The 144,179-nt window shown below is 37.7% G+C and overlaps 1 protein-coding gene across 1 annotated transcript; it reads left to right on the top strand.

Annotated features, from left to right (window-relative positions):
• Positions 1–66,117: 66,117 nt before the first annotated feature.
• On the top strand, positions 66,118–132,059 carry OTUD7A (OTU deubiquitinase 7A). The gene is made up of 13 exons (XM_035553923.1): positions 66,118–66,225; positions 78,749–78,885; positions 94,524–94,678; positions 104,780–104,962; positions 108,253–108,471; positions 116,629–116,730; positions 118,274–118,401; positions 119,655–119,767; positions 121,714–121,841; positions 123,409–123,558; positions 128,178–128,292; positions 128,515–128,599; positions 130,529–132,059. The coding sequence occupies exons 3-13, from the start codon at positions 94,528–94,530 to the stop codon at positions 131,960–131,962; spliced, it is 2,808 nt and encodes a 935-aa protein (XP_035409816.1). The 5' UTR covers positions 66,118–66,225; positions 78,749–78,885; positions 94,524–94,527; the 3' UTR covers positions 131,963–132,059.
• Positions 132,060–144,179: the final 12,120 nt, after the last annotated feature.

The following is a 144,179-nucleotide window of genomic DNA, read 5'->3' as shown; positions in this document are numbered from 1 at the left end:
GGTTCTACTTACATGCAGCAAAGTGTACGTCTACTTGTTTTATAGAATTATAAAACCTTTGATCACTGCCAGGTGTTAGGCAAATGAAATGCCTTTACAGCTCACTTTGAGGGTAGCAGGACATGGGCATTCTCAAAAATCTACAAAACAACATGAAAGAAGATTTGGAAATAAATTTGGTCAGCAACTTGTAGATTTGAGCATTTCTTCCACCTAAGGGATGTCAGCTGTGTAAGGCTGAGGACGGAGCCAAGTCCTTTTTAGTTGAGAGGGAAACGTTTTGTTATGACACTTTCTCAGGTTAACAGCGTATGTGAATCGATTACACCTTATAAAGGAAATACCCTTGAAAAGGGGAAATGGCTGCTTCAAAGGTTATGATACTTTGTATTGCAACAAAAACAGTGGATCTACTTTGCCATTAGTGACAGATGCTTAGTAACCACAAAGAAATTTTTCAGGCTGTAATGCGTGGAAATTTCTGCTCCACATTAAAAAAAAAAAAAAAAAAAAAAAAAAAAAAACAGGCTAGTCATAATAGCGATGTGTATATATCTATATCTGCATCAGAATTTAAGTTTTTGAATACTTTTTTTTTTTTTGGTGGTGTCTTCAGTGAGAGAAGTAAGATTCCTTAAAGTATACATTTATTGTTAAAGAAGAAGGCGTACTTACCTCAGTCCAATGTAATGCATGACCTTTCACATTTGTATTTCACTGTATTATGGGAGGAAGATGGTTCACATCGATACTTCTATGTTTGTTTGTTTTTTTATTATTATGTTCATTAACTTGTCACAGTTTTTCTTTTATGCCCTCATTTTGTTCAAATATTTCAAGGAATTTAAGGCTTTTCCTGCAGGTGTGTTCTTGTGTTAATAAGCTGAGAAATTTGGAAGTAAGTAATAATCACAGTCCTTCCTTCACATCAGAATTAGTCTCATGGAAATCCTCTTTTATGTGTTGCTAAATTGACTGGTTACAGCTTTTATTTTCCTACATGCACAAGAGTGAGAAACAAGCAAGATTAAAATGGAATCTAACCAATCACTTTTTTAAACCTTAAAGTAACCCACAAGTGTAATAGCATAATTATTTTCAGAGTTCTTGAATTATGATTATTTCACCAGCTGATGGAATATTATCTATGGTTATATATTTGTTCCCTCTTTGTATGAATTTAGAATTTGAAATGTTACTGGCCTGAGTGCTTAAGCAGATGAAAATTCTGTTGCTATTTGGAAAATTTCTAGCTGTTAGACTTTTAAATTCCTGGTACCAGGACAATGCCTCTCTCTTAGTATAATCTCCATTTTTAGTGAAGTTCAGCTCCTAAGGCAAGTAATAATATGTATCATAAACATCTTTGTAGACCTATTTAAACTTATTTGGATGAATTAGAATACTCCTACATCCTACATAAATTTTAAAATTATTATTACTCCATACTAGCGTTTTAAAATAACATTAAAAAACATTAGCTGGCTAGTGGTATTCATGCTCCTGAAATAGCATGACAAGCTATTTTCTGTAGGGTCCCAGCTACCCAAATTATTTGGTGAAGTAACACAAATTGTGCATTCACTTTCACAGGGATTTCAAGGGAAAGGAACAAAGAAGTTAGGAGTGCAAATACTCCTAAAATTCAGCAAGAATTGGGTAGCAGGATGCAGTTTCTGTTTAGTTCTCAGGAATTGAAACAACCCTAACAGTAAAATTATGTTACTGAATGGAGGAATGGAGCAAACTAAGATTTAATATAGGTGTGGGTTTGCTTCAAGAAATGCCGAATAATAAATCTGGTTTTCTTGTCCTTTATTGCTGCCACTTTCAGAGTCAAATGTGTGTTTCTGCTAATGATGGCAACCCCATAGCAACACCATCTGCTTGTGGTGATGTTTCCTCACAGGTGAAACTTGTGATGGTTAAATATAGCTTAACAGTTACCTGATATTTTCAACATTTAAGCTGTTTTTTGTTACAACGTAGTAAGAAACGAGACTGGAATTAATTTCAGCATCAGAAGCTAATTATATTGTACACAAGCTTTTGCAAAACAAAAACCAATTTTCTGTGAAGAAATGCTGCTCTTATCTCTGTTCACTGGTGACCTGGTTGCTGTAGGTGGCTGTATGGTACAGATCATTGAGTAAAGGACTTGCAGGAGGAAGTATACTATATTCATAAATGTCAGAGTGTCTACAGCAGCTAGCTTTGCTTTGCTTTTGAAAAACACATGCCATACGCTAGTATATCATATGCTCAGTTTTCCTTTATCACATTTATTTGGATGAATGAGAAGAGAGCTGGGTTCATGTTACAACTCTAGACTTGCGTGTTTGTAGGTGTAAGTCCCCAAATGGCAATAAAATATCAACAAGCATGAGAGTAAATTTTAGGTCCCACCATCTCTCAAAACTGTAACTCCGCATAGTAATTGATTTAGCACTGTTAGTCCTGAAAGAATTACCAGAATTTCTAGGATTTTTTTTTTTATTTTTTTAAAGACTAGCTATATGGGAGGCCTGTCTGCATGCTGGAGTTCATATGTCTATGTTCAAGTACCCCAAACCAGCCTGAGGCAGATGCAAATGTTTATGAAGATGTTTTTTCTCTGTCCAGGTTGAGTTCCAGTCTACTAAAACACATGACAAGATAAATGGGTCTGACCCTTAAATAACTTGATTTAAACACATTAATGAGAAAACACACCGGTATCGTTATCTTTATGCTTTCTTGAGCATCCTTAATCATGGCCACAGTAAGTGTAATCATTGTGTTTGAGCAGGAAGCTCAAAAACCACAGTGACAAGTGTTCGAGTAGTAGATTTGAATTTCTGTTTTAATTCTGCTTAACGCAGCTTAAAATGAAGAAAGTGCCTATTCCTCTTCAGTTTCCACAGACTTCAGCATTCTAGGGAAGGATGTAGGAGAAAAGAAGAAACCAGATACATCCTTCTTAAATCTTACTACCCTGTGGCAAGCAGAGTGGTATTACTGAGAATTGTTCCTGTCTCTGTGTTCCTTTTGCTTAAACTCTAGAGAAACTAGATTTTTAAAGCTTGCTATCACAAAGCACAAATGTTGCTAGTGACAGCCAGTGTGGGCTTCTCCCACTTGTCCTGTGTGGTCTTAGATATGTGAGAGAGGCAAAGCAGCAGGCTGTAATGAAAGTACAAAACTTCAGGTCCTCAACATGAAAGAAAAGTAGACTAAAATGAATTAAGATTTGAATCATCAAATTAGCATGCAGTACTGGATGTAGCAGTCAGTATTATTCAGTGGTAGGGTTTTCTGTAGGAAAACCTATGGTATTTTTAGCTATTGCTGTCCAGTGTCTGTCAGAAAAGTTGGACTGAGCAAAATGAGATAAAATAACATTTTAGTAACTTCCTTTGGATGATGATCTCTCTTCCATCTATTTTTCTTCAAATGCAATTGTTCTAGCCAATTGTTTGTTGTTCTTTTGCAAAATGTGCTTAAGAAACTAGCCTACTATCCAATGCATGTCTATATTGGGTCACAGAGGTCCCCTCTTTTCCAAGGAAGGCAGATCGGATGTTTGTTTGCTTCACCAAATGCTGTGCATGTGAAGTGAAGCACAAGGTCTTCTATTGAAATATCTGCAAATGTGGAGGTCTGAAGTAAGTCTGTTGGCTGGGAAGGGTATTTGGTTCCTCAGATAAAGCACATAGAGCACCTGGCAGGTCCTGAGCCAGCTCACACCGACACTGGCTGAAATCTTTTGGTTCTGAAAAAATGCAGGAATGAAAATCCTTCACTGGGAGAACACTCACAAGCCGTGTACGTTTTAAAATATTCCTATTCAATAACAATAGCTCTTTTGTTTCTTACTTGCTAATAATAACTTCCCTCCTAGTGTTTTCAGCTGAACCATCCTTAGAGATGACACAGGAGTCTCCCCCACAGATGAATACGCAGTTATTGGCTCGTTACAGAACAGCATGTCCCTGAAGCAGTCCTAACTGGCAGAACACCCTTCTACTTCTTACTCTGCTTCTTTCTGCTTCATGGAAGTCTTTCCTGGCAGATCCTGGCAGAGAGTTGCAGTTCTGATCACCCATGTTCAAAGTGCTGGTTGTTTCCATCAGTGAGCATGAAACTTCCTAGACATCCCTGTATCCTGGACAAAGACAACTTGGGTAGCAGTCAGTCTATGTGAACTGCCTTCTCAGTTAAATAACTTCTCTTCCTTTCCTCAGCTGTAATGTTGTTGATTGCTTAACAAATACTGCTTTTGACTTGAAAGGTGTTTGCATGCGGTACTGTGAACACAGGGGTAGGTGTGAAGTGATGGTTCCCCTCCAGTTGTCTGTATATGAATAGTTTTATTCCTAAACTTTTTTTCTCTTGCTGGGTAATGCCTTCTTTGTATTATCCTGTGCAAGATACCAGCAGCTTCAAAAACTGTTGGGAAACATAATTCAAGCTAGAATAATGTATATGCTGAGGGACTGCAGGCACATCACTGCACAGAAATGATTGAATGGAGACTTAGAGCAATCTGTATTATTTCCTTTACTTTTTAACTCTTAACTAAATTTACAGGGAAGTAAATTAAAATGAGCCAAAGAATAATGCAAAGTGTTTTGGACAGAAAAAAAAAATCACGTGAGAAAACAGTGGATTAACAAAGTAAAATAAACTAGTAAGAGCTAATGTTCTTATGGCTAGCTTCAGGTGGCTGAAGCTTAGACCAGTTAATAATGAAAGAAAGAATACAATTGGAGTAGAAGAAATAGGGATAGTCATGTCTTTCTAATGATCATATATATATATATATATGGTACTTATCACCTGCTTTAAAACTCACGCCTCACTTTGGTAAAGTAACTTCATGATTTGTTCTATTTATCTCTGGTGTCAACACCAAGAGATGGCCAGCCTTGATGATACTGTGGAATAGGCTAAATGTGTTCTGAGTTGGTGTTTCTTCCTTTACTAAATTTTCAAGATCACTGATTCATATCAATATATATCCAAAGTATTGTTTTTTCAATTGCAATTGAGCTTCTGTACAACTCTAGAAATCATTATCCTTGGTTTGGCAGTAGGTTTACTGTATACTGTGTATGTAGATCAGTGAGGTTTATTTTCTTTTTCAGTCTCCACTATAGTCAAAAAGAGAAAGACCTGCAGTGTACAAAAGCCTAATGTTTATTTTGATATGTTTCAGCAGTCTGCAGATTGCAGAGGCCTGCTGAAGTAAATGTTTGGCTTACCACAGTTGGAATGTCTCATTAGGAAGTTGTTTAAAAATATATAGAAATACTGTAAATGCTGCAATAAGTTCATTATTAGGATCTGTTTCAGGTTGGAATAGTAATGAAAATATGTATTATTTTCATTAAATAATGAATTAAATAGAAGTAAAAAGTTTTAGACCTTCATAATTAACCACAGAGAACAAACTCCCTTCACAGATTAACACTGCTTCTGGTTTATGGGGATTATGCAGAGAGAATGAAAGTGTTCTAAAGGAAGCTCACAGGGGATCAGATAATTACTGCATCTGTTTTCTTCCCAAGTACGTCTGTAGTGATTTGGTGATGGTTCTATTTTGCTTGGTAATTTTGAGGTAGGTTATTTATTAATGGAAGGTTCAATCTTTCTCATTCAGAAAGGTAAACTCATGTTACATAGAGAAGTGTAATGTGGATAGTTGGCAACAGATTGTTATAAAATGTTATTGCTTCCTAATGTTCTGCTTTCAATGAAAGCTTATAAAGTGAATGAGATGGAGCTAGTGATGATGATCCCTGTGAGAGTAGAGGGTGGCTTTTGAGAAACAGTGTAGCTGGCATACCCAGGAGGTTGCATTTTTTGAGATGTTGAGCTGTAATAAGTAAATACTGTTTCATTGACTCCTAAAAAGCCTCATATAATGAGTCAGAACTCATTCTGTGCAAGTGTGATTTCTCTCTCACTCTTAGTAACTGTTAGGAGAAAGAAGGCAACACTTGATAAAACATCACTGTAGTCTTTTGCTTTGAGATTTCAGATGAGTTACATAATACCCATGAAAACTGATAGTGAATTGTATGGTTTTGACCTTTATAATTGCCTTGTAAGTGTTCTACAGTCATTCCAATTTTCTCTTCTTCTCGGTATCAGTAAATTGCAGGGGACTCAGGATAGCCTTTTAAGTTTTATTCATGTAGATAATGCATCTATACATAAACTACACTTGTAATGTAGTTTTTGAGGAACTTCCCATGCGGTGATATTGCATTCCCCATCAGGATGGAGAAAGCTTGTAGCTGTATTTCTCTTCCCAAAGAATATGCTCTGTAAGCCCCTCTTCCTTTACAGGGTGCCCCCTTGGATGCCTGTCTCAAAGTACTCCTCCTTCAAGTACCTCCTGGTTTTGATTCTTTCTTGATCATGGTGTTCATGGCATCCTTGGAAGTGAGTGTGGTTTCATTTGAAGGTCCTCATTGCCAGCTGGTTTCAAAGAAAACAACCTGGAGACCTGTTAGCAATATTCTATTCATTTGCTTCTTTGCACCTTTTTGACAGGAGGCAAAGGGTAGAGGTAAAATCAAGCACTTGGAGCTCATTCTCAGCTAGACTGATTTCTAGCATCTTAAGCCAAGAAAAGCAAGGTACAACATCTGACCCAACCAAGGCCAAAATGCTCTAAGTCAATGGTAAAGTTGGATGTGCAGAGTTTCCACTCTTATTGTTGGCTGGAGACCAAGATGGCATCAAGTCAGAACCCATGGCTATCATCAGGGAATGTTTTAGGTCAGGAGGGAAGGGAGAAGTATATAAGCCCTTTCCCCACGCCTGAATTTGTGTTATAAACACAAATTCCTTGGGAATTACTCCCAAGGAAGACGTCTCACTTCATGGTTTTGCTCAAGAAATGAAAAACGTGGCTATTGGCATGTGCTTCAATTGCCTTAAGGTCTCTGGTAACTCTAGCATAAAACAAAGCTATCATATGGTAACTTCAAAGTTAGACTTGCTTTCATTAGCAAACTGAACTAGAGACCCTCTTCCCAATCAAAAGTTTTCAGTTATTCTGTGATTTCTGGAACATTATCTGTGAAATGGCATGTGTAAAATGGACTAAGGATGACAGAAGAAGTTATCTGTATCTATGCCTGGACAGGTTTTAATTTTGGTGTCACAGAGAAGTGTAGCATTCAGCAAAGATGGCTGTTGTGAAACTGCTTTAGAAGGGCCAGTGATTATCAGAACCTTTGGGCTGCTTCTGGAAGATACGCCCACTTCTCCTTAAGAAAACTCAAATCAAAAACAGGAGTAAAAAAAATAAATAGAGACTACTTTATTTAGCCACCAGTTTTTGCCTTACTGAATGGTCTGGACTTCACAGTGGAGGCCTGAGAAGTGTCTAGAAGGATCTTCTTTAACTTACCACAGGCTAAAAGCAGTATGGTCAAATACAGATTTGGCTACTACTGGCACACAGTTTTTAACCCATTCCAAAAAGAAATAGGAGGGTTGTACACATCCGCCTTTGATATTACAACATTCGTAAATGTAGAGGCAAATTAGCGTGGTTTTGAATGGTACTTTTTCTGTTCTTCTCTCTATGTATGTATTTATTTACAGCAAAGTACCATGTGAGAAATCTGGGTTCTGTAGTGTTGTCAGATACTGTATTGTGAAAGTACTGCTTATATTTAGGGCTAGTGTGGGAAAGGAGAAATGGATGGTTTTGTTTTAAATTAGATTTTTTTTTCCTCTAAAGACGCTTGTAATTTATTTTGCCACCTGTTCAGGCATTGTAGTTTAATTTTGAAGGGTGTGAACATAACACAGAACTTAGCTACAAAGCAACAGCTCACAGAATACATCTTAATGTGCCATACTCCATGCAAAGTTGATTTACTCTGTACACAGACTGCCTGGCAAAGCTGGTAGATGATTACAAGCTAGACTGAAATAATGTCAAATTTAGCTTCTCCATTTATCTTGGGAGATCCAGTTGAGATGGCTGGTTAAGCAGTTAAATTGTAAAGCCAAACTAACAAAAACCTTCACCTGGACCTCCCCACACACCCAGCCTGTGACCCATTGTATTAGAATATTGTGTAAAGTGTGTTTGATTTGTTTCTCCTGTGCCAGGTGTTTCATGCTCTTCAGGCTATGAACAATGTGCTAATAATTCTCAGAGGAGTACGGATAGCGATCCTAGAGCCAGAAAAGCCAACTTCAGGAAAAGCAAAGTACATGGTAAGTTAATTTCTTTCCATTCTTTTGTATGGTAACTTGTAGCAGAATGAAGATCTCAGAAAATAATTGTGTTCAAGTGGACAGCTATGACCTGCATCTCCAGGTCTGTGTACATGACAGTGATATATCTGGAACACATGTGCAGCATTGTCACCATGAACCATTGTCACCCTTGTTATACTTGGTTAGTGTTGTGTCATACATGTTCTGGGATCTTGTGATATCGTCTTGTCAGAAACTTACTGTAAGGCAGTAGAATTTTAGGGTCTGGGATGGAACCTTTTAAACATCTGCAACTTACCTCTCATAGAGTCACTCTAGAAATCTGGACGTGTGCATGTGGAAGCAGGAGTCTTACCCCAATGAAACTGGGACACGTAACCTTAGCCCCACCAACCTGTACTGCACTCAGAACTGCAGCCACCTCCGACAGTGAGCATGCACTAAGTGCCATTCCATGTGGCAGAGCTAAGGTTGATGGTGTGCTTTGCCTGAAGTTAGCAGGATACCCAGAAGATGGCTGTAATTGTAGGTAAGTGTTGGCATGTGAGGAAGGCAGGGCCAAGACAATACATTTGTAATGTGAAATGTTTAGCATTTGCTGGCATAATTCCTCCCTATTGAAAGTGGTGAAAATGAGTCTTGCTTTTGTATTTATTGTGGACTGAATTAAGTAATGGAGTGGGCAAACAAAGCTACTTTTGGCTTACTTCCAGAATATGCAGAAGGTAAGGTTATGTGGACAATCACACTGCATGAAATAGATAACTGGGGACTGTGTGCACCACAGGTGATGACAGAGCAAGTTGGCTTAATCTTGTTTTATTTTGGATTATATAATTTCATGTGAAAATATAAAATGTCTGATGGTACCCAAACTCATTTTGAGGACACTCAACTGCAGAATCCAGCATCATGGAGGATCAGTGTAGAGCTCTTGAGTACACAGACTTTTTTTTTCCTGCCTCTTTTCAGCTATTTATGTGATCTTTTATATTAAACTTTTAACTGAAGAAAACAATTTTGTTATTGAGAGAACTTTCTTCCTATGTTATGCACATATTGGAACACACTGTACTTTTTGCATTACCGTAATGCAATCCAGGAAAAAAGTGCTATTGTTGCCCCTCCACAGATGTCTAAATACTGTATCAAAACATGGATTATAGTCCTGTTAAATGAATATATATGCAGAATGTACCATTCATGGTGAAATGATGGTCCATTCCATTTGCATATCTTTTCCATGTCTGTTCATTCATAATATTCACCAATGGTGTGTTCCTCAAGCTTAACAGAGGCAGTTCAAGCATTTGATGATCCAAATAGTATTGCCATTTTGGATGGGAAAAAGAGCTGTTGTGACTGACAGTGAAAATTAAATCTCATCTAGTCAATATCACATCTCTTATCATTCTTTAGCAAAATTTCTATACTTCAGTAGGCAGTAGGAATCCGAAAGGATAACCAGGCAATTTTCATAGAAAAATCAAAGCTGGTATCGCTGTTCTCCCTAGTCTAGCTAGACAGAATTGAACCAGGGATTTTCTTCTCTTGTGACAAGATAAGCCAAAGTTATTTAATGGGGGAAATTGTATTAAAAATATATATTTTATAATCACTTTTTATTTTTTTATAGTTAGTATAAAAGTCACTACTGCTTACGTGACACAAGACTGTAGTATTTTGTCACTGTTGAAGGCATATGAGTTAGTAACTCTCAGTCACTAGAGTTATCTGAGATCCACATAGGACAAGCTCCAGGTGTCCCCTCTTCCTCAGCTGTTCCTTGGATGGTTCTTTCAGAAGTACCTTCCTTTTTGTTGCTCCACTGACCCACTCATATTACATACAGTGTGTGGTATTGGGTTCTTCCCTGCCCCGCTTCTGCCATGTGACTGCAGTGCTTCTAAATGGTCACATTCTGCCCATGTTAAAGATCTGTCAGATGTGCCAGGAAGGCAGAATGCATGTGCATGTCTTTTGGTATTCAGTCCTTCAGACATTCCTATCTCTGAGCTTGCTTTAACTCTTTGCTACAAAATCTTATGGTGAGAAATCTCTGCAGGTGCCTGTTCCAGTGCCTCACCACTGTTAGAATAAAGAATTTCTTCCTTATATATATTCTAAATCTACCCTCTTTTCAGCCATTACTCTGCTCATCCCCATGGCCCTCCTCTGGGCTTGTTCTAATAGGTCCATGTCCTTCTTATACCTGGGGGCCCCAGAGCTGAACACGTTAAATACATAAATACATTTGCTCTACTAATCTGACAGCAACTCAAATGTCAGCCAAAAGTATGGTCACAGTCAAAAAAGCAAAAAGCTTTTCCTCTTGGAATCCTGTTTATTTATAAATGAGGAACATTTACTGTGTCCCTTGGGTATAATGCTGATGCTTCTGTTAAAATTATTATTTTTTTAATTGGAAAATCATGTCCCCTCTGTCTGTCACTAACAACTTCCAGACCCTCTGTACATGCCATAGTGATTTAGAAGTGAGATATTTTGCTTCTCTTTACAGCTCTCTAAGTAGAGAGCTATTGAGCATGTGCAACTGTCTTAGTAACACTGCATGGTTATACATCTGGGCTCTTCACCAGTAGGGTACAGATTTGCAATATTCTGTAATGCCTAACCTCAATAATTTTGTTAAGCATAGCTGTAGTAACATACTACTGAAGTGTCCTAAATTAGATATGCTGAGAGATATTTGAAGTCATCCTATTTCTCTCCAGTAAGCGGCAAAAGCATTGCAGATTTTCTGTACATTTCAGTACAGAAGTTTCATGCCATAGTGATTCTGTTCTTTACTGTAAAATTAACTGCAAAAACATCTGTAGAACAAATCTTCTTGCACACTGTGTTTAGAGGGAAAAAAAAAGTATTGCTAATTGTGTGGGTGGCATTTCTCAGTCTGCTTCGGAGTGCTAGGAACCATATTGTATTATTTTTAAAGCCTCTGAAGGCTGATAACAATCTGTCTGTAACTGTAAAATAATAATCTGATGTAATGACAGGAGAAATAAACTTCCCAGCTGTCTTGATAGAAAAATATGTGCTTGTAACAATTAATAAAAGCAGTTGGCTGGCAAGAAACAGTGCTAATTTCAGTGATGTCTAATAGTAAGAATAATCTTTAAAGCTGAATTAGCTAGGAAACAAGCAACCTCTTTAGGGTCCCAGTGTCACAGGTCAGCAGGAGGAGAGGTAAGCAGACTGACTTCCTTCCCTCTGCCCCACTGTTCTGGCCTGGCTTTCAGTGTATGCACTTCAAGCAGCATAGAATTTAGCAGGAACTCTAATTTTAAGCACTATTAGCTACAATTACTCAAGAATAGATTTTTTTTTTTTAATGTGATTTCCTCTCTTTATAGTTTGCGTTAAATTTTCCATACTCAAGTATGTCCTTTGTGCCTTTTCAACTGGCATCTCTGTGTGGTTTTATTTGTTTTATTTATTAATTGTGCGTATGACTTTATTTAAGTTTTTACTTACATCTAGAGTTAGAAGATTTTCCTAAGTCTTTGAGGAAATCTTCTGTGGATTCTAGATGTTAAACTGTTATGTCCAAATGGAATAAACAAAAGAGATTTTTCATTAGAAACTCTTCCAGGTTCTTCAAAGCTATCACCAAAATGTCATTAGGAGCTATTGCTTGTGTAGCAAACTTTCAAGATGACTCTGAGTTTTTTCTTCTTAGGGATAACTTACTATGTGTTCACTTACTTTACTAGACAAAGCTAGTTCCTTAAGAAGTTCCTGTTGATCTATAAGCATAAGCATCTCCTTACGTTTGTATGCAAAATGCAACTCTGTTTTATCTGTCCATTCGTATCATATCTAGTCTCTGTAATGATCTGTCAGACTGATATTAGCTGTAATAAGAACACTAAAAGTTGGGATTACCATTTAGATTTGAGATGGATCATAATTAAGTTAGCTTTTTCTAAATGACATTTTTTAGAAGGAATCTAATTCATATTTCCATTGCATATAGTTTAAGTTGTGGTATGTAACTTGCCTTTAATATCTTTGTCCCCACTTCCATGTTTTCTGTAGTGGGAATGTAAAGGGAATGTTTCATTATATTGAAGACAAAAGACATATAAACAAACTTTATTTCTACTCTAAAGATGAGATATCTATCATAGACCAATAGATCCTTTTAGATTCCCCATTCCACAGTTTTTGTCATATATATCTTGTTAGGGTCAAGACGACAGTGACCTCTTAAGGAACTATCTGCAACCAGTGAGGTGTAGAAAGGTAGGTAATCTGAAGGAATAAGTGTGGTGGATGAAGGAAACACAAGATTTGTTCAATGAGATGTACATACAGCAAATGTTGTGCAGGAAACCTGTCATGTTAAGAATTCAAATGATCTTAATTTTTCAGTTCATTTAGTCCACTAAATTGTATGAATTCTGTGCTTCGGTCATTCTCTACAAAATATTTGGAAGTATGTTCTTTGGGACAGATTTATGTGATCAGATGTGAAATAGAACTGGGTGTTATTCTGCACATAGCACCAATATAGAGAAATTGGAGAAAATATTAGAAAAAAATGATTGGGTATGTGGTGGAGTTTCATTAGAAAGTTCAACATACAGCCTTCTTTTATTCTGTAATCTATCGTTAGCTCTTCATACAATTACAGTGAAGATGAGAGGCTTGGGAGTTTGCTAGAGTTTGGTATATTATTTCTTTAGCTGCTAATTAAATTTAACTGCTTCAAGTTCTTGTGCCCTTCATAAACTTCTCAAGGATGGCTTGGACTGCAGATTGGCTTGTAGAATTTATCTGCTGTTTAAATGTACTTGTCTCCTAGAAGCTTTCTCTCGTAGAACTTTGAGGATTAAACTGAGAGTACTTCTAAAGTTTGAAACTTTAGATACCTTTATGAAGTCACAGATGTCACATTATACTTCTATGAATCTATTCATCAAAGCATTTAAAAAACAAACAACAAAAACAGCAAATATTAAGGACAGCCACTGTATCTGGAGTCTCACAGAAAATAATTTTCTGCTCATTCACTGTAAAGGAGAGAGGAATGATTAGAGTTTCATCTGCCAAAGTTGTTTATCCAAAATTCTTTTAAAAGGTCCAGAAGGATAAAAGTTTTGTGTTCTTATATTTTTGGGAATAAAACTGCAAGTTTATCTTCACTTTTTTGAGTTTTCTGTCCAGAACTCACATCATGCTCCTCCTGGAATCTCTGTAACTTGTTGTAAGCTCAGAATGGAGAGAGTAAGTAGAAGAATATCCCAAGCTGGAAGGGACCCACAAGGATCATCGAGTCCAACTCATTGTAGGACTGAAATTAAAGACGATAGTATACATTGTATATGGCTACCACATGTGTTGGTTTCTCATGATAAATAGCATTGTGCTGTAGGAAGGCAGTGAGAGATAGTAGCAGAGAAGGAAAGAAGGACATGAGAAGGCTGAGAAACCCCCCAAAAGGCTGGGGGTCTGGGTGAGACTTGATGGATTTATGCAGCTAATGTTTATAATGGATATAGGTAGTAAGTGACTGAAGTAGTGGTCGATCCCTTACTGACTGTTTTTTTTTTATTATTTTTATTTTTTAAACTCCGGACAGATTGCACTAACTCTGACAGAGATCTTTTTGTCTGTCAGTACCAGCAGCAAAACGTGTTAGAGGTCATGATAATGCACTTGAGTCTTTGTCCTTATTTCAACTGCCTGAAATGTTTATAGTAGATAATGGTATTGACATATGTACATTTAAATATGAAGCTTTAAGGTAAAAACTTCTTAAGAATCAGGAGCAGGACTGCACTTAAATTCCATGTCGTCTTTACACAGCCTGGTAATGAATTTCTTCTTGTTCAAATTATTTAACCTCTGTGTAATTGCTGCACTTATAAAATGGGAATTACAGGGCTCTGTGGGATACAGTCTGCATACATATGGTTGCTGTTACTTTTGCAGTACTGTGGGAAAGCGAAATGCTGCACTATAAAAAAAGTCCTGCTGAGAAAAAGCAACCTGGAGACTCATTCAGCTTCATCCTACAAGGAGAAACAAGTATCTCTCCTTTTCTCTGAAACTCTCTGCATTTTGAGACCCGAAGATATGTAGGCAGGATGAAACTACTGTACCTTGAAGCAGAGGACAAAGCAAGGTAAGAAAACTACACAAAATGAATGTTTTTTAGCACAGCATTTAAGTAACATTGTATGGATATTGCTCTTCCACTGTGGCTTCCTGTGTTAGCCAGATTAAAGCTAATTTATGTGTGTCTGCATATGCTGAAGTCAAACTCTTAATGGTGACTTCAGTATACCTCAAACCCTATGAATGTGTTTTGTGACTGTCAGGCTCATACTGACAATTACTTTCTGCTTGCTATAAGAGAGTTATAACATCAAGAGAAGTGATTTTTTTTTTGTTGCTTTGGATGTTTACTTCTGTGCAAAGTTTTCATTTTTGTAGTACTTTGTTACAACTTGAAAAAGTTATAACAATGCCAATCATACCTGACCATGTCTTTGTGTTTGGATTACGAAGTTCAGTATTCACAGATTTTGATTTCTGCTTAAATTCAACTAACCCAATCACAGTACTCTTGTTGTTATCTCTGTCTTGGATTAGCCAAGCACTCAATTTTAGTATATAACTGGAAAGTTCAATGCTCTTTCCGAGGTTATGTAGACTCAAATCAGCTTTATGTGTATATTTTAGTAGCATACATTTTGTAGATATTTATTTGGGTTTGTCTTGTATGTGTTGTGGTCCCCTCGCCCAGGCATAACAGCTTAAACTGTTGGAATTCAAACCATGCTGTAGAATGCTTATTCAATTACTATTGCAGCATGCTTTCTTTTGACAATATTTTTATAAAAATCCGTATTATCAGTAATACTATTTCTTAGCTTGAAGCACAAATGTTACTATGCCCAGCTAGAATGCAAAAGGTTTCTTTGTTCTCTTCAAATTTGGTAAGTTTGCAAACTCCCTTATGTTTCATGGATAAGATGAACCCTTGGCCCACAGGTTTGTTTTCCCTCCCTACACAAAACAGAAAAAGGAAGTGAGGAGCCAGACTTCTTTCATGCTTTCTTACTTTTAACCGGAAAAAGCTATCAGTTTTAAGTGAGCAGAAGAATTGCCACCATACTTGCAGGGATGTTCTGCTTCTGTTTTTACCTACCTACAAAGACAAGGGGATACCTGCTTCCATCCTTAGAAGGCAGGAACACCTATGCCAGTATTTTGGTTTGGTAGTAGTCAAGAAATGAGCTTTATCTTGCCAGAATATTTTTAAGCTCAAAGTAATTTGCTTAGTTTATGATCAGTTCTGCCTTTGACCCAGAGCAATATAAGACAGGTGATGAGATACAACACAGTGGCAATGCTTTATGTGGACAGGGAGAAGTCTGATCATTTTCACCATGACAGGAACCTGTCTACTTACACAGTCATGTTACGCTGACAGCCACTCAGCTGCCAGGATTAATGAATAGTGTAGAACTTCAGTTGTGAAGATACTTTCTTTCCTTTTTTTTTTTTTTTTGGTGGGGTAGGTTGTTTTTTTTTTTTTTTTTTTTTCCAAACCCTGCATCCATGTGTGGTCACAGAAATGATGCAATAGATAATAGATTTTGCAGGGAATGTCAGTCCTACACATGCTTGCCTTCTCTAAAAGCCTAGAAATTTAAGATCTCTTAATGACCTTGCTGAGTTGTTGGTCTTTGTGGACTACTGCATACCTACTTGCTAGTTCTGAGAGGAGGAAGATGTTCAGATGGGAGATCACAGTATTCATGGACTAAAGAATTTTGGTTCTTAAATCTGTTACGACAGCTGTTAGTGGAGATACTGCCATTTCTGCTGAGGTTGAACATTACTTCCCCAAAGTATGTGAACACTTCACCTAGATCCAGCCTCTCTGCATTTTCACACTTCATGTGGGACTTTGACTGTTACAAACATATTTGCGTTCCCATAACGGTGGTATAAATAAAATTTTGCTAGTGGCAAGGAAAGACAAAGAATGAGAAAACTTGAAGTCTCAATAGGAAAGCCTCTCCCTGCATCTCTTTAGGCACCCTTTCCTTTGCTGAAGTCAAGCAAATCCCTTCAGACTTTTGCTGTGATTATATCTGGCTTTGCCTGAAAGAAAGAATTGACTGCTTTTTCACAGCAGTTATCTCAATGAATCTCTGACTCTGTGTTACCAGTTGGCCAACTTAGAATCTTCAGATAAAACCCCACTTTGCTTCAGTATCTTTCTGTAACTGATTCTTTTTGACTCTGTTATCCACATATTTCACACTTTTTCTTTGCTGCACTTTAAGAATGCTAGGCTTTACATTGGTGAAGAAACCAAGAAACTGTTCTGCTCAGGACTGTTTTGCTTTTGGAAGGAACTTGAGAGCACAGCAGAGAACTCTGCTCACCTAGAAATCCTCAATGATGAGTGTAAAGAATTCCTCTAAGGTGAATAGTGGAGGGAAGGGCAAAGGATGGGAGTTCACTCAATGGAGGCCTGAAGTTGTATTGGAGAGAACTGTTATACTGTTTTGTTTGTTTGTTTGTTTTGTTTTGTTGCCTGTCACGGGTTGTATGACAAAAGCTAGTATCTCATTGCATTTGCAGCAAAAGGTTAGATGTAAGACCAGCTGGGAAGTTTTCCTAACGTTTTCTTTTCTGACCTTCTCCTCAGCTACAAAAGGAAATGGTTTCAGAAGTAAGGGGGAATTTCTTTGGAGAGTTTTCAACAGTATTCTCAATTGATGTTGGGGTTCCAGTAGAGAATTAGAACATAAGTAACTGTTTTTATTCCCTAACCATCAAACCTCATTATCTTATGACTGAAAATGCTTATCTACCAAACTGCCTTCACACACGGCGCATCTGGGGAGGTACATCTGGTGACGTGTCAGCGCAAAACATTTTATGGTGTTTCATTTACATCTTGTGACTCCTTGAAGATTTAGTGCTGCTCTATCTGTCACTGATTTGTTCGACAACTCTAGGAGGCTAATCACGGTCGGGAATTCTTGGTGCTTCTAAACAAGGAGGCTTCTCTTGACAGACAGTTGCGCACTGGTGATTTTTCCCTTCTATCCCACATGTTCTGCCCGAGTCCACGGTCTTGCAGGCTTCTGGTTTTCTTTGTGATGGGAAGTGGGAAAGGGCAGTGCTCGGGTGAGTCTAGTGACAGCCCTTAACCCGTTTCCTTTTCAACTCCGGTGGAAGAGTGGAAGTGCAAGACCGCGTTGGTGCGGGGCAGGTAGCTTTAGCCGAATGAGGTAGAGTACACCTGCGGACACGGGAGGAGGAGGAACCAGGCTATCGGAGAAGTTACCGCCGGCTGAAGGTGCCATCCCTCGAGCAAACGCGCGAAGCGTCGCGGCAGAAGGCACGGGAGAGCAGCCGCCGGGCCGAACGCAGCCTGCGTGGAGGCGGCCCCGGGGGGCCGGCGGCAGGCCGGGGCCCCTCCTTCCCACTTCCCCGGGCCGGGGCGGGCGGCGCCGGCGGCCCAGTGCCGCGGCGAGGCCGCAACGCTGTGTTGGGGCGGGCCGGGGCGGACCCTGCGGCCGGGCACTGCATGGGAGGAGGCGGCTCCGGCGGCCCGCCCCCTGCCTCCCTCCCGCCTCACTGCAGGCCGGCCGAGGGGCGGCCGCTCCGCCGGGCAGCGCGGGCGGGGGGACAGCGGTGACGGAAGGCAGCAGCTGGGGGACGGCAGCGGCTGGGAGATTCCCCCCCCTCCCGCCCCCACCCCGGCCGGAGGAAGATGGAGCTGGGTTAGTGAGGGCTTGCGGGAGGAGCAGCGGCGGCAGGTAAGGGCTGCTTCTCCCTCCTCATCCTCCTCGTCCTCCTCCTCCGCTCCCCGGTGCCGTGCAGCGGCAGGTGGCCCAGGTGTGCCCGGCCCGGCCCGGCCCGGCCCGCAGCGCTGCCCTTGCCCGCGGGCTGCCCTTGCCTCGCTCCGGCCGCAGGAGATCCCGCTGCGTGCCCTCGGCCGCGCCGCTAAGGGCAAAGCCGGGCGCTGGGGCCCCCTCCCCGTTCCGCTGGGGCGGGGAGGTGGGCAGGTGGGCAGGTCTGCCGCCCCTGCCCCCGCGCCGGCCCCCCCAGCTCGCCGCTGAGCTCCGGGAAGGGTTTCTGCATTGCAGGCTCTCGCCCCGGCTCCGCTTCAGCATTCGCGGCTTTATCTCAGCACAGGAGCCCGCGCCCTGGCCGGCTGGGCCGGTCCTGCTCGGGCAGGAGGCCGCTTTGGGCAGGTGGCATCGCCTCCTGTGCCTCCCTAGCCCTGTCAGGGCTTTTGGGGTATCGGCCTCCGGCAGGGAGGTGTTAGATGTACGAATGGTATGTGTTCTGCCTCTGAAAGGTACGGCTACAGAGGGAAATCTGTCAGGATCTGGGCGAATAACGGTCATTCGGAGTTTGCGGGGTGTGACACGGTGCAGTGAGATAGAATGTGCATATAAAACATAATGCAGTGAGGCACCCGACCTTACATAAGCTAAATTTTAAAAGCTGTCTACCCCTACGCTCACCCTGGAGGTTGTAGGAATATGCCTGTTCTAAGCTCTTTCTGGAGCTCGTTATTATCCATCTGAAATAACGGTGCAGAACCCCTCGTGAGCCAGTACTGAAAATAAAAGAATAAATTGTTGACTACTTCTGTTGTAGTTCTGTTACAGTAAGTTCCTCGCTGCTGGTCGCTACCATGCACACACCACAGTGCTCGTGGCTACATGGATGTACACAGATCCACGCTGCAAGAGGGAAATGATATCTTCTGTTGTCCCTGAAATGTACCTTTACATTGGCCAATGCTAATGGTGTTGTATTTTAACGAACTCTTGAGGCTTCTCTCCTCAGGCCTGGTCAGTGTTACAATGTCCAGCATGTAGAAACAAATTTTTATGTGAACAGAAAGAAACCTTTCACACTTCTAGTTTGACCTTCACCATATCAGACAAATTCTTGAAACTGATGGTCAGGGCAAGTATTTTGCACTGGAATGGTTGAAAATATGCTGCTGGACACAACATACACAGCTCAAATCACACACAGGATGAAACAGTGCTTTAAACTCTGTATCCAAAGGAAACTAATGTCTGATAAATTTGGCCCACATTTTATTCTAACTCAGTCCTTACGGATGACATTGACTTTAGGAAAGGTTACTACGGCACAGATTTAAAGGAAATTATATTGAGCTTCTGGAATTGAAAGTACGCTTGGTAGGAAAAATACTGTTTTGTTATTTATAATCTGTTGTTATAATGAGTGTGATAGCAGTTGAGGCTGGATCTGTCTCCATTTCCTGCTGTTGATGTGAATTGTCTAAATGGACTCCCTTCTCCTGTGGATGAAGGCCAGATTTTGTCCAGGTGTGTATGTGCTGCTCTGACAAGGGCACGCTGGAGTTTCCCCACTTGAGTGTGAAGTATAGCCGAATATCGATGCCTGCCTTGCTTTGGGATGCCTTCTGTTATATCCTATAACCCATGTCCTTTTGATAAGGCTGTAACATCAGTTGTGGTGTGGAGTATAGCACCCAAATGAGAATGCACAGATTAGCAATGATGATATGACATGGAATAGAAGTGTTTTTTTTTGTGAATCTTTTTCTTTTGTGACATTATATTTTTATGTTTCTAGTTTACAAGAAGCTCAGTCATTCTCAGGACAGCTTAATTCATGTATAAAATAATAAATATTTAGCGTTTGAGGCTGTTTAAGGATCACGTATAATAGACTAGTAACTTCATTTATATATATGTGTGTATGTGTATATATACTTAAAATAGGATTAATCATAATGTAGTATCAGTTTTTGAAAAAGGTAATTTTTTTTTGCAGATGGGATCTGGAAGACTTTGGTCTTTGTTTACCTGTATAAATTCAAATAAGGGTGAAAAACGGCTGATGTTGTAGACTTCAAGTAACCATGGAATGAGCAGGTGGGCAAGGTACTTAGTAAGCCTGCCTCTGCATCTTTCCTTGCCCCTGGCAGATGTCCTGTGTAGTCATGTTGGCAGATTCAGAAAAAGGCCAGGGACTGAAGAGACTTTCAGTGAATGGGTCTCTAGGTCAGGATTTTTGCGGAGCTGTATGTGGGCAGGTGTATGAATGTTGACTCAGATCTTACCAATGCAACCATTGTGCTAGTCATTGCCCTGCGTGTTACTTGCTAGAAAAAATAGAGAATCTATGTTTTATTTAGCCAAAAGATTATACGTAGACTATCAAATTATAGTTTAAAATTTTATGTTTTAAATCTAATCACTGTGATGTCTTCATGTTTAAGAGTCTTGTATGAGTCTTTTGATTTCATGTCTGTGTTTGGGAAAATAAACAATATTTCACTATATTTTAAATTCGGTTTTCATCATAGACACACAATAATTTTAAAATACGTATATCATTATTGCCTTAAGAGACACTAACTTCTGTAGCCTTTGGAGGAAGAAAACCGCTCTGGCAAGATAGTCCCCCATAGTTAAGTATTGCTAGAGAGGAAAGTTGGAGTTGGAAGAGGGAAAGGACTAACAGAATTTGCAGAATATTTATCACCAGGTAATCTAGACCTCAGATCTTACTGTATTCAATGCAGTCTCCTTCAGCTTAATATATTCTACATTCCCAAAACCATTGTGAAATCTGAATCTTCTTTTGACTTGAATTTTATAAAATATCTTTGGACTCATATTAAGCAAAAAAATAAAATTTTAATTAAGGAAGTGGTAAGCCCTTAAGATGTCAAGTGCAACTGCTGTTAAATTGAAGACTGAAACAAATAGAAAAGGCTTTTTCTTGAAAATTTTTTAGTCTACTAGTTCATTTGTAGTTGCTATGTCCCCAGTATGCGCTGCACAGGCACACAAATGCATTCATGGACATTTGTACCAAAGCATAGAGGTAAACGGTATGCAGACCTTCTGAACAAATTAATCAGCGTTTCCCAATGGACAAAACTTTGAGATTAACCTGGCTGGCTAGGTGATCTGAAAATTCATCAGTAGAGTCTTGTATGTAAGAGCAGAAGTTTACCCATTGAAGCGGGATATAAAGTTGCATGGATGTTCCACTGCACGTTTTTGTATTTCTTTATTGTTGGTTTGCTAAGACAGTGCGTGGCACAACTGCGGAAGCCAAGTGTCCCCAGTTAAGATGGCAGCACTGTTTGCAGTTCTTTGCTAGTAATTAAATTTTTATTATAAAGGCAGATTAATTAGTATGTGCATGTAAGTGTAACAATACAACTACTTCACCATAAAATATTTTCTGTTTCATGTTTTCTTTTTATTTTGCTGTCCTTTCCCAAATACTGATTCAAGGGAATAAAACGGGAAAGTTGATGATCATGGAGAGGCTGGAGATACAGAAGATTTGTAATACAGTTAGTTCTGTTTTCCATTGTTCTCAAAGCACGATTGAATGTGTAATGAGTATTTTTGATTAGGTAGTTTGAAGAGACAAAGCTAATTGTGATTAATTTCAAGTCTTTTTCTCAGTTTATTTCAGAGTTTTGCTCTTCCTTTATTTGAGGTCAATGCTGCCTATTTTAGGACGTGTTTATACCAGTGTTTTTTAGTCATAATTCTGTGCTGTATTGTTTTGCTGCAAAACATTATTGACATTACTGTACTTACCTTATTAAATATCTCTTGAATGGACTCTTGGGAAAGCTTTAGGCTTGAAGTAGAGAGATTGTTGAATATTTAATTCAGCTTATAAACTTTATAGACCCCGGTTTTATGTCTAAATAGTGTCAATTCAGTCTTTTCAATTGTTCTAAAAACAAGGTCTATTTTTGAAGTCAATGACGTAATTTTTTGTTGGATATGCTTGTTAGCTTTTAATTAAAGGGTTTATAAATTCATTTAATGTTTTGGAGTTTCTCAGCATTTTGAAATACATTTTAGTTTGAAAAAGAATCAGAAACCTCAGGACAAGAATATAACTTCAAGATAGTTTTAAAATTTCTTATATAAATTATAGAAGAAGTGGTGGGTTGTTATTTGTTTCATAAAGGACAATTTTATTTTCCAGCCCTAGCTGGCAGAATATTCAGTCTCCTTATGTGAATTCCTGTACATCTATGTGACTAATTGAAGTGCCAAATATCAACTCTGCACATGTCATTTCATTCTGGTGAAATTAGGAAACGGTCACTTGGCTTTTTATCCTCAAACTATTTTTTTTCTCCCTGTTTGGCCCAACCCTGTATTTTAGAAAGCTTATTGTCCTGTTTAGTATTTATTATAGTTTAGTATTTAGTGCTGAGGTTTGCTTTCAGCCTACATTGTTGAGTACAACATTAAATGTTAATGTAAATTTGCTTTCCTTTAGCTTGTACTTCACAAGAGTCAAGTCTTTCTGCATTATATCTTGGTTTTAGAATTAGTTATTTTTAAATGTAATGTCTTTGGCTCAGACCTTTTGGATACAGTAAGCTTTCAGAACAAGATTACATATATGAACATTGCTTATTTTTGTTGCTTTACAGATTACGTACAAGGATGTCCATTCCTCTTTCTTAGTTTAAATTGTTTGATAGTTTGAAGGGGATTCCTAAAATCATTACTCACTGTTGTTGTCCTGTACTTGTAAGAAACTGGTGAAAAGTTGCATTAAAATGTTGAAGCGCAGCACTGATTATTTAAGGTAGAAAATGTAAGAATTCAGTTGGTGAAAGTATTTTTGAATGCTTCCTCTTTTTTTTTCCCCCAGAATGATTATATCTGCCAAATACTGATTTTACTGAATATATCATTAATTAAATTTCACATCGTATGTTTAGAGTTTCATCAATTAGAACATTGAGTTATGCTCTTGGATCGTGATTTCAATCTTGTGTGCAGTGATTTGATACCATTTTAATACCATCTAATCTGTACAAAGAACAGCATATTTTTTTGTTTGTTTTTTAATGCAAGAGTAAAGTAGCTATTTTTATCTGTCAGTATTTTGCAGTTACTCAGTGCTCTGTGGTGAATTTTTTTCGCTTGCACATTCTCTTGGGATCTACTGAGTAATCATATGTATTGACTAGTTAATCAAAGAAAGGACAAAGCCCATGTAGAAAGTGAGCTAGCTGAGAAAGAATTAATTTTGATTCTCATTTCTGTCACAATGGTTATACTTCCAATATTGTTTTTAGAATTAGAAAGAGGAACACTGAGAACTTGTTCGTTATTAGATGCCTGAAATATCACATTTCTAATCCTGATGACTGCTGATGCCTTTAGTGACCTCTGTCATATGGAAATTTACTAAGTTGTTGCTGCTGCATATGGCCAGGAGATGCAATATATTTCTAAGCCATTGCTATGATGTTATCAGAAACATGTTCTAATGCCTTTGATTAAAATGGCTAGCTGCCATGGTGATAGTACCATAGAAACTGGTAAAATAATCATTGCCTATTAGGAAGTCTGAATGAAAAAAATCTCCCATTTTTCTGCCTTTTATTTTTCAGCATCTTCACGGGAATTCTGCTGGTGTTTATATTCCCGATGAGCAAATTATTGAATGAATTCCTTTGCTCTGTGTTACATGGCAAACCAGGCTAAGGTTATTGTATTGGTCCTGTCTAAATATTGAATGCATGAGTGACTGACAATTCAGTCATTCCACCATCTCCTTCTAGTCTCAGGAACAAGGACATTGGAGTAGAAGCCTTTCTTGCAGTACTGATTTCTGTTTTTAAGTCACTGTACTCTCTTTTACTGTAATTACTTTCTAAAGAGTACAGTAAGTATCATTTTCTTCAAAAACACTCTTTCAGCAAAGAATGGTAGCGCTCCAAGTAGAGTAACGACAGAGCTTTAATTTGGGAACGTGACATTGTAAAGGGGTTTTTCTATCTTGAACTATATAAATCATGAACTGAATCTTATTTCAGGATGTCATAGGAAGCTACTCTGGAAGGCCCAGAACTTAGAAATTGCCCTTATTAGCATACATCAAGGCCCAAGACTACAGAAACTTTGTCTGTCTTTCAGAACCGCTTAACAAGGCGGGGAGGTTGCTGGTAAGTGCTAATTTTGAGTTGCCACTTGCCAAAAGGTGCTGCTGTGTAAAATCTCAGTCTTTCAGTGAGATAATTTGTAAAATGTAAGATATATCTTTTGCTTTAAGTCACATACATGGTAAGAAAATTAGAGATGAATGATTAGCCACTTCTTAATTATAGATGTAGTTTGGAAGCCTCATCCAGCTATCAATTAATAACATGTTTACTGTAGGTTTATCTTTGTATTAAATACAAGAATGCCAAGTAAGAACATAGAGTGGACAATATCTTTACTTGACCATCATTTTCCTTCTCTTTTGAGATGTATTATAGCAAGAAACAAAGTACCAGAAGCAGTCCCTGGCTTGGGTTGTTCTGTCTCTTAGTTGGAATGAGTCATTTCTCTCTTACCCATGAGCAACTATATCAGGTGCTTATATGCTGTTGGAAATTTCTAAGCAAGGACAGAAGGCAGTGATGCCAGATACATATCTAGAGAGACATACTCATTAAGCTTCTGTGAAAACGCTTATATTGCCTTCAGAATTTCTAAGGTACTGCCAAGGAGCTTCTGTCATGTGTTAAATAGTTTTCCCTGTCAGCACTGAGATCAGTTTAGAGGATACTTGATGGTGGTAAACTCAAGCTGATTAGTTAGATTCGGTCTGTAGTAAGTGGCAAGCTGTAGAAGGAAATGCAGGCTATCAAATGCTGCACTTAGATACAGGTAAGACAGCACATGCGCTCTAATCAGAATAACATGCTTATGTGAGAGCAGAATCCAGACTGAAGTGTTGGAAGTAGATAGGTCAGGAATACTTACTGTCAGATTTACCACTGCTTACCAGAAACTTGCCTGTCTCTCACCTGAGAGTATTTAATAATCAAGTAGTTTCTGTATTAGGTCTTGGAGCTGTTACATTGTCAATATGTGGGAAAAGGAGGGCATAAAGATGTATTAAATAACACTGTGGTAATAGGAGGAGAAGATTTTGCTGTAAAGAGAGCATTGATTTGGCAAACTGTAATTAAGCATAAAACAATGAAATCACCTCCCATATCTCTCTAAATAACTCATTCCATCTTTGTCTCAGGAAAAGTACAGATGAATTAAAGGAAGGGTAGAGTATGAAGGAAAGGCAGATGTATGTAATTCCAACACGGTTAATGTCAGAATATGCAACATGTAGGTAAAGTTAACATGTGGAAAAGATTCAGGCAAAATTGTGCGCTCATCAGTTTTACAAGTACAGCTGAGTAAAGAGCTGGAGAGGGACTTCCCTTCAGCACAAATTAAGAGAAGTAATATGTAACGTAGTGGTCCTTCAGCAGAGGCCATGAGGATAATGTTAAATAAATACGCATGGATAAAGTATATGCAGTGTGATAAGTTGATGCTTTAAAAAAAAAAAAAGACATTGAAAAGTTGCAAGCTTTTCGTGAATCATGAGTACTGGGGTGCCCAATCATTTACCAGCTGAGTCTTAATTTCACAGATTGTGAGGTTAACTAGAAAGTTGGGAATTTAAATAAATAACAGCTGAGATGCTTTATCATTTCTGATTTTTCTCTATAAATGTTTCATTTTTGACTTTTCAATAATTTTAAAAAGCAAGACTTGAAACAAAATGATGGGAGATCACACCAATGCCAAGTCATTTAGGGGAAGCTCAATGTCTGAGTGACAGTGTGCCACAAGGATTCCAAGTCCTATGAGTTATTCTCACAGCCCCTTATGTAAAATTTTGATGTCCCTGGAGGGGGAAGGGGGAAGTCAGATATTCTGATACGTTGCTTTATGTGATGTCTCTTTTGTATTGAAAGAGCGGTATGAAGGAATGAATTTTTGGGCCATGTTTTTGTGGATGACTTTTACTGAATGAGGAACACTTGAAATGACAGGTCATTTAGAAGCTGTGTGTTCCTGAGCAATTGACAGTTTGTTCCTCCAGGCTTCAGTATATGGATGCAATATGCTAGCACCTCGGCTATACAAACTTCACATCTCTGTTCATAATTGAAGTTCTCATGCATGCTTGTGCTATGCTAGAGTTTCTCTTTTCTGTTCATTGCTAAATATTTGGAGGCAGAGTTTGAAATAAGCTAGGAAAAGTTGTTTGGTCTTATATAAATAATATCCTCTTAATCTGGGAGGCTCCAGACATGCTTTACTGATTGTCTTTTTCTGTCTTATTCTTCTATGTTTAATCATGTTTGCATCTCTGCCCTGCGATGCCAAACTGAGCATAAGGATTGTACTACGGTTTGAGGCAGGAAATACAAAGATAGATAGACATTAGTGCATAGGCATAAATGCTCAAAGCAGAATTTAGTCAGGATTAATAGAAGGATCCCTATTTTTGGCAAGAATAAGGAACAAGTTAAGGGCTGGGAAAAAAAGCATGTTCTATGAAATTTAGACTGTTCTTCCTTGTTTTTCAGTAAGGGAAGTTCTCTTGAAACCAGGTGTAGAGGTCTGTAATACTTCCTGGGCAACGCAATTTACAGTTTTCTCATTCTGCATTGTTCAGGATTTCTTCTGACACATACATAAAAGCATGTGCAGAAGACAGAGTAGGACCATAAAGCCTAGAGCCATGTTTGAAACAAGAAGCATTATTATGTTGTCTCTCTCTGGGCTACATCATCTTTGTAAAGGGAGATAGCCTTTTTCTATTGCTTAATCCATCCCCAAGTACTTTGCTCAGTTTCTTTAACCTTCCAAGGGAGAATATGTGTAATTGGCAAAGGAGGAGGGGTCAACCAGAGGCTAGTAGTGGTTTGGGAATTGCACCTCAGGACTTACGACTGGGAGAACTGACAATAGTTTTGCAATGGGGTCCAAGTCTGTTTGAACTTGCTTTGTCTGTGATTATAAACACATGGCACAAACTGTTCCTTACTCGCTGCACATGGAGGAATCTTCTTTAAAGCAAGCTGTCCTTGTGTTTTCTGAAGGCAGTGAGTTACTGGCACGTGTGCCTCGTTGTTATGATGTATTGCTTATCTGCAGGCCTGGTAGCCCTGTGACCGCAAAAAGATGATATGCTCATTTCAGCAGATAAGCAATATGTAGTCATACTGGGAAACCTGATGAATGTGCATCCAGCTGAAGATTGCTAGCTTGGCTGCCCTCCCTCAGTGCTAGAGCAGATCAGGTGGTTGAGATAAGTTATTATGAGCACAATATGTTGAACTAGTGAAGTCTAGACCTCAATTAACATGGAAATATAAATCATTGGCTTTTGCTACCAAGGGAATGAATCCTTGTGCCTGAGCATCTCAGTTGTAAGTATCTGTAGCTGATGAGATGATTGTATCTAGCTGATAATCTCTTCACTTTCTTTGATACAGAATTTGAGAACAAAGCCATTAGCATTTCCCTTTTTCCAGTTTTGTCTCTTAAACTATACTTTACATGCAAATCGAAGAAATGGTTCCTTCAGCTGTTAGCTTTCAGTCTGCATGTCTCTCACATAATATACAATACTCTCCTATCCATTACAAACAGAGGGATATGTTCTCATGAGAGAAGATGTCTGTGAAGCCAATTGGTTGTCATGAAATGTGCATTTACAGATTCTGAAGGAAGAGAGGGAATACTCTTTGGATTTCATAATAAGATTTCCCTCCCTAAGAAGATGCTTTATTTCTGTGAGGAAAAGTTTTGAAGAGCGCACAATTTTATTTTGTGCACTCTATGTCATGGCCAGTGGGAATGACCCTATGGGTGTTTTTACTCTAATTATTTTTATGTAGAGGTTATATTAACATACAAAACAGCATGAAGATTCTGTTTACTTATGTTCTGTGAGCTGTTTTCCTGTACAAATCTGAAATTTACTGGTGAAGGCAAAAAGAATTCTGTCTAAGACTTAAATAACTTGGGGTTGTAGCTGGTCACTGAGAGTCAAGCTGCCAGAGCCCTTGGGGACAGGTGAAAGAAAGGTCTGGAGCTTTAAAATAAGGAAACAAACAACCTGCCTCCCCCAGACCTTTTGTAGTATAATTATGTCAGAAAATAACCTTTCAGTTGTGGAGTGCTGAGTCTCTTTGGCAGAAGGTGACGTGACCTCAGAGGGAATAGTTGTGCCAGGAAAACACATTCTGAGTTGAAATGCTGAAGCAGCGAATGGCCAACAAGTGGATTTAGTTCACTACTGGTACCGTTACTCTGTTTGCATCTAGCAGAAAAAAAAAATCTTTTCCTGTCAGGAAGCTTCAGATTATGTCCTGGATGTTTTAAGACACTTGCCATGAGTGACGTGTATAGAGAAAAGATCTATTTTGCACTGCTTGAAACAATGCTATGTCAGTGTACTCACTTTTAAAGTAGGACAAAATAGAATTGTGGTTTGCCTTATAGATGTGATTTACTGGGGTTGTGTTATCCCCAAACCATACCTTTGTTGGGTATGTCTATGGAATGTATATTTAGTGTGAGAAAAAAATGAACAGTTTCTTTAGAAACTGTACCCTACCAGTACTGTACAGTATATTCCAGAGTCTTAAGAGGAGGTTATTTTGCAGCTGCTTCAGTGCTGTACAGTAAAATCTGGAGATCTAGGAGAAAAATTCTCTAATAAGTGAAACTCTAATTTTGGTAGCTTGTGGTTATGTTATTTGTTTTTTATCATCGTACCATAAAAAATTTAATGTGGTGTTAATTATAATTGTATAAATTGAGATATTGAGTACCCTACACCATCTGTTCCATTTTCTCTTTAAATACAGCAGTAAGAATGAGGTTTGCTATAAAGGTAAAACACCAAAGCAGATCTTAACATTCTATACAGATGTTTATGCAAAATATGACCTTTATGTGATCTTCCAGCTTAAGTTACAAAGCCAATGAAACGCAAAGCTGTATATATGGAACTGTGTGCATGTATATAGGTATAAGGGGCTTCTTGCCTTTTTGATAGAAAGGAAAGAGGTTGTTGAAAAAGTAGCTGAAGATTTACAGGCACATGCTCTGAAAGAATGAGTTACTGATGAATAGCAAAAATACTTATTTGAAAACCTTTAGAAGGCTTTAAACCTTATACTTTTTTTTTTTTTTTTTTAACATAGGGATGGTCTATTTGTTGGTCATGTGAACCTTTTCCTGTGATAGAAAAAATACTCATAAAACTTTTTTTTTGGCTCAGGCCATTTTCAAAACATTGTTTGAGGAAGCTTTTTGAAACCCCTTTTGCTAATCTTGCAGTAGTTTGCCAGAAATATATTGTTTTGTTGTTGTTGTTTGGTTGTTTTTTGTTGTTGTTGTTGTTGTGTTCTGGCTGCACAGGAATTAAAAGCCTATAATCTGTTTAATAAAATAACTGGATGCAGAGAGCTGCTAGTAAGATGCAGTGTTCCTTCTGTGTTGCTTCTGCATGTTCTGCATTTGTTTGGCTGGAATGAAGTGATGTTATATATTTGTAGATCTAACAGCTCTTTTCTTCAAGCGCTGCGCTGTTAAATTGGGTCACTGCATATAATGCATGTTAAATAAGATGAAGGTTTCTTGTATTTACAGAAGTTAGTAGCAAGATTTCACAGTTTTACAGGAAACATAGTTAATAATAAGCACATTTCTTTTAAATATATTACTCGTAGTTCACAAATGAATTCTTCATGAGTGTATCTTCCTACATACGCACATATCACAGGATTTGATAAAGTTGACCAAATGTAACAAAGACTGGAGCTTTAAGTGTACAGTGGTTGGTATATCTTTGATTAGTGTTTTTGCAGCAGAACATATAAGTCTTGTGTGGCAATACTTGAAATGATTCTAGTGGTGTTTTTTTTTTTTTTGGGGGGGGGGGAGGGAGAAAGACTACAATGAATTATTTTTAATATCAGTAGTCCATGCAGAGAGATTTCAAAAACCACATAACTTCTTAGAATGGGATTTAGGCTTCAAGGTCATGTGAAGGGATTTCTAAAAGTTTTTTTCTCATTCTGATGATTAAACCACCATGTAAAATTGTAACTTCATTAATAGTTGAGCTGTGAAACCCCAATCCAGAAACTGGTCCTATACTTGAAAAAAAGTGAATCTGAAGCTCAGCACTAAACCCTTGTCCTCTGTGTTCTTCCTTACTTTGTGAAAATAAGCAGTTTCCTAGCCCTTAGACATGTCTATTTAAAACCAAACTTGCAGTTGTATAGTCCTTCCTAAGCCATGGCAAATACATTTCATAATGTCATGTCTCTGAGGTGTTCCTTCTACTGCTTTTTTTCCCTGTACCAATAGCAATTGTATATGTGAGAAAAGTTTGTTGATTTTAGAGCATTTGAGCAAACACTGCTGTTAAGAAATACAATATTTTTGGAGACAGTTCATAAGTTGCAAGGCAGTGCTTCTTGTCACCTCAGATGGTAACCTGAAGAGCAGGCAATTTTCTTTTTTTTTTTTTTTTTTTTTAAACTGGATTAGAATGAAACACGGTCATAAATTGAACATATAACCTAAAGTAAACACTATGTGATTCAATAATAATTACACTTCAATAAGAATGATCAAAATTTACGAATACTGGTCAGTTGGCTAGGTTCCTATTCTGAGAGGGCTAGTTGGTCATATGTGATTCTGTGGTGTTTCTGCTTTTAATTTTGTGCAGAAGAAAATCAAATGAAAGGAAACTACCATTCATGCTGTATTTTCATCCGTGGTTGACTAAGAGTCCTGTGTACTCAGAAATATTGAATGCCTTTCTTTTCTGTGTGCACACTTTTATGGGTTTAAAATTTTGTTTTAGTGACACCTATCTTGCTTTGTACATTTGTTTCCAACTTCCCTTCTGTACTAAAGCAATGCCCTTTTCAATTACTTATTTTCCTCAAAATCATTGCAGAACACATACTTGATTGGCAACCAATTACACTTCATTCTTGCTGCTGTGGATCTAAAATACTGTAGAACAATTATCAACGTATGTTGGCTGATGAACACTATTCTTGCTTGTCACAGAGTTACATTTATTTGTGAATAATGATCAGGCATCAAACAAAAAAAATCTGAAATATTTGTTTCATACCTCTCAATATGAAATGAAGTTGCCCAAGGAATAATAAAATGTGTGTTAGTGTTCACAGGAGTAGCAGGAGTAGGGCTGAATGTTCTTAAAACATTTTTTTTTTTAATTCCAGAATATAGCTTCTAGGTACTAATGGATAAATTCTTCAGAGACTTTGCATCTGTTATTGGCTGCAGTGGAGTTTTATTTTTTTGACGAAGGGATGCTTAGGCTGTAAGTCCATAGCTATAGAATTTGGTGGTTGAGTTGCTGCTTAAAAGCCCTCTAGGTCTAGTTGAACTATAACATCCTCTTTCAGCAATATACTTGATCCTGATTTGTAGATTCTTAATTCATTACTTAGATGAATATCATGGATGAATACAAAGTAGCAGCTTTGTACAGGTTGCATCTTTGTGGTTTAAAGAAGCTCTCTGATTATTCCCTTTTTTATGACTAAGTGAGGCTGAATGCACGGCACGTGTTTGAAACTTGGTCAAAAGAATTGTCTTTATATGATAGCTGCGCTCAGGACATATCAATTAACAGATAAGTGTATGCAGGTTTTAGAATTTATGAAAAGCTGTAGCAGTAAAGAATGCTCTATATGTAAACTTGATAATAGCGTGAGAGATTTGTAAGTATCTGCGTGCTTATTTTGACAGATATATGTCATAAATTTATCATATGAAAGAAAGCTCCTGTTGGCTTCTTCTAACTAATGAGACCATAGGTAGCTTCAGAGGCCTGCACGTCTGATTACAGAATGAAGGCCAGGATGAGGAAGCTGCTAATGCTAATTGTACAACTTGGCATTTAAACTATTTTACGTGTCTAGAATTACCTCCAGTGTTGAGTGTAGCAAGTGTTTGGAAAAAAGCCGTCTTTCTTAGCATCGTAAGATAAGACAGTTGTTAAATTTCATGCTTGGCTTCAGAGTTCATATGTAATCACTAAAGATGAGTATCTGCCTTAAATAAAGGAGTAGGTCATTAATCTTCTGAGAGTTGCTCATGCAATCTTTGCAAATACAAAGGCCTCGAGGATAACATAATTTCAATAGCATAGCCTGCTATCTCTTGCTGTGTCACTATGTTGTTAATGAGAAAAGAGCATTAGTGTATTAATAAACATGCATGCTTCCAAGCTGAATTATCACCAATCTGTTTAAAATAGTTGCCTTTCTCAGATCTTTACTGTTATTTGTTATATATTTATTATATATATATACATATGTATATTTGTTATATGTTAATTGCCTCCTAAGATTTCATGTATCTGAAAAGATGCAGTAACAGTGTCAGAAACTAAATTAATATGCCATGGGAGCTTTCCTAATTAAATTAATATGGCATTTATAACCTTTTTAGGGAGGCTTTTCACCAATTACAGCATAAAATGAACTCCCAAGAGACTAAGATGCTCTTTTTTGCCCAACCTTTTATACTTCTGCCTGCTTCCTTTCATGACACATAAAATGGGAATTGTGAAATAAAATAATCTTTGATACCCTTCCATGGATTCATAACCTTTTTTGTTGTTATGAACTTCGACTGTAGATTAGTGTTTCATTTTCAATGTGAGTTGACTGCATTTTTCCATGAGGTAGCAGCTAGCAGGATGAAATGATTTTTTTTTCTGAAAGAATCTTTTCTGTTTTCTAATAAAACATTTTTATGATTGTAACCCTAGTTATTTGAGACCTGCAGTTATAAAGGAAGTTTAATTGTATAAATGTTTTCTAGGTTTTTGAGGTGTGATTTTTTTTTTCTTCTTATGTTTTTATGTTGTAAATAGTGAATAAAGTGTGCTTAAACTTTGTAAATTGGCGGTACTCTTCATAAGGTAGATTACAGCATGTGGAGGAGAACAAACAGGAAATTAATACAGCTGTCACAGGTGAAACAGCAAAAAATGGCCTCTAGTGGAACTATATCCTAAAAACTCCAAAAAATGGAGTTCTAGTGGAACTATATCCTGTTGGTTTAAGAACCAACAAGGCTTGAGCTTTTATCATACTTGATTCATTTTGCATACTCACTGAGCTGCTCTGCTGCCAGCTCTATGTTCTTGACTTCTGTTCCCACCGGAGAGATCACTGCAGCTTCAGGAAGGGTAGAAAGTCATGTTGCTTTGTGTTCTGCAGCTCCTTGTATTTACCAGTCTTGGCATCATGGCCTGGGCCTCCCCTGGCACTCACTGACCTCCATGCATCTATGCTATGGTAGTCAGGATTTTCCCTTGCTTTCAGGGCCTCCTCTCCAGCCAGGGTCTTCACCTTCTTCTCTCCTAGCAGCTCTCCCCCCCGCCCCCCCCTTTTTTTTTCTGTTTCTACTTTTTGCAAACCCTTCTTTTTGGCATCCAAACTCCTATTTTTCCTAATCTGAATAGTGTGCAGAAACATAAGGTGTGATCAGTCTTTTAATTGCAGATTCTGTCTCTGCATTTATTGAAGGACTTGTAATGTGCCAATTCTGTTTATTCCAGGTACTTTCAAAATTTACAGCCAACCTCTACGGATTGCAGCAAGTATCAGACTTCTGGTTGAGAGTTCGAAAGTTCACTTTTGGACGTTCAGCCACAGATGAAAACACACACCCAGTTATCTGCTGCTGGCTAGCAATTGCAGTTTAAGCTATTCATTTGCCTATGACAACTAGTGTACTTATGCTGAAAGCTGGTTTTGGTGTCATTAGGAAAACCTTTATTTACCTTGTACTCTCTGATCTTCAGTAACACAGATATCCTTCTTTGCCTTTCTTAAAGGAACTGAATTTATAAGATTACTCTGTAGGGGAGGAACCTAAATATGTGTTGGTGTTGAAATGGGAGGGACGGCATTTGACTGCCAGTTTACATCTTGTGACAATTTCAGGGTTTACACTATTTGGAGGTCTTATATAATGTGAGAACTTTCACAAGCTGCAATACTGCACACACACAAAAAATCATGCCTGTACAGCCCTTTAGTCAATACGGGAGTCTTTTGTGTGATTATTTGTGTATTAACATACAGATGAAATTTTTAAAAGGAGGGTGGACTAATATTAGCAAGAAAACGTGTTTGTTTTCATTATGAATATTGATTTATTTTATTTTAAGCATTTTGTCTAACTTTTTGTTGATGACCATTTCTTTGGTGCTTTCTAGGTGGTTAATATGAGGGTGTCCCATTGCTGCACTGGGGAAGGGTCAACAGCTGGCTGTTGCCTCACGTCTGGAGCTGACTACAGAAACAGAAGGCATTACTCTAATTGGGTGTTCAAGGTCCAAAAGCATTCATCACACATCTCTCTGTTAGCACTCAAAGACTTTTTCCTACAGTTAAAATGCTTGCATATTTGAAGTAAATATTAATGGACTTTAACTTAGCAGAAGCAAAACATTGCTTTCTCTGGTTTTTATTTCTGCAGTTCAGGGTATGTAAAGGAGAAAACATTTTGAATATGAGTAACAGCTTCAGAGATGAGGAAACTTCTTCATTTTCTTATGCCATAGGCTTTTCAAGGAGCAGATATTCATCTCTTGCTCTTTCCTTGCACTGTTTAGCAGCTTTTGTTTCTTCCGATTTATTTGAATCAGTGATTTTGTCTACCTCTAGTGTTCCCAAGAGACAACAGTATGGAGTGTGGCTGTTTCTTCTGTTGGGTTAGCATCCTTTCTGCTTCTGACTATCAAATTTTATTGAGAACTTTTCAAGTAACTGCACGAACTGTGCTGCTGGCTGAAACTAAAGCAATAGTCACAACATGTGTGCTTACCGCAGTACAGATCAAAACCGCCTCCACCATCTGATCTGAAAGGAAATTCAGGAAGGTATGTCTCCTAGTATAGAATAGTATGCTCTATTTCTGTGGTAGAACCAAAAGAGATGTCCTAATATTTTGTTATTTTTAATTTAATCAATTAGAGAAAAGGGGACAGGAACCCTTAGAGAAGTGGAATATCACCCTTTATGCAAAAATTAAACGCTTATTCCAGACAATAAGCCTTTTCTTGTAGCAGAGAGGGATGTTGGCTACAAAATGGTTATACACTTCTAGGAGAGGAAAAAAAGAAACAAAACACAATCAAGCGTGTTTATATGTACAAGTGCCTACCTGCGTGAGTGTATGTACATAAAGAACAGGATAACTTGCTGCCCCTGTTGTAGTGTCAAGTTTACCATGGGCCCTTGTTTCTCGTCTAGCTGTCTGTCCTGCCCCAAGCTGGCAGCAGGGAATGTGGCGATGCAGCGCGTGGTGCGGGCCTTCTTCTGGCCCTGCTGACTTCCTGGCAGGGAAGATTGGGGAGGTTAGGTGGTGTTAGGAACTGATTGATGCAGGGCTTCTTAAGCCCTTCACCGTGGGCTTGTATTTCATTTGGTTTTGTTCTGACATTATACCATCGGTGTTTCATTTCTGTTGTGGTTTGTTTGCACAGAAGCGTAACGTATGCATAGAACCGCTTGCAGTATTCTGGTGTCTGAGTGCAATAATCACCTTCTAGTTTCTCCCCAAAATCTCAAGCCATTTTTTATGTGGGATATTTTCAATGTGGATCACTAGTCAGCCAAGCAACCAACAGACCATTTATTGTTCTAAATAAACATTTTCGTTACTGTTAGCAAGATGCAACTTGAGCAGCTATTGTACGTAGTGAATCTTGGTTGTTGTGAAGCATCTAAATGCTAGGGTTTTTTATAAGTTCTTTGGTGCTAATGACATTTTGCCTAAGATTCACGTATGGTCTTAGAAATAAATGAAGTCAGCATCCAGCTGAAAGTGAGAGCTGTACCAAAACGTTTTATTGATTTGCTGTTCAATCATGGGAAATCTGAAAACTGTGGCATATTGTAATAGCTTGTCTAGACTACTTCCGTAAAATGAGAGAATATATTTGCAGTAGCTACTCACTAATGGTGAGATGAATCTGTTCAAGACTTTTTTTTCATAATTTAGTGCATTACAAAAATCCCTAATGAAAAGCAAGCCCTGTAATTTTACATTTTCAACAAAAGCTTCTTTCTGTCATCGTGGAAAGGCAAAGAAAGTAACTGCGGTGTAACTACATACGTTGTAAAACCTCTTGCTTTTTCTGTAAAGTGATGAGGAAGGGCCTCTGCATAATACAAGCACAGGGTGCTGAGGTTGCTTTAATAGGAGAAGGGCTCTTGCTCTCGTTTTATTTTTCTGGGAGGGAAAGAAATTCCTTGAGAAGCAAGAAGGCGATGTTACAGAATGTTTGTTAATACAGCGGTGAATTTTGCATTCTTTTAGATAGGAAAACATCCTGGTTAATAAGAAGACCATTAGCAACAAGGAATGACAATTCAGATGACAAAACTCTCATTTTTGTTTGTGTTCATTTGTTTTGTTTCATGGGATGAAAAAAACAAACCCTAACAGCTGCAAGAAGTGATTGAACCGCCACAGATGGTCGTTGTTTCTACAAGACAAAGAATGTCGTATATAGAACTGTGATGTTTCTTGTGGGAAAAGGGGAATTTGGGGTTCCTGATGAGTTGCTATGTGGTTACTGGCTTATCTAAGAGCTCTTATTATTAAAACATTTCCTTCCTCATAAAGAATATCTGTAAAATGATATTATTCTAATCACCTTCTTAACTGATACATCAGGTGCTGAAGTGTGAGCATGTAATGCTAACAGCCCATCTCTCCTCAGCTTGAGCTGAAGAGTCAGATGCTGTAGCCAGGATAAGTAGGAGCTCCACAGCTTCTATAGGCAGGTAGGACACAAGTGGGCGAGTGGATTGTGTTTGCAAGTGTGTAGCAAAATGGCAATAGAAATGAAGTCCCCAAAAGATTTCTCACCGAATCATGGATGGCATCTATGTAATCTGTCTCTGAGGCTGTTGAATTCTCTCTGGCTAAAGGCAGGTTAAAGCGCTCTATTTTGTGGTTCTATTAAAGATTTTTCATAAGACTGACAGGAGGGTAAAAAAAATAAAAAGTAGTGCTGCTTTATAATTGAATACTTTTCAACCATTTGGAAATGGATGTTTTGTAGATGTCCACATCCTATTAATCCATCTTTTCATTGTCCAGCAGTGGCAATTCTACAACTTCCAATCATTCTCAACTGTAGTTTACTGAATGTTTGGAAGATTAACACTGACTAAGTTCTACCTTATTCTTTACTTGATAGAGAACTTAAAGGGGGAGTGAAGGAATGGATAGGAGATATTTGTCAGATTAATTTTTTTGTTTGTTTGTTATAAAAATCGGAAGGGAAGAGCTGCTTAATGTGTTGATCAGTTCTGTTATTGCCCAAGATAAAGACTCAAACTTGAATAGCCTGAATAAACATGCCCAGTTATTTCTGAAAGAAGGTTTTTGATATTAAGAATATTACGAACAAAGGGAGGTTTGTCTCTGAGGCCAAGTTCTCAACTTTGGGGAAAACTGATGAAGGTCAGGAAATGACTATATGGTAAACCTGTGCCCTTAAAATTGGGACGTGAGTTCTGTATGTAAACTACTAGTGATCTGTTTTTTTCAAACAACGGAGTAACCATGCTGTATCTTAAATTAACTGGAAGATACAGAAGGTTGACCCCTTAGATAGTTGGTCTGTTTTAATTTTAGACACCTAAATTTAGACTTTGGACTCCCATTAGAGCATTCTGTTTGAAAGATTTGGACTGGAACCCAAGAGCTTTACTCTGTCCCTGCTTACATTATTGTCATGTCTCTAAGCATACCACCCACTGAAATTAATAGCACTTCTCTCTGTGCTGAGGCCTTCTCTAAATGCTTTATTCATTTTTCACTACTTTTGCTTCAGAAAGTGCCTATGTTGCAGTTTCAGTTATTAAAACTAAAAACTGAATCAGATAAGGAAAGGAGAGATATCCCTCTCTAATAATCAGAAATTTATAACTGGCTGTTGAAGGTGAAACTAATTGTGATCTGTTCATTTAGGTTTGCCAATTTTTTCAGTCTTAGAATGGATTATTAGATAAAGTTTATAGGGGAAGTGGAAAATGGAAAATGTGACTGTGACATTTTAAGTATACCTGAAAGTCCACTAGAATTCTTTCTTTTTAGTTCTGAGAAATTTTTTTAAAAAGTTTTATGATTATTATTTTAATTTGAAAAAGTTACTCTCCCAAATAAAATGTTCTTTCAAGTCAAAAAATCGTGAATACTTTGGGTGTCAAAATGAGTCATTCAGATAGTTTTGGAACTTGTGTATGAAATCTAAGTCGTGACTAACATTTATTGTGTGATGACCATTGCCCAGCACTAGAAGTAAATTGGTCAATGTTCTGCAACAGGTTCTGAGGAGACACTATATAAGGTCCATTAAAGTCACAGAACAACCAAGCTGTAAAACTGAACTGCTAAATCTCTTTTGATGAAGCAGTGTACTAGCTATGTATCAAGCTGGATGTTACTGAAGGGACTTTGAGGCAGAAGCCTGAACAGTGTCTGATGGAAGTAAGGTGTAAGGATTTTTGTATCAAAACTAACATGGTTGATGAAAACTAGAAATATGTGTGTTACTGCTGATACAAAATTTTGAAATTATGCGAGGAAGGGTTACTCATTGGCTTTGGTTTGCAGTTAACATAGATTCCCATAGTTGCTTGGATTATGAAGGAAAAGGTGCAGTATGTAGTAAATCTTTTAGATTTCATGATCAAGAAAACATCCTTGAATAAAAGGAGGAGTTACTGCATCTGTCCAGAGGAAAGAGACTGACAGGCAGATGTGTGTGTTTTGGAAGGGAAAATAGTGTTTGATACACTGAATTTTACCTGTTAGCTCAGCACAATTGCATATTCAACCTGTTAATGCAATTCAGCATTGGAAATCAGATCCAGCATGTCCTGTGCTGGACGGTATTAAAATCAGATGAATGCAGCTTTATATGAACCCAGTAATCTTTAACTATTATAGACCGATGTCACTCACTACAGTCTACCAGCCAGATTTCTGGGTTGGGGTATATCACAGCCACATACTGAAATTCCAAAATACATTAGGATGCTAATCTATGATATTGTTCCTCATACATGACAAAAATACTGTTTGAAGTGGCACTGTATTCCTTTAATCACCATCTTTTATTCTCAGCAGCTCAGTGGAATTAAGCTTTGGGCCAGACAGTGATGGCTAAAAACAATTTATATAAGCTTTGCATAAAGCAGCTATCATGAAGCGTTCTTTTATTTTTATGTTTAATTTGGGAAGAGAGTAGAGTTATTTTCCAATACTGTGAAGAAAGCAACATACATTTCATGAACCATTTCTGTTTCACATTTCAATGCTATCCAAGACTAAATGTCAGCAAAATCTGTCATCCCCCACCTCCCTGAAGCTATAAAAAAGCAGCTCAGGAGTCCCAGTTCTCTCAGAAATTTCTGTTACTAATACAGTCTTTTTTATTGTACATGTCAAAGACCATACAACAACTCTGCATAGTCATTAAGGCAAGAAATACAGAGATAAAAGTAAGAGATGTTTCATCAGCCTTCTCCTGGGCAAGGCCCCCAAAACGAAGCAGCAGTCTTGTATGGGAAATATGAAAGCTAAGTAAGAACGTGCCTGTGGGCATGTTCTGATGAACACCAGCACTGTGCATTTCCCAAATCCTGAGAGAAGTAGCACAGTGAAAAACAAGATTAAAATTCATGAGGAATAAAACCTTTTTTTTCCCCCCGATCAGTGGTATAATTTTCATTTCTTCTGGAGTATGAGAAGCAGTAGAGTTGTTGACAGTTTCAGCTTGTGCTTTCGCAAAATTTTTAGTTTATCATAATTCTGATTAATATTTTCTTTTTAACTGGCAGAAATAATTCACTTTTCTACCTTTAAGAAAGTCCAAAGGAGGCTGAACTGCATGGTTTGGATTTAGCCGTTTATTTAAGGAGTACGTACTTCATCTGATTAGAAATATCACACATGGCTACAACTACTAGGTGGCAGAGGGAATATCCTGTTTGTGTTGTAGTCCAGATAACAGAATAAATAGATTATGTAGCTAGCTGATTAGGACTAGATCAACTAAAGGTCACTATGTATGTTTGTTATTAATTTCATATTTTGGGCGGATACATCAAGACTAGACTTGAGTAGTTCATTTTTTTTCTTTTTCAGTAGGCCTGATTGTATAATCTAAAAGAATTTCAAATACTGAGAACGTTTAAGATTTTGAATTGCTTGTGTGTTTTTACTTTAGGAAGAACTGTTGAGTTCAAGGTGTCTTTCTGGAAAAATAGTCAACTTTGATATAGGAGGTTGCATGTAATGGGGGATGAAATCTGATAGTTCAGGCTCACAGTTGAAAATTCTGTAGGCTAGAGTGAGAATTGAATTCGATAGGTGTCTAAGTGGAAAAATCTCTTAAAGCAAATACAAAACAATGAACCCAACTAAGATATTTTGTATTGGAGTTTTCTGAAAGTTTGCCATACAACAATAGTAAAATGCATTCGTAATAATGGGAGATGGATACTTCTAATCTGGACGTGTAAATGTATGACAGAAAAGGAGATGGTAAATTATTCAATCTCATAGGTTTTAAGAATAAATCCTTGCTTGCTATGTTATCTAGTTCATCTTTAAATGAATTTTGTTATTCAAATGAACAATATTGTAACATGACAGTTAAGGCTAGGAGTTTGAGACTGAAAGTTCAGTAAATTCTGTGCAGTATCTGTACAGCAATCCATGTAGCTGGGTAGTTAAATCAAAAGACAGTATACAAGTCTGATAATTGTAAAGGATTTACTTTGCTAAAAAGACTGCTCATCTGTCAGATTTTTTTTTTCTTCGTAGATATATATGTTTTGCCTAGTGTTTGGGGGTGGTTTTGCTGTGGGTGTCTGAGAATATGTTTGTGATTGATGAGCTAGGATGTTTTTTTCTGATACTGAGGCAAATAACTATTGATGCAACGCTCTAGAAATTGCTGTTTCTGAAGAGAGAGGGGGAGAGATTCTGCTCCCACAGAGTGTTCCTGCTGACAATAAGGTTTGCTTTTGGTCAGGATCTATTGTTGAAATAATGCATGCAGCTTTCCACTGCTGGATCTGCACATGCAGTTGTCGCTCTCCAGAAGCTGAACTACAGCTGTGGTCAGCGGACGATGTACCTAATACAAAAGCAAAACTTCTGAGCTTTGGAAACTTCAAAATGCAATCCTTCAGTGGGGAAAGGAATTTAGCAACTTACTGCCTAGTGAAATATGTTATAGCAGTAGCTATTAATTTGTTTTATTAAATTGATTTAGTAGCAGTTGTGTTGCAAGACGTTTTTGTATTTATTTCACTTTCCAGGAGTTGGGTGGAGGTTTTCCAAGAAATAATCGTGTTATTTCTTATGTCATGTAACTTGGCACTTTCTTCTCCACTTTTCTTTTGTTTTCTATATCTTGGGAAAATTATCTGTCTCCTTTATAATTTGCTGGATTGACCAAAGGTTAAGAGGCTTTTAGGACTGTATGTAGGTAACTTGGTTTGCCAGCTTATCTTCCAGTAATATTTTACTCCTCTGACTGGCAGTATAGTTCTCACTGGTTCTATATAAATTACTTGGTTCACCAAGGCAGCAACTTAATTTTTGTTTCTCTAGTTATTTTAGCGTTAATTTTAGAATTTTAGATTTTTTTTTAGTGTTCTCTTAGACCTTCAAGCTCAAAACATATTTTGGCAGTTAATCTCTCTAAATGAGGGAAAAAAAAAAAACACAAAAACTTAGGACATGGCAAAGAAAATTGCTGTAGCACAGTGCAGTGCTTTGTGGAATATCAAAGTTAAAACAGCTTTTTGATGTGTTTGCTTCCTGAGATTGAGTTAAAAGAGGCTTCTCTTGAGGGGTGAAATAACTAGTGATGTATATTTCCAAGGTTTTGAACAACAGATCAGTTTAGGTATTGGAATAGCTAGAAGTCTCCCTGTTAATTCCCTTTGTACCATTGTATGTGTACATCTACACAGCCTTCTTGCTGTACAGGCAACTTATTCTTAGTGGGGAAAGGAACCTTACATTTGTGCAAGGTTTATCAGATGTAAAGACCTCACATTTTTCCTCACAATTATTAACATATTCATATTTGGGGAATATTTAGCACATGGTACAGTTCTCATTTAAAGGAAAATAATTTAAATTATTCCTATGTACTGTGATCATTAAATTTAACCTGTGTTTTCGGATTTCAGATTTTCCTCCAAGATCTTGACAGATCCTGAAAATCAGTGGGTTAGCTAAAATGTTGAAATATGGCTTCGAGAAGTTACTTGAGGGTATAAAGACTTCCAGTGTAATACCAGGTGCAGTGTTCTAGCTGCTGAAGAGCCACCAAAGCTGGCTGGTTAGGTGCGTTTGGGTGATAGTGAGCAGAGCTGAATGAATTAGGCTGTGATAGGATCTCCTGTTCGGCTGTATATACAGCACCAACTTTTTCAGTGAGTGAAATTCTCCTTGTGTACTTGTCATTTGTCAGTTTTTGTAAGCATAGTAATATGCCGAACCGTGCTTTCTTACACCTCCTGTATGCCAAAGCCGTTCTTTGCAAGACCAGGTTTACAGCAATGGTGAAGTCATGCAAAGACCTTTGCTTCTGACAGTGAAGCACCTCTTCTAATGAGCTCTCAAATTGTTCAGAGAAGTAGCCAGGAGATGCTAGATTCTGTAGAAAGAATTGTTGGCTCTCTTCTCCTTTGCAGAAAATGGTGGACAAAATACCTAGGTTAATTTTGTGGGATGTGAGCATGTCTGCTATGATAGGACTACAGCAACAGTTGGAGCAAAACAGGGTTTTATTGTTGCATTTTGACTTCAGGGAGTGAAAATCATACTAGGATCCATTTCATTCTTTGCTGCACGCCACACCAATGAATGTATACATCCTTTTTGGCTTTAAAATCTATTAACTGCAGTCCACCATTAGGTTACCTGTTATACATGCCGTTCTAAATAAGGGTCCACTAGGGGCTTGGTAGAATCCATTTTGAGGACTAAACATCAAGATACTGGTTTTCATGAAGTTTTGTTGTTTGTTATTGCAATAGCATGATGAAAAATAATTAATTTAGTTTCAAAGCATAATTGATAATGAAAAATTGTTTTACATTTCTATGTTGGTCTATTTTCAAAAACTGCTGCTTGCTGTCACCAAAATTTTATAACGAGCCTGTATTATGAAACACTGCAAATTCTTTGAAGAATGAAAAATGAAGACACTAGGCAGGTGCATGCACAGCTAAAAATCAATGCAGACCAAACTAAGTTCACTGAGTTTTTCCGTAGTTCTACTGGAATTCCTTTCGTAAATGCTTCCAGTTTTACTGAAAGTAAATCGTTATGAATATGTATCTCCCCTCCTAAAATAAGTGTGTTGTATTCTGCTTACCTCCACATTTAAGGAAGTGCTTTGTTACGAGTTATGTAGAGGTAACTTCAGCCACAGATGCAGAGCAGCCAGTTCATGATGTGCTGTTGCACGGATATAAGAACATGGAATAAAGCTTGTGAAGAGTTTGTCGTAGAAAATGACTAAAAGCCATTAGCTCAATGAACCTGCACAGCCAACTTAAAGAGCTAATTTTATTTTATGTCAATGATTAGTATCATGGAACAGCCTTGACCCCCTTACAGAATCATGCTGAAGCACGTCTATAGTACTAACTTAAAATGTTTCTTCCTGAAATGAATGCCCTTCCTTGGCGAAGGCTGTCTGAGCTGTTTCAACTCTGTGTAGCCTTCAAAAGTAGGTGATGGCACCAGAAGGTGGTGAGGCTGTATGTCATAAAAGTTTCCTTCCTGTCTTTATGTAATATTTTCTATGAGCATCTGCTTTAAAAAATAAAAATTAAAAAAATAATCGGTGTAATCAGCAAACTCATTCTCTTACAGACATGGGGTTTTGACTTACCAATGGATTATTATTTTTTTAAATTTCTTAAAAACAATCCACTTTTTTTGTGCATTATGTGCTTTTAAATACTAGGTTCCTTTTTGCCAAGGGGAATCTTTGAAGGGAGTGAGAAATTATAATTCTGACTGATGAAACTAATGCATATAGTATTAATTTTGTACTTAAAGTTTGCCAGGTTCATTCTTTGGTGGTTTTAAATAAATTCAAAGCAAAATTGTTTAAATAGTTTTAAATTGTGAATACATTGGGTAATATTTAGGCTTTATATCAAACTTGATACCTTGTTTTTGATAGCATATGCTGTATTGATAGTAGTTTATAATTTTGATCACTGGATGCTGATGCTCCAGACCCTTTACAAACCGTTCAAGTATGAGGAATAATACTGCATAGTTGGACAGGTCCATATTTATAACTGAAATGTTTTCACATCTGCCTCAGGTTACCTGCTACGAATGAGAAAGGAATTATGCCTTCCTCTCAGATGGATCAATTACTTCCCGATGAACCAAATGTCTTAAAATAAAAACCTGTTACCATGCCTGACAGTCCACAGGTTAAGTCAGGCCAAGTGAACGTACAACTTCATTTAATGGTGTCTTCAGCTGTCTGTGTGTGAACTGCCATTGAACGCATCAGAAGGAAAAAGAAATGGGAGTGATTGTCAGGTGTGACTACCAGGGTCATCGTTCTGAGTGCCTAGATGTTCTGTAGCATCAGCCATAATCCTGCTGGCTGCTTGCAGCCCAGGTATGACTGTAGCAGGCTGTAAAAGCGTATTTTGAAAATGTAATAGCACATCTTTTATTATTTATTTTTTAGAGCAGGTTTTCAGTACTGTAGGAGCAGTGATCTGCATGTGTGTGAGGTAAGAGAAGAAACAATGAGATTCTATAATCTGCTCTTACAAGACAAGCTTTCCAAAGCTCAAAATAATCTGTTTTATGCAAAAGAAGGGTAAGAGGAGATATAATTACAGTCTACAATTGCCAGAACAGAGAAAAAGGCTCCTAATAGTAGGAGTACATGGTTATGTCTAGCACAAGACTGTATTATGAGGCCTAGGACTTGGAAGTTGGAGCTAGATAAAGCAAACTGGAAGTGAGTTCCCCCAGATTTCCAGTGGCAGGTCTACTTAACTATCTGGAATCTGATGGGTTTTCCATCAGTGCAGATGGTCTTCCTAAAATTAATTACATAGCTCATATGAAAGTCATAGAGTTGTTGCAGAGATGAACTTCTTTGGCTTGAGTTATGCAGGAGCTGGGTGATTGTTTGCACTGTTGTCTTCTGAACTACTTCTATGATTGATTTAAATATTATTCTGAAATCTATAGGTGGATAAAATTGCAATTTCAATAACGATAGTGTAGTTAGGACAAATTTAACTGGCTGAAACTCTGTCTTTAAAATTGCCTAGTTTAATTTTTCCCCTTCATTCTTAAGAAATTGATGAAGAAGCTTCTATTAATAAATTTCCTTTTTGGAAACTTTGTAAATTTCTGAATGAATTGAAATAGAATGAAAAATTGTTTTTGCTTGTCCAAAAAAATAACAGAAATGACTCAGTTGTTGCAAGAAAAATACAGAAAAATAGGAGGAGGAAAAAAAAAAAGGAAGTCAGAGGAAGTTTTGCAGTGTCAATTTATACATGTTATGAATCATAAGGTACTGTCCTTCCAAGCAGTCCATCTGAATAGAAACCTACAAGCACTGCAAGCCTATTACAGGACGAATGCTTTTGTTCTGTGCATATCAGGTTATTTTTGACCTTTTCCCTTTTTTCTTCATTTTGCTTAGCATGTTATAAATATGTTTGACTACCTATGTTTTTCCTCTTTCCTTTTTCAATATGGCCAGTTATGGCTGTAATTGAAAAAAGTCTAAAGAAGAAAAATACCTTTTTCCTTTATATGTTTATATATACACACACACGTATATAAAATATATGGGAATATACTGATATATATTTGCTTTGTATATGCATGCTTGTCTATATATATTCTTCGTAAGAGCTCATGGTCCTAGAATAATGATGTGGCTGATACTAAATTCTTGACATAAATCCGGATACCATGGAAAAATATCCAAGTTCCCTCTCATGCAACTGATCTATATCCATTACGTATTTTGCACCTTGCTACCATCTGTCTGCTGGCGTAGTGCATAGATACGATAATAGGGGAAAATTCCAGTATGCTAGGAAACGGCATACAGTAGATGACAGCTATTCTGATCCACAGAAACCTTCACATGCTGCTAGCGTCATTACATCAGACTTGCTGAAAATCTTTTGACCCTTTTCTCACTTGATTTATACTAGCTTTTTAAATCTGTTGCAATAACTAAACATTGTTTTAAAGAGAACGTAAGTAATTTAGAGATTCTAGAAAACCTGGAAAGAGAATTTGAGAAATTATCATAAAAATGTATAAATATGTTTTACTTATATATAAACTAGATAATTGGCATAACATAGATCTTTTAAAAAGAGTTCAAGGATTCGGCTGAGATGATCACTGAAAACTCTACTCCAGCAGGACTCTTCCATATGAAATTTGATATGCTTTCAAGCAGTCTGCACAACTTAGCATTACCTGACTTCACTATCCATTTAGATGAAACTCCATTCTTCTTTTTGTTTGTTTTCATGTGGTACAGTAAGCCAACAGAAGGAAGGAAATGCAGGCTTGAGGTAAATTCCATTCTGATTTTTTTTGTTTTTATTCTTTTCTGCTTAAATGTTCAGCATGACTTGTTGCAACATATACATTTCTTTAACAGCAGCTTTATCTTAACAGCATAGTAATTAATCAGCAATTTTTACTATACGACATGTCCAAGGCGGGTAGCACTGCAGTAGTTTCAGGTATGAGAGCTTACAGCCTCAGCTGGGTCTGAAATGTGGGTGCAAGGTCAAGAGAAGCATTGCTCAGGTAGTTCTGAGTCTGCAAGCTGTTCCACTTGGCTCCAATTATCTGTGCATTTGGAATAGTCCATGGGGGACAGGATTACAAATGGAGTAAGTTCTGGCCTTTTCCAAGTACGAATATCTATGTTGTTAAGTATTTGCTATCTGGATTTGTTATCTTAAGGGCAAATGTCTTGATCCAGCTGCCAGACAGTACTCTGCTGTTTCTTATTTGGAAATCATTAAAAAACTAATTGTTAGGACAGCAAACTGAGAACTGTTTGTAAATGCTAAAGGTATATATGCTAGGGTGGATTGTCAGAGTCTTCACTTAGACAGCTTCTCAATTGAAAACCTGTAAGAACTTACTGAAATGTGAGCTTCAGTCCTGACTTCTTATTTTTAAAGTAAATAGTAACGGCTGAGCCTACTGAACCGTATTTATCTGTAATGAAGCCTGGGTGACCTCAGCAGGCTATGTCAAAGATGAATTTGGCCAACTGCACATTAATTTCTTTTAAAAAGTACTCTGATACGAAACACTAACTCACCAACTTATCTGGAACAGTGTATTCTGTTTCAAAATAAATTGCTGATAATAAAATTATTACTTTATTGTTATTATTATTGTACTCTAATGCTTTGTATTCTGGTCTTTAAAAATATATATATTTGGTTTTTTTTGCGGCAAAAGTTCAAAACTGGGTACTTCTAAACTCCAAGTGTGTTGGAGTTCTGTTAGCCATACTCTACTGGTTAGCAATATGTTAGTCTGATGCTCTTTACACCTGTCTTGTTGAGCTCTGAACCTGGTTTGTATACAAGCCTAGAGTTTTAAAAATAATTCCAGCTACGTAACATCTAGAAAATAGTCATATGAAGGATAGAGATTTTTCCAGTGGCTTTGATTTGGTATATTTTTGTAAGTTTGTTCTCTGTACAGCTAGCATTGGACTTGAATATAAGAATCTTTTTTTGATACTGGGAATTAAAAGCCCATAAAAGTATTTTCTTTCTGAAGACAGAATGCTTAATAATCCTTACGATGGGGAGAGCAGCAACATGAACATAGGAATACTGTCTCTACAGTGTCATAGGGTGTATGACCGCATAGGATTGACATCACCAGTCCTCTGCTTTATGTCTGCTCTTAAACTGCTGCTTTTAGTGATGGACTCAAATGAAAAGCTTCACAACAAAATAAAGAGCATCATTACATATTCATAGTCAAATATTCTGTGATTAACCTGCTTTGAATGCCACTTTTCAAAGGAAAGCATAAAAGGTAATGAGAATACTTGGAAAAGCCATGGCACTGAAAGTAAAAGCCTAGAGCATACTAATGCACTTCAGCAGGAATTGTGCTAAGCCTGATCTGGGCTTTAAGAAATTACTGCTTAGCAAAAATCTTGTTTCGGGTTAGATAGTTAAAGTTTTGTTCTGCTCACCTGCAGCCATGCAGATATTCTAGGAAAGAACTGGTGAGAGTTTTGTAAAAATTCTCCTGAAACATCTGTTCAGTGTTTGTAAGATAGGACCCTTGCTCTGTTCAGGTTTATAACAGAGAGCTGGTGGCTTGGTGTCTTTGCTTGTCTAATATGATTCACTATATTTTTGCCCCCCTATAAAAAGGTAATGGAATGGGATTTGTGTGTTCTTTTTGATGTCTCGGGTGTAACACAGAGTTAGTCTTCTTTTTACTGTGACATTAACAGTATTTATAAAGCCCGTGTTAGACAGATGTACGCAAAACCCTAAAGCTCAAACCCTACAAGACTTTTCTCATGAAAGACGGAGATTTTTTTTCTCCTTCTCCAGGAAGAAGTGACTTCATGTAAGAAATGTTCTTGTAAGATAAAGACAATCTGAACAAGGAGTTCATTCTTTCTGTGAAAATGTTGGTTAATATCTCCTTCAGCAACAGAAAACATTTGTCTAGAGTGAGAATTTCCAAAGGATCAGGTTATGTATTGACTGCCTGACATTTTCTGACGATGATACTATGCAGGATGAGTCTTTTTATTTTCTGTTCATTGGTAAGCACACAAAAGCTTTAAAGTTTCAAGTAAATTAAAACCCAATAAAAGCAACATTTAATTTATCGATTTTTGTCATACGTGCACCAGAGATTTTAAAGTCCCTGCAGAGAGACCCTATTTCATTCTCCACATGTGTACAAGTGTTTGCGTGTCCCTCTGGCAAAAAAGCAGATGTTCTACCTAAAAAAGGCTACTATGCTTTCTGTCCTGTTTCAGTGATTTGTTCTTCATGATACTGTGTTTTTGTTTTGTTTTGTTTTATTTTGTCTGCTGCTTGTGTGAAAGCTGGGCAAGCTGCTCTGGGTGCCCTGCTTGGGCAGGGGTTGGGCCAGAGGGACCCGGAGGTCCCTGCCGACCTCAGCCAGTCCATGATGCTTTAACTCTGTGAACATACTCGATTTTGAGCCCTTCCCCAAAGCCACCCTAAAGTTCTTTGTAAACAGCTCATAATCCATCAGTCTCCAACTGTTTTGCTTCCACTGTGCATTTCAGACAAAGGATAAACAGAACGAAATCTTTAGCAAACTGAAATTCAGAAGGTTCGATGCTCATCTTTAAAGTTAATGCTTACTTAAATTACATTTTAGTTGCATCTTCTTAGTGTTTTTGAATCACTTTGGTCTGAATGACTAGGTTCACCTGGTGGTAATTACCCAGGTTTTGAGTGCAGCTGGCAAAAGGAGCAAAGCTGTATGGGATCAAGTTCAAGACCCTGGGCAGAGTGTGTTATCTTCCTCCATGCTGCCAGGGGGACATCTGGCAGATTCATCTGAACTGCTATGAAGAGCTGGGAAAGGTGTGACTTCATGTAAGAAATTCTTGCCTTTTGTCATCTCCACCTCTGTTATGGTATGCATTGTCTTTAAATAAATATATGTGTGTGTGTGTATATACATAAAATCATTAATAATTTCTCAAGGTCTTGCAGGTTAAATAAAGCCATGAAAGTCAGTGGTGCCGGAAGGCTTTTGAAATGAAATTGAACGTAATTACGTTGCAATATATTTGATGGTTCATTGTAATTTTTTTTAAGTTGCATTTTTATTATATGCTGCTTAATGCATGTGACATAAAACTAGAAAGAACTGCATGTCTTCTGTTGTAATTGGACTTCTTTTTGCCAGGGACTCTACATCAGAGAAGAATCGTTAAGTTTAGGGGAAAATGGCTTGGGAGATAATATGGAATGACCTTAGAAAACTTAATCCTTAGTAGTTTCTGAAGGAATATGGTACCTTTTTTAAAAAAAAAAAAAAAAAAAAACTAATGAGAATTTTTTTTAATTAAGAGAATTCTTGTTGTTGCTTTTTAAATTAATGTATCTTATTTTCTTGTAGAAATTAATGAAACAAGGGCCATTTCTAGTAAAGAAGTTTCCCATTCCCTACCCTAAAATTATGGAACCTTTTTCCTCTTTTGGCAGAACAGTTGGGACTGAATGGAGCAAGTGTATGGATAAGTTGATTGAAATGTTATGTTTCTGCATTTTCAGATGCCTGTGAACTCTGCTAGTAAGAAGAATTTTAGTAAATAAATTCTGTTGTCTCTAACTGCATGGCTTACAGTAGGGTTAATGGCAGTGATGTGTATCGAGTTTTATATTTTGAATTGGCAGCTTATCCCAAATGGAAAAAAAATAACCCAGTAATGTTAACAATATCAGGTAAAATACCTGTGCTATTTATAGATAAATACATGTGTAGGTATATCTATATAAATATACAGACAATATAAAGGCATATAGGTAATATATAAATATAATACATATATTACATCTAGATTATAGACATATATATATGCATTTTAACATGTACGTAACCTTTCTGTCGTTAAAAACACGTATGTCTATTTTTGAGATTTATAGTATGTTTTTGTTGATGCATTTGACTTGTAATTGATGTTTGTTAATTTATTGGCATGTTAGTTTGTTGGTGGCTCAAAAATGCTAGCAAATGTGGAGTGTGGGATTGTACAGTTTCTTATTAATGGAAGGGACAGCTGGCAAATATAAGTCATCCGTTTCAGGAATTTAAGTAGGTAAATCAGCTGTATAGAACCATATTTTTCTTACTGACTACATTTTAACAAAAAATTTATTTACCTAGTTGAAGAATAAGTGAGACAAAAAAACAAAAGATATTTGCAATAATCTTATGTATGTAACCATCTAGCATGACGTTTCATTTTTTCCAGTCTATGACAAGGTACTTTTAGTGTAGATTAGATGCTTTGTAACATCTTCCTTAAGCCTTGCAAAAGATCTAGTTTGGTGAAGAAGGCAAAAAAAAATCTAGAAATAGCAGAATCTAGCATACCACTATTTTCTCTTTATTAATTTATCCCAATAGTTACAGAATGAAGGGAAAAAATAGAGGGGTGTGGAGGGGGGTTCTTCAGTTAATAGCATGGCTTGTTTGGTGGATTTTTTTGATGGATTTTGATACAACTAATGTACAGATATATGTTTGTGCTTAACAGCAGGGCAGATTTGAGAAACTTCCTACTAGGAAAACTTCTTACAACAAATACTGTGTGTATACTGGTGGGTCTCGGTAATAGATTAGATTTGTCAGTGAGGTTTATGGTATTTTCCGTGTGTAAATACATTTTCTTTAATATTTTCTGTTGAAGTGTGTTTCTTTATGATAAGGCTGTGGAAGAACTCAATTTGTGGAAAAAATGTTTTTCCAATGACAGCAGAATATGAAAGTCACTTGCAAATGATGCTCCACTGTACTAATGAGTACTAAAAAAACAACAACAACAACAACAAAAAAACAACTAAAAACCACAACTTTTTAGAGGCAGTAGAGTATGTTTATGCTTGTTAGTGTAAAGGAACTCAGTGCAGAGTATAGATCTCATGTACATCTTGTGTTGCAGATAAGAGGATGAAACACGCAAGATTTCATTGGGAGGAATTCCAGGGCTGGGTTACGTGTACAGAAAGTGATCCAACTTCTCTTCAGTCCATGTCTGCATTTTTTATGAACCTTAGTGTCGTTATTCCCGTTTTACAGGTGGGAAACGGACACAGAAGAGTGAAGTTATGTACATAATTTTTTAGGAGCCTTATGAAGTAGATACATGGGCTGATGCAGAATAGAAAGCTAAGAGCTTTGAGCCTGTAATTCAACTGCAGTGTGCCCCTCTATGGGGCTGGAGTCCCAATGAAGTACCTCCCCATGGCACTGGGCAGACACCTTCAGTAATAATCATTCCAGGTCAGCTCTGTGTATGGATAAATATCTGCTACACTACACTTAAAATACAGCTGTTCTTTGAACAGTGTGCAAATTTATGACCCACTTCTCAGTGTTTAGATGTGCCTTTTTCAATTCCCAGGATTTCTCCTTCCCTTCCTTTCCACTTTTGTAAGTTTTGATTTTTGCCTGCAATAGCTGGGACCGTTGAGAGAAGGAGGGGGGTGAAGGGGGAAGAGAGGGAGAGAGAGATATGAGGCAAGTGTTGCTTCGTGTCCCACTGGAATGCAGGCTGACTTCTAATGTGTCAGGATGTACAAGCAAAAGGAAAAGAACACAAAAGCGTGTGATCTGAGGTGAAGAACTGTCATTGCCCTCCACTGCCAAGTAGTCAGAGATGCTCAGCTTGATTACATCAGTCCATAAAACAGTAGGCTTTGCGTTCCTCTTTGTGCTACCAGCTTTGATGCAAAAGCTGATGTAATACAAGCTCACTTAGTAAAAGTGCAAAACAGCCCGCTTCCTTATATATATGTGTATATATTTGTATATATTTTTTTTTCTTCAGAGTGGATTCTTTGTTATTGAAGCCAGCAGTGATTTTGCCACTTGTTTCAGTAAGCTTATTTTAGTAACAGTTGACAAGGTAACATTCAGATGAATGGGCAGAGACACCTTTCTGTCTTTTGATGCTGCTTGTAACACAGTCCATAGTTGAAATTTAAAACTTCACTTCTTCATCGTCTTTTACATATGCACAGGAACTTGGTTAGAGAAGAATGGAAGTCCTACATTATTTTAATGCGTTGAAATGTGCATCTATGTTTCCTTTTTTGTTGTTGTTGGACTTTCCTGCTTATTCTGTCAGTTTATATGAGAATTTGAATGGGTTTTACTAAGAATGCTTGGTGGAGCAGGGTTCTCAGCTAGCTCTAGTGAGGGGGTTTGGCTCAGTTAGGATACCTACGCTGGCTGATACTGAAACACCTGCAACTTATCTTTTATGACTTGTTTCAGGAACCTGGTTTAAAAAAAAAAAGTGCACTCGTACAGAGCTATTCACAAAATGAGAGCTTTGATCTGTTTTGATGTAGGTTAATTACACGTGGATATATATTATCTTGGGCTCTACTAAATGCTTATTTGTGTTGCAAAAAATTTAGCTTCCATTTAACAGAGGTAAAGGTTGGCTATCCTGAATATTAAATGTGAATTTCATACCCCACGAGCTTAGCTTGGGAAATGTTCAGAGTGGGGTTTGGCAAGCACTGAGGAGGTCTGTACTGGGTAATGCTTCCAACAGAAGTGAACCAGTAAGGATATTGTGAATCAAGTATGCATCTAGCACGTGAATAATGGCGATGACTATTCTTCATCACTGTAAGCAGTTTGTTTAGTATAAGGGCTGGGGTGGAGGAGGAACTTGGCATTATGAAGAAGTGAGTGCAAGCTCTGGTTATTTTGCCACCAAAAGGGTATAACCATGTAAGCACGAAAGATGGGTCTGTGTCACATCTCATCTGTACTGCTCCTTTAAAGCTGTCTTGGTGGCTTTTGAAAAAGTGGTGTTAGGTGTTTTGCATTTTTATTTCTTATGCTATAAAAACAGGCAAGAACCTTATGTTAATATCCTACTGAAATCATCAGACAGATATGTTGTTTCTGATAGGAAATGATTTTGTGCTGTGGTTCATTCTCAAATTAGGAAAGAACAGCTGCTGATGGAAGACAGTTGGGGACAGAAATATATATATTTGCCCAAAGTATATAGGAAAGGTATATGAAAATAAAAGGAGGTTGGGGGTGGAAGAAGCAGGCACTCCAGTTTCCAGGGAAGCTCTGCATTTATGTAAAGTACTGCAGCTGTGCTGCAAAGCTCCCCTCTGCGGATGACCTCAGTCCTGAACAAGACAGACTGTTCCGGGTGCAGGTGTGGCTTCTGAATTATTTGGTCTGTTTCAGTGTCAGTCAGTGACAGCGAGGTACTCTGGGTAAAATTTGTGTCCACTGAATGAAGTGAATCGGTATATTTGGTATTCCAGAGTTCACTATGTGCCTTCCTGCTATTGCAGAAATAGTTTATTTTATTCTGCTGAATGACATTAGTTAAAGAGGACGGGCAAGAGGAAGTGGCTTCAGCAACAACCTCTGAATACATCAGGCAGGCAGACGCCGAGGCAGGACTGCACTGGGGATGGTGCAGAACAGAAAAGATAGTTTTGACAGCTGACTTGTGATCTTTTTTGAAGAGGTTTGTGTATGCTGTTTGAATTGTGAATATTATGTTACTGCTGTATGCTTCACAAGAAATAGAGCTGTGAAAAATGTTCACTTCTAACACATGTATATCCAGTCAGCTTTGGGTTGAATTTGACTAGTCCTGGAGCCTGTCAGAGGTTAGCCAAGCTACTTTAGATCACCTTGGTATTTGCCAGGTGTCGATTGCTATTTATCTTTGCACTTTTTATCTCTTAACAGTTTATAAAGTTTTATAGGTAATTCCTATTGTTTCCTTTGTGTGTGGTGTAGACTGCCAGAGAGTAGGATTAGTGTATTGAATATGGTTATTTGACTTATACTGGGGTCTGAATGAACAAGTCCAGTCAGACCTAACTGTGGGGAAGCCAGGTGCTCTAACACCTGACTCTTCTCCACCTGTGTGGGACGTAGGATATTTACAGTGTCTTGGAAGAATCAAGATAGATCTAGAACCCACAAAAGCAGATCGTTCTAGAAAGATGACTGTAGTTTTCTTCAAATAATTCATAAGAAATTCCATGTCTGATTTGGCAACTGTTAAGGGGAGAACTATTTATTCACCATAAGATGTATGACTTCAGCAGCAAAGTTCAGCTAATACTGTTAGGAGGTTCTCACTTTTATCAACTAAAGTGCAGTAGAGGGAATATAGCCTCCTAAATGAGTTGTAACCCCATAAGGGTTACTGACTATGGTGGCAATACTATTATTTCTGCGTTTGAGATCTCAATCTTTTATGGATCCTCTATCTTCTTGCTTCTGTGAGAACATGTTGGGTGACAGTTGGCTTCATGAGAGGCAGAGCACTGGTATAGAAATGGTTGTGAAATTGACAAAATGGGTTTTAAAATGGAAAAGGATTAATAGTAAGATTTCTATGCCAATATCAACATACTCCTAAACATTTTTTGTGATGTTAAATGAGCATGCCTTTACACAGTGTGCTTTAGATTTGAAGTAAGAAAGAAATATATGAAAAATGGAAGGTAGTTTGCTGAGACTGGCTAATTTTAAAACCTGGTTCTTGTTTCTGATCCACTGCAATTCATTAAAATCATCTGACGCTGAGAACATATGGGGATATATTTCGGATATCTCTGAGGGTTTAAGGGTTTTAGGTGACTCAGGAATGATAAACTAGCTTGTTTGGCTGCTACAATTCAAATGAATATGTGATCCACTGTACTTGTGATATAACATGGTTCTCTTGAGCGTAAGAATTGTCTGCTAGCTACTGTTCTTTTAAACCATCTGAAGCAGACAAATCTGCTTTATGAAATTAGTTATGCGTGAACTGGTCAGTGTGTTTTCGTGGTAGGGTTTGGAAACACATCAACATTTGTAATGATGGGATGTAACTGAAGAGGGATTTGGCAGGGCCAAGGACAGCTCAGATGCCACCCACTGCTGTGGGTACTGAGCAGGGAGGCTGTGGTAAGCAGCTTGTATTTCTCTGCGTCATTCATTCCGCTGCTCACCCCTTGCCGCTCTATCTAGGCTGTGTGGGTGGCCAGGTGTGATTCTAGATGGGAAGTCATTGACATTGATGTCACAGATCAGTCATGTTACTGGGGAGAGGGGATGTGGCTGAATCCCTCGCTTACCCTATAGAGTCTTTGTTCATTCATCTACGGGATGAGTAGTGTAGATGAGTGAAAAAACATATAGATGGCTGGTTAGTGCGCCTCACAAGGTGACAAATAGCTGGTATCCTTCGTCCCACCTTTCTTCTGAAGGTTATATAGCTTGTGCTTAAATATCTTCTGCTTCCTGTTAAGAAAAATGGGACACAGTAATATAGCATCTAGCCTGTCTCTTGGAGCTTGATGAAGGGGATTATCACAAATTTAGTTAGCTTAAAGTTTATGTGCTAGCTATTCTGCATCAGTAGCTTGTGCGCGTGTTCTTAATGTTGATGCTGGACACTCTGCTTCAGAAAAGGCACGTTCCTACAGAAAACTGGGGGAAAAGTCGCTACCTTAGTAAGAAGTTACAGAAACCTGAAATAATGCTCTGTATTTGTGTTCTTTTCTTAGACTGTATAAGGTAGAGCAGAGAATCATTGTGCTCATTTTAATAACAAAATCTGACACCTCTGAAACCATGCTGGCCAGCTTGAAAAAAGTGTTGAAATACCTCAGTAGGAGGGGTAGTGCCATTCGCACAAGTTGTACGTAACTAGAGATAAATAAGAATCGTTTCTTTATGATTTTTGAATGTGAGTCTTTTTCATAATTTTGTTCATTGATTTAGGACTGTGAAGTTTTAACTTCTTTGGGGGAAATGGGTCTGGAAAGAAAGCAATCTCTGGCAAGTGTGTGTCAGGTGATAGTGGCACTGGGGGAGCTTCTTCAGTTTTAAGACGTTTACCTGAACTGCTCTTGATGGGCTAAGCTACACCTGAATTTGGAGTTAAAGATTCAGAGGAAGGAAGTGCTTTTCATGTCTTAAGCTCTTTCTGAAAGCGGAAGACCGGTTGCTTTTCTTTTTTGCATAAAGTGCTGTTGCTTTTGATATGCAAATGGTGAACTGTACCGTATAACCTCAGTCTTCTAGAGCAAAAGGAAGGGCAGAGAAAAATGTATGTGGTGCAGGAATTCAAATGATAGGGAAACAGAGTTCCTATTCTCTTTGACAATTCAATCTGAAATTCCAATAAAGCAAAAAGAGAGCAAATCAGGTTGGACTGTGAGGGCAGGGATTGCCCTGTGTGATAAGGGACATCTGAGAACTTCTGCATGGTATGAATATAAAAGGTAGCTGAGCTGACTGAATGTTTAAGCAGCTGGAGTGAGCAATAATAGAACAGAGTGGGTTGTAGCTGAGCGACAGCTCATCATATAATCATCATGTTTTGCTCTTAGAACATCTCTGAAAAACAAGAAAGATGGTTTAATTCTTTTTTTGTCTTCATCTAACAAGCAGATTTTGAGTAATTATTTTTTGGTAAATGTTCAATGACATCTAAGCTATAATTACACATACATATTTTGAGTGATGAGAGTTATTGTCTGTGGTTCAAAATGTATTCTCTCTCCCTCCCCCACCTCATTAAGTCATACGGAGTATTTCCCCTAGTCATTTTTCCTTTTCCTTAATCATCTTCTCTTGTGCAGAGGTCAGATCTGCTCGGCTGGCATTTCACGATGCAGAAGGATTTGGTTAGCAAGGCGCAGGCTTCTGCAGCTTTCAGTGCCTTTGCTGCTCTCCGTTCCTTTTGCCACCCACCCCTCACCCTGGAAGCTGCCGGTAAGAAGCACAGATGGGCAAAACTCACGGAGCTTTGCCGAATGCAGTCAGTTGAAATTACCCTGGCTCAGCCATACCATGTTGATGAGCCAGACCGTTGGCCTCCTTTCTTCTGTCTAAATGCTCAGTTCGAAGAAGCTGACTGTGGAGAAACGGTGCTTCTGTGGTTATCTAAAGCAGTAGCAGGTTCCCAGTTGGTACAGAAGCTTTCACAAACCTCTGAGTCTTCTACCATGCATTATTGGGAGACTGGCAACTAGAAGACTGCTTTATTTGGTAGGATAAGGAGGATTTAAAGAAATATAGGTCTCATGAGATCAAACTAAATCACCAAGGCTTTATGCTGCGCGTCTTCAGGCAGCAGTACCTAGTGCGTGTTCTAGCTCCACGTTGCACTTTGCTCATCCAGTAGTGACCAGAAAAGTCCTGTCACACCTGAACAGGTACTTTGAAATACAGTGTAGTAGCTGTACTTTGGAGCTTGCCAGGTACCTAGAGGTGTGTGGTATTGTGAACAAAATACAACCCTTTTAAAAGTGAAATTGCATTATTATTTGTAACAGTGGAGCTGTCTGTGTGAAATTGAAGTATTGAAAAGAAGTCTAGAAGGGTAAAGCAGTGGCTGTGTTTTTCCTATGAAGTCAGCAAGCTGGGTGGTGGTTGCAGGGTAGAAAATAACAACTTGAATAGCTTGTATTTTGTATTTTTTTGGAAGAGAGAGCAGCTCAGTTTGTAATTAAAATGTATTCTGTTTATTTGCTAAAGTTTGTACAGCTCTCTAGCAACAGCTTTTCCTAATGTACTCTATCGCTACAGTGTCTATGTGCTTCTAAATTGCTTTGCTGATAGCTTTCAGAGAAAGTTAATACAGCTTTGTTCAGCCACTGTTGTGATCTTTTTGCAAGTGTACAAAATTTGTAAGCAACTTTCTCACAGAAACTAATTGCAGGTAATTAAAAATAGTTGGAAATTAAGATGCATTTCATCTTCTATCAACTAGAAATGAATGAAGGATGTTATTTAGGACAGTAGAAGGCAACATATTGTATGCCCACAACATGTTTGCCCCCATGTCAAAAAGAATTGTGAATAGGAACATTGATTAGTCAAATAACTAGTGATTTGGCACCAGCTCAAGATCTACCTTCTTGTACCAAAGTGTGAGAGGCTCATGGGAAACAATAATGAAGAACAAGTGAGGTAGATTTATATATATGTGCGCACACGTGCATGAGCATATATAAATAGATACTTCAAATTTAAACACATTATAATATGAATAATGTTTCCTAACCACAACAAAATGAGAATCTACAGGTAAAAGTCAGTTAATTTTAGCATCAATTAAAGGTGAGAGGTATTGTTTGGTCTTTGCCTGAGATTTTTGCTTGCTTATTAACAGAGGTCATGGTATTTAAAGGATATTTATAGATGAAGTTCATAGAAAACTCTCTGACCTTAATGAAGTTAGGATTTCTTCCTGTGTTCTAAAAGATCTCAGAAACACTTCCACGCTGGTGACAAGGTGCTGCTTGCTTTTGTGTGAACTGTGTAATGGAGGCAGTAAAAGCAATCACGTGGGTAGATATGTATGGGTTTAAACTCTTAACTTCAGGACTTGATAAATAAAAACTTGATTTTTTTAAATGATAATTGTTTTGAAACCTATATTGATGCATTTGCTGACTTTGTATTATTGACAAAGAAAATTTTAATGTTTTATGTTAATAGTAATGTGAGGGAGGAAAAAAATAGGTTATAGTTTAACATTTGTGGTTTAGGGTACAGTGTAATTCTTGAGTCTTTGTAAGAAAAATGTTAATTCACATGCTGACAAAACCATGGCAAATCATATTTGATCTCTTGGTATTCTTCACAAATTCATATTTTAGTTCACAAGTAATCTTTACTTGAGCATTTTATGTAGTTCTTGTTTAATTTTTCTTAGCATAAGAAGACAAAATTAATTTTTCAGAAAGTAAATTGGAAGTCCTATGATTGGCTTACCGAGGGAAAAATGAATAAAATTGGAATTGTCTTGGCGTTTTTGTAGGTGTGGCTATGTGGCGGCATTTTTTATTTCCCAAAGCTTACTCTTTTAATGAAAGCAAGGCTACAGAATGAGCTTTTATTGAGCTAATAACTGAAATCAGACAACTTTGTGTTTAAAACACGTTCTTCATGAAGTTGGACAGGAGGTGTTCGTGATGATCAAGCTAGGCTCTCTGAATATAAAATGTAGCCGTATTTTTCCATTCGTTTTTCCACATATTGGAGGTCCTGTGGTTCCTATTTTGTATGGTATTTTAATACAAGTGTATAATTATGTTACATAGTCAAGATCTACTTTTGGAGTTCAGTTCAGTTCCGTGCTATTTTCACCTTCCAAGACAATCCTTAGAACCAATTTGAGAATTTTGACTTTGCAATGGCAAGAGAGAAAAAAGTTACTTATTTGATGGTGGGGTTGTTTGTTTGTTTGGTTGGTTGGTTTAAGTATGTATACAATAAAGTGTAGGTGTTCACAGTGTTGGGGAAAAAAACAAAACAAGTTTTATGATCCCGTATTTCTCAGTCCTGTTTACAGAGACATGATACAAGTAGCTGGCAGCATTTCTGACAACACAAGAGTCAGATTAATGATGTGTGGCTATGCAGTCAAATGATTTTCTTTTCCTTACTCTTGGTAAAACATTCCTTGGCTAGTAATGAAAAGGGAGATGTTTGAATCCACTGTTGTTGCAGCAGTTTTCTAGGACAGGTAGGATTGTTGCTATTTCCACAGCATTTGTATGATTGCTAAGAAATGTGCAGACGTGCATTTAAAAATTTCTTTGAAGCACAAGCCGTGTACAGCATGCAGATAAGGCCCTTGGACCTAAGCCCCAGCTTACTTTTGTACTGTTAAAGGTCAAGAGTGGTTTTTCAGCTGTCACCACATCTGAGCGTAGCTGCCTGCTCCCCAGGGCCAGCAGGGCACCAGCTCTGTAGAGCAGCCTTGCTTTTTGCCCTTGGCGCAATTGCAGTGGGCTGCCCTGTAGCTAGCTGCATTGGAGCACGCTCAAGCTGTGGATCTACAAAAGAGGAGAGCTAATCCTAAAGGTCACTGGCACTGAAGAGAAGAGATTCTTCACCCCACTTGCTTCGTACTGGCTATGGTGTTTTTTGCAGAGATTATGGTGATTTGATTCAGTCCAGCACAAAATTCTTCCATACAAAAGAAAAGGACTTTTTTGTTGGCTGAGTGAGCCAGTGGCTCTCAAACCACTTAGAAGAGCATCAGTGTGAGTGGAAAGGCATGAATGGCAGTAAGTAGCCCAAAGCAGAGAAACAGAGAAGAAAGAAGAATCCAGCCTTTTAAAGCTACTGGATTTTAGCGTAATTCTTGAGACAGTACAGACTAGTTTGGCTAGGAATTTTTTTCTTCCTTGCTTTCAGCTACATCTTCAGCTGTTTCACAAGCTGTCACATACCTACATAGGTGGTAGTATTTAATTAAATGACATGACTATGGCTTTTAAAGGAATGTTAACGTGTTTTCTAGTCTCTCCCTGCTGCACATACCCGTTCTGTCACTACAACTGGTTCTAGCTGTGCAATGCCTAACTCTTCTCACTTAGGTGCAAATCTGTTAATGTAGCAACTAGTTAAACAAAGTAGGGGGCAAGCGCATATGTTTGTGTTACACATTTCACAAAGTCAAATTTGAAAGGCATTTGGAAATGACTAGCAGCGCTTGCTGTAACTTTGCTATCATCTTGCAATGGTTAATTTCAAGTAACAGAAGCGCACACATGCAGGACATGAAGGTGTAGAAGATTTTCCTGTGCACTTTAGGGGGAAGTTGTCTTCTCTGTGACTTCTGATTGCTTGTGCTGTCACTGCAGATGCTAAAAGCAAGCAGTGATGTCCATAGTGGAGATGTTTTATCAGCCTTAAATTAGAACTTTATACAAGGAGGCAAACTGCTGCCCCAAATTGACACATGCTTCCGAGAGCTTAAACTGTAAATATGCAGTAAATCGGAGCTTAAACAGTGATATAACCGATGTATTGATGTTAGGGGTCATATAATCAAATGCAAGAACATACAACACTTACTTGACTGTAATCATTTCAAGGTATTACTGCATTGAAACCTTCTTTAATCATTAGGGAGAGATTTTAACATCTTGGTTATGGCATAAATAAGACATGTAATTTTGAAATCATTCATTACCTTTATAGGAATTTCCTGGAAGTGTTTGATGTTCTTTCCATAAAGACTTTCTAGTGATTTCTTCAGTTTGAATCTAGTGTCATTTGTTTTTCTCATATTATATGTGTATAATTTTGACAGGCTCATCAAGTAATTGAGTGTAGAATTGAATACTGAGGTCAAATATATCGCTTGTATTGGCAATTACAACTTCATTAGAATCTGTAGTTCACAATCAGGGATAACTATGGCTTTTGCTGTTTCCTGTGCATTGAAGGAAGAGTTTTGTGACTGCTTATCTATCGTTTGTGCTGTTGCATGAGTTTTGCCCGATGAACACGAGACCAGTGCATTTCTTCTCATTTCCCCATCCCGTCTTACATCCAGTGGATACGTGGAAGTGTCCAGGGATGGTTTTAGGAGGAGGGAAACATATCAGAAGAAATTTTTTTCCTCACAATCTCTTATGTATTCCTTTTTTTTTTTTTTTTTTTTTTTTTAAGCTCATGTTTTTGCTATCTAGAGGGAGCTTTCTTCTGGCTATATTTGGAGTGCAATTTAACCACCTCTTTTTAATGGCCCTTGAGAGGAACAAATGGGCACTTTCATGGGCAGAACTCAGAACTATAAACAGTACTTCCACATGTGCTCTTTCTAGAAGTGTTAACTGAGTTTTTTGAGTGTCAAGCAGGATGTCAGGGCATCCGAGCAGTGCAACGGGCTTGGGCTCTCATTGTTTCTGCTGACGACATTACTGACACACCACTGGTTCTCAATGAGTCGTGTGTGTGACGGTAATGTGTGTTGTGAATGAAATGTTGCTGGTGGAAAGGAATTGGACAAACTTCAGGATCTGGAGCACCATTCTTCAGCTAGGAGAATTTTAGCATAAGTGTGTGTACTTGTATGATCTGCACATAACAAATGTAAACACTACAGTGAAATTGAATTGGAGTCTGGGGAGTCATATCTAGAGGTCTGGAACAAAGGCCTCAGCAAGAGTGAAAGAACTATCTGGACTATCTCTTAAAAACCTAATGAATTCGGCATTTTTGATTGGTGTTGTACTGCTGGGAATCAAAGATGCAATATCTTAGTCAGAATGTCGATACAGTTTTTCTATGGACTTCAGCAGGCATTTGTAAAAATGCACGTGGAAGGGCCTATCTGCGTGGAGTTGCACATTCATTTTACACTCCTAAATGTCAGATTGTGTGACCACTACTACTTCCCAATACTCTAAGAACATGGAGGTTGCTTACCTCCTTCTGGTCAAGTTACCAAAGGTGTTTTCCCATATCTGTGGATTTTAATGGAAACTTGGACTTTGATAGTCCCTGAAGTGTGTTAGGTGGTTGACACATGCAAACTGGTTAAAAACTCTACTGAACCTGGAAAACAGGCAGAGTCTTATGGCTTTAAAATAACCAGTGAAGGTGTGCTATATTGAAATAAATTTGTGGGGCAATGTATATACCAGGAAAAAAATAGCAGAGAGAGTAGAGAAGGAAAAATAATTTGTTAGTCTCATTTTTAATAAACAAATGTGTATTCGCTTCTATAAATATGAGTAAATATATATACATATATGGAGTTAAGAAAAATGTATATAGAGAAGAAAGTGTTATATGTTTTAACTAGGAGGAGGAATAAAATATTCAAAGAATTGGGAGAAAGCAAATATAAGAGTGATAGCCATAAAAACTTAACAAGATGTAATGTTTTAAGACCTTGTTTAGTGGTACCTAATAGAGAAGTCAGGGATCAGAAATAATTGTATTTGGGCAGAGTATTGCTAAACATCATTTTCATTATCTTTAAATGGTAAACCAGATAAAATGCTTGATAAAGTGCAGTGTGCTTACATGTGCATTCAGGAATCAAAAGATTATAATATAGTGTTTTGAACAACTCCAGTCTATAATTCATAGTTAGTTTAATTTTGCAGATCATTTCAGACCAATCTTCAACTGCTCTGTTATTCGTTTATTTTAAACCATAAAATATTTTGAACAAAATCAGTAAATCTCAATCTGCAGGTTAGTATTTCGTGAGTAGAAAGGGACTAAATGTACTGGATCAGCTGTTGTAATTCATTTAGCTCTGTCATCAACATGGAACCTACAGTCAAAATGGAGGAAAATTAGATGTCTAAGCTAGATTTGGAGGTATAGTGTCTTTGGTTCTCTGAACCAAACAGTAAAGGGGACTGCATTCCTAACAAGTTGTCATATGATACACATATCTCTGCAATGGTAAAGCAATCTGAAACTTACAACATACCACTTGGGTTTGTCCAGTTATCTTTTAAGATCCTTGCATCGATGTTAATGTGTCTCAGGGGTCAGACAACATTTCCTTATAGAAAGCTTCCTTTCTGTGTTTCTATTTGCTAATGAAAGTTTAATTTAATCTAAATTGGATTGGGCTATGGCTGAAGTTCTTGATGGACAAACTGTTGTGATCTTAACAGTGGCATAGTGCAGGGCTTCTCACTATCCTGGGAATGGTCAAAGCTGGAAGAAAGAAAGAAGGAAGTCTTTCTCCATAATAGTGGTATAGATTGAGATTTTTGGGTGAGTAGTGGGGATAATAAATGGATGCGGAATAGTACTTTACAGTGTTACTTTTGAAGTCAGTAAAACATGTTCTGGTCTTTTCTCACAGGCACGTGACACTCCAGAGCTTCAAAATCAGAAGTAAAATCAGCTGGACAGTTGCCTCCTGCCTTCCTAAATAGGTAAACATACTAAAAACAGAAGCAGAGGCTTGTCTACCTCATTCCTGTGAGTAGCTGTAAACATACCTCCCACCCCCCTAAATTAGCATCTGGCATTTAGCTGTTTTGAAATGCTGAACATAAGGGCCTTGCAAAGAAAACAAGAATTTAATTTGTCTTGTAATTGACAACAATTAGAGTCATAGAATCATCTAGGTTGGAAAAGACCTTCAAGATCAAGTCTGGCCATAAACCTGACCTATCAAGCTACAACACTAAACAGTATCCCTTGGTGCCATGTCCTGTGTGCCATCTGTTGAATACCTCCAGGCATGGGGGACTCCATCACTTCCCTGGACAGCCTGTTCTAATGCTTGGCCACCGTGTCTGTGAAGAAGTTCTTCCTAATGTTCAATCTAAAAATCCTATGGTGCAACTTGACTTCCCTTGTGTCGTATCACTTTTCATATGAGAAAAGATACTGACACCCTCTTTGCTGCAACTTCCTTTCAGGCAATTATAGAGAGCAATGAAGTCTCCCCTCGGCCTCTTTCTCTACTGACTAAACAACCCTTTTTCCTTCATCAGTTTATCATAAGTCTTATTTTCTAGTCCCTTCATCAGCTTTGTTGGTCTTTTGTCCACACATTTGACCATCTCAAGATTCTCCTTGTAATGAGGGGCCCAAAACTGAATGCAGTGCTTGAGGTGTGCTCCCACCAGTGCCATATACAAGGGGACAATTACTTCCCTAGTCCTGCTGGTCACACTATTTTTGAGTCAGGCCTGCCTAACTTGGTATTGTCTGTGAAATTAATGAGGATACACTCAATCCCCTCATCAATATCATTGATTAAAAGGTTGAAAAAAATTGGCCCAGTACTGAGCCTTGGGGAACGCTACTGGTGACCCACTACAAGCTGGATTCAACTCCATTTACTGTGACTCTTTGCACACTGCCATCCAGCCAGTTCTTCACCCAATTAAGTGTAGCCAACCAAAGAAACCAGCTAAAATTATTAATAAGCTAACAGCATGCCTATCGCGTGTGGCAACATAGAGCTGACAGATGATGTAGTAGTACTCATTAAATTTATCTGTGCTTTGTAAAGCTTGGATGCTAATTAAGTTCCTAAACCATCCTTATCATTGTCATGTTAAACTACTGCAGGATTTGACCTGTCACTGTGGAAGCTCTGTTTTGGGCTTAGTTTTTTGCTTTCATATTTCATAGCAGTTCGTTTTGTAGTACCAGAATGGTGCAATCCATTTTAAAACTATAGTGAAAGATTCCTATCGCAATAACCTTGGTAAGGACAGGGAAGTGAACAATACATTTGTTAAATAAGTATTATTTATCTGATTATCAGCTGCTGTAAATTGCCGTTTGTTTGCTGACTTCTTTGTACTTTCTTTAGGAAGAAAGTGGGAATACTGGTATGGTTGCCTGCATCATTTGCTTGACCAAAATGAGATAGGGCATGCAGGAGAGAAGGATATTTTGGCAAGTAGAAGCTACCATGGTGAGTTGGATTTTATCCTTGATTATGCTGCAGAGTTTCTCAGTGATGCTAAATACATTATTTAAACCAAAATTCATACGAATGTTTCTACTTCTCTGAAATTGTGTTGCACATAATATTTCCTTGGCAGCAGCGCTGACTTGAGTTCTTTCCTACTGCTTCTTCCTCCCCTGCCATTTTGGGTCCACAGAACTGCTTGAGGGGACCATCAATAAACAAAAGCAGCAAAATAAATGGAGCTGAAAATAGTTCCTTGTTACCATGCACACAGAAAAATATGTGAAACTATGGCATGTATTCTTGATTTGACACCACAGTGTCTGTCTTGAACATGATGCTGAAAATTGATTACATGGTAACATGATTTTTTTAAGTTTTTAGGTGCTAAATACCCTCTAAAACTGTAATAATCTGCAGGAACTCAAAATTAATTGGTAATATTTAAAGCTAATATGTATTCGTCAGCTCCACCTTTAAAATAGTAGTAGTTACACACTGTGCATGCGTATTCTTAACTAAGCTCATTGATGTTTTTTGAGACATGTATGTACTGTACAGATGACCACTGGAGGAAGAAAAAAATCTTGAGCCTCCGTTCAAGAGGTTCAAAAAGTACAATAAGTCAGATTCCTGGGGCCACACTTGTATGGTAGTGTCCAAAGGAGCTTTTGAAAAATGGCTCATTAGGTGACCCCTGCACATTCTGAAAATTTGTAAAGCAGGTTATTGAGGATATAATCAAATGTTGTATAACATTGCTTCAGTGCAAGAGAACTGAATAAAAATTCTGCATTCTTGCATTTACTAAATTTGACTACAGGAAGTTACAGCAAGTGTATTCTTCTAGTGCCTTTCAGCATGTATGCTGTTGGGGGAACCATGTCTTCTAAGCCATACAGAGTTTAAATGTTAAATCTGTCTACTTTTTCTTCGCTAAAATGAACAAGATTTTATAGTATTCTCATATAAATATAGAAGAATTCTGTGCGTATTTGTGACTTAGGAGGCTTTTCCTTTTAAATGGTTTGTTACTGTATTTGACATGAAGTGTTCCATAACATTTTCATAAAGTGCACCAGTAATCTTATTATGAGATTTTTTTGTTTTTCTTGGGGATTGGGAATGGGTGGGTCTTGTTTTTTGACTACTATCAATCCTGATGATTTTTGGATCATAAAAATAAAAATTTTTAAGGATCTTTTAAGGATTTAAGGATGTCAGTATAACAAAATACTTGGGAGAGGTCGATTGTGCATTGCTGCAAACCGTGTATTTCCTGCCATTGTTCACTGTGATTGTCAAGAAGTCTGTAAAGAACAAAGATTCATAGCACTGCAGCGTGGAAAATGTAGCTGCGTTGGTGTAATTTTGTCTTTGTCAAATTTTTAAGTCTAACCTTGGGTTTGAAATTCACTGTAAATAACATTTTCCATGGCAAGGGGAACTAACGAAGCCTATAAGTACATTTGTCCCCAGTTTTGAGTTCATTTGGGATTCATTTAAACAAAAGTAAATACTAATTTGCTTCTTTTACTAGTTACTAATAATCTTGTTTTATGAATATTGTTGTAAATTGTAGGATGGATTCTTGGAACTTTAAGGCAGTATTCTTCTTAACCTTTGTCAGTGTGAAATTTGATACCTTTATTATGACCAACTTCCATGAAATATGCCAACTATCTCTATAGTAGACTACAGCACCTTTAAAGATAATTCAGTATTTAAGACTTAGTAATTGTATTGGATCTATTGCAAAACCATCAGATTTGGTATTTGTGATCTATCACCTTCACAAGAGGTGTTCATATAAGCAATGGTTCAATTGTATTTTGACCCAAGCATTCCTTGAGCTAGAGAAATTACAAAAGCTGTATTTAATAACAAGTGGACTCGAGCATGTTTCTTAGAGCATATGGAGCATATAGATTCTTCAGGTGCTTCTCCATTTCAGAAGTGGGACTTGATGTACCAAACTATGTTAAGGCTCCTGAGCTACCACTAAACTCAACACAAAGTTTTTTCTGAACTCCACCCTGTCCTGTGGGAACTCAGTTTTTTATTCAAGTTGTTGAGGGTTAAGAATTGTTTTAGTAAAACCTTTGGGATTCTTGCTGAGAATTTCATAAATATCCAGTTCAGTCGTGGAGAAAATGCTGTGTGCAAGTGTTGCCTATAGAACCTTCCATCTGGAACTCTTGTCACCTCAAAAGTCCTTGTAGGCTTGGGCACTGCACTCAGCATCCACCGGTCTCGGTCTTTCTCTTTGGTTGTCAGACTAATTTTATTTGCCCTTGCCAGATCACCAGCACTGAACAGATTGCATTGCTGAGGCAAAGTCCATCCATGTTAATGGCTTCTTTAATCTTTTAAAAGTAATTATTTTATTTGGGGCAGTGACTCCAGAAAATTCTCAAATCTAACATTGTTAGTGATAGTGGTCAAATAGAGATCAGCAGGGCCTGCATAAAACGAGTGAGTCTCTACCCTGACTGCTTTGATGCTCATCCTCTGCAAAGAATTGGAAGTTCTGATAGCTTTTAATTTGTTTTACACATCTGCCCCGGCAGTCTGCTGTCCCCTGAAGGGTTGGTGATGGTGTCATCCAAAGCATAACAAACTACCATGTGTAGGCTATAAAGAAACTGCATTCTTTGGGGGTTTAAGAAATGTCCCAGAACTTTCTGGTAATGAGGAAGTGGCTATCAGAAAACAAATCTGATTTTTAATTTTCCGATGGAGTTTGATACAGCTTGTAGTGCAAAAGAGACGCATGTTATTCCATTTTTATTTAAATTTCTTGGCTCCTGTTGAAGTATGTTTAGAGAAGTATTTTGTTTCACTACATTCTATTTGGTTTTGCAGTTAACTGAACACATTACCTGTCACAACAGGCAGCTTACTCTTGAATTCATCATTTGGCAGTTACTATTAATTTTAGGCTAATTCAAAACTACGTACCATTTGATTGTCTATTTGAATTTCAATATTGAATTTGTCATAGGAATCCTCATTAAGATACAATTAATAAAGACTAAGTGCTCTGTGAGGATACTCAGGCTGCTCTGCCTAATGTGGGTGGAAGTAGAAGCCTGTTTTAATTACAGGCCATGCTCTGTTATTTTGAGATTTAATTGCTATTTGGATTGGTTATTTCCATAACTATCTATTCTGAGACAATTTTGTTACATAACAACAACAATATTGTTATTGTATGAGGTACATATTGTCAGTGTAAACACGCCGCTTTGCTTTTTCTAATGTAGAAAACAAGCATTTTAGTTCATGCTCTTTACCTCTGGTATATGCCTTTACAAGCTGTGTTATTTATTTCATCAGTGTGAGCTAGATTCATTTACTTAACCCTCATGAAAATAAAATACTTCTAATTACTAGCAGTAGAGTAAAATACTTTATACCTTATTCCGTAGTGAGAAATGGGACAAGCTACTGTTGCAAATTAAACTCAAAGACAACAAATCTTCCTAAAGTATGTGTAGTTTTCTTCAAATACAACTTCCTGAGTTGGTTTACCTTGGAATCGGATAAGCATCAATGCCAGTGCAAGGTAGGGAAGGGAGCACATGCAGTGTGGATGATGGGAGCATGGCCTTTTATTTATTTATTTTTTATTATTATTTAAATAACTACATCTTTGTAGTCAGTGTAGAACTGCACTTCAGACAGTGAAGGAAGGAGCAGAAGAAGTTAAAATAAAACTGCCAGTTAGCACATGTAATAACGTTATAATGTAGGAAATGGTGATGAAAATACGGTCTTTGTCTTTCTACAAGCATTACAATTTTATATAAGGCAATTAGAAACTCCAAATTTCTAATTTATTAAACCTTTAAAATGAGAACAGTTCAAAATAAAAATGTCATCTGTTATAGATGCTACAGGGCACTGTAATAAATTCTTAGCAATGCAGAACCTGAATATAACCCAGGCTATGTTGAAGTTGTCAGATTCAACTACTTATAAATTAATATACTTTTTGAACTACTACTTTTGTGAGGACAAAAAGAATTTCAGTTAAATTGGACAAAAATTATTCATACCTGGTCTCCATTTCATTAACGTGTGGGGACAGAGGGTGTATGGATTGAGAAGTTGGTACTGTTTATATAGCTAGAAGAAGCAGCCGACTGATACATTGAAAGAGAAGGCAGAGAGTAACTTTTTTTCTTGAGTAAATCATCTCCTTTCACATTTCCTCCTGAATTACCTCCATAGATTTCAAGCAGCAAAGGCAGATGCTGTTGGTTTCTCATCGATGTTAGAAATCTCTGCATACATTATTCAGAGAATAAAATCCTTCTGAGTAACAAAAATAAGTTTCAGTGTAAATTAGGCCAGTGACGTTCTAAAAAAATCTCTCTATGGAACAGTTAATTCTTTACAGAGGAGTAGAGGATCTTTAACGCTCTTACAGGCTGAAATGATGTTTGGCAAGTAGTAGGCTTCAAGACTGAAAAGGGTCAAACACTGCAATTAAGTTCCAGACATCTATTTCCTGATCACGTTTTGCTAAGCTTGGAACTGAGTCAACATCCTTTGCAAAATGTGTACTGCATGTAATTATGTTCCATATATCGTTTCACTGGAGGCTTGGAGATGTGATTGTTCCATTTGTGTTCTTATGTTATTTACTGTTGCTGTTTCATAAAAACGAATTGCACGCTGGTGATTTAATAAACTAGCAAATGCCTTATTTATGTTATTAAACAGACAAGGATTAAAAGAATGTTTTATTGGAATAGCTTGGTTGAAAAGTTGCATAAGACATTCGATATTTTTTATGGTGGTGTATTTTATTTTGTGAGGGGAATGATCTTTCTTTTTATACGGAAAATAAAAATAATTTGCACTCTTTTTCAATAATTGTAGTTAACAGAGACTTTAATTTGTACAATGAAATAATTTCAATCAATTTTCATTGCTTTTTAAAGCTTCTGCTAGAATTGCTTGATATTATGATGGTACGAGACAATGCAGATACCACCCAAGAGGAAGCCAATTGTCTCTTCTCTTTATCTCTTACTGGGTGAAGCTCTGCTAGTCACTGCAGCTGGTTATCAAGAACAGATTTTGCAGTAGGCAATGACAGAACTGTAAAATACTGAGGGACACTTGTGTGTTCTTGAATGTGATCTGACTTACCTACAGTACTTCTGGTGAAACAGGAATGCTCTGGAATTTAATGAAGGTTGGAAGCACATGTGAGGGCAGTAAGACTCAGTAAAAATCAAGTAGATGGCTGTCTGTTTACTTTATGTCTTATATCAAGTTGTTTACAGTATAGGAAGGACAAGCACTGGGGGAATTCCCAATATGCCTCTATATGAATTGTGTTTGAAAGCTGGAGCCAAGCAAAGCTGTATGCAAAATAGCTTTCTTCTTTAAAAGTTCAGCTTCTAAAAAAGCAGGAATAAAAACTGGGATTATAATTGATTAATTGGTTTAGTAAACTGTGCTATGGTGAAAAGAGATTTACTGTACTTGTTCGTTTCCATGCCATGTATTTGAGCCAGTGAGTCAAGTTCTCCAATTTGTCTTGCAGTTGCTGATAAATAGGGCTAACAGCTGGTTTCTTAAGGGGACACAAAGTGATAAAATAACTTCTGCACAGAAAAACAAGCCCCCCAAAAATGATCTCCTTGTTTTGCGGTATAAAGACACACTAAAATATGTATATTTAGTATTGAATTGTTGGTATAGATATTTGAATTCTATGCTGTCATTTCTGTAATGTCTATGAATTGATCCAACATGTTATAAAATTGATTGCATTTTTTAGGCAATATTTTTAGGCAATATTTTTTAGGCAAAATATATTCCTGTATAACAGAATATTTGTATGATGCGACTTTAACCATCTTCTGTAACCTAGGCTCCCAAAATAGCTAATGCAGACTCCAGAGGGCAACTGGAGCACCTTGTCTACATCTGTGAACTGTCCTGGGAGAATTTCACACTTCCACTTGTGTATTGATTTGTCTGGCAGAGGCTAGGGGCTCTGCAATTCTTGCAGTGTCTTTTTCCATCACTTGATAAGAAAGGGTAAACCTTCAGCTATGCCCTTAGGATCTGCAAATCAGGATTATGCTCAGCTGGAAATTAAGTTTTGAACTCAGACATCATTGGAGAGTGTCATGTTAGCAAAGTCACAAGCATGTAGCCTTGAACTGGTATGAAGTGTCATGAAAGGGGGAGAGCATTTTTAGCCTCCATTAGTAACAAATGAGACTTTGCCCATCGGTACATGCGTCGTTCCCAGTTCCCCTGAAACCACTGTGCAATTTGAAAAATTGTTAGAATTGTGTAAGCTAATAAAATACTTAAAAATTTGTGAAAGTCTGTGGCTGCTGGAGAAGAAAGACGGAAATTACAACCTTGCTGATTTCTGCACTCTTTGACAGCAGTTGTCTGGCCGGTCTAATGTACATGTGGTTCTGGACTGCTTCTGTATAAGGGACAGATTAAAAAAAAAAAAAATTAAACAAAATTAAAAACAAAAAAAAGGAGGCTTCCTTCTTTTTGCTACTCACAGGAAAAACTTTCTGTGAAGCTGATAGGGTTTTACAAGTAAGTTTTACACATGTCAAATTGATTCTGTGAATTCAGATTAGCTGTGCCTCAAAGCATGCTCGTATTTGTGTGGTGTTATTAACTGAAGGTAGATAGATGGGTCCAGACAAAACTGAAGAGATCCTCACCTGCAGTGTTAAGAACTGGTTCTTGTTTCTGAAAAAAGTTAGAGCCGTTTGTAAACCCGGAAGGTCACTGACTTCGTGCTGCTTATCACACTTGTGCCTGTTACTGCAGCTTCTGGGGTGCTTTCAGAATGAACTTGAGTTTTAGCTTCCACAATCAACAAGTTTTGTTTTTTTTTCTTTTTTAAAGTGTCCTTTTGCAAGAATACTGGACATTATTTCTTCACAGAAGCAGCAATTTGCAAATGATGTTTGAAGCTAGGTCTTTGTCTTCACTATCTGTCTTCAGAGCAAATAATTCACGTTGTGCTGTTTGATACACGTCAGCTTAGTCATGACCAGGAGAAAGTTGTGAAGTCTAGAGGTGAGAGCAAAAGTGCTGTAAAAACTAAAAACCAAATTTCATCTTTACTTCTTTGTGCTATTTCTTCAGACTGTTTGAAATACAGATAGAGGAGGAAAAGAAGAGCGACTACAGTTCCTAGCTGCTCTTCCTTACCCCCATTAGCACTCTCCGGAGCAATACATACTCTGCATTCTCTCTGTGTTCAGCCAAGGCAGGGTGAAAGTCTGTTGACCTACTTGCTATCCTTTCGTTATGAACGTTACTTTACTACTTACTTTTCGTGACAGGAAGGCCAAGTGTTGTATTATTCGGTAGTTCAGGTGCTTTCCTCAGTCAGGTTTCTTGACTAAGAATCTTAATTTTTTGTCTCCATATGGAAAATGAAGCCCTTACCAAAGATGTTGCTTGCACAAATGCATCTGTCTTCATCTCAGTAGTGTTTAGTGGATAGATGTGTTCACAGAAAGGACAGAGAAAAATGTGAGGAACTCCATCACTTGGTGAATTCTTGAAGTGGTTTGGAACAGGTCTGGTCGGTCAGGAAGACTTCCCTGGTCAGCTTTCAGTTGTGACGTTCTAACAGGGTCTGGCTTCCAGGAGGTAAGGTGTTATGTGAAAGGTGACTGCTTTGCTGTAAGTAGCAATGGCAGTTGTAGTAGAAATTCTCTGAATGTCATTCTGTTTGAGGGCATCCTTCTCAGAGCTTTCCGTTCTACCATTTGAATTACAGAGAAAATAGAGCCAGATTTTCAGTTCCTCTTCTGGAGGTTGTTTATGTAATTTTGGGCCTTTTGGCTATGGCTTTACTTTAGGAGACTGACAGTCTAATTTAATCAAACAGATGTGAGTATATGCAGACTATTCAATCACATAGGCTGTGTAAAAATAAAAAATAAAAAAAAAAAATCGCAGGTCAGATTCAGGGCTATTGGAAGTTGCCAGGGAAGCTTTTTGCAGCTCAGTCACTTTTGGATCAAATCTCTTTGTGAAGGTGATATTTTTAGTTCACAATATTGGAAGGATCTTGTCTTTAGAGTTCCTAATCATAGAAAACATTGCTGTTGCATGTAAGAAAATATTACCTGGTGTGCATTATGTTGCATATAACTAGATACATCTCTGCATTACTCAAAAGCCAAGTACTGGAGGTGTGAGCTTAGTTCAGATCCAAGCTTAAACATGTGACTAGTTGATGGTAGTGACATCCTTATTTTCCTGACAGTACCATTTCTCCTTTGACGCTAGTGCTTGAAAAAACAAATTATTACCAACTAGATAAAATTCAGCCTGTACCTTTTACATTTTAAAGCCTTATGAACTATAGGTTTGCTTTTCTGTCTACTGACTGCAGCTCCAAGAAATCAGCTTGTTCTGTCTGTCATGAAATGGAGAACACTTGCAGTTAAGTGACTGGTTCAGCAGAGTGAAAATCAAAAGATTTTTTTCCAAAGCATTTGTAAATAAGAGAACAGCTGACTCTGATGAGGAAATATTGCACATGATCACTGTCTGGCAAAGTGACTGATTTAGTAGAAAGTTTACTGACATAAACAACAAAAACATCTTTTTCCAAACAGGTTTCTGCAAAATGAAGCAGATAAACGAGTTATCCCCTTTCTCTGCTTCTTGCCCTCCGATCAGACACTCATTCAGCCACCATTTTGATCAGCCCAATTAGTTGCTTTTTTGCAGATGATGGAAGAGCATGGTTTGTAGCAAAATCTTGTTTTTCTTCCTCTATGTGATCCACAGTCTTGCCTGTTTGAGCATTTGCTGTAACAAACACTACAGCTGTATTGTGGGACCGACTCCCCACCTCGTGTAATAGCTTTCCTCTTCCCCCCCCACTGGCCCCTTCTCAGCTGTTTGTACTTTGTTTGACTTGCAACTGTAATTATAGATAATATTTGAAATCATCCCTTTTCCACCTCCACATCTTTTTATTAGGAATCAGGAGTCATGGAATTCTTCCTTGTTTTTCTGCCGAATAAGCAGACCTGCTAGTCGGGAAGAAGAATTTTGTGCCATGATTCTTTGAAGAATTTCTATTGAAATGACAGTGTATATCATCCAAAGTGACAATACCTTTTTTTCTAAAAAAATAAACAGCAACAACTCCCAAACTCCCAGTCAGCTTTGCTATGCGTTTAGTTTCAGATCAGCAGCTAAGCACGTGTTTTGATCTATGTCTTTAAAGAATAATAAATTGTGTGAAAGAGAATGTCACTTTGGATAGCTTCAACGATTTGATTTTTTTTTAAGGCATGATGATCTATTCCAGTTTATTTTCTAGGGCTTTTTTAATGTAAAAAGGAGCCAAATGTTTAAGATAGGTTTAAATATATATATAAATAATTCATTTTGCAGTAGATTGAACTGAAAGATATTTGTGTGCTGAAGCTTGCAGTAAGCTATGCAGAACAAGTTCTAATTCCTTAGTGACGTTGTCATCAGGTTTGATAACTAGGCTCGACAGGAATACAAATTCTTTTGTATTTTCCCCTCCTTTTTTTGTCTAGTAGTCTATTATGAGCATTTTTTTTCGTGGGAGACTGTTCTTCGTTTAAGTTTACAGGTACTGTTTTTATATGTGAGCTTGGTACATATGTTAAAAACAACAACAAAACGGGCACCTTTATTATTTGCTTTAACTGTTGCCCGTAGACATTAATATTCAGTGTGGTGGAGGGTTTTTGTTCCCCCACCTCCACGCTTATTTTGCAATCAATAGCAATTTCCATTTTTTTCTGGCTTCCTAAATTTCCTGTTTCACACACTAATATTTAACTCCAACTGTGTCCTGCTTTTCATAGCACATAATAATAGGTGGTGATGACAATGACAATTAGAACTAATGGTCTACTTCTTAGAGACACTGAATATCCACTAATCTGTTGAAGTTATTCAGAAATACTCAACAGCTCTCAAAAATCAGGCTGCACCTCTTTGAAGTCAAATTTGACCATCTGTTAGTTGCCAGTGCTTTTGTTGTTGTTGTTATTTACTGTTTTGTGTTTCCTTGTAACACTTTCCTTGATGCATCGGCTTCCAGTTTTTCTTGTTGAGCCTGAATGTCCTGTTAATTATGATTATTATTACTTTTTAAATTGTCTGAATTACAGTAAAAATTTAAAAGGCAGCGGTTGACAATTGTTGTGACTGCAGGGGTAGCTACATCTTACTTGCAGTGAGAGAAAACTTAGAATGTTACCAAATTGATTTGACTAAACGAAAAAAAGATTTTCTTGCTGTTTAGAGCATTTTATGTATTCTTAAAATGTTAAGAGCCATTTTCAACACTAGATAGTTTCACAATGGCTATGTTACTAGGTTTTTTCTTGATAATGAAGTGTAATTTATAGTCGCTAATATGTATAGGCATAAGTCTGAAGAAGTTGCAACATGAAGAAACAGTGTGAAAGAAAACAGAATTATAATAGTACAGAACTTCTTTTGCCTTTAAAAAAAAAAGAAAAAAACAACACATTTTGTGTCGTTACTTGACAAAAAAGAATGAAATCGTTAATAACATGACAAAATGACAAGTGACCAAGCTTGCTGTTTTGGTACTTCAGTGAAGAAGGTTTTCACCTCTTCCCATTGTCCCAGTCGAGATATCTCTAACTGGAGAGTGAGAGGTCTCTGACAAGGTTCAAAAATATATATTTAGCACATCTTCTCCAGTAATTTCTATACTAATATTTCACAGCTGTATAAAACTTTCATATGCTCTTCATACGAACTGGACTAACACTGCTAGCATCCTCAGAGGCTACTAATCACCAGCTGGAAGTTTCAGTCAGTTTTAGAGCAGATCATACTGAAACCAGAGGCACAGAAGTTAACCCAGATGTGCTGCCTGACACCTGTCAGTGGCAGACTCCATTGCCGCCTCCTGTCAAGGCTGGTTCCTCAACAGCATTTTTAGCTGAAGAAATGGCCAGAGTCAAGACAATCTGAAGCTTTGCCTCTGCTGGAAACAGTTCATTGTCAGAGGTGGCACTGCAAATCCACCTTCTGTAGGTACTTCTGTAAGTCAACTGTGGTACGACTTTGTCAGTTCTAGCAGTCCTTCAAACAAATTAATTTAAACTGTCAGGGACATTTTTTTTTTTATCCAGTGCAACTGTGGCTGCATGTGATTGTTGGTCACAAGCTAGACTAATCAGTTCTTTGAAACTTGTCATTTCTATTTAAGAAAGACCTAAGTAGTGATGGTGACTGTCCTTACTGTAAACAGATCTTTCTTCAGATGGTCTGTTACCAGTCACACTTCTTAAATATTACTGCTTCATTATTATTAGGCATCATGTATCCTTCATATGTTGCTTGAACTAAATTCCATCCTTGCAAAGAACTGCTAATCAATGTAACTGTAGGTAAGCCTTGTTCTGAATATAGAACTTACGCTGAATGAGCCTAGCCTTACTAGAACTAAGAACCAAGTTGATGTAGCTTTTGTATTCTCCTTAAATTACTTCAAATTCCATGCTTGAAACAAAAGTAATGGAAGGGACCGCACACTTGAGTCTTTGTGGAGAGCTGCTCATCCAGGTGCAACACAGTGTTAGTGGAAAAGGTTTTCAGAACTGTGCTGCTGGTCCTAAGCTACAGAGAAGATGGTGGGAAGTGTTTTGGTCCTGTTTCAGAAGAATTGAATAATTAGGTCCTTTTTGAGTTTAGGGCAAAGATTACATGTGACTCTTAGAGAACTGAGGTGGAGTGGAGGAAGCTTCTTCAGCACCTTGGCTGTGATTACTTCCAAATATCAGACAAAAATAGGGAAAAAATAAGAAAATTATTGTGAGCATTCATTCTTAATGAAGAACGCGGTTATCTGGCCTCGGTTGATTTTTGAAATACTTACGTAACATCCTTAATCTGTGTTTCCTTGTTTTCTTTGCTAACTTCCCATGGAAATTATTGCAGGGACCAAGCAAATGTAGAAAGATGAGTTAAATTTGTCCCCATAAAAATAATTGCAGTTGAGGTTACTCTACAGCCTGAACCTTTTCATGGCTAATAATTTTATGCTGTATACTTACATTTCCATATATTTCTCATGGACCAAATTGTGGTCATATGGGGAGCATTCTTCAGTTTATTGGATCACTATGCAGAAAAATACAACAGACAAGAAGAAAAAAAGTTACAAAGTTGTATTTGATGAATCTTAATAAAATAAACTGAGGAATTTTTAAGTGAGAATTACCATTTTCACGTAGGGTAGCCATTAGGATGTTTTTGTACGTTCATAATTCATACTTTTCTTCATTTTCTGGGTTGTGCCCAAGTAATCTGTTTAATACAAACTATTGCACACAGTAATTTATCTGCATTGATAGTAGTGTATCCATTAAGCTGTTGGTGTCAAAGGTAAAGTTGGTTCTTGACAATGATAGATATCATTCAAATAGTGCAGAATAAATGCAATGATTAATATATTGTCTTTTTTTTCTTCCAGATTTCTCAGGGGACACAATTTTGCTTATTCGTACCTTCTACTGTGGCAAAAATGGATTATTTTCCTCGCCAAAAACCAGCAGCATAACACCCATCCAACACTTGCCTCAAGGAGATCTTATTTAAAGTCTGTTCAAAGTAAGTCAAATGAAAAACTTGCTTAAAGGTAGCTCTAATCTGCTGTGTATCTATTTATGGCTCAAGAACAAGCAGCCATAACAAGAGAACTAATCTTAGCAGTCTGGCTTTTCAGCAGCAGCTGTTTGTTCTTAAATGAAAGTATTGGAGGAAATAACTTGCTGTAAAGCAGAGGTTGAGGTTGAGCTACTTCCTGACCACTGCATGCCAGTGCGTCATACCTGTGTAGTCTGTTCCTCTCCCTGCAGCCCCCAGTAGAAGTTTACTGCAGTACATAGCAAATCAGACGATACGGGGTTATGCATGAATAACACAATCGAAAAGATTATCTGCATTGTAAATGAAGACTCAGATTCATGTTGCTATGACAATTTTAGAATTCACAATGTAGAAATAGTGGGCTATTTAACTCAAAATGTAAGAAACAGCAAGTGTTTATGCTGTTTTTCATTGTGTTGATTTTTGAGCTACTTGCATTTCATGGTGTCTATAGGCCTAAATGTTGCATTTTTAATGCAATGTGAACTAAAAAAATAAAAATTAAAATTAAAGAAACTGCATGCTATATCCAATAATGGTTATTTGGGTATCTTGTTTTTTTTTTTTTTTTTTTTTTTTTTTTAACATAATGAAGTAAATTGTATGCATGCAGAGTATTTGCAGAGTGTGTAGTATGTATATGTTAGAGAAAATGGTGCATTTAGAGCTTTGGCCAGGATACCTTCTTTATCTGAAAGAAGGATGAAATCTGGAGGAATAAGTTCAGTATTTGAAAACAATTTTTTTTTTTGTAGCAGCATCAGGTAAAATGTGTGAGACAAAAATAAATGAAAAATTCAAAATGAGGAGAAAATCTACTATGTTCAAATTCCTTATATTCTGTAGAGATGCGTTCTAGTAGAAGAGATATAGGTTACTTAATGAAATTGTGCATTTAATAAGACGCCTCAAATTGTATTTCTAGTACAGTGCAATGTGCTGCCTACTTCTTTATCATTCTCCCATATAAAAGAATAATTGATACTTGAATTTGACTTAAAATGGAGCTTTGTTTTAGGGATATTCCATTTTTATCAGTGGCATTACGTTTATCTCTTGCACTGCTGCCTTCTGACAGAATACAATTAGGACACCATGAAGACTTGTGAGTAAAGTAAGGGAGATGCCGTAACTCTCTTATGTTCAGGCCCTTTATCTGTATGAATACAAAAACATCACAGCAATGAAGTTGTTTTATCCTGAAAAAATATTGATGGAGGGATGTGGAGGATCCATACCTGGAAAGGTTCTGTCTCCTGCTTCTTGGTTTATTTCAGTTCTAGACCTGTTTCCGTGAACTTTTCATTTATCTATGATGGTTTTTCCCTCTGAGAATATAATCATTTATAACACCATAGTGTTATGAAATGCTTCTGAGGTTCTGTGAAAAAATTGTAAAAGTGTTCCTGCAGAACAGTGTGGCAGGAACACTGCCTGACCAGGTGAATTAATTCCCTTGCGCACACGTCTGGCGTGGGGCTGGTGCTGTGCTTTTTGGCCAGGCTGTCAGCAGTGGCGCGGTGCAGGTAAAGCACCTCTTGGGGCCCTTGCTGTCAGTGACTGGGGGTGCTTCGAGGGGACTCTGGTATTTTAATGTATTGAGTGTTTCTAGCTTCCAATGTTGTTTCTTCAGTGGGAGTGTGACACAGGTTTTGAGCACAGCATGATCTTTTCAGTCTTTCTTTTCTACATTCTTTAATCTTAGCCTAAAATATAAGGTCCTAACCTCTAATTCTTAAATAATTCTCAAATGATGATTTAGTGGAGTCCTTTATCAATAGTTGTAGCTTCAAAGAATTCAAATAAATAAACGAGTAGTAGATGTTTTAAATAGTATTTCTGAAAGTGAACAGTCTCTCTCTTCTCTTGAATAATAGTACTTTGCTGGTTCCCACGGGGGGTCATTGTGTTGACTGAGGATTCTTGAGCACAGCTTCCCGCATTGTCTATTTTTCCACTTCTGTGTCAAATGTATCAGTTCAGGGCTCGTGTACACAAGATACCAAGGAGAATTGATGCAAGTAAACTAAATGTAGGAATGTAAAGACGACAGCTTAAATCCCACCAAGTGTCTGTGTGCACTCTCCCATTCATTATTTAAGTGGCCTCTAGTGAATTTAGTTTAATCCACTTCAAAGGCAAAATGAGCCAAATGAAATTAAGGCCACATTTTTATTCCCAGATGGAAGTGTTTGCAAAGAAATTTAATGGACTTGGACAAATCCAGTTAAATTAATTTGGGTTGATTTTCCTGTGTCTCATTGTGTAGACCAAACCTTAGTAGTAATGCCTTATTGGAGCTTTTTTTAGTCATTCTTCTTCACCTTTTATTCCTATAACGCTGGTATTTTAAGAAAGAAAGAAAGTGGCCAATAATTGTCTTAGTCACTAAATGTTGTCTTGTCATCTTACATGTTTTGAGAATCAATGTTTTGTAACTAATTTATAAAGATCTGACTTTGCTCTCAAGTCTAATGCATATTACTGTGTGTTAGGTAGTTGTTACCATTTTGGCTGTTCCAGCTAATGCCTTTTAACTCATCGCTGTAGCTACATCCTCTGTCAGGCTCTCAACCATCCAGCAATGTTTTAAAGCTTTTTTTTTTTTTTTTAATCAGATTTTGCAGAATTGGGTGGTTCTTATAGTATTTAAGTGTTGACCATACGTCCCCTTTATAATGCAATTACACATTGTCTCTTAATGGAGTGATTTGCCATTCTGACAGCAGAACGCAGTAAGGTGCAGCTAATTCGAATGAAAGTCTTTGTGACTTGAAGCATCTTATGATAAGAACATATAATATTAATGAAAAGTAGTTTTTCAACATACACATGCACACATCTATACGCACAGTTTATGTATGTATATATATATATATGTTTGTAACAGGTTTAGTTTGTTCTAACATGTCTACTGGTGAGGAGCTGGTCCTCCAAGCTCAGTACAGAGGCCTTTAGGAACACTTTGGAAAAATATTCAATAGCTTAAGTGGTAGTTAAATAGTAGTTTGTGCAAAGGCATTTCCTGAACACCATCTTTCACTGGAGTTCTGTGAGCAGAACAGGTCCAATCATACTAAACAGACTGCGAAGTTTATAACTACTTCACCTCCAATAAAAGAGAAGTGTGTGTATGTAAATACATGCACATTTAATTCTTTAGGATATGTTCTAACTGTAAGCTTAAAAACTGCATTTAACCTTGATGTGCTAAAACTGGAGGCTCTGTGAAGGTAAAAGTGGAGCAGCAGATGAAACCCAGAAGTTACTGTGTGATACGTAGAGTAGCACGAGCTACCTACCTTCACATGTCTGAATTGATTTCTGTGTGTTTTATTAGACTGTGATGTTAGGGTTTTCCTCTGCCACCTTCTCTTTGACACAGATTTTGCCCAAACTCCATGTACTTATTTTCCTCCTTTCAGTTATTGGATGGTCATAAATAAATAAAAGAAAAAAAAATTACAGATTTTTACACCTTTCTTCATATAGCTAGATATGCTGTTGAGTACCATTTCAGATAATTTCTCCTTTTATATTTCGGGAATTGCAGTATGTTGTGCTCAGCTGTCACCAGTCAGGCTGGAAATCTATAAGACTTTACATTATCTAGCTTCTGCTTTGGAATTTCTCTGAAGTTGAGTTCTTCCTTCTGGTAATTTTCTAGTTGGTTTAAAAAAAAAAATCATGCTTCCTGATTGACTGTATTTTATTCTACATATTTGTACTTACAATTATTCTTAGTCTTGTAGACAAATATATGCAAAAAATACACACTTTTTAAGATTTTTTTTTTCTGGGAAAGTAGTTACTGCTGAAGTTTCCTCCTGAGAAATCAGTATTGTGGTGTTTTGAATTAATATTGTGAGTTTTGAATTAATATAATCAGTACGGTAGATTCTTCCAAGGATGTATTTTATAGAAATAACAATATATAAATATCGATAATCACTCTAGTGCATTGGTTAGGTAATACACTCATCTGCAGATGACTCATGACTTGTGACAGTCTGAATACTAGATTCTTACTGACAGGTAAAAACCCCTTTGAAATCCCAGCTAACAGCAAATTCCTGTTAAATGTAGTTGTCAAATTGCTGACCCATTTGAATTCAAAGGACCAAGAAAAATAACTTGTTCTTTCTGCAAGCATTAAAATGAATTTAACCGTAAGTATACATATACATGGAGAAGAACTAAGGAGCCTGTTGTAAATTTATGAAGGGCTTTCATACAGAGGTATTCATCCACTACTGTTTAAACAAATACAGATCTTACAGTGCCAAATTCAAACCTTCCAGATTAAATAAGCAAGAAAAAAAAATGGAGCAATTGTCAAATGTGAGACTAATTCAAAATCATTAACTTTTTCAGAAACAGAAGTTTTCAGATGAATTAGTGTGATCATTTCAATAACGAGATTATTCTAGTAGATTCTGTTTAACTCATAACAGTGTCCTGAATAGAAGACCAAGGTAAGTGCTAAATACTAATTAACCAAAGGGGGAAGAAAAAAAAAAAAGGCAAAGCACATGGTTCTGTGGTTTTTTGAAACACTACTACAGTGATTTGCATAGATGAATGTGACTCAAGCTACGTTTTCAGTTCATACCATATTGTTACAGTTTTATAAAACTGAGTTTTTATCATTGCATGCACTTTGCTTAGCTCCTGAGGAATTCTGCAGTTTTCCTTCAGTGATGGGTTTCTTGAACCAATATTTCTATTAAAATTCTAGAGTCTAACATTTTAGCAGTTATTCTTATCCCTGCAAAATGTATTCATTCTTCATTTCTTATAAGAAATTAATAGCAATCTTGTTGACAAGGAAGAAAACAAGACACCTATTCTGGAAAATAAAGTCGATTTGCCTTAAGTTCCTCTTAAAGGTAGACAATTGTAGACATAGAGAATAACGTTGCTGTTATGTCAGCTGTTAACTCTGAGACCTCTATACATTTGCCATGCTTGTTTAATACCAAAAAACTAAATGGGGTTACAATTTAGCTTTGTGGTTATGTACTGATATTTATATATATACACGTGTGTGTATAAATATAATCGCAGTCATCATAGTAAAGATGTCTGAATTCATACAGGTAGTGCTTACATATTTTACTACAGGCATGTTTTTTAAAAAAAAAAAAGGACAATAATTTTTTTACAGAGGGGAAAAAACAGCTTGTCAACTAAGTTGAAGTTGTTTAAGTGATCACACATCTTTTTATTGATAGGTTGTATTATATACTCTATTTTAAACATACAAGACAAACAGTTACAATATAGTCCATATTTTAATATAAGCTACACATTTGCTATTTAGAAAAAGAGAAACTAGGGAGGAGAAGACTTTTTCTTACACCAGTTCTTCATGTGTAATCATTGCCACCTTTGACAAGAGGATATAAAATACTGCTGTAAATTTAAGGTATTGTTTTGCACCAGTGTAAATGAGTATATAAACTCATTTTCAGGAAGAATCGCACTTGTAATCTTATATTCTCTTTGTATATATACACCTATGTCTGTTCCATATGTATGTAATCTACTGCAGAAGTAAGCGAATTCCTACATGGGTGCAACTTGCTTATATAATTTTTCAGGTGGAAATTATCCAGAGCAAGGGAAAAGGTTCAATACGGGCTTTTCTCATTTGGAAATTGTTTTAATGTTGGAATGTGGACCATCTTAATCCATGGTCCTGTGAGAATAACCCCTAAAAGGGTTACCTAGAAACTCAGCTTATTCAGAAATGTCAAAAAAAAAAAAAATAGGCCACAGGATTGCACAAAAACTGCCCAGTTCTTCAGACTGGTTTCGTATTACTTCAGAATGTTATGTTGTACTTTATGTGCACTTTTGTAGCCCTATTTTTACAAAATAATTCAATATTTTTTTCCCAGTACTTCTGTCACTGGGAGCCCTGCCTTTATTTCTGGACTGTATTTTTCTGTGGCTTGATGCATTTATGAGGAACAGTTACCCAGTTCTCTACCGTGGTTTCTTAGGCTCTGCAAGCCAGGCTCTTTGGGTCACTTGTCCTAAGATGAAATGCTTAACTTCTGATGCTCTGCAGCCTTTCATTTCATCTGTATCAGTTTGAAGTGATTTCTGAGTTACTGAACTTGCTCTCAGTGTTCCAGAAGAGGCTTTGCCAATATCTGTCTTTTGTTTTTACCTTTTAGTTCTATTTTGGATACTGCAAAATGGAAACATGCTTGTATGTATAATTTTCTTTTTTTTTAAAGTACATCTTGGATGCAGACCTGACTATATCATGTGTATATATGTATATGTGTATAGCTGGGGACATTTATCTCTACCTATGTGTATATCTGTATACACACGGTGTGCTTAGAGATAAATGTCCCCAGCTATCCAGGAAACACTGGAAAAAAAAGCATGATTGAAGTGTTATGCTGCTTACAAGAAGTTTACTGAATTGAAGTCAGTCTGTGTAAAATAGTGTTGAAGTTAACCCACGTAAAGGATAAGGAGCTGTTTCATGTTTGGGATGTGGCAGTGTTCCTGGAAGCATACTGCACTATTCATTACTTTAAAAATTGTGTCTTGATTGCTGAAAAAAAAAATTAAAAAAAAATAAAATCAGTGTAATTCCTTTCAGCTGGTCTTGGCAGATTTTTTTCTTTCTATATTTCAAACAGGTCCTGTATCTTTATAGTTAATCACTTTTTACTTGGTTGACAAACACTTTGAACAATTTATTTTCACATACAAATGCTATTCATACCAGACAATCTTAAGAGCCGTATTTTTACATTAAATACCAGTCATCTTAAAGCTGGTGTTCTGCTTCTAAACAAATACCTAATGGATTTGGTTAATTACAGTTTTTTGCTCAATAATTTTTATTTTGTATATGAATGTTTGGCAAAATGTTACCTAATGAAAAGTGGAGCAGCTTTAGAAATGTAATAACCTAATAAATATCTCTGGCTTACTAAAAAAAAAAAAAATGAAGTCTATGTGAAACTGTGTAAGTAAATACATTTTACATGCAGAAAAGAATGAAAAATTGCACAACCTTAATTCAAAGAGTTTAGATGTTTCACTAATAAAATTTACCTCATTTGGTGTATTGGTTCAATTTAATGATATTGTCAAGGTGGTAGAATTATGACATTCTACATCAAATACGTCATGTCAGGAAGAATTACTTGCAAAGTCTGGAGCTGTGCGCAGATGGGGTCTTTCTGACTTAACTACTGAAAATCAAAAGAGCATGAACATTCAACACAAGGGGTCTGCACTTAGCCTGTGTGTTGCCAGACCAGCTGAGAGGAGTGAGTAATGTTAATGGGGTATTTAGCTCCGTCGCACTGGAGGGAAATAAAGATGGGGGGAAAAAAGGAGAGGGAGGTGGGGATGGGGACAGACAGAATGGGCTTAAAGCAGTCTGTGTATTTCCACTGGATTCCTAGAGATTTGAGTTCAGGCGTATTGCTGGAGATGCTTGTTTTGCCCTTCGAAGATTTAAGTTGCAGCTTAGTGATTGTCTTTCTGAACGTTTGTCCATTCTTGAACTGTTTCCTTTCACTTCTTCGCCTCTGCATCAACAGCTATCTGTACTCCTTAGGCGTGGGTTTTGTTTCAACATACTTGATTTTGTTTCATTAGTTAGCTCTATTTCTTTGCACCCGTTTGGGGAAAAAAAAAAGGATTTTTATATTGTGTACCTGCATGAAGCTCTTTGATTTTGAAGAGGTCAAAGTTAGATTCAGATAAAGGCTGAACTTCCAAGAGTGGGAGTGGCTGTTTTAAGAGACAGGTACTTCAAGGGGAAGAAAAGATCAGATATGCATGGGACTCTATTAACTTGATTTCAGGTCCTATTCACCCATCTTAACATTTAGAACCTACCTGTCCCTCTTCTTTAAAGCCTTTCAAAATGCTCTTTCTTACAGTATGCAACAAATGTTTCCCCTTCATTACTTCTTGTATTTGCATTGTATAAATACAGACTTATTTAGGGCAGAAATTTGGCTACAGAGTGAGAGAAAGCCAAGGTCTCCATTGTGCTTTGAGGGTCAAATAGTTTCCATCTCTATTCAGTACAAAGTGCTCTTCGTTTATCATATGTAACTCATGTGAAAGGAAAACAGCAAACATAGATGTATGCCAATACCTTTACCATGAGAGGAGTGCTGCTTGTTGACAGGTGGTGTAATATCGAAGTGTGTTAGATCTGCTCCAAGGGTGTGTTGGATTTCAAGTGTAAGTTGCATTGATGCTTCGACTAGCCACCAGCAGCAAAGGTGGTGGTGGTGCTTTTGCAGGTGAGAGGTGGTGCATGTGGTGAGAACAGTGAGTCTGGTCGCCATCTGGTCCTGAGCTCCCAGCTCGCACTAAGTCACTGCCTGCCTGCTTCCTCAGAATTTCTTTCCTTTTCTTGCTTAGCAATCTATTCCATCTGGATGTGTTTTCACAGCTAATAGTAGTTTTCTGGCAAAGAGAATAATTGTTGAAAGACTTTTTTTTCCCCCGTTAAATCCCAGAGGGCTAAGAAAACAGCTCTTCCCAGGCGGAAAAAAATAAAAGTAGGGCTAGTTCAAATTTATAAAGGGAGGAACATACCAACTCTGAAGGTTGTTTTCAGTGTAGAGTTAGTTGGGATTTTTGTAAAAGTTTTTTTTCATGGTGTGGCAGTTCAAGTAACAGCCAGATCACCTGCCTCTGTGCTAATTGTGACTAGAAATGGTAACATCTGCTGAATGAAATAAAAAAGAGAAGCAGTTTCTATAGTTAGTACAGCAAAATATTGCTGTAGTTAGGAGACCTAGTATTTGACCTTTAGAGACTTCATTTTAATTAATTTTATTTTTAATAAAGCTGTTTATTTTTATGGGTTTAGTAGTACTGCATCCCGTTTATAATGTTGTAAAGACTTTGGGAGGCGTTGCCCATGTGCGAGGAATGAGCTTCCACAACAGGTTGCTCCTCAGTTGCACGTGTAGCAGAGATTTTAGTTGTCTCTTATGTGCTTAATTCAGCACTGCTGAAATTTTTGAATTTGCCAGGAAACTGTGCAGGAGTCCAGTTCCAGTCAGCACAGCCCTGCATGTCTTATTTCATCTTTAAGTAGCCCAAACCGATGAGCCAGTGTTACTTCAGGTAATCAGCAGTGGGTCAGTTCTAAGTTTTCGGCATTCATTAACATATTTCTGCATTCACCCTTCCATCTTATAGACAAATCTGTCTGAATAAACACTATTAAATCGGGTTGTGCTGTTAATTTAGGTTTGATGAGTAGCAGGGCAAATTAAATAGCATAGATATTTTTGTGCAGGTGCTCTAAGCACAGCTGGAGGACTCAGAGCCTAGAGACGTGTAGTGTTAGTGCACATGTACTCAGAGCCTAGAGACGTGTATAGTGTTAGTGCACAGGAGTGTTCAGCTAGAAACTTTGTTCCTCAACACTGTCATGGATTTGAGAGGTCTCCATCAGGTGTGGTTCCTTAGCACCTAACACAAGGCAGATTTTTTCTAACCATAAAGCTATTTATCATTGTATCATAGTACCTGGATAATATTTCATTTTTTATTGTTGTTTCTCAGTAAAACAGCAAGTGCTGTCTCTGGCTTTGTTACACACAATCTCATCAGCTGTCAATGCACGGATATAACCAGTTTTCTATATACACATTAGCAGAAGGAGCTTCATCTGTAGAAAAGATCTTCACAGGCAGCTTACATAACCTTTGCTGGGATGGGTGAAGAGTAACATGCTTCTGTCAGCCTGGTTACTGACTGGGTTCTGGCGGGCATGTAATCATGAGGCAATTCTGAGGTGTTGGCTGATGTCATAGATGCATGGAGCTCAGTCCTCTTTTCAGCTGCTAAAGGGATGTCTTTTCAATTCTAACGTTAAAAATATTGAAATAAAAGCGATATTGAGGCAACTCATGAACTGACTTCTTTGGACTGATACGCACTTCAGTTTTCAAATTTTATGAGCAGTCTGGCCTCCACACATAGGGACTGTCCTTGAGTGCCCAGCTGGTGCATTTTAAATCAATAGTCATTATACTACTGAGCCACTTCAGATTAGTATCTGAAATTAACTAATGCTTTATATCATTCACCTGCAGCAGGTTCTTTTAGCTTGATCCATATGTTTCCATCATGCTGGTTACGATTTATCTCATAGTTGGGAAGGAAATTCATTGGATCACATTTCTTGTGGTCTTTTTGCATGGATGTTAGGTTCTGTTTAGTATAGCGGATCTCTGCATGAGTCTGTATATCAAATAATAGCAGCATTATTGTCCTGCATTTGTATTGAAACAGAGAAAAGGCTTCAATTGCTACAAAGCTTTGATGCCAAATTTGGCCATGATCTGCTAAGCTAATACTCTCTGCTCAAGTGCTAGCATTGTGTTTTGAGTAGCCTTTTCCATATTTCTAGACTTCCTTCTGTTACTGCCTTTTCTTTGTTAACTATTAGAAATGTTTCTCTTGTCTCATGGTGATCCAGATGTGTAGTTTGTTCACTGGACTTGCTACAGTCTGTCCATGTCTTTCCTGTATTGGGGAGCCAGAAATTGACACTGCACTCCAGATGCTTCTCACCAGGGCTGAATAGAGGGAAAGGATCACCTTCCCTGCTATTCCTATTGCAGCCCCAATGTAATGATACGGTGGTATAATTAGTATAAAAGTATAGATGTAGAAGTGTGAAGTAGAAGTATGAAACATACAGAGGTACCGATGTAAGGGCCAGCTGTGAAATGGGTAGAGTTGACAGCAGTATAATCTGATTTCCTAATGAAAAACATAACCATATCCTAGACATGTTGAATTAGTTGGACTTCACAGTCCTCATGGCTGAGGACAGTGAGGACCCCTTCCTCCTGAGATGGAAGGATATTTTTCTGGGTACGTACTTGCAGAAAGAAGCAATTGCTAAGGCATCCAATATCTAAGGTTGACTATAATCAGGTAATTAACTTGTCTGAAGAAGTTAACAACCATCAGCTGGGACACTGGCTAGTATGCCAGCTGTCAGCCTGATCAAAGTGAGGAATCACAGGACTTAGTCATGTTTTACCTGTCAGTTTGTAAGATCCTCCAGGTTAGTATTCTAATGGCAACTATATCCCTCTCATCGCAGTACTTTAAGGAAGTCTATTGGACTGATATGATGTACTTTAAACAAGTCCTGTTACTTGCTGGTTTCGAGCAATGTCACCAAAACCAAACATCAGAGGAGTCTGGTTTTGCATGTGTGTGCATTGGGGCATGCAGACTTCAGTACAACATCGGCCGTGTCTGCAAGGGACCAAAGCATAGAGTGGCAATCGGGAAGCCATTCCAGGATCCCTCGCGCTGTTTCATTACAGCACGGGATGGGGGAACAGCTTTGGTAGGGAGGTGCTCTCTGCAGAGTTGTACATCCCCTCGTGTTCATAGGGAGGGTAAGAAATGGACTAGGAAAGGACTGCATTACTTCTGGGGAACAGCGAAATCAACTGTTTACCTTTTTTTTTTTTTTTTTTTTTTTTCCTCCCATAGTTTATTTCTCTGTAGCTGTGTTACAAGCAAGAGCCAGTATCATCTCTTCCTGGTAGAAAACCTCCATGCTCATCCTTATCCTTGGCACCTGGCAAAGTTGCAGCTGAGCCTGTGAGGAGGAATTAACAGGAAAGATCTAATTCATGTTTAAAGGTAAACTTTGGCCAATAATGAATAACAAGCTTGGAAGTAAGACCCGTGCTTTTGCCTAAGTATGTATCATTTAACTTGATCCTGTTTGCTTTGCTTTGCACTATTTCCACAGCAATGCAGGCAGAGTAGAAGTACAGAGATACCTTTAGCATAACTCGGTTTTGAACGTCAGCTGTCTTACTAGCATGTCTAGCACCAGCTGCTCTTGAAGCACCTGCTTTAATTTTTATTTGTTATTCGGTGAGAACATTGCCTAGAAAGCTAGAGTTCACTTTTTTCAGGAAAAAAAGAAAAAAAAAAAAAGGCAAGTACAAGCTCCGGTAGGGTAGATGTTTCTGTTAGCCCTGGATTTGGCAACAAAGCCTCCCATGCCAACATTGTGTTATGCTTCACTTGAGGCAAGAAATTATCTGCTTCCTGATGGGTCTGAAGGTGGTTCTGAGCACCCTGGTAAGTAAGATTGCCCCTGCCAGACTGTTTAAAAACACAGGAGAAAATTGCACAGTAACTACAGTATTGGTTGTCAGTAAAGCAAAACTGCTAAGTTACAGTAACATCACCTCGTTCTTTCTCTTCTTCCTTCCAAAACCAACCTTCTAACTGGATGTAAAGCGGGACCGTTTGCAGACAGGCACCACAGCGTGGCTGCCGGGCTTGGCTGTGCCCTGCCCTGGGTTGCTGCTGCGCTGGCCACAGCTGGCTATGTGTGGCCCACAGCAGCCCCCCTCTCCTCACAGAGCCCCTGCAGCCCCCTGGCACGGTGATGCACTGGTGCCATGTTGGTTTTTGCAGCAAGCTGCTGAAACAGAGCATCGCTTAGCCTTGGGACTTGTTGCTTGGACAAGGAAGCGGGAAAACATTATTGTTTTTTTCTTGTGATTGAGCTGGTATTACACAGCAACTACTTCAGAAAGCCCTGGATAGATGGGTGGGTCGGGGCTGGCATTATGTAGAAATACTGAGTAAAAGCAGTAAAGACCTTTGTGTACACTAACTGCATTAACTAGTGCTCTAATTCCATCAGTCAGGAGAAGAAGAGTGAAATCCTGCCAGGCCTTTCCTTTCTGCGTCTCCCAGCCAGGCCTCAGTCGGACCAAGAGTTTATAGTGCTTTTATTTGTTGCTGATTCGCTTTGTGGAGATGATTTCTCCAATGAAGATTCAGCTATAGAAATACTACACTAGAGGAGGCTAGATGTAGACCTGATCCTCAGCTGCGGTGTTTGTTGTACTCTGTAGAACTGTTGGCCTGAAAATTATCTGACTGAGCTTTATTAACTGGGACTTCATTTACTGGAGGAAGGCTGCTTACCTGTGATTGACTCTATGTATGACAATCAAATAGTTTGTACTCGGCACCTTTATACACTTAAGCTTTTCTTTTTAAAAAGCAATGTACAGCATATTCCGCGACAGTTACTTTGTGGGAGTCTTGCTAAGATTTACTGGGGCCGGGGGGGAATCCAGCACAAAAGTGGAAAGGTCATGGTTTGTACAGGCTGGGTCTTAGCCTGATGCAGAGTTGATTATGATGCTTCAGGAGTTCTGCAAAAAGTCATGCCGTAATTTTTCCCACAAAGTGACGGGAGCTCAGTCTCATAATATCTCTGGAGAGGGCTTCGAGCTGTCAGTCTGGGCAGAACCATTTGACTTGTACTGGTGAACAGGAGTATAGCCATTGGATTGGGAGCAGCTTTCTCTTAGTGTGGTTGTCATTATATTATATGGAAAAGGCACTGCTTCTGCGCTTTCTAAGAGAGGTTTTTAAGAAGTGCTCTGAAATGAAAGCTGCTGCAGAAGCTGAAAAATGTTGTTTTCTGATGCCATGTGAGAAAGAGAACATTATTTTGGAAGGAACAGGAGAAAATGTGAATTCCTTATCCAAAAGTACAAAGTATGTGTGGTGGGTTGACCCAGCCAGCAGCTAAGTACTAACTAAACACTTCAGCTTAGTTTATGTGGTTTCTCACAATACAACAGGATTCATTGGTTATGAGCATGTTGTTTCTTTTTTTCTGACAATTTACTGTACAGTGAGGCCTCTTCAGCATGAGTCACCTCTTTGGGTGGTGCTCCAAAATCTCTGCCTTCTGGCTGTGGGTAGGTGCAGGCCCACGGGGTCAGGGAGAAAGACATTCTTTTTGACTGCTGGCACTGGCAGGCCAGTTTAGCCACGGGTGGAACCTTGGTGTCTGTCCGTTAGCACTCGGGGCTGGCCTGTGGTGTCAGCGTGTTCCATACAAACTTCTGTGACACGGACTTCCTATGGATCTTTGGAGGACTGGTTGTTGCCCAGGTTGCTGTAAAGCACCTCCACCACTGCCATTTGCCTCAGACGCTGGATATCTTCCTCCGTTGTGGTCCACTTGCCTTGCTAGTTGGCAAGGTCTTCCTTGAGAGGAGACTTTGCCTTCACACTCACCAGGAGCTGTCTGCAGAGACTGAGGATTGTTGTCCATTTTCTGGTCCCTCTGCTGATTCCCCAGCACTTAGATAGGATAATGCTGGCTGCTAATGACCCTGTCATTCGTGATTGGGCCTCAGTATCCCAGTGTGAGAGCAGCCAGGTGATAATTCCCTCACCTGGATGACAGCTGTAACGTTTCTGCATAGTATGAGCATTCTGGTTACAGAGGGAAGTCTGAGAAACTGGAGGGCCATCACAACAAGGCAGGAAACCCTTGAGGAGAAGGGGGAGTTGCCATTCTCAACTTCCCCACAAACTGGCTCGTGGAGAAGAGCAGAAAGGTGTAATTGTTAGTTGTCTCCATGAGATGGTTCCCTGAGTACTGGGATGGCAGCAATACAAGGGCTAAATACCAGATTAGACTTGAGGCCATTGCTTTTAATATAAGTCTCCCAGGTAAGGAAAAGAACACAGCAAAGAGGAGAAGCAGGAAGCAGACATTAAGAAGCCCTGGAATTTGCTTATCCTGGCCAGCAACTAAGCACCCACCAGTTGCTCAGTCCCTAACCCCATGGCAGGATGGGGGAGAAAATTGGAAGAGCAAAAGTGAGGAAGAAGTCATGGATCAAGATGAAGGCAATTTAATTAAAATGAAGGAAAGAGGAGGTGGGGGGGAAAGCAAGTAATGCAAAGACATTCACTCGCTGCCTCCCACGAGCAGACCGATGCCTAGCCAGTCTCCAAGCAACAGCTACTTTGGAAAGAGTCTCCTCCACTTCTATCGCTGAGCGTGACATTTACGGGGTATGGAATATCCCTTTGGTCAGCTGGGGGTACCTGTCCTGGCTGTGTACCCCCAGCCTCTGGGTGGGCAGGGTGGGAAACAGAGAAGGCTGTGGTGCCGTGTAAGCGCTGTTTAGCAATGCCCAGAACATTGATGTGCTATCAGCACCATGTTAGTCACAAATTTGGAAGTTAGTAAAGAAAATTAACTGCATCCAAGCCAGACACGGTGCAATGGGGAAACTATAAATTATGGAAGTGGTATTGACAAGACAAATAAAAGAACAGATAATAAACTCTGTTGTATGTATGTTACTAAGTAAGGCAAAAAAGAGCTCTAGACTAGTCAAACATTTAAATACTTGCTAAACTTCAGTGTACGAACAGTTCTGTCCTTACAGTCAGTGATATGATCTCTGTGTTTTGAACGAACCATGCCTATGCTTTGCTGGATTGGAGTTGTTGAGTTGCAGAATTACTTAGAAGCTGCACATAAGAAAAAATAAAAATATGAAATGTTAAGAAACAGAAAAACATGCAGACAGTGCAAGTGATCAAGAGCTCCTAGGCTAAGGCAGAGATGAATGACAAATACTGTTTATTTTAATGTAGTAACTTGAATGTTTTAGCATTTTTATTAGTTTTGTTTGGTGCAGAGAAGAAAAATGTCATTTACATCAATTTGGCATATATTCCCAAATTCTGTTTCCTTTTCTCCTTGGCAGATGGATGCCTTCTAGCCAACCGGCGAGTCCTGCTGCTGCTGCGTGCCTGGCAGCATCTCTGGATGATCACATGACTCTTGATATGGATGCAGTCCTGTCAGACTTTGTTCGGTCCACAGGGGCAGAACCAGGTCTGGCAAGAGACTTACTGGAAGGTAAGCTTTCAGGACACAAATATTTCCTATCTTCACAGCTTTCTTAAAGCAAGAACCAGTAATAAAAAGAGAACTTGAGCCTCTAGAAACAGACGTTTCTTAGTATTTTGGTTAGTTAAGCCAACTCTCCTAATAAGTTGGCTATAGATTTTATCAGAGTAGGCGTTTTCAGCAAAAGCCTTAAAAAAAAATAAATTCTTAGACTGCAGAATTTAAAATTATTAACGGTAATGTGTTAAATGTAGATATCCTACCCAGGGAATGGGGCTGTAGCTTAATTTTGTCATTTCCAGCTGCCTAGAAGCAGCTGTAAATGTTTGGCTCACTGGGCAAAGCAGCTAAGTTGAGTCTGAGATGGTCTTACTGTAGAGTGAGAGAGGAACCAGAAATGTTTTTGAGGCCCAGATTAATATGCATGCCTGGTTGGAACCGGTGTGGGAGTCAAATGGCTAGGTTGGAAAACACCTAAGAAGCTGTAGCAGAAAAATAACTGAGTGTTCTTAGTAATGTTATTGTAGTTGGTATAAGTTTATAAGCCTAAAAGTGGAAAAATAGCTTTGATTTTGAAGGCATTTTTAATGGTATTTTTTTTTCTTTTTTCTATTTCTTTTGATGTGAGCTAGACAAAATTGTGAGGATGGGAAGTTAGAAATGACTTGGTGGTATCTATGTCAATTGCCATGCAGTTCTGTGGGCTAGGTATATGCACATTGGACTTTTTCCCTGAAAGATTTTTAATTTAGTATATTTCAAGAAATTTTATGCTAAATCAAAGTAATTACTGAACAACCACAGCAGACTTTGGGGGTAAACATTGGGGTATATATTTACTTTTTGCAAAAGCAGTTTCACTTTATAGTATTTATGCTAGAAGTTCTTTGTGGGGAACACCATGAAGTTTTTCTCGGCACTATTGGGACAGATTGTCAGTTATTGGGCTGATAGAAAATTGCCAAAATTTGAAAAGCGTTTCTGTATATTAGAGGTGATTCAGAAGTGTTACTTCTTTTCCGTGCTATAAAGGATAATGCGTCCAAATAAATACAGAGTAGTATTTTTCTGTGTTGTACTTTTAATTTGTGGAGATGAATAAATTCACACCATACATATTAAAAAAGAAATAGGGAATGAGCAATTTAATTTTCTGAACAGGCTAATAGGCATATGCATTTAGTGCCAATTATTTCCTCCTACACAGGAATATATCACGGTAAAACGCTTTGCTGCTAGTTCTGGACAAGAATGTGCTCACAGGAACATTTCCTCACATGTAGTTATGGATGCATTTGGTGTAACAGCTGTTAACACTGGCTATGTCTCATTCTGTGGGTCAATAATTTATCCGGTGGTTTCTCACTTGTCTAAAAAGGACACAAAAGAGACTGCCATGCTGACACCACTGTTACTGTCCCAAGTAGCTGTCACAGTGCACAGGTGTTGCAGTGTGGAGTTGACAGGCTCTTGCTGACATGCTGCTGTAATGTGGCTGCTATCATATGATTAGAATCATAGAATCATATATTTCACTAGAATCATATATTTCCCCCAGATAAAATGCAGATAATGTCACAACCTTGTTTAGCTCAGTTTGCAGAGTGCTCACTGGACTGTTAGGTTTGCATCTGATCTGGGGTCAGGAGGACTTCAAAGTAATGTCCAGGCAATGTTGTAGACCTTTCTTTCTGAACTCTGAAATGCACACCTGTGTTCTCCGTGCTCTGGACTCTCTGAGCAGTGCTGAAAGCCATGAAATAACTTTGTAAAGATGAAAAATATTCAGAAGGGCAACCTCCCACGTGATAATGCACACAGCTATTACAAATGTCCTACACCTGGTCTTGGAATGATGTCAGAAAACTAACTTCAATTAAGAATTTGAAAACAAGTGTACGCATTTTGAGAAGTTTCAAGATTTGCCTGTAATTTGTATTCCTCAAACATCTGTAATAGAGAACTTTGAGTCAAAAAAGATTATTTGTATAGACCTTCATTTCCATATAATCACAAGTTTTAGTTCTTATAGGACCTCATAGCCCTTCTCTCTTCCTGATCTGCTCACAAATTCTCTTCTTACTACATGCTCAGACTGAAATGTTCAAATTGTGCTTCTTATGGAAGGTTCACTTCTTTTTCAGAGCCATTTCTAATAACATTTCCTTTCTTTGACTTTTGTGGAAATTTTTTTGAATTCCACTCTTGTGTAGACCATCTGGTACGATCCCTGCAGTTTATTTCTGTTGAGCTTTGTATTGAGCACAGTTCGTTGTCTGACCAAAACATTCTGCTTGTTGTATTTGACACACCTTCCATGAAGTGTCCATTCTTAATTTGAAATGAAGATATAGAGAGATGAAAAAGGTATTTTCAGTCCTTTCATATTTTTATAAACTTTGACTTGGTTCTAATTTGTGTCTAGCTCTTTTTGCCAGCTATTAGTATCATAAAATAATAATAAAGATGTAATTCAGTTTCTTTTCTATCTAATTTTGATAAGGTAAACATGGATTTCCAAGTCTCACTTTATGTTTCTGTATTTTCTCTGTCATTCAAAGCAATGTAGAAAGAAATGCTTTGGTTTTGTGGGTATATACCTTTTTAGTGTTACACAGAGAGCAAAGATTGCCTTTTTGCAATTACATTACATATGCTGCTGTTTGTATCCTTGGCTAAGTTTGCCTTGGTATTGCACGGGGAGCTTGTGGTCAGTCTGTGCCCACTTTGACATTCCAAAGTTAGCAATTCTAGAATTCTGTGTACTTGCTTAACTTTTATGGAGTTTGCATTTCACAGACTCAAAATCAAAGCATGAGAACTTTGCCATGTGCATCTGAAAATAGATATAAATGCTTTAAAAAGCTGCATTAAAATTAAAAAATGGGTTTGTTTTTCATAGTTCTGCCTAAGAAACTCTAATAGGTCACAGATGTTATTATTAATTCAGTGATTTTTTTAAATTCAACTGTGTATAAATATTGAAAACAATAAGGCCTTTTTCCAAGTTCAATATAACAGTGGCAAAGTTTATGACTTGATTCATTTGTAAATGTTGTAGCTTGACTATTCCAAAACACTTTGGTTTTCTAAGACTTCCTTGCAAACAGGTGAATTCTGCAGAAAGGGAACAGTAAAAGGTCATTAGATGTGGCTGTCACCTGCAAACCAAAAATCTGTAGGAACCTCACAGCATACTGGTTAAAAATAAGAGATCTGGTGTGGCAAGTACTTTCTGAGACTTTCCCAGGTCTGCATTAACTAGTTGTCCTTATGCCTCAGGAACTTTTACATCAAGCACTGCAGATCTGCATTGCTGCCATTCTTTTCAGTGGGTAAGGCTTACAACTAGAGAAGGTATGTTTTCAGCGTGTTTTCTGGACCAGCCAGGTTACTTTCATCATTCTTTTCAGTTACAAGAATAGCTTTTTATCAACACTGATAAAATTCTTAGCTACTATTATGGCTGAGTTATTAAAATTGGAAGCACTATTCTGTCAGCTTGGTTATGATTACAAGACTTTGCAGTATTCCTCCTCCTTGTTCAGGACTCCAGGGAGGATGCTTGCTTGATAGCAATTTGTACCTTCTTCTCTAGTCTTACAGAGACTTTCAAGTAACACCCAGTGGGAAATAACTTTTGAGAGCCTGGCCATCTACAGATAAGTGTCTTCAAATTCATGGCATTTCCGAGACATCATTAATCCTGATGTTTTTATGTTAATAATTAAGAGACAAGTAAAGGATAATTAATGTATCCCTATGGAAATAAAAGGACACCAAAAAATGTTTGCTGACTGTACCAGATAATAAATAACTGTGCCTTGAGGAGAATATATGAGCACCACATATGTCAGCAAACTACAGAGTAGGTAGAATGACTCTGACAGTTGCTCGGCTCTCTGAGTAGCATTTGACTCTGAGGACATGGAAACTGGATCTGATATTACACATTGAGATAGTTCAGGAATCAGTTAGGCTTGAAGCAGATCACTCTGTATCAAAAACATCTAGAGACCCAAGATTTTGTCTCTATGCTTTCAAAGACTATAGGAGTTGGGGGGGATGTCACAAACAAAAACAGATTTATTCAACCAACCTGCCTGAAAATGTTCTGTGTAATTAAGACCTACACTGTCTTCATTAGATTAGCCTTGTCTTTGGAAATTAGAAATCTAGAAAAGCACCATATTCTATTCACTTACATGTACAGTGTTGTAGCAAAACGCTGCATCAGAATGAAGTAATCTGTCCCCTCAATCTTCAGTACTTGGGAACTCTGCCTCTGTTGCTGTTTGATTGTACAGGTCACCAATACCACGATTTCAGGTCTCTGGTTTTGGTACTAACTTGCCTTTCTGCTTCTGTATTTTTCAGTGTTTAGTGCTTGATCACCGAAAGCATGTCCTGAGCCTTTAATTTCATTCAGAGGTACATTCCTCGTGCACTGATGTACATCAGCGTAAATGATTCTGCTTAAGCACTAGTAGTTGCATTCTATGAGAATAATGATGCTCACTACTGACTTTAATAGCCAGCTTTCCCTCTTATCGTGTCTGCTGCAGCATAGGGATGATCTATGAGGCGATTTACCTTAGATATAAGAATAGATTCTTAAGAACGTAAGAAGTCTGTGGAAAAAATTTATCGTACTTCCTGTTTTCCTTTCTGATTCTAGTTGAAAAGAAGAGAAATCAGTGATCTGAAATAGTCTTCTACTTCCACTGTGCCGGGAGCATGCACTTACCTTGTGCTGCTACATGTATGAAAACAAAAATAATTGGAGAAGTTTTCATGGCTGTCTGACCTAAAACTCTAATGTTGACCTTCTGTATTGACAGACCTTCTGTGTAGGTGTGGAGGAACTTGAAGATCACAAATAAATCAGTTATCATATTGTGAGCTTTCCAGAAGCAGCAGGTGCACAGCAACGATCACTTGGTTAATATGGAGGACCCTTTAAGGGATAAGGGAAAAGGTATAGGTTGAAATATGTTAAAATGCCAACAGTATAGACAACTATCAGGAACTGAGGGATTTGTGAAATTCAGTGGCAGTAATAACACAAATATAAAATAAGAAAGATACCAAACTGCATCAAAAATAGTATATTTAGCTAAAAAGCTGTGCTTTTATTTGTATAAATGGTTTCATTCATTTACATAAATGATAACTCAGCATTTATTTGTATAAATGATGATACCTTTGTTTTTCTGCTTGACTGTTTAATGGTGAAGTATAACAGAGATATATAAAAGTAATTGGTGTTTATCTCCAGCTTTATGTAGAGCTTAATTGAGGTAATGAATGTGTAGTTCAGCTAACAGAAATCAGGAGATTGACTTCCTAGTCAAGAAATGTCTCTGGTAAAGGATACTGACCCCATGGAAATTGAGAGATGCAGTAGAAAGATGGTCTCCCTCTGAGAATAGTGTATATAAGCAGAATTCAAAGAAAAGCATGTAATTAATGGAGGGAGAAATTTACAGTACTGTCATGTGGTTGAACAAAACCAACTCCCCCAAAATAGCCTCCTATTCTCTCCCTTAGACGGTTCCTTTTATAAGTCTCTTGTGGAAGGCTTGGCAAAGGGAAGAGGAAGCTGAGCAGCTATCAATGTCTTGTTACACAGAGATCAAAATGGTTATTTCCAGCTGTCTGCTCAGCTTTGAGTGAGTTTGCATTCTAGCCGAAAAAGAGAAAATGTTAACAAATTGTCCTTGCTGCATTATTTTATTTGATAACCAAACCTAAATTTCATTTTAAATCCTACGGTCTAATATTAACCTAGTTTTGCATATAAGCTTTTCAGAAGGAATACAGCTGATCTAAAATTCCTCTTGCTGTATGCTTGTTAGTATTTCTGTTAATCTGCATCATGCCAAATAGGAAGAAATGGCGGGATTTTACCTGACCTTGTGGGTTGCTTTATTAGCAGAACAGACTTCCTTACAGGGGAAAGAAGGCGATGGTGGACTTCGTGTCTTAAATGGCTGTCAAGTTGGGGGAAGTTTTAATCATTGTCCATTAGTGTAGTGGCACAAAATGAAGATATTTTATGTTAATGAAAACTAACAATTAGTTAATAGTCTGGAGGGACAGAAGTTGGTTACTATTTCTCCGAGCCTTTCTAGCTTATCCATCTTTTCCTTTTGACTTGTAGGTTTAATAAATAAATGTTGTTATCCAGTAAAAGAGCTCCTAGGAGCTAGGAATAACCGAAGAGGTAAAAAGCTTTTGCAGTTGAAAGGTGTATTAGTGTATTCTGTAGCCACTTCTTGTTTCCTGGAATTACGTTTTGTTTGTTTTTACATTACTTATAACTTTGCCTTGTACCTGTAATCCAAATTCTAAGTATCTGGAGAGAGTCCTATGAAAAAACTTCCTATAAAATTGTGAGGGTAAAATGCCAGAACTCCTCTAGTTCAGAACAGTTCTTGTAACTTCACCAGCACATACACCTGGAAACATATGCTGCATTAAAAAGATGAAAGTTGGTCATGGTTCAGCTGAGACATTTAAGTAAGGGCTCCCGAGTGTAGATTTGGTCAAGGTATTAGAATGATTGAACAGTGTTGCCTGTTGTATAAAGGTAATAATTTTGCCTTTTGGTCCTAAATAAGATTGAAGATCTCATAATTATTGGCAATTATGAATCCTGTCTCCCAGCAGCATCTCACAAAACACCCAGGTATACAAGTACTCAGGGAGAAGTCCTGTCTGTGGCAAAATATACTAGCAGTGCTCAGCTTTTAATTCCCATTGTGTCAAAGGTGAACATTGTCCATTTCCTTAAATATACAGGGTATTACAAGCACAGAAATTAACATCAAACCTAGACAGGACAAAGTTGAGACAGATAGGGAAAGGAAGAATTTTAAAGTGTTTCCTGTGTTTTAGAGAGCTAAGTCAGTTCACAGCCTTCAAGCCTTTTTGAATTCTGCGAAATTGAATACCCATGTAACTCAAGGAACAAAAACTGTTCTCGTGCTGCAGTTGACCACATATTGGTCCATGTTGGGCATATCGTTGTTCATGAGGAGTTCTTAATGTAGAATTCTCACATTTCTCCTCTCAGCCTTGTAGCCAACGCTTTCAGCTAAGAACTCTTTCCTGCTTTCTTGGAAGGAGGACAATGACGTAAAAATTAATAGTTTTTACCATGCTTAACTGCTCAAAGTCTAAGCTGAAGGATGGCACAGAACACTGATGGAGTAAGAGCCTTGATTTTGTACTTAAAACTACTTTATACAGCCTGCCAAATACTGGATTTATGTCTGGTTATTTGTAAACATCTCAGACTGTATCTCTGTGCAGGTCATTTGTATCCCCATAAGGGGAAGGACAGCATGAATCACGCATTCCTGCTGAAAGCTCACGTGCCTGTTAATTGGTTTGTTACCAAGCCACAGTACAGTCTCGTGTGAAATGCTGGTTGAGAATCATGGGCTAAAAGAGATGCTGTTGCTCCCACCTCACAGCTGATACTTCCCATTTGTGGGACAGCTGCTGTTCCAAGAACACCTCTGCATACCATGGTATGGGATATTTGGGATTATGAGAGTCACAAAGTAGTGACTCTGCAGTAGTTCTTGAAATGATCAGGATGCCATTGAAAACAGGATTTGCCAGCAAGGCAGTTCACAGCCTTCAACCCTGTTTTGTAGGCAGGGAGGCTTAGTTTGATTATTGTTGTTGTTATTTTTTTTAATAGGGGATTGGTTCAGTGGGAGCTTTGCATTAGTGTTAGTAATACTGGGATTGTGATTTTTTTTTCAACTTCATGAGTAAATTATATACACAATAACAGTAAAATGTTTAAGAAATGTTAGCAAAAATGTTACATTTTTGGTACCATTTCTCCAGTCGTCGTCATCTTGTTTTCTAAATGCTATTGCATTTACATGTGATTTTTCATTAACTACAACAAAAAACTGGCATTGAATGTAAAGTAGATGGGCAAATACTGTATTTGATTAGAATGGTTATAAATCCCAGAAGGTGTGTTCACTTCAGTTTTACTGCCATTTTGCTAAAATACTAATTTTGCTTTCTTATATTTATTTTGAAAAATGATGCTCTCTCTTCCACATAGCTTAGTTCAGCATTGTCTTCTACAGACCTCATTTTTATTTTTGTAAATACAACATCTAATTTTTTTCAAGTCACTTTCTCTCTGAGCTGTGTAGCATTTTGGCTTCTTTTTTATTGTTTTGTGAAAGTTTCACATTCATTCTTACTGGATGTTTTTATTGCTTTTGCTTCTTAGATATAGGCACTAGCAGTTCTTGAACTGTCAACACAGGCTGCATCACAATTTGTTTAACTATCTCTAACCTCTCCCTTCCCCTTCCGCATCCTTTTTCTTACATGTTTTTGGTCCTGATAGGGACTTAGACTGCGTTTCCTGCCCTTTTTAAAATTTCCTTTGCTGAAGTCCTGCATGTGTGTTGTTGCAGGTTGGCCTTCACTGTGGTCCTTCCTATTTAGATCTTTCCTTCTCAGATTGCATCCTTTCTGGCGTGTTGTTTATCATTATACCAAGAATTGCTGGTGACCTTTCAAATGTTCTTTTTAACATATTGGAGTAGGAGGATATTTGAAAGCTGTGGGTGTGGCTTTGTAATTGCATGCTTGCTATTCCTACTAATTAATGATGAGTGTCCTCTCCTTCTCTGATGACTGTTTTTAAGAATTGAAAGAAAACAAATTTATTAACTGTTGCAATGCCACTAAGTGATGCCATTTTAGCAAAAATAAAAAAGCAAAAAAAAAAAAAAAAAACAAAGCCTGAGTAACAGCACATCACTCAGGTCTTGCCACCTGAATGTTATCACCTGAAAAACATAAAATCTAGTAACAGTGCAACTAGTGTAGGCTGCTGAACGGGTGCCTGATCTTTGTTAGTAAAGCCTGTCAGGTGTGATCTGACAAAGCATGTGCTTAACTCGGAGCAAGCAAGGATTACTCATGTAAAGCATTAAGAGGTCTCTGTCCTCACAGCACAACGGAGCTGAAGACTTGACTGGAGAAACACTACGTAAAAAAAAAAGAAATAAATAATGGACACTTTTTCTCCATTCATGATTTCTGGTCCAGTTTTAATTGTGGAAAAAGAAGGGTGAATAAAGATGTCTAAGCACTGTGAACACTATCACAAAGCCTGAGTGATGCTAGTTCTATTATCTTTATGAAGGAGAGTTCTAAAAAATCAGTAGGTGATATTGTTGAGCCAATGCAATGCAAAACTCCAAGGTTCCTAGTGCTTTTCTTTCAGATTTCAGTTTTCAAGCTGATCAGATTATTGAAATGCAGAGTGAGATGGAAATAAATGTACTAACAGAAAGAAATCAGGACTTTGTCAGGGTTCACTCAAACTTTTCCAAGAGAGCTTTGAAATTAAAAACAAGCAAAAAACCTCACCAACCCGTTATTTAGTTGGATTGTTTTCTCAAAAATCTGTGCAAAAGGTAATGTTTAAAATCCTACTTAATTAAATTTCTAAGTTGTCTGTACACAATTCACTCTCTTCCACAGAGGTTTTATTAGTTTGTTCAGTGATTTAGACAAAAATCTATTTTTGAATGTGAAATTTTTAATAACAGTAAAGAATGTAAAAGGATGTGACACAACTGAGAGACAGTCACTACAGTCTGAGTGTGGTCAGTGCGCTAGAGAAAAGCATAAGGTCAGATCAGCCCCTGAAAATGGAAATGCTGAAGCATTGCAAAAAATACAAGCAAACATACAGCAGTGGATGGGTGCAGAAGGCTGCAGGTTCTGTAGAGGTAAAAAATAAAAACAAAACAAGAACACATTTAAAAAAAAAAAAACTGGAAATAAGATATAAGAAAAATAAAATAGAAAAAAAGGTTCACATCTTTGCCCATTTGCTGTGTACTTTCAAGGTGTTTATCAACTGCATTTTTGTTTGGGGAGGTGCAGCTGTAAAATGTTTTATCCAAGGAAACCTCTCTTTCCCTGCTGATGCTTTAAGTGGGCATGATTTCTCTGTTGAAGTTGATGTTTTACGTGCACAGGAAGATGTTTCCAGGTTCCAAGCCTGGTGACGTACAGATATGAGCAGAATGTCTTTTTGCTGTTTGGCAGGCAAAAACTGGGACCTGACAGCTGCTTTGAGTGACTATGAGCAGCTCCGGCAGGTGCACACCGCCAACCTGCCGCAGGTGTTTAACGAGGGCAAGCACTGCAAGCAGCCAGAGCCAGAGCAGCCCCCTCAGGTGACAAAGGCTGAGCGGCCCTGCCTGCAGAGGCAGGATGACATTGCTCAAGGTAAGAGCTCTTCTTGGGGGCTTCTGTGGGCAAGCAGCTTTCTAGCTTGTCTGCTGGTGAGTTGTGCTTGTCTGCGGGGAGCTGGAAGTCATCGTCCTTCAGGCTGTGAGCTGTGTTACTGTGATGGGCTTTGCAGTACTGCTACTGGACCCTGTGTTCCACATTTCATTTGTCATGAACTTTTCCTCAGCTCTGCAAATTACGTTTTTAATGAGCAATTCAAGTACAAAAATGCATTGTTCCTAAGCAGTCCTGTGGTATGCATAAAGGGAGTTAATAAGAGGGTGTCAAAGACCACTACTGTATGTAGTTTTCTGTGCTTCATGAGACCAAAAAAGGTTAATAATAATAATAAATTTTTAAAGTGGCATTTCAACCTTTGCATTCTTTTTCATAGTATGTGAGTAGTGTGTATGAAATCTATGAATTTCAGTTCTAAAATCTTGTTCTTTTATGGTTTTCCAGAAGAAAGAACAGCCCTACTCAAGCCTCACCAAATAGAAATTTAAACCTTAAGAAGAAAAATGAGTCAGCTACCTCTAGCAGTTGATTTCCAGTACAGCATGATAAGCATTAGAATTTACTTTCTTGCATGCAGTTCTTTTATAGGTTTTATTGCAGACCCCTATTTTGCTCAGACTGTTGGAATGCATTTCTTTTTCATACTAATTTATCAAGGAACTGTAGTTCGCACTAAAGTAAATCTAAAGGCCTGACAGCTTCTCATGTAGGGACGTAATAGCACTACCTTGGTGATTTCAGTAGGGCTTTCTATGCAGTCATTAAAGGAAGAGAAAGTCTTCCCTTTTTCTCCCAGCTCTTGCCTTCTATTAAACAGGAAATGGCATCAGTTATCACAAGTATCAGCGAAGCTTTATTTTAAATAGAAAACTTCCACCAGTAGAAAAGGAGCTGCAGTGCTTCTTATGACTCCTAAAAGTGTGAGTTAATACAGATAAAGGGAGGAAGAGTAGCACTCTGTAGTCGATAAAGCTGTTTGCTTCCGTCCTCATTAGGATCTAGCTCACTCTAAAAATCCATATTATTAAACTGTCAAGTCTTACACAGAAATGTCTGTTTGATATTTTTGTCTGTAGTAGGCAGTGTGGTGTAATTTTGGTTTAAACATCTGGACTGACAGTAAATTTGCTACCACCTTGATGCGTAACTGAAGTCCTTCATGATCTTTGAGCCATATTTGACTAAAGCTCCGAAACTGGAGTGAGGAGGATGTTCTGGGAGGAGCAGTGAAGGGAAAGGAGGGTCTTGTGATGGACCAGTTTAGGTTAATCTCCACTGTTAAGGATGGATAGAGTGAGTACAAGTTGTTGGCAGGCCTGAAGTCAGTCTCTTTGAAGCACAGAAAGGCAACAGGACTATGGTTCTAAGGAGTGCCACTCCTCAGGTGCAGAAAGAAACTTTATGCTCAATGTTAAACTTCTGAGAGAGAAGACCAGTAGCATTTGATGAACATAAATCCTAAGCGGGTACAAAATACTCATTTCAGTTTTAAAAGATATAAACAGGAGTACAGGCCAGAAACTAAACAGAGGGAAACTTCCTCTGGGCATCTGAGGAAATGCTCTAGCAGTGGTTTCTGCATCACTGTGAAATGATACCCCAGAACAACTGGGTGGAGTTTTTGCGTGATGAAGGAAATGTGCTGGCGTAAGGACAGCACATGGACTCAATGAACAGAAACGTTTCAGTCCCTGCAGAGAACACAGAGTAATATAAATATCCTTTAATTAGGCTACTTCATGGTGTTGGCCAAAACACGTAGCAAAAGAAGGAAAAGGCCTGCATCTTGCAGTCTATAAGCCACTTTTATTGTAACTTTTAAATAAACTTCTTAATCCAAAAGTTAAACTGCTTCCACGGAATTAGAGCTGTTCCATGGAAGCTTTACAGTACAAAAGGAAAAGGCAACTATTCCTCCTTAATGAATTGTCATCAGTTTATGCTTATCAGCTAACAGAAGCAGATGTTAGCTGAAGGCATTACCCCACGCACAACAAAAAAAGTTGTTGCTCTCAGGTACCAATTTAATGTTTTGCAAAATATGATGCTTTCACTTGATTGCAGAATTGGAAATACTCTTTTTCGCAGATGAATATTCTACACATTACAGTTAATCTTGTTGTTTTATAAAATAAGAATTAAATTACCGATTCAAATCAAACCATGATCTTGTTCACCCCCACTTGTTGTAGTAGGCAGTTTGTCAGACAAAAACCGAGCAATGCTACAATTTGTCTATTTAAAAAATGAAATTGCTTTCTGAAGTTTAACTAATTCCCTTTAAAATTGCTATCTGAAACCTTTTACTTGTTGTAATAGTTCTAATCCCTTTGTATTACTAAACCGTACAGTGTGTCTGTAGTTTGTTACAAGTTTTGTAGTTTTCCCGTGTTCAAAAATATTTCTGTCAGTTTTAACTGAATGATTTGTGGTTTAAACACTTTCAGAGTGTTAATGTAGTACATGAGTTTTTCTGTTACCCATTTGCTGGTACCAGAACTGAGGACATGCAGTAAACTAAAATTACACAATAGTAGTATTTTGTCCCTTTAACATTACAATGCTTATTTTGCTTTATCAACCCATTATTGGCTGTTCCATATATGGCATATGTCAGCAAAGAAGTTCAGTAAATCACAAGACATTAGATCAGTTGTTTTAGATAAAACATCATTCTTTTATACTAGACTTGCTATTTTCATTGCTCTTTTTGAACTGTGTATTGTTCCTTGGATCAGGATTTAAAAAAAAAAAAACACAAACCGCATGCCTAAAAACTGAGTTTGTCTTAAGTTCAGCATAATGATGGAAAATTTGTGTTCAGATAGACTGTCCTGAGATTAAAACAGCATGGCACTTGATATGAAGTGATTGTAGGGTGCTGTATTTTACATTCACAAGTCAATCAGTTAATGCTTTGAACTCTCAAATTATCGTCCATCTGCCAGTAAATGTTTCTTCTGATACATCTTTGGAAACATAAAAAACAAAAAAACTTTCCAGCTTTTTTTTAGTAGAAGTGGTCATCTTTGATGTCCTTACTGTTTGTCTATTTTGCTAGAAGAGTAAAGTTCATCTATGACTTGCCACGGGGATTTGTAATAATAACTAAGTAATCCTTTGCCATAGTGAAATAACCCCAAAAAAGAAACAAACAGGAAGCAGAATATATTCCTAAGTGAAATGAATAGGCATTCACCAGACTTCCGGTGCTGAATGGTTTTCAGTGTAGTCTCACAGGCTATATCATCTTTCTGGTTTCTTTACAGAGAAGCGGCTTTCCAGAGGCATTTCTCACGCCAGCTCAGCCATAGTCTCTCTTGCTCGATCACATGTAGCAAACGAGTGTGGCAATGAACAGTTCCCTTTGGAGATGCCCATCTACACATTCCAGCTGCCAGACCTTAGTGTGTACAGTGAAGATTTCAGAAGCTTCATTGAACGTGACTTAATTGAGCAGGCTACAATGGTTGCTTTGGAGCAAGCAGGTGGGTAAGGACTTCAGATGTCAGCAGCTGGGCAGTCTGACATTTGCTTTGATGTTCTTAATGATGCCTCATTTCTGGAGTTTGTGCGTTCCGCATGGGAAAATAAATGGCAGAGACTAAAAGAAATCAGTCTGCTCTGCAAAATGACAAGTTTCCAGATCCTCTATTTCTCTTAAAGCTTTATAAAGAAAACTGTTAAATCAGCTTAATAAAACAAAGATGGTGTGGGAGGAAGGAAAGGAGGGACTGATAGGGAGGTCGGGCAATAGAAAAAGGCGAGTGGTCAAGGGGGCTGGTGCTTCTAGTGCTCATGAGGAAATTACATTGCAGTGACTAACAAAGAAACATCTTCAAGTTCTATTGTAGCTTGAGAAACATTTTTCAATATACATCTTATATATTATTCGTCCTGTAAGAAGGAACTGAAGATCGTGAAAGTAATATTTCATTATTGTCATGAAAAAAGTGAAATTCTGATTTTAATTCAGATTTATTAGTAGTGTAAAGTTTTAAGTCATTTTGAAAGATTTAAAGAAAATGTATTTAAAATTAATATTATCTGTGCCCCAGGAAATAGAAAATTTATTTACGAACCATGGAATGAATACATCTATATAGTGAACGTTTAGTGTGTTCACTGAAATATGGACTCTGTTTTTAAAATGGTGTAACTAAATGCGTCTAAGCCTTTAGGGCTTTAGTTTAACACACTCTGGTCAAATCTGTCATTATCTCAACCCTTCGTGCCCCACGTTGGGCGCCAAAAAGGACTGTTGTGGTTTAGCCCGGCCGGCAGCTAAACACCACACAGCCGTTCGCTCACCCTCCCCCCTCCCTCTCTGGGATGGGGGAGAGAAACGGCAAAGTGAAGCCTTTGAGTTGAGATAAAGACAGTTTATTAAGACAGGAAAATAATAATAACAATAATAATAATGATAATAGTATTACTAGTAATAATGTGTACAATTTGTACAATAATGTGTAATTTAGGGACTGGATGGTACAGGGACAGATGCATTGGTCCAAAAAATCTCATGTGGACAGGTGCGGTAGGACTGAGATCCCAGGAGGGGTAGCTTGCATGCTAGGAGATGGGAGGATGGACAAACTTGACAAATACAGAACAAAAGGAGATAGAAAGGAGAGGGTTAGGTTTTTGGTCTGCAGCCAGTAGTCAGTGCTGGTTTTTGTCTCAGAACATCAGACTCTGAAATGCAGCTGTCCAGGATTTGCTTCATAAGCAGATCAGGCATTTAATGTAGAAAAGACAGGTAAGGAAGTGGAGAGCAGCAGTCTTACCTCCTAATCTTGTGTCCGAAACTACTGCAACAGGTGAAAAGCAGGAACATTTATAAGATTACACCACTGAAAACTACTGAGAATTTCCTGCCTCTGGGCATTCCTCTCAAATCTCTCTGACAATTAGAATGAATTATTAATTTCTTCACATTACTTTAATTGGGGCAGTACTATGATTCACACTAGAGAAGTCCTTCTGTTGACTATTTATAAAATATTATGAAAGTGGGAAAAATCAGCAACTGTTTTGCTCCTGACACTGGTTAGTGCACTGAGTGAAGCCTGTGAGTCCCCCCATTATTATTTGTTTTGTGAAGGTGGCTTCTTCCAAGAGCCTCTGGAAAGCTGAAGAGGAGGCTGTTTTGACCGTTGTGCTTGCAGTTTTGATCACAGGTATTCTTGTAACCTCTGTGGACATAATTTACTTGTGTGAGCATTTCATTCAAGTAAATTAGAACTTCTGGGAAACAGTTGTTCAGTTCAAGTTAGTTAAACAGAAACTGAATATTAAAAAAAATTTAAGACTACATGTAAACAACTGACTTGTTGTCTTTATTTAAGACATGCAAATATTTTTTCCTTTTATTTCATGCCTATTATAGACATACTGTCTGAAATGAAGAACATGAATTAATAAGAGACATTCAGCATGAGACATTTTGTCTCCTACCAACAGAGGGCCCAGTTTGACTATGCTTTGGTCATTTACATCAAAATATTCGTGGATAAGGTGCATTCCCAGCAAAGGGCCAAAATCTATTAAAAAAAAAAAAAAAAAAAGAAAAAAAAGAGATGAAGAAGATGAAGAAAACAGGACTTGAAGCTCTTGAAGCTTTAATAGCTAAGGCTGGAGATACTGTTAAAGGAAAAGAGATGTGTGTGCTTTTGTTCTGGTTTAAGGGCATGAATTTCAATAGGAGGAAAAAAAAGCTGATTAGGCAAGAGAAGGAGGAGCTTTGTTAGGAACACAGAGTAGCTTACTATTCACAAAACATAGCAAAAGTACTATTAATAGACTAGCACATTTTGTCTGAAGTGCCCAAATGAGCTGGGTGTCTATAAAAAAAAAAAAAAAAAAAAAAAGGTTTTAAATTCTCTTTTCAGATGCCCAGGCACTTGCTGCCATTGTATCTATATGTAAAAGGATGTTCAGATTACTTCCTACCTGTACAGAAACTGAGCAAAACTCCTGTTCTGCTCAGTAATGCTGTGTCAGATTAGCAAGGAAAGATCCAGTAAAGGCAGAATGCTTTACCTACTCTCTGCTGCTGCAGTGTATGCTTTACTGTTTAGAGGATTGCTTTCTGATTTTTTTTTTTCTCGTAGACATCAGGATTCACAGTGCACTTGTAAGGCTATTTGGGGCTTTTGTGCATCATATAAACTCAGTTGATCGTTATTGCCTGGTATGAGGCCAGGCTGCAGGGTGTATGCAGGCTGATCTGGATGCTCTTGCAGCAGTCAGGGTAGTTCTTTCCTGGAGGATGGCTTGGGTGGTGATGATCTTAAATGAGGTCTGTGTGAAAGGAATTACATAATTCCAAATATTTTGCTGCAGGAAGTTGATTTCCTTTACACACACGTGTTCCCCATGTGCAGTTAATGTGTAGCCGGACAGATTATGAAAACTGCTTGGCTGGATGGGAGGTACTGATAAAGCACAAAACTGCTGTACTGATAAGTTCAGAAATCCATAACGTAGGCAGTGGGATGGCTACAATAAGTGGTCTAACACAGGGTTTGTTCTGAACAGAAAAAAGGTTCTATTGCTCTGCTGAAATGTAACTATAAATATTAAACTATATGAACTTGAAAACTAATTTTTACAAAGCATGTAATACAGCTGTGGTCAAAATAAACAGTAATATATTGCCTGGGTTTTACTTCCCCAGAAACAAATACCTCAAATTTCTGGAACTGCTTAATTTCAAACTGTTAAAAATTAAGCGTTGATTTAAAAAAAGAAAAAAAGAAGAAAAAAAAAAAGGTGTATTTTCAGGCTGAAAAAATATTTGTCCATCCCAGAATTTTTAGCAGATTTTCACACAGTCTATGCAGGGTGCTAGAATAGTAACCACTATAATTACAAGAGAACTGTATTCATTTCCTCCTTTCTAGGCTTGAAATACACACTTATGTAATTCAGTTCTCATATGAATGACAAATATTGTATCACAGAGTAGGATGAAATGCAGTAACGTCACAGAAAAACAGATGAAGAAAGCTAGTAAGACTGGACCAGAGCTCAGTATCTGTAGCTGGTTACACTTACTTACATATTTCTGTGCCATCAGATTTTATGACTTGATTCCCCTTCTGGTCAGCAGCTTCTGTGTTGCTTGCACATCAGCAAAAGCGAAGCATTTACTTAGTTGCCCAGTTTTACTTCTGTGAAATTTCTACTTTATTTCTGTAGAAATACAGTTTATTTCTACATGCACAACTCAACATCACATTTCAGGAACATCAGTGTATACAAATAGCCTTGCAGATATTTCTGGGAAGCTGATTTCATCAGCTATACTAAAGGAGGGAGCTTCATCAAGTCCTTTCTTTTAAGGACAGAAAACAAACGTATTGCTAAATGCTTTAGTTTTTCACTTACTGCAAAAAGTTAGCAGTTACTGAATGATTACTATAAGGCCATGTAGAAAAAGTATTCTTGTCATTTTCTTTATTTCTGAAAATTAAGTAAATGTTTGTTTTGTGGAAGGACTAAATCTCAAAATAAGGAAAGTCTCTTAGCTAGTCACGTAAGAAGCACATAACAAGCAGAAGCAGCTCTGCTGCAGATTGTCTGACTCTGAATGGGCTGCATGGCCCTCTGTTGGCTTAGGCAGCTAGCGCTGGGCAGACCAGAGCAGGTATTTCTGTTGAATTAGAGGGGAGTTGGTGAGTGCCTAGGGTGAACCATGACTTTTGAGGGTATTTGGGATGTCCACTATTATATTTGATTTGAAGTTGAAAATATTATTTTGTGACTTGTTTACCTAGGGGTGGATTTCTGGAAATATGATCTCCTGGAGAAATGAAAGAAAGTCTCTTTTCAGCCTCCTTTTGTAAGGAAACTGAGTTTATGTCAGCAAGCTCTTAAGATGTCATTGTACCACTGTTTACTTTTTTAATTTAACTCTTCCAGTTTCAAAGCTGTTTATCAGAATAAGTTTCTAAAAATGTCATGAAAAATAAGAAGCCATCCTAATGGCAGGCCCCTGAATATCATTTCCACGGAAGAAAAACTTGCAGTACGAATAACATTTATTAAACACTACAGAATCCACATGGGAAAAGACCACCAGAATGCCCAGTCATACAGAGAGAGCTTGAGAGAGGGCTCATCGTTTGTTAGATCTCCTTTTCCTGTGCAAGAGAGATTTATTAAATTGCTGTTTACGAAGTCCTTGTAACTTTTTGGTTGTTAATTCTACAAAAAAAAAGTCTGTATTGACATTTAGTTGACTAGTAGCTTTTTAAGAATACGGACTGGAGAAAATGAAAGAGGGAGCAAAGGATTTCTGCAGAGTTTCTATAGAGGTTTTCAGTGTTAAGCTAATGTTTATTTTGAACTTGTTTTTTTTGTGTGTTCCTACAACCTTGTGCATGTCTGGGGCAATGAATACTTTTAATTGGCCTTAGTAGATGGGAAAGGAGCACAGTATGAGCATTTTTATGGGATAATCAAAAAGCAGAATAACTTCTGTTGCATATTTTTATTTTCTTGCTTACACTGTTAATGGAGTTTTGCTTAGAGGACGTCTTGCATTCTTACCTTATGCCAGTATGTAAGGCATCAGGGGCTGATATTAAAAGCAAACCTGGCCCTTATTAGCACTTGGCACGCATTCGCTGTTCTCCACTGTCTTCTTTTTGAGCCATTCACGTCATATAACTGCCTAGAATCTTTTTTGGTGCTTTTCTTCCTGTAAATCCTGGAACAAGAAGCAATATACCTGTGACTTGTAATAAAATATGGAGGCTTATGGAAATAACACTTAAAACCCTCTAGTGTCTATTAATAATACTCCAGCATGGAGCATCCTGGGCAAAAGCTGTGTTTTAAAATAGCTGGCAGAGAAATATTTCTTATTTCCTTTTCTTCTAGTTACAGCTCTTTCAACCTGTCAAAAAAGCTAGTTCATATTCATGACTACAGATGTAGTGGGTTTGCGATAGGGCAGCTTTTGATGTTTGCAACTTGTCCTGGAAGTCATCAGATCCTAGATTTAAGGTAGTGATTTTTTTCCAAAGCTTTAAAAACTTTCTCTGAGGTACAGCTTACCTTCTTTGCATAGAATACATGCTGTGTAGCTGCTTCTGTATCAGAATTTTTGATTCTTGTTGAGCCCTGCAAATAAGGGAGCAGTGCTCTTTCTCTCCAGGGAGAGCCAATACATGCTTTGCATTATGTGAAGTGTGATGTATAATACATAGTGCAGGACTAGGATAATATCACAATACAAGTTGGCAATCTTTTTGGCCATAGGGATACTAGATTCTGTTGGCATTTCTTTTGAATTTACACTTGAAGTCTTAAGTGCCTTGCAAAGAAAGGGCAATATTGTGATTTTGTGTGTCTCCAATTGTTTATTGCTAGGTAATAGACCTGGAGAGGACTTTTAATCTTGCGGTAAAGTTAAGATCAAATTTTGATGTGCTACAGAATGTGGCAGTATTAATTCTCATGGTGTTTTTACTGTAAAGTAAGAGATGTTTCTTGAAACTGTGTTTTTTAAGATTAAGTAGCTTTTGTGAACAAGTAAGAAGCAAAATCAAGTAGGAGACCAACAAGGGAGGGAGAGTGAGAAATCATCTATTGATACTGTCTTATCAGAGCATAGAGAAATAAGCCTGAGGCACCGCTGTTTCCAGTTTTGATTTAAGCTCCACATTCTTGTTGTTTCCCTAAAGGGATCTACTGTGACCACTAGGTTTGAAAAAATGAAAATGCACCACCTTTTTGTTATAATCCAATGTATTTCTGGTGTTTTTTTTTTTAGCCAGCCATCAGCTTCTTGATATTAAACAAGCCCACAAATTTTTTCTGCGTCATCTGCTTGAAATCAGAAAACTTTTATAGAAACCTCCTCAGCTATTAAAATCATGTATAAACATGAGGCTATATCATTTATTACCAATAGCTGCTAGTTAATCTCCAAAGCAATGCCACTTACTATTCCCCCAACTCCTCAGGTCTGTCTGTTTTAGGTCTTGTAACAATACTTTAAGCAGCACCTTGGTTTAACTTAATACTGAATATATCACCAAAACATTCTGCAAGAAACAGGTAGTAAGTTGTTATTGCACAGCCCACAGACACAGGAGTTGCTAAAGATGATAACTTATTTCAGATTTGTCTTCCCAAAGGCTGTCCAATAGCACTTTAAATTAAGCTTCTTTAAGGCATATTTAATTTAGAATTTAATAAGCCTAGTCTGAGATGTCAGGCATTTACAAACTAGCTGCTGAAGTCATATGAGGATTATCAAATGTGCTTAGTTACTGATCTGCTATGCATTTTTACCTTTTTGGCATAGTAACTCTCAACCTATACTAATTGAAATTTAATGACATAGTTCTTGCTTAGTACCCAGAACGAGTACTTTAGAGGCACATATTAAAATATAATTAGGCTATTTTTTTTTTTGCAGAATATGTATTACTTCCTGTAACAAATAAACTTCAGTATAATTTTGTAATGAAAATATATTAACAGAGGAAACTTTTCTTCTTTCTTTGTACTTACAATTTTTATTTTGGGGGTTTAACCTTAAAAGCAAGACTTACTGTACAAATGTATCTATTCTCATCTTCCTAGGAAATGAATTGGGGAGGGACAAGTCTGCAAAGAGTATTAGCAAAGAAATTGAGTCACCACGGGCTGCCTATTGCATTATTCATTGTATCAATTGCACGTTACCTATAGCCTTTCCTAAAGTCTTATGAAATATACCAGCTATGCTAATCATTGTTAATCATCTGTTCCTCCTTATCCCCAAAGGTGCCATATAATTAGTCAAATTCTCTTTATGTTAAAAACATTCATGTGAGCATTTCACCCAGACTTAATACCCCAATAAACTACCACATGGCAATCTGTGTGCCAAGAACGATGGACTTCTAGTTTTGGCTTTGACATTGATATTCTCCATGGCTTGATTTGCTTCATCTAGATACATCAAATATCTGTCCTCAGTCAGTCTGTTTCATAGTATTTTATAATCTGTGAAGCTTGCTACGTACAGCAATGATCCATAAGGGGTTCTCTAAATGTTCTAAAAGGGAAAAGCTACATGTTCTCCTAAACATTGGGTTATGGATTTGGTTTCATTTTAATTTTCTGGTAATGTGTAGCTGTTGATTGTAGGCCTAATCATGATTTACTCGATGGCAAATAAGGAGAATCATCTGTTTGAACAATTCACCTAACAATCTACTTAATACACTTACCTAACAGCAATGGTTTTTGTGATTAGCACATACATACTACTTTTGTCTTTTGAGACGTTATTACAGCAATACAGCCTATATATAGGATGCCAATGTTTATTACTTCTGGGAAATAAGGGTATTTAGGCAATGAACTTAGAAGTCCACGTGTGAATGCAGCGTATGGGAACAGAAGATGCAAATTAATTAAAGGTGTTCTCTTCTTATTCCAAGTACATTTAAATAATAGTTATGGTTCAGGTGCCTCTTTATGTCTAATCTTTTAATTTGTACTTCTAACGTTAGATTTAAGTTTACTTGGCAGAAAGGCTGTTCATGGTTAACCTTCAACATTACACATCATCACTGTATGCCTGTACGCATCCTGGTTTAGTACCCACTACACCATTTTAACAGATACTTTCTTTTCAGGGCGATTAAATTGGTGGTCCACAGTGTGTACAAGCTGCAAACGTCTTCTTCCCTTGGCGACAACAGGTGATGGAAACTGCCTCTTGCATGCTGCCTCTTTAGGTAAGGGAAAGTCTGCACATGGAACCTCCTGCCAAAAAATATTTACCACTTTTCTCTATCCCCAGCAAAAGCTCTGAAACAAATGGAATGTAAAGACTTTAATTAAAAGCTTGGTTTTCGAGCAAAATTTCAAATTTTCAAATGTTGCTTACAGAACTGTTTGTTGTAGGCATGGCTGAGGGATGGAGGTATAAATTTCGTGGGGTAGTATCAGAAGTATAATTGGAACATTATCAAAAACATGTTATCATAAACACCAGTGATATGCATTTTCCTTACGTAGCCCAACCTAACAGCACTGAAACAGACAAAATCCAGGTGCTTAAGCAGGGTTGTCCTCCTTGTGGGCAAGGAATTGCATTTGTTCTCCTTTGACTTTGTTGAACTGTTGTTTTGCTATCTTCAAGAATGCAATATCTAGTTATCCCTGTTCATTCCTTGGAGATCTTAACTCTGTGGAAAACAGTTTGAAGTGAATTAAAAATAATTTCCAGTTGATTAATGAAATATTAATACAAGATCTTTGAAGCCTTTCTTCAAATTTTATCAAATGAATAGAAACCTGTGAAGCCAAGAGCCTTTGATGTGCCTTCCATATCATATCTATTATGAGGAAAAGTTTTTTGTTGCAGTTGCTAAAATCTTGTGCCAGCAGAACTCCAAAAGGTGACTTTTTCAAAAACACCGGGATTTTTAATCATTTGAAGAGACTGTTCTTTTGGAAAGTAGTAGTAGGAAAATAGCTTTTGTTGTTTCCAGGGATCCTTTTATCTTTGCCCACTCCATTTTTTAGCTAGGAGGAATTGCATATTATTTACAGCAAATGTTAGGAGTGTTTTGACTTGCAAAGTTTGAAATAAGCATATTCAATGCCAGCAGCTGATAATACGGTAATTGAAACATGGCTGTCTATGGGCACATGTTTTGGTGAGAGCTCTGCTATTCAGTCATGGTTACTACTCTCAACTATGTGAAGATAACGTGAACTATCTTTAAACAAGATTGAAAGCCTGTGGCCTGTTGTATTTTTAGTCTTCCAATCATCTTGAATGTTTGCCTCTTTATTTGGATGTTGAAGCCAAAGGAAATTTGCCATCATGCTGTGTAAGAGTGGATGCCTGTGGGTGTCACGATCATCATCTGAGATGCACAAAAAGTGCCTGTAGTTGTCATTAGCATTCTTGTGTCTGCAAGCTCTGTGGGCAACTACAGCTAGAACAAACCAGTGTGTTGAATATTCCATTCCTTGCAGCAAAGTTTAAGTTGCATGTAAGCATATATTGAAACAACTCAAATCCTTAGTCATTCCTTAAGCAAAGTTTAAAGTTTGTTAGAATTTTCTCTTATTTTTCCTTGTATTATCTATATTGAGTGGTTTGTTAAGGAAACTTTAAAAATAATGAATTATTCGCTAAGGAGAATTTTAAATAATGTATAAGCTCTGCTGCTTTTGTGTATAGGGCAATATTAACTGTATTAGTACTTACTATTTCTGTTTCACTATAGCTCGTTTAAAACTGAGTGCCTTCTTGTGCTGCTTTAGGGATGTGGGGATTTCATGACCGGGACCTTGTTTTACGGAAAGCACTCTACACTATGATGAGAAGTGGAGCTGAAAGGGAAGCACTGAAAAGGAGATGGAGATGGCAACAGACCCAGCAAAATAAGGAGGTCTGTACAGTTCGAAATCAAACTAGTTAACATAATTTACTATTAAAAAAAAAAAAACAACAAACTGAAATTTGGTGTGAAAGTTGCAGTTGCCATCAAATTCCTTGCATTTCTATTTTACATGGGGGAAGAGAGATGTATTTGTATTTAGAAATTTGAGCATCAGAATGCAAATGTGTTTGTAGGTTTGTGGACATAAATATGCACTGTTTGGTTCCTGCAAAGGTCTAGGACGTGTTTGGAACCTGTAGAAAATTTTAGTCTGTAAAATAAAATGTATAAATTAGCTATCACAAGCTTTATAAAATGAGTGGGTGAAATCTGTGAAAGAAAGAAAAAGAAAACCTCATTTAAGAAGGATTTCCCCAGAGTGATGAGCTAGCATTCCTAGAGCTCTGACCAACTATTTTGTGTGTGTGTGTATATATATATAAAACAATAATAAAATCATCTGTAGATTTGGCTTCACTGTTGATTAAAAGCTGTACTTCACCATGTATTTTTTTGGGAACTGCTATTTGGTTAAGGTTTTTATTTAAGGTTAAAGAGAAAGTTGTTATGCATTTGTTTTTGTCTTATATGCAATGTTAATGGAGAGCTACTGGGCTGCTTTACTCTCTGGAAAGCAGAGAGGAGGACCACCATATGTTTTCAGTGAAGCTTATACAAAATAATTAATACATTCTGTGGAAATATGAATAACGGCATCTCTGAATACAGCAGCAGTGGCTCTCCACAACCCTCACGGGTTGTTTGTGACTTGTTAGTAACCTGCTTTTTGTGGGCAGCAGTCAATGAGAATAGAGCTATGCTGTCATTGGCTCAGCTACTTCAGGCTATGTGAAAACGAAGGGCACAGAAGCACTTCTTGATCTGCCAAGGAGGGCTTTCCTAGCAGTGCCATGTATCGGGGAAGAAAGCAAGGCTCCAGAAATGGGCAGTAAAGCATGTTAACTGTGGTCGCAAAGAAGTCACATGGGTACAAGTAACCGCATCTCAAATAGTGGATCATTAGCAGTGTGTTAGCTGGATCAGATCCACATCTTGAAATGTAATCCAGTATACAGTTAGTGTCTTAGATATTTTTTTAGTAAGTTAATATTCTTTCTGCCTGAATAGAAATGTTGAACAGTTAATGGCCCAAGATAATAAATTGTATCATGTATGAAGCTTGAAAAAGTTGGTTGCAAATGCTACTACAGAATTCTGCTTACCAGCAAAACAGTAAAATGGTGTTTCGTTCTCTCCCATAGTCAGGTTTAGTGTATACAGAAGAAGAATGGGAACGGGAGTGGAATGAACTGCTTAAGCTGGCATCAAGTGAGCCTCGCACACATTTAAGCAAAAATGGAGGCACTGGTGGTGGGTAAGTTTGGAGTATGACAAAGTCTTTTCATTCTTGTTCTCAGTAGGAGAAAAGTACAAATGAACAATGCTTATAGGAGCATCAAACCACTTTTTCAACTGGTTGGGGCTTTTTTGGCATGGTAGAATGCCATTATTGAAACTTTCCATTATAATATTTTTCAATTTGATTCAGTTTTCTCATATAGTTACCATGCTAATGTGAGGGTAATTCGCATCCAGAAGTTCTTTTTTTGCTTTGTGGTTCAAACATAGAAAATCTTTAGAGAGATCTTTTTCAGGGGCAAGTTACCAAGTAACTCTTCACACTTCTACTTTCAACATGCTCTTAACCCTGAAACATACAGAAAGAAAAGCAAGTATTTTTGGTATTAAAACTAAAGGTTAAAGATTAGGATGCATTATGTTTTCATAGAGAAAGTAGAATGCTTCAGATAGAATTGGGATTGCTCAGTCTTTTTTTTTTTCTTAAATATTGTGTACTTTATCAAATTCTTTTAGCAGGTAATTACTCCTTTTGGCTACCTTGGAAATTTAGGACTATTTATGCTGGTTTGGACACAAAACACCATATTGTCAGTTAAGAAATATTACCAGTTAATACCCTTATCTTGGAGAACTAGATGTGGAAAGGCATTTCCATATTTTTGCCATGTAAAAACTTTGCCATATGTAAAAACTTCGAAAAGAAAAACAATAAAGGTGGAAGACTCTTCAAGTGCTCAAATTGTCCTCATTAGATATTATGACAATTTTTTAATTCCTTCCAAGAATAGCACTTTTTTCTCTTTGTTTTAAATTACTTGCTCGCTGTGAAGCTGCTTGAGTATTAATACTGTTTAGACCCTTGTAATACTACTGAGTAAGCCATTTATTTTAATCTACAAATAAAATACTACCTCTCTACTTTCTGAAGTACTCTGTATCTGCGCCAGCTAGATTAAGAGAATGGAAAGACTCATTAATTTCAGAGGTAGTTGGATCAGACCCGTTAGAAGGCAAACTTAAAGAAAAAAATAAGGGTTCTCTGTAGTGCTGTCTTACTGTTTGACTTTTATGCCCTGCAGTCCTGCCGTATAAGATACTTGTGAGTTTTCAGAAATACAAAGTGCCACTGGCAAAACCACCTGGCCTTGTCTCACTTCACTACATACTGATCTAGATTTCTTCTGTATTCTGTAAAGAAAAATGAAAATTTTCATCTCATCCTCGGGCAAATGCTTAAGTGGAAGGAATGATCCTACTTCCAGATGTGCTCATCTTCTTAAATCATTTATAGAGGTGTTCAAGGTGAAATGCTTAGACTTCTCATTTCAGATGTCTAAAGGTAGGTGTAATTCATCCCATTGGGAAGGCTGGCAGCAAAATGAATCTCCAGCTATTTAGACAGGTAACCTTCCCCATCTTAAAAACAAACAAACAAACTACATTTTGCTAATAATATAAAGGAAAAAAGTTCTGCTCACAACTTTCTAAGTTACGTTCTTCCTACTCAGGTTGACATCAGTATTTCTTACATTGCCAAGGTAACACACCTGTATTTTGTTTAGAGGAACTAGAAAAACACTTTTTTTTTTTCCCATTTTAGAGTCTCTCTGCCAAGGGTGTCACAAGAAATGATGTTTTTTTTTGTGGTGGAAATAGCTTTACACCGGGAGTTTGCCTAAGAATTACCTTTTTTTTAATTCCTGCTGGGCTACCAAACAATATCAGAAGATAATGAATTTTGATGACTACTAAACTAGTATGGAGTCTGCAAGTGAAAACATTATCTCTGTTGCTATTATTCTATTTCCAAAAATATATTTTACTTTTCCAATTTCTTCTGTTACCTGTTTCAGTAATTGGAATGTGTGCTTCAGAAGAGTAGGAATATAAATGACAAGGCAAAGGAAATAGCTGTTCCAGTGTGTTGGTTCACTAACGTTTCAATTCTGTGTCTTCCAGAGTTGATAACTCAGAAGATCCAGTGTATGAGAGCTTAGAAGAGTTCCACGTTTTTGTCTTAGCCCATATTTTAAGAAGACCTATTGTTGTAGTAGCAGACACAATGTTACGAGACTCGGGGGGAGAAGGTAAGAGTTTTTCATTGGAACTTTATACACCTATGTAAATTGAAGCAGTCATAAGCTTTCACACACAAAAAAGGACCTAGATGTAACATATGTGAGTATTTATATGGTAGCTGCTGCCTTTTTCTGAAAGAGCAAAATGATATTTCACCTACTTCTGTTAGATCAAAGTAGAAAATACAAGATAATTATGTAAGTCTCACAGAAAATCTGTTTATCCTAGTTACTTCCTATTAACATAATAACCAAGGAATTACAGAACACAATACATTTCTTACTGGGCTAGGCTAACAAGGTTCTAATTTTGCTGTGTTATTTTGGTTCCGCATAAAACTCTGGATAAATTAATATAATTTGATATAGAAAAATTGAATTTTGAATGTGTTTATCTTGTTGTTGTTGTGTTTTTGTTTTTTTTTTACCAACTTCTTTGCCACCCTCTCATTCAAAAGTTTCAGAATGTTTTATTCAGTTTACACATGTGAGCATTCAAATGTTAGATTCATATGTGGAGCCACTTGGTCAGCTGTCTGAGCAGAGCAGCAATGATTAACCTCTTTCACTTTTTACCATGAACTAATTGATGATAGTATGTTGCCTAAGTAAAAGGGAATGATAAACACATGATTGAGTTTACAGAAATTTACTTCTACAGAAAAATGCTGAGTAATCCCAGATTCCTTCAAATTTTGAACTACAAGTAATGGTTGTATGATTGCTATCTGCTGTAACAGAGTCAATCACTATTACTTAACTTTCTCATAATTTTTCTTATCCCAGTTTTCTCCACTCGGTCAGTTTTTTCTACTTGACCCAGTCTGATTGTCACAATAATCCCAATGTTCTTCTCATTGCTGGCCTCATGGACCAGATGATCAAATTATCCCAGTTTAACTGTTGTATGTATAAAGTATAGGTTTTCAAAAAGACTAATACCCTCGTCAAATTTGGACAGACTCGCTCAAATGTAGATTCCTACCTCAGAGACAATACTATTCACCATCCCAAAGTCTGAACACAGCAGACCTGTTCAAAGAAAAAGTCTCTAGACAAACCAGTGTGTTGTTTGCGTACATTTTTTCCTTATGCTCACTTTGGAAATACTTCAGCAATATGAGTTCATATTTTCACAGCAAAAGGAAAAATAATTGGTTAGAAACAAGCATGTTGAGTGAATTTTTCTGCCCAAATGTGCTGTTTCTTCCCATAATTATATAAAACCAAGTGTGGAATCTTTCAAAGGAGAGAGCTTTGCCCTTAGAGATGCAGCAAACACTTAAGAATCAAGATTTTGTTAAAAGACCTTAATGTCTTTCCTAATGAACAATTGCATTAAGGAAAATATATGTGAAGGCGGAATGGTTTCGTTATTGTTCTTAGTGTATTTCCAGACAGCTTTATCATGAAAATTTACCTGTTGTTATGACTGTTTCCCAAACTGATTTCTCCACTTCTCTGCTGTTCTCCTGGAGCTCTGAAAATGATGTAGCACAACTGTTACATAATAGAATTAACATAAGTGTTTGTTCTTTGACATAGTTTAAAATAATATTCTAATTTTTCTTTGCAGCATTTGCACCTATACCATTTGGAGGAATTTATTTGCCACTTGAAGTTCTACCCAACAGATGTCATTGCTCACCTCTTGTTCTAGCCTACGATCAGGCACATTTCTCTGCTCTTGTTTCCATGGAACAAAAAGATCAACAGAGAGAACAAGGTATGCTTATAAACACAGCAACTCAAAAGTATGTATTGAACACAATGCACAAAGTACTTTCATCTACCTGTAAGTGTATTTGTCTATCAGAGAGGAAGCAATGTCCACTAAATTTTATTGACACATTCTTAGAAGTCTAAACCTAAGTGGTTTAAACCGGGAGCCAAGAACCTTTCACTTATAATCCTTGAACTATCACTGTCTACAAGCAAGTCCACAAGAAAGTAGACCTACAGTAAATTTGGGCCATATTAATGGCTTTCCTAGTCAGAGCGTTTGGTCACTGAATGCTGCTGCCAGGTGTTGTCAGTGAAGGCCTGATGTAGGTACAAAATAAGAAGAGATGTCCTTGTTTAAAAAAGAAACAACAAAGGAAAAAACTCATCTCTGCCAGGGTTTGTGGAACATTATGGTCATGCTATAGTTATTTCAATTACTGCCTATTTATGCTTTCACAGGTAGCTTTAATGTTCTAATGGCTTTTTTTTTTTATTATTGTTAGCATGCAGGCTATTTAGGTTAAGGCTAACTTAGGTGTGCTTACTCAAACTGTTGTCATTGTTGTACATAAGCAGGGGCTTGTTCTCTCAGAGACATCATTGTGCTTACCTTTTTTGTGTTCTTCAAATACATATTAAATTATTTTTCTCAAGCTTGTATACCATAATAATCTTTATCAGCAGTAAGATTTCTTTTAGCTAGGTACACCTTAGGAAAACTACATATAAGTTATTAGCATAATAGTAATTATACTATAAATTATACTAATAGTAACTATAATTATATATATAATATTATAATAATTATAATTATACTATATACTAATAGTAATTATACTATAAATAATACAGTAATTATACTATAAAACTCTGTTTTATATAACCTTCTGTTATTGTGGCATCTTTTAAGTGATGTGATTGACAAAAGAGAGTGAAGAAGGCTACTGCTCAGTGCATTCAGCAGTACATCTAGTATTACAAGCCACATATTCCTGTTAATGATACACAATAAGATCTTTGGTAACAAGGTCACGTATTTGATTTCTCCCACAAATACTAGCAGTAAGTATTGTAAATACTATTAAATATTCTTCTTGTGGTTAGAAACTTTCTGTGTGCTTTTCCTGCACTCGTAGTCATAAAGGAAAGGTGCTGGGAGAGAAAAAGCTACCAAATATCCAGTACAGCATCAGTAACATCAAGTATTGGCTTTGTTTATATATAAGTTCATTGCGGTTAATTACAAGGTCTGTTGAATCAAAATATATTTGTTTTGTATGATCAGACTTTACATGTTTTTACTTCAGGGCCTTGAATGCACAGGCTTCAATTCTGTGGAGCAGCAAGGCACTTGATGTTAAATCTGGGATGAAGGGAATGCTTTAGCTTTCAGCTGCAAAGCTTGTTGCTGTTAGAGACTGCTAACAGCTAACACAGCATTACTGTTGTTCTTCAAATGCTCTGACAGGAAATAGATTGGCACAAGGATGCTCTAATAATGCCCATTTCGTGTATCTTGCCAACACATAGATTTTGGCAGCTCTGGCATAGAGGAAGGGAGAGCCACAACAGTAGGGGTCAGAATAGGATGGCACAGGTGCCACAGTACATGGCCAGATTTTGACCTGCCAGAATGCAGCTGAGAGTGTAGGGCTATGACTTCTTGAAAGGAAGTAAGTCTCTGATAACCCAGTCATTCATAGCTTAGGGTCACAATATTTATACTCTTAACATCCGATCAAAAACCTGTAAATACTTTTATATTCATATTCAGGCTGTTTATGCAGGTGTTTTATAGCTTTGATTATGGAAGATAAAGACTGGTTCTTAGCTTCCCCTAAGACTGCTTCATTGAACGTAGAGCCTCCCACACTTCCACCCTTTGTCAGCCAGCCAGCAGTGAAACAGCTCCCCACTGCCAGGTTGCAATAACAAGTGTGAGAGTCCTGACAGTGGTTTTTAACAGCAGTGCGCCGTCATCTGCATCAGCATTTTGCTTTACTAGGGTTTTGAGAAATGCTTAGTGTTCTTTTTTTAAAGAAGAAGAAGAATGCCATTTTCATGCCAATGAAAATGAGTGCTAGGAAACCCTGTGACTTCACAGCATGGAAGGCAATGCACCAAACTTACAAATGGCATGGAAGTCCTCAGTGTGTGTCTTAAAACTGACGTGGGGGAAATCATCATTGTTACTTTTGACATATCCCATCTGTTAGCACTAGGACTTTAAAATTTTAAATTTTGGAATTTTAAAACTCCAACATTACTTTAGAAGATGCCTTTTGCAGGAAGACAATAGTGTGTCATACCAACTTCGAACTACCCATAAGAATGAGTATATGGCTTCTATTCAACTCAGAGTTTGAGAAATTTAGTTAACATAAATTCCTGTGCAAAGATGGAGACTGTGGTGTCATAACATGTAAATAAGATAACAGTAACACTTTATAGGCAATCACATCTAAGCTTTGTTTTGTACTTAGAAATTAAGGCTTTAATAAAATTTATTATCAGTAAGCATTTTAAAAGGTGTATTTTTAGCATCATTTAGCTATTAGAAACAGCTAGCTTTAAAAAGGATTCCTTTAAAATTTGTTTATGCAAATTATTAATTATTGAACTACATGAAAACTAATTAGTATTATGCTGTCAGAAAAGAAAATCAAATTGACTTTCAAAGGTTTTCATTTCAAAGAGGCAATTACACTCTGTGGCAGTTCTTAGGTCCAAGCTTGCCCCACAACCTGCCCCAGGATCATGCTCCTGGTTCTCTACCAGGCTGTACCCATGTGGCCAGGTGCTACCAGAAGGGCCCTGCCAGGCTGTAAGCTTACCATGCAGTGCTTTCCTTAGTTGCCTTCTTCCTTTAGGTTGTTGATACATTGCATTGTGAGGTCATTGGTAAATCCAGTCAGTACCTGCTCTCTGTATAATTAAGTTAATTAGCAGAATATCCGATTTCCTTTAGAAACACCATCAGTTAATTGTGTTCTCAGTTATTCCATTCTTTTTTGCTGCAAAAACTCCACTGAATGCAGTAGGGTAAGCCCTCAGGTTTACACCAATAAGTGTTAATAAAAATGATTCAGTTCCCACCCCTGCTCTACCTTTATGTTCTTGTGCTTCGACAGCGTGCTTTACAATGTATTTTGCACTGTATAGAGTTGGACTCTGTTATTCCCATTGAGTTTCCTTTGGAGCTAAATTCCCTTACAGTATTCACTTCTGTGCTTGCATTTTAAAGGAATACAGGCAGCTATAGTTGATGAATCTCCAGCTGTTCTATATTGTATTTGCAGTTAGTTAATAGGGGGAAAATATTTCAGAAATTACTTACTATAAGCAGTAGGGGGCAGCGTTTCCCTGACACTTGTAGAGTTTTCACTTCGTTATCCAACCTGCAGAGAAGATGAAAAACAAGCATATTTTCTGCAGTTGTTGTGAAGCTGTCTGAATCTAATACTGACTTCACCATGTTAATCAAAAATGCAGATTATATTTCCTGCATGTTGCTAGGGGAGGAGCAATACTTAACCAAAAATACTGTGCCTTTGTTTTTGACAACATATATTTTCTGAAATGCAAGAAATATTGTAAGCAACATATAACCAGTAAGTGCAATAAACTTTCAGTAGTCACTGCCATGCTGTTGGGTGATTTCTCCCTGTTTCTTTGCTGCTTGGCTTGGCTGGAATGACTACCCAGGCAAAGTCCTTAAGGCCTGTGGTACAGAAAATTAAATTCCTTCATTGGTTGTCAGAGGAACAGCAGTGACCTGCATCGTGCTGAGGATCCGCCCCAGTCCCTCAACAGCTTTAAGTGTATTTTCTAATGAAATGGAAGCAAATTGCTGGCTTTAATTAAAGCTGACAGTGCTTTTCTCTTAGTTTATTGGTGATGAATGATAGACACTCTGTAAAACCAGCCTGCAGTCCCTGCATGCTGAGTATAAAGCAGTCACTAAGATATGTCAAAAGGCAGAGAGCTATAGCAGAGGCAAGAGAACAGAACCACTAAAACACCCAGACAGTAATGCTGGGATATAACAGCGGTAATGGTCCTAACACCACACGCAAGACAGGTCTTAAACTGACCTCTTAGCCCATCTGTATGCTGATCTTTGCTCTTCAATTACACTAATTCACAGTTTGAGTCCAAAAGCCCTGTAACTACTTTTTGCTTTGTCACATAATGCTGCTATCTTTATTTCTTTGACAGTGGAAAACCAAACGGTGCTAACTTGAAAAGGCAAAATAATTAACATGTGTGTGCATTTGTGTGAGAGGCAGGACGGGCGGAATATTTCAACATTTTATTGCTTTGTACTGTTCTAATGTTTTGTCTCCAGGAAATGTTTATTGTGCATTACAAAATGGCAATGTTGTTTTCCCAGAGGTCTCCCCTCCTCCACTGGTGACTATCCTTCATGCCAGCAGCGATCAGTGTATTACCCCCTCCCTCCCCTCTTTATCACGCAAGCATCTAAATACAGATGAGACAATTCCACAGCACATTTGATTTCTGGCCTTTTTCTTTACCCTTCTTATTTGTAAGTGCTTTTCACAGATAAGTCTTTTGTTTGTTCCTTCCCCTCCAATCCTTGTTTCTTCTCTGCTTCAGCGGTGATCCCCCTGACTGACTCTGAACACAAGCTGCTGCCTTTGCACTTTGCGGTCGATCCTGGGAAAGACTGGGAGTGGGGAAAAGATGACAATGATAACACCAGACTGGCCAAGTAAGACCTTTCTGTAACTTCAGTATTAAGCAGTAAAATGTCTTGAGCCATACCTGATCTAAGTATTGAGAGAACTGCTAACAGAGAGGGCTTTGTTCACGTCTTCTGGTTGCGTGGGAGGCCGCTGTTACACTGAGCAGTGTGGCCTCTCCCTGTGAAGAAGTATTGCTTTCTCTTTTGGGGTGTTTTTGACTGTTTGTTCCCTTCTGTTTTCATCTGTAGTTTGATTCTGTCTCTTGAGGCAAAGCTTAATCTTCTGCACAGCTATATGAATGTAACATGGATACGCATACCATCTGAGACACGGGTAAGGTAAACTTTTCCTTAATTTAAACCAAATAATTGATAACGAGACACAATAGGGTGTTGTGTGGAGTAGGCTGCATGGACTGGCCAGCTGCCTAGAACCACCTAGTGTCCTAGCAGCGGAGACAAGTCACTTGTGGCATGCTGTCACTGCCATCTGGCTTGCAGCTTTTCTAGGTTTTTGTTTTTAAAACAGTTACTTGTACATTTTTGCAACTCGTATTTCTGTTCTGAAGTGTATTCTCTAGCTTTATCTTTCTTTTATTTATTTCAGTATTTCAGAAAAACTTTAAAACAGACCTTCTCTCACCAGATTTCTCAGAACTTTGGCTTGCTCTCCTGGTGCCACTGTTAGGTCACCAGTCCCTTGTCCTTTCTGTTTTTGAGAACAGATTTGGACCCCTGGACAGCTCCCAGTTTAGAGTGGCTGACAAAAGGCCACAGACTGGCACTGAACTGGAGCCTGGTTCTTTCAGAAAACTGCTTTAGAACTGTGCCCAGCTGGCACCTTGTCAGCTGCAAATTTCTCTGCAAATTACATTGAATAGATTGAGGGGTTAGTCTAGAGGCAAAAGGTTGCTAGGAGAGGATGGAGGTGATTTAGACAGCCTACACAGATGGTATTTGAAAGGAGGAACACAACACAAAAGGAGACAGGATTTAACAAGCTGCAGGAGGGGAAAAAATCCATTTTTCTACAGTTTCACCCTAATGTGGTAGCTACCACATCAGAAAAAGGAGAGGCAAAATGGTCCTGTAATTGTAAGCTGTGAACCTGAAACCTGTGGGACCTGGGTTACCTGTCCCTGCTTCGGATTTGCCACATGAGCATGGGCAAGTCACTTCAGCATTCATTTCCTTCTTTGCCAAGTGACAGCTCTGCTCCCAGCTGGTTGATGAGGTGCTCAGGGATTCTAGAGAAACGACATCTAAGCACTCAGGGACAAGAAACAGGTGTGCATTTCTGTAGTGGAAATAAATACATCTCCAGAGCTATTCTACATCATTATGTTTTGTATGCATGTTTTGAATTTAACTTCAGCAGATTATAGCTTCATGATGCTTGAATGCAAGACTAAGTTTTGCAGACTAAATAAATGCAGCCAAATTTTAAAGTTCTTAGGATCCTTGTAACTGCATTTTCAAGAAAGATGCTCTATCACCTTACCTAAAACGTAACTTGGAACTCACACTCCTTGCATCAGTTTTATCTGCATTGTATTTCCAGTAAGAACAAATAGTAGATATAGAACAAATAGACATTTCATTGTATTCTTCAGTCCATTTGCTTAAGTTTAATATTTAACATGTCAGGCAAGTTGTTTAGCTCTGAGGCATTGTAACTTCAATTTTCATGCAGAGGAACCTGAACGTTAATTTAAATAAGTTGTTTTGTGAACACTGTGAATTTTGAAATGTTACTGCAGACAGGTTTGTGTGCTGCATCCCCCTTGCAGCTTTCGACAGAACCTCACTTCCTTCCCATCACAGTGGTATCATTTTCTTTCTAGGCTGTCTCCCACCTGGCTGAGAGGCAGCAGGTATTGAGGATGCTTCCAGTGCAGTGGCTGGGCCCTGTACACTGGCCAGCTGCTCAGCTAGTCAACGCAACCAGGGAAGCTGAGCTGCAGACCCCTTGACAGGAGCACTAACTTGCCTCTCTCCATTATTCAGACGCTGATTTTCACAGAACGTCTGGCTGACTGACCTCTACTCTACAAATGTGCTTGAAATGAGCCAGGATTGTAGGATCAAGCAAGATAGATAGCACAGCCAAATAAGTGAAGAAAACAGTCTAAAATGTCAGTGTGTAGATTAAAAAGTAGGCTTTAAAATCAATGTCAAACTCTGTATTAGATTTGTCTTTTTTGCACCAAGTCCCTATATGAAACTGATTTTGCTGTATCTAATTATAGTTAATTTTCCATAGCAGGCCCCTTTGGCTCAACCAGAATCCCCTACAGCTTCAGCTGGGGAAGATGTTCAGTCTCTGGCTGACTCAATGGACTCGGACCGAGATTCCATCTGTAGTAATTCCAACGGCAATAATGGCAAAAACAGTAAAGAAAAAGAAAAGGACAAACAGAGGAAAGATAAAGACAAAAACAGGACGGATTCAGTTGCCAATAAAATAGGAAGCCTCAGTAAAAGCCTGGGAATTAAACTGAAAAAGAATATGGGTGGTCTTGGAGGACTGGTGCATGGCAAAATGAGCAGGGCAAATTCAGGGAATGGGAAAAATGGTGACACCGTAGAGAAAGTAAAAGAGAAGAAGTCTAAGTCTCGAAAAGGCAGCAAAGAGGAATCTGGACAGTCTGCAAGCACTTCTCCATCTGAAAAGACTACTCCATCTCCTACTGACAGAGCTAGCAACTCACCCATTGAAAAGATGAACACTAAATCTTTCTCTGACAAGCAGTCTGACCCATGGAAGTACAGCACTGATGTGAAACTCAGCCTCAATATTTTGAGAGCTGCCATGCAGGGTGAACGGAAGTTTATTTTTGCTGGCCTTCTTTTGACCAGCCATAGGCATCAGTTCCACGAGGAGATGATAGGTTATTACCTGACCAGTGCGCAGGAGCGTTTCAATGCAGAGCAGGAACAGAAAAGAAAGGATGCTGAGAAAAAGGCTGCGCTGAATGGGTCATCTAACAAGAAACTGGAGCCAGAAGCATATTCAAAAGAGAAGTTAGAAGCATCTCCTCAGGATAGGGCATCACCTGTCTTGCCTCAAAGCCATACAACTCAACTGGTTTTAAAATTTAAAGATCGCACTAGTCCCACTCCTGGGTCATTTTCTTCACCTAGTAACGGTGCTAAGAGAAGCGGCCCCATCCCAGTCTCTGCCCACTATAGCCATACACCACCTGTTCAAAGGCAAAGTGTCATCCATTTGCATGATGTCAACTCCAAGCCATCGAGCTTCCAAGATGATACCTACAAGCCAGTTGTTGGCACCTTAAAAACCTGTGCCACGTACCCCCAGCAGAACAGATCCCTGTCTTCTCAAAGCTACAGCCCAGCCCGGATATCTGGAATCCGTACGGTGAACACAGTGGAATCGCTGAGCTATGCCATGCCTACTGAACACAAGTCTCAGACATACACAAATGGATTCAATACCGGCGATATTAGAGACTGCTTAGAATATGCTGATGAGGATGCTCCTCAGACCTGGTTGAACAATGATAAAAATCAAGGCAGAAGCACAGTTTGCCCAATATATCCCATCCAGCAGAACCGCTGTAAGAAGGATAACTGTTCCTTTTATGGTCGTCCTGAGACTGAAAATTACTGTTCATACTGCTACAAAGAAGAGTTGAAGCGCAGGGAGAGAGAAAGCAAGGGACACAGGCATTGAGGATTCTTCTGTGACTATTTAGTTTTATCATTTTCTTACTTACACAGTAAACAGTGTTGAATTGCAGTAAAAGGAATCCTTACAAAAAGAATAAAGGATTGATGAGTAAATTAGTGTCTAGCTTTTCGCTTTTCCGGGGCAATGAGGAAATAATAGGATTAATTTATCATAAAAAAAATATATATTATTTTCCATTTTGTCAGTGTCTTTTTTACATATAATGGTAAGCTGAAGGGTTGTTTACTTCTTTGTCAGTGCTGTGTATATGTTTGGTCAAAAATTTACTAATGGTGCCTGAATTTACACTGACATCACTCAGGTAGTAGTATGATAAGGGAAAGTCATAATACTGGAGATGTGGTGTTGCAATAGGGTAGTATCTGCCTTGTAAACATTTGAAATTCTATAGCGATTATGAGAGTATTTTTTTCCTCAGTAAAAGGTAAATTTTTAATAGCTTTTTTTTTTCAGGAGGATAGTGGTTTTTGCATAATGCACATTTTTAATATGGCAGCATGTTGCATTAATACTAAGGTTTGTACTTTAGTCTGAAATTTTAGTCTGGAACGATTCTAGGAAACTGGAAGTGAAAGGTCTGAATTCATGAAGGCTGTAGCTTTTCCTAATTTTAAGTTCTTACCAGTTATTTCTATGTTTCCATGAAAAAGTAGATTTGAGCCATTTTTATTTCTACTGATTTTTTAAACAAGTTTTATAAAAAAAATACATTATGACCTGCAAGACTTCACTTCCTAAAAAGCAAAACAAAAAAACCCTACACATAGTATGGTTTAGGGCACTGGAATCTCAGTACTATTTTCATTGTTGTTAAAATTGGAAGAAATATTAAAATAAAAAAATTGAGATTTGAAAAATTTGATGGCTAGCTAGGAAATTTAGGATTAGTTTAGTGCTGAATGAACTGCTTGTCCAAACGAATGTATCGCATCAGTGGATTCCCTTAACCATTATATGAGTTTAATCATTATTTATTCCTTTTCCAACATTGTTGTTTGTTAGTCATTGCAGACATTACTTCTGAGCATTTTTTGACGACACTTGACTCTACCTATTTTTTTAGTCTTCTCCTGCAGTGAGTTCTTCATCTGCCAGGAGGTTCCAAGATGGCTATAAAGTACCTCCAAGTATGATCCTCCTAGTGCAGATTTGCACAAGTCTGAAATCCAAATATTTATGTAAGTTTTTGGAGTACCTTTGAAAATAAATCTTTGTTCATAGACACATTTCTGTAAAACACACCAGAAATAATGTTAAAGTAGATGTATGAAATTAGCAAGTCTTCCTGATAATAGCATATGCAGTTTTTACACCCCTGTACTGCCTACTGGCAGAATGTAATAAGAAGATATACTTGAAAGCAACGGTTCATCTACTGTCTACCTATGTTTTTTTTCAGAAAGATCTCATTTTCCACAAATAAGTGAAGTGTTGCCTTCAAGACTGCTTGCTCTGCCAACTAAAGGTGCAGAACATGAGTTTTACCTTACATATTATGGAATAGCACTTCTCCGGCCTGCACAAAAGAGATTCTTTCCCAGGAATCATTTCTCATTCTTTTCTGCTGTACCCTAATTTTTATTCTTTGCATGGGTGATGCCATTTGACTTGTGTCCAGTTAATGTTAGTTAGTCTTGAAGCTAAGTGTGAAGTAGTCTGTGAAACATGATGCACAATCTAATATTGATGCTTACTTGCTTTCAGGAAAAGCACATAGGTGTTTGGTAATGTCCCACAGAAATATGTGAACCTGAGCATATGCTTAAAAATGACCATATGTTTAGGTTTTCTCATGGATGCGAGATTTAAAGAATGCTTTCAAAATAAGTCTGCTAGCCACTTCTAAAAAGTCCTAAAAGCTGTACCGTGAATCCAGACCTGTATTTCATATTTCTTGTAGTATAGTGAGCATACACTGGATGTCACTGAATTTGCAGCCATTCATAAAAGGGCAATTTTGGTGAGCTCAATGAAAAGTTAAAACTCCATGTGACTTCTTTGCTTAAGGTAAGCAGATTCTAAATCCCATGTCTCTGGTTGTAAACACTGGTAAGCAGTGTCCTTTTTTGGTTAACTGTTGTGATTACATGCAAATTCTCATTGCCAAAGAAATCTGTGATTTCAGATTATGTTAAAGCAGGTCAGATTATGTTAAATCAAACATCGTATTTGATTGTGTTTGCTGCTGAGATGGATAAAATTGACAGGATAAAACTTCACCAAATGAAGAAATATTCAGGTATGTAGGAATTCTTAGAGCATCAGAGTAGCAGTAGCATTTGATACTCGGAGAAATGCTTCTGTGTGAAGTTGTGCTTAAGAAGTATTACATTAGCAGCAAACTCCACCAGCCCGTGTATCTGAGTCAGTTGTATCCCTTTCTGAATGAGGAGAAAAATAACAGCACATCTGTAAAACCAAGAAATTACCATGAGAATTTGCTGGTTCCCATTTGTCAAAGGGTTGTTTCTATAGTATGTTTTAAAGATGTACTATTCCCAAAACAAATAAGTATGCAGAAGGCTAATATTTAGATTATGACTCGCTTCTAAATTACTGAATAGAGATTGTGACTGTATGTTAGATTACTTTGAGAAACTAATTGGTCCTCTGAATAACAATAGGCTTTTCTATAAAGGATAGTGTTTACTCTCATCCTTAGTCACTCAAGTATTTCCATAAGTATTAACCAATACTGTTTGCTCATTTAAAAAAATATTTACGTGATGTAATGATAGAACACTTTTTAGTTGTGCCAGTTTTCTCAGAGTCCTTTTCTTGATAACTCTTTATAAAAAATTTGCTTAATATTCCCGCTTGCTTTGAGAACTCTTTTCAAATATCCCACAATTTTCTTGTATTGTAACATCTGCTGCAGGCCTAACATGCAATTTTTTCAGTTAAAATCTTACCTGTCTTTTCCTCGGTTGTTTCCTCCCCTCCCCCCCCCAAAGAGTTATTGTGATGATGATTATTTTAAATTCTGAGCAGATGCATATCTATTTGTGTCAGTTTTCTAACAGGGACACCATATTAGGAATTAAATAGTCCAGATATGCAGAAACAGTTTCCTTCTGAAGGAAGTGAGTGTCCCATTAAAAGCAGACTATAGTTACAAAAGGTGTATTTTCTACCTGTTTTTTTTCAGAGAGAATTCCCAACTTTGTAAGTTGTATTCACCAGCCTTGAAAGAAATCATGCCATTCCTTATCTGGCTGTGAGAAAGCATAATCTTCAAATGTATTTTTGCTCTTGCACTACATAGCTAACCTTTGACTGCTCTTCTGCGTCAATTTTTCTTATGTTGTAAACATATCAGTGAGTCCATCTCCATGTCTGATCTACCCCATGTACCTTTAGAGTTACTAATTTGCCCAAGCTGTACAGAAGTCACTTTTGGTTTTGGAGACCCTGTTCATGTCTTCTGTTAGCTCAAGTGGCTGCAATGCACATGCTTATTTTTGCAATTGTGTGCGTTTTTTTTTTTCTCCTTGATAGTGATTCAACACTATCACTGTTACCAGATTCCAAAATACAGACTAAATTCTGGGTAAGCTATGCCTTCCCAGAATAGATACAAAATCACTAGGAGATATTTAGTTTGGAGGAAGCTGGAATTTTTCAAATGTGTGTGTGTGCAATTTTTCTACTTTAAAAAAATCTTTAAACCTATTATGCAAACTTTTTTTTTTTTACTTTGTTCTTAAACTTGGCTGCAAAGGTCTGCTCATAGCAGAGGAGGCTTCTAATACATAATGTGTTTCAGTCACACTTTGTATTAAAGTTTCATTTAAAATGCTTTATAAAGAGTTAATAAATCCATTGCCAGACTTCACAAGTATTTTTTCAGATGTGGGTATCACTTGTAAGTGGCTAACAAGCAGCTCATTCAGAAGAAGGTGGCATAGATTATCAAAAACAACTTAAGATGTTTTGGATTTTAAAATGATTGATTAACCTTTTGCTAATATAGTTCATTAAGCTTTATAAATGCAATGGAATATAGTGTGTGACCCAGCTTTCTTTAGCACTTGGTCCTTTCTTCCTAAGTCAAAGATAGCATAAGAAGAACCAGTTAAAGAAGATGCTATATTTGGAAGGTTTTGTGTTGATTATTTCTTAATAAGTCTAAATAGGCCAAGTGAAGTCTTCAGAGTCGTCTTTTCTAAAACTGCAAAACTCATGAGATGAGCAGTAGTACTTGATACAGAAAGCATTGAGGAGAGATGCTTAACGTGGATTTGTGCACCATTTGACTGCAGATCAAAGCAGTCTGCTGAGGCAATATCAGTCCTTGCACATACAGGCATATTCAGGGTAATCTACTTCTCTTGTGATGATGAATGTGTAGATATCAAAAAATGCACAGCACAGATCTGACAAAATACTGCCCTCCAACTCTCTGATTTTGCAAGCAATTACAGTGGTGCTCAACTTCACCAATATGAATAGTCTTCCTGATATCAAGGAGACTGCATATTTTCAGAAACTTAACATAACTGTTAAGAAACTTACCATAAATGTTTGTGAGAGCAAGGCCTGAGCCCTTTAGCCAGTGTTTGTTCCCCTCAGGCTGCCAGTTGTTGCTCTTCCAGTGAGAGAATCAATGAGAATTTTGCCTGAGGTGTAGGGGGATGCCTTAGGCCTCTTGGACAAAATCTGCTGTCCTCTGAAATCTGTGAACAGAATGCCGTCAGCAGTGGGGGCCTTAAACCAGGTGCTTCACAGACGCAGAGCTTGCAAGCTGGATGTGAGAATAGAGTATGAGCTAGTACGGGAGTAAGGTCTTCATAACACTGGGAATGTTTTTGCACAGTTAGAAACCCGTATGTTGATAGAAACCACAATAATCTCAAATAAATGTAGGTCCAGAAAAGCAAAATAACTGATGCTGATTGTAGATGGCTTTTCAGCTTAGTGTATTTTAAGTCTCTGTCAGTGTATTTGAAGCGTATTTCTTTTAAGGTATGGCAGCTTACATAGAGGATCACCAAATGGTATACAGCATAGAATTTAAATTATTTTAATAACAGGCACTAATATTGATTTTAATTTGCACATTAATTTCCAATGTATATGACTAAAAATACTATATTGTTATAAATGAGAGGAAAAAAACACAAGGGTGTTTCTAAGTATGTTCTGTTTGTAGACTTAAGGCTGTATTATGTTGGAATTTTACAAGCCAAGTTTAAATTGTAATATAGAAATTATTTTTATATTATTTTCAAAATATGCTACAGAGCAATATTTTGCGCCTTTATTATAAACAGGGTCATCATTTTAGTAGGTTACCTTCCAAAGTGCTGGTAGAAATTAACCATGAAAAGAAAGCTTTGTAAAAATGTACTTGTTTCTAACTGCTCTGTCTGTTGTGCACATCTATGTCTAATGAGAGTTGAATATACAATTTTTTTTTAATTGAAAAGCTTTAAATTTTTCTTTATATATTTTGGTACAACACTATTGCTCCACTCTTCCTTCCAGTCCCTACAAGTAGCCACTTTTATAAGCAGCTTCTGAATAAACATTCATCTGGGAAGTTTTCTTACCAAATGAAACATTTCTGCGCAGATATTAATTGACTTGGGACGTTCATAACACACCCTGAATCCACTGAAGTAGGATTATTTTCCTTTTCTGAAAAAAAGAATGGTGGATTTATTACACCTTCCAAATCAAAATCAAGAATTAATAATCAGTGCAATCATCTAGCATGTGTGGGAAGAAAATCACTCTAGATCATATACATATCATCCTCTAATTGGCAGATACATCGTATCTTGATATATATCAAATGTGTTGCCTCCCTGCAGATTAAAGTGTTCAGATTTCATTCCTTCATATTTTTTTTTGTACTGTACATATCGATTACTGGTGAAGTGTGCAAAAAAAGACTTTGCAAACTAATGTATATGTTAAGTTGGGAGTCGGTATAGCTTTTAAAATTCCATAACTTTTGTGATTTAATTTGTTGGGGGTGGGTGGGTGGGGTGTTGTTTGTTTGTTTGTTTTAAGAATTTCCTATTAAGGTATGTACTGCAACCAAAAATGTCAAATCTGGATGCCTAGTGTTAGGATTCTGCATCTAGGTTTCTCCTAATGAATAGACATACAGGTTTTAATGTTACTGAACAGCAGTTTCTGTGGGAGCACAAGCTCTTTCTTGGTTTCAGAAAATCAAGTGGGCATCACTCCAACACATATTCAGGGCTTTTCTTTAATATTCTACCCTTCCATTCACCCAATGGAAATTACATTTCATCTTCAGCAATTTTCCATGTATGAACAAATAATTGGGCTTGTTCTTAAGGTGATTGCTTGAATATGGAGAGACTTGCTTTCTACCAAAACACCATATTACGTTTAACTACTGTATTCATAACAGGGCTAGCGTATTCCACTGATTTTGGGGAGGATATAAAACCTTTTTTTTCTTGGATATCATGATCACTTTTTTTTTTTCTTCTGAAGTAGATACGCTATTCTGATTGCTGTTTTATCTCCCATTACCTGAATGCATGTACTGTACCAAGAGAATTGAAATGGCTGATGCACATTTTGCACTGTGGAAAACACGATATGGGTAAAAGCCACTGGGTTCCAAACAGCCTTAAAATTATGATTCTCTGGGGACTGAGAGTCACTTAACTGGATGCAGCCTCTGTCCCACTTCCTCATTTAGCCAAGAGAGTAAAACCCTTTAGCCTGCTGTAGTCTGCATAAGGGTCTGCATACTCATCCAAATAACCTGTCATTTTTGCAGACATTTTTATTTAAAGAACTTAGAATTTGTTGATAACCGTCAGTGTGTCAGAAAACCTTGGTCAAAAAAAGCAACAAGGGTAAAAATAGTCGAATGGTGGGTAGCGTAGTAACCATGGCACCAAAGTACTAAACAAGGGAAAATAGTTGTGTTATCAAAAACTATTTCCTGTGAAGACTGGAAGCTATGTACATCTTCCTGTATTCTGGGAAAGCACAGAAATGTGTTGCTGTGTTCATCTCTGCATCTACTCTAGCCTCTTATTTTGATGCAGAGGCTCACTACTGGGGAGGAATGGAGAGAACAATGGCAGGTTTGCTTCCCTTCTCTCACTGAGTGAATGCTATTGTAACGGCAGGAGCATCTAAATCGCAAAAGTGTGATCCAGTGTTAGAACTAGACAGTGCCTAAGATGCTCCTCTGTGAGAGCTGTGTATTTAATTTTTCCTTTAACCCTTTCAAATGTTCTTTTTTTTAAGCAGGAAATTTTTTTAAAAAAAGGGCAAAAAAAAAAAAAAAGCTTGTTGCTTGTATGATAATGACCCAGTTCTTTGTTTGTGTGTAAAATCAATGTAAACATGAAAATGGAGTTATACAGGAGTTGCATTTTCCTTCTCAGACAACTGAGAGGTAAAAGGCACCTTTTGAGGTAAATCTCATGAAAGTGCTTTGCCACAGAATAAAATCAGAATCCTTTGGCATAGAAATTGTGCCCCCTGACAGTGTGTCAGGAGCCTGAGAGCCACGGCCAGCCTAGCTGAAACAGATAGTTTCTTCTGGCTGGTGGTGTCTAAACAGTATCTCTGCAGTACAGATGGAGTGAACACTGCCTTGTTGTCATTTGCCTCCAGGTTTGAGTAACACAAAGCCTCTTCCCCATGCTTTTGGTTAAAATATGCAGGAGATGTTGCAGCAAACCGTGGCATCTCAGGCTAAAAGTGTGCCCTATGTCTCCTTTCAATGGGCTTGCAATCAGGTATGAACTGAAACACAGCCATGTGGGCGTAATAGAAACGCTCATCTCTCAACTTTGCAAACTGTATGCACTTATGTTTTAATACTAACAAAAATGAAGGAATGATTTTGGTTTGGTTGCTCAAGATTCTGAGTACTGTAAATACAGCCTTTGTATAATGCACAAAGTGCATGTACAGTACGGAAAATGCTGTTCCCTTGGAGCCTCTCAAGGAGCTTTGCATGTACATGATACCAATCTCAGTTCATTCATCATAAGCCAAGGAGAACAAACAAGATTTAAGCCCAGATTAAATAATGAATGGAATTAGACACTCAAACCTAAACACTGAGGAGTTCCCAGCCATAGCTGGGACCATAGGGCAGCTTCGAGTTTTGTAGAAAACTGTCCAAATCATGTAGATTAGGTCTGTGCTCTTTCCCGGGGAGGAACAGTTACTTCCATGTGTTTTTCAAGCCCATTGTTCTTACCCTGGTAACTCCATGTTGCGTTTGTAATGTGCCAGCCTTACCATGATTCAGCTGTGATGCAATTTTTCAGAACTGTATGGCTCTTGTGTTCCTGTTGGAATCTAGAGCTTTATTGTTCCATTTCAAGGAGTAAGTTACTGTTACAAACTTTTTGCGACATCTTGAAGTTAACTGTTGCATGGCTGAAAGACTTTGTCCTCCTTGGAAGGCCTTGTTCCTCGTCATTGATTCTTGTGACTGACATTTTTGTATGGGAACAGTTGAATGAAACATTAAAAAGATCAATGCAATTAACATGTATTTCTGACATTCAGTATACTTTTGTATGTGTGCATCCTACACAGTCCAGTCTTGTTAAAACCCAGTGCTTCTCAGATAAGGGCAAATTTTGTAGGACAATCCAAATTACTATACACAAAAGGTATACAAAAGGGGGTGAGTAGTGATTTGATCACAACTTTACTACTATAAAATGTGCGCTCCCCAAATTGTTTGTATATGTCATTTTGCTACTTGCTAATATTTTTCCTTTCATGTTCTACTTCCCTAGCTAAGTCCTAAAGCTCTTTGTTCTCATTTGTGCAGGATATTTTTTAAGCCTCTGGCAGATTTTCCTTCTATGTTTAATTTGCATATGGAGTGGCTTGTCTGCACAAAGAAGATTTGAAATAGCCTAGATGTCACACTCTTAGTTTATAGAAGTTAATTTACTCATTAACAGGTGGTCTCTGTTCAATTATAACCAAAGCTAATTAATTATAAAAATGAGGACAGATAATGTGACTCTTTCTAATAACCTAGCAAAGTCAGCATTTTTAAAACTGAAGAAATGTATGATAAATGTATTTGTAACTTCAGTCCGTGTTTCAAAGAAAGATAGTTGGCTCTCACCAAGGCCTAAGTAATGTTAATAAGGAATAAAACAAGACTCACTGTTTTTTGTTGGCTAAGAATTCAACTTTTTGGTACGCACACCATCTTTCTTATTTTTCAGAGCTTGAGTTTCTTACTGTCTTCTATACATTTATACTATTTTAGTGAAGATTGATTTTGGATTTAAAAAAAATAGTATATATATCAGAAATTTATTTAAAGCTGAAGTGACTTTACAGGTTTCTCCATATTTGACCATTTTCATGCAAAAACTTTTATCGTATATGAAAGAAGTGAATTTATCTTTTTCCATGGCCTTCCCTATTCATAATTTAAAGATGCGATTGGTTGCAGTCACTTTTGTCTGCAAAGAAAACACGTGATCATTATTAAGCTGCCACATGTTTAAATCCATTTTTCAAATGAAGCGAGCATTAAACAATGTTAAAGGATAATTAATATTTTTTGTTGTGAAATGTGTGAGTTCTTGAGAACCTTTTCTACATACAGTTTTCATTCTAATTCGATTTAAATGTCATTTTTAATCTGATCCATACTTTGACAAAGATGATGTGTAAGAGCTGTTTTTAGCAGTTGGATTGTTACTTTGTAAAGTATTAAGCACTAAACCAATTTTTGCAATAGCTAGTAAAACTTGCTTATGTTTTGAAAATCTTCCAGTTATAACTGTCGCACTTTTTATAGCAGAACTGTATTTAATTTCTTTCTTTTATGAAAGATTACTCCAAGTAACTGATAGCTCTGTAATCTGTGTGAGTTGGCTTCTCCATTATTTGAAACGGAGAGAAGCTATAATGCCTATTCAATAAAATTAACTTATTTCTAAAGTATCCGTTTCTTGCGTTCTTATTTGTGCTTTTTGTGCATTCTCCTCAGCATTATGCTGGGGAAACGCTGAAGCCTGGAAGAGAAGCGTGCAGGGGGCATGCTGCAAACCAGTGGGGTTTTAATTGGCTCATCACAAGCTTCCATTCTGTTGCCATAAAGTCACTCAGTTTCATCTCAAGATTAATTTGCATAAACTAGGTAATTGGCAAAAGCCAGGAATCAGGCACTGTCAGGCCTGTTCAGCTTTAGTTTTTGAGCTCCTAGGCTCTAAAGGCACAAGGCCTTCCCATGCAAGGAGTGCTGCAACACCTCGTGCTGTTGTAGTACACGCTGGGCTGTGATAGTTGTTACTCTCTTCAGAAAATTCAGGCCTAGAAATGACCATTCATTAATTAACCATTTCTTTAAGAACTTTTGTTTCTAACACAAATTTGCATAGCAAGTTTCTGCCTTTGGATCTCATTTCTCTCCTGAGTAGTTTGTTGCCCTTGAAGTGCTTGTACCCTGTGACGGGGTCATCCCTTAACCATCTCTGTGTCAAATTAAATAGACTGAGCTTTACAAGGGTGTTGTAAAGGTGTATCTCCGGTTCTGCAACCTTTCCCATGCCCGTGCTTTGACTCTCCTCCAGCTTTTTAGCATCTCCCTTGATCTGTAGGTACCTGAATTAGACTGAAAGCTTTTTTCTAAAATACATTCCAGATTGAACAAGAGTTAATTCAGACAGATCCTGCTGCAGGCTGTGGTAGGAGGTGAGTCAATCATCGCAGCCTCTCTTCTGAATTAGTCTCTCACTCTGTGTAAGAATTGATAGTTTTTAAGTTTCAGTACCAGCTTCCCTAACTGAAAATATTGTATATTTATTCTTAAAGATGTTTTTAGTCCTTTTGGGTATAAGATGTGCAAAGAACTCTCATTCAGCTGCTCTTTGACCTAGTCTTTTTCAGGTTTCTTACTTCCTGAGCTAAAGACCTCCATCTGGTGAGTAGCTAAGGGTGTGCATTTATTTTTCCTAAATGTCTGACTTAATCTTTATTGTATCAAACCCATGTGGTTTGTTTGTTTTTTGATTTTTACTGAGCAATCTGTACTAGCACCCTATCGTGTAATCTCTTGATAGTAATTCTTTTAAGTACTTTTCCCCTGTGATTGATAAAATTATTTGATAGTGTAGGGCTGGCCCTCCTTTGAGACATTGGATTGGTGGCAAAATGTTTGATCGGTTAAACACCTAATCTTTTCAAGTAAGCTAAAAAGTTTTGAAAGGGCCTATTTTCTCTAACACAATACAATGTGTTTTTTTTATTTCACCCTTCTTTCATTCTTGATTAAAATTCCATCTTAACCACTTCATTATTTTGCCTGTGTTTACAGTACACTATTACCTCCAGTAGTTGTTGTTTGACAACCTCTTTGAATTGGGGATAAATCAATGATAAAATTTCCAAAACGAAGATCAAAATCCTTGAATGCATCTACCTGTTCTGCAGTTCTCAAAGGTTCCATCTGTTTCCATCTACTAATGTGCCAGCCCACCGTTAGGATTTCGTTTATTCCTCACGCAAATGTACTGGACCTAATACAAGAGAAGCTAAGGATCAGCAGGGGTTATGGAGCTGCTCAGATCTATGCATTTGCTGAAGAGTCTTCTTGACTGATACAACCAGACTACCTGTGCTGAGTATTACAGAAGGAATGGCTTAGAAGAGCACTAATGCTGCTCAGAGATTATTGATCTTACCAAAAACAAATAGTAGAAATGTTCAAAGAAAAAGTTCTCGGAAGCTTAATAGCTTTACATCTATCTCCATCTTCTGACCAGCAGTCAGGGAAACACTGCTACCAGACAGGAGAGAAGGTTTAGGGCTGTCACAAGAAAAAAATCTATGTGCAACTCGGAGAACTGCAAACTCAGAGCGCTTCCCCATGTAGGAGAGCTTCCTCTGTGTCAGACAGCGTATTGCCTACAAAACAGTATTTTTTGTGATAGTTTTCTATTGACTTGACTTCTTAAACCAGCTCATTGCGGGGTAATGTGGATTCCAGCACTGGCACAAAGGAAGCATTTGCAGTTCAGAAGAAGGGGAGGAGAGTTGCAGGACTGCCTCCCATGTCAGCAAGCCACAGGATCATATGGTCCAGCCACATTATAAAACATATCCTTCTGATGGGGGAGAAGATGGAGTAATAGGCAGAGAAGGAAGGGTACAAGGGTAGAAAATTATCCTTCTATCTGCTAGCCCAAGCACAAGCTGAAAGTAAGTA

The sequence above is a fragment of the Cygnus atratus genome, chromosome 11 (genome assembly GCF_013377495.2).
Source record: "Cygnus atratus isolate AKBS03 ecotype Queensland, Australia chromosome 11, CAtr_DNAZoo_HiC_assembly, whole genome shotgun sequence".
Lineage (NCBI taxonomy): Eukaryota > Metazoa > Chordata > Aves > Anseriformes > Anatidae > Cygnus > Cygnus atratus.
Note: the sequence above shows the minus strand (reverse complement) of the source record. Positions and strands in the feature narration are given on the sequence as shown.

Bases quoted from the DNA above. Each gene is read 5' to 3' on its own strand.
- OTUD7A (XM_035553923.1), top strand. From the start codon at position 94,528: ATGCCTTCTAGCCAACCGGCGAGTCCTGCTGCTGCTGCGTGCCTGGCA. The intron at 118,402-119,654 runs GTCTGTACAGTT...TCTCTCCCATAG, and splicing joins AGACCCAGCAAAATAAGGAG to TCAGGTTTAGTGTATACAGA. The intron at 121,842-123,408 runs GTAAGAGTTTTT...TTTTCTTTGCAG, and splicing joins ACGAGACTCGGGGGGAGAAG to CATTTGCACCTATACCATTT.